At 31.8% G+C, this 113,939-nt stretch overlaps 9 protein-coding genes across 10 annotated transcripts; 2 read left to right on the forward strand and 7 right to left on the reverse strand.

Annotated features, from left to right (window-relative positions):
• Positions 1-8,110: 8,110 nt before the first annotated feature.
• On the reverse strand, positions 8,111-12,873 carry LOC144852309 (uncharacterized). Its single transcript, XM_078710088.1, has 8 exons — positions 12,192-12,873; positions 11,884-11,955; positions 10,974-11,770; positions 10,082-10,877; positions 9,486-9,982; positions 9,115-9,377; positions 8,782-9,030; positions 8,111-8,693 (listed from the first exon to the last, which is right to left on the reverse strand). Exons 1-8 carry the CDS (start codon positions 12,736-12,738, stop codon positions 8,162-8,164), a joined length of 3,753 nt encoding a protein of 1,250 aa, XP_078566214.1. The 5' UTR covers positions 12,739-12,873; the 3' UTR covers positions 8,111-8,161.
• A 2,516-nt stretch (positions 12,874-15,389) lies between these two features.
• LOC144852310 (uncharacterized) lies at positions 15,390-20,158 on the reverse strand. Its single transcript, XM_078710089.1, has 8 exons — positions 19,471-20,158; positions 19,163-19,234; positions 18,253-19,049; positions 17,361-18,156; positions 16,765-17,261; positions 16,394-16,656; positions 16,061-16,309; positions 15,390-15,972 (listed from the first exon to the last, which is right to left on the reverse strand). The coding sequence occupies exons 1-8, from the start codon at positions 20,015-20,017 to the stop codon at positions 15,441-15,443; spliced, it is 3,753 nt and encodes a 1,250-aa protein (XP_078566215.1). The 5' UTR covers positions 20,018-20,158; the 3' UTR covers positions 15,390-15,440.
• Positions 20,159-26,634: 6,476 nt separating this feature from the next.
• Positions 26,635-32,561, reverse strand: LOC144851901 (tyrosine kinase receptor Cad96Ca-like). Its single transcript, XM_078709557.1, has 9 exons — positions 32,463-32,561; positions 32,167-32,236; positions 31,220-31,517; positions 30,556-30,737; positions 30,023-30,207; positions 29,643-29,732; positions 28,851-29,065; positions 28,412-28,549; positions 26,635-28,325 (listed from the first exon to the last, which is right to left on the reverse strand). Exons 1-9 carry the CDS (start codon positions 32,559-32,561, stop codon positions 27,875-27,877), a joined length of 1,728 nt encoding a protein of 575 aa, XP_078565683.1. The 3' UTR covers positions 26,635-27,874.
• A 479-nt stretch (positions 32,562-33,040) lies between these two features.
• LOC144852311 (uncharacterized) lies at positions 33,041-52,050 on the reverse strand. The gene is made up of 11 exons (XM_078710092.1): positions 52,000-52,050; positions 46,979-47,079; positions 39,286-39,342; positions 38,651-38,696; positions 36,067-36,275; positions 35,546-35,663; positions 34,787-34,873; positions 34,317-34,399; positions 34,152-34,235; positions 33,560-33,659; positions 33,041-33,297 (listed from the first exon to the last, which is right to left on the reverse strand). The coding sequence occupies exons 3-11, from the start codon at positions 39,340-39,342 to the stop codon at positions 33,041-33,043; spliced, it is 1,041 nt and encodes a 346-aa protein (XP_078566218.1). The 5' UTR covers positions 46,979-47,079; positions 52,000-52,050.
• A 1,685-nt stretch (positions 52,051-53,735) lies between these two features.
• Positions 53,736-63,086, reverse strand: LOC144852849 (BRO1 domain-containing protein BROX-like). 2 transcript variants are annotated; one of them, XM_078710869.1, is made up of 11 exons: positions 62,934-63,086; positions 62,092-62,391; positions 61,803-61,901; positions 61,451-61,523; positions 61,172-61,277; positions 59,767-59,942; positions 59,341-59,422; positions 58,835-58,985; positions 58,435-58,594; positions 56,534-56,605; positions 53,736-55,818 (listed from the first exon to the last, which is right to left on the reverse strand). In XM_078710869.1, the coding sequence occupies exons 1-11, from the start codon at positions 63,032-63,034 to the stop codon at positions 55,729-55,731; spliced, it is 1,410 nt and encodes a 469-aa protein (XP_078566995.1). In that variant the 5' UTR covers positions 63,035-63,086; the 3' UTR covers positions 53,736-55,728. The 2 variants fall into 2 exon arrangements, with proteins under 2 accessions (XP_078566995.1, XP_078566996.1); XM_078710870.1 differs by lacking the exon at positions 56,534-56,605.
• A 168-nt stretch (positions 63,087-63,254) lies between these two features.
• On the forward strand, positions 63,255-64,369 carry LOC144852019 (prolyl-tRNA synthetase associated domain-containing protein 1-like). The gene is made up of 2 exons (XM_078709694.1): positions 63,255-63,471; positions 63,823-64,369. The coding sequence occupies exons 1-2, from the start codon at positions 63,373-63,375 to the stop codon at positions 64,270-64,272; spliced, it is 549 nt and encodes a 182-aa protein (XP_078565820.1). The 5' UTR covers positions 63,255-63,372; the 3' UTR covers positions 64,273-64,369.
• Positions 64,370-64,968: 599 nt separating this feature from the next.
• On the reverse strand, positions 64,969-80,232 carry LOC144852095 (ribosomal protein S6 kinase alpha-5-like). Its single transcript, XM_078709803.1, has 15 exons — positions 79,929-80,232; positions 77,637-77,708; positions 76,629-76,847; positions 74,737-74,852; positions 74,458-74,565; positions 73,292-73,479; positions 72,731-72,881; positions 72,131-72,295; positions 71,702-71,824; positions 71,363-71,439; positions 71,127-71,271; positions 70,099-70,269; positions 69,481-69,684; positions 69,019-69,175; positions 64,969-68,454 (listed from the first exon to the last, which is right to left on the reverse strand). Exons 1-15 carry the CDS (start codon positions 79,981-79,983, stop codon positions 67,811-67,813), a joined length of 2,595 nt encoding a protein of 864 aa, XP_078565929.1. The 5' UTR covers positions 79,984-80,232; the 3' UTR covers positions 64,969-67,810.
• Positions 80,233-81,826: 1,594 nt separating this feature from the next.
• LOC144852096 (cleavage and polyadenylation specificity factor subunit 2-like) lies at positions 81,827-94,220 on the reverse strand. Its single transcript, XM_078709804.1, has 19 exons — positions 94,121-94,220; positions 92,942-93,126; positions 92,366-92,525; positions 88,308-88,413; positions 87,727-87,972; positions 87,285-87,373; positions 86,882-86,980; positions 86,392-86,514; positions 86,074-86,241; positions 85,772-85,866; positions 85,575-85,674; positions 85,115-85,276; positions 84,719-84,755; positions 84,476-84,615; positions 84,058-84,192; positions 83,577-83,670; positions 83,287-83,339; positions 82,832-82,966; positions 81,827-82,471 (listed from the first exon to the last, which is right to left on the reverse strand). Exons 2-19 carry the CDS (start codon positions 93,088-93,090, stop codon positions 82,379-82,381), a joined length of 2,184 nt encoding a protein of 727 aa, XP_078565930.1. The 5' UTR covers positions 93,091-93,126; positions 94,121-94,220; the 3' UTR covers positions 81,827-82,378.
• A 53-nt stretch (positions 94,221-94,273) lies between these two features.
• On the forward strand, positions 94,274-112,755 carry LOC144852097 (uncharacterized). Its single transcript, XM_078709805.1, has 10 exons — positions 94,274-94,547; positions 94,810-94,928; positions 95,108-95,583; positions 95,749-95,854; positions 96,031-96,212; positions 96,543-96,713; positions 99,278-99,364; positions 108,739-108,833; positions 108,977-109,207; positions 110,919-112,755. Exons 1-10 carry the CDS (start codon positions 94,402-94,404, stop codon positions 110,983-110,985), a joined length of 1,680 nt encoding a protein of 559 aa, XP_078565931.1. The 5' UTR covers positions 94,274-94,401; the 3' UTR covers positions 110,986-112,755.
• Positions 112,756-113,939: the final 1,184 nt, after the last annotated feature.

Consider the following 113,939-nt stretch of genomic DNA (forward strand, 5'->3'; position numbering starts at 1 on the left):
GATATATTGATACCAATAAAATTATTCGATATATTAATACCAATACAATTAATCGATATCTTAATACCAATACAATTAATCGATATATTAATACCAATGCAATTAATCGATATAGTAATACCAATACAATTAATCGATATCTTAATACCAATACAATTAATCGATATATTAATACCAATACAATTAATCGATATATTAATACCAATACAATTAATCGATATATTTAAACCAATACAATTAATCAATATATATATATATATATATATATTTTTTTATTCAGTATATTACACAGAGGCGCCTTACAAGATGGAACCACCTTAGCTTCAAGGCGCCTCAGACTAACAAATATAACATTTTAAAACAACTAACAGAAACATCAATCAAATCTTCCAGAATTAACAAGAAATTGTTGTACATAATAAAATAATAAAGCATTTTCACAATTCGAAAGAAGATTGGAACCAAAAATAAAAATTTCACTTAAAAATTTAAAATTATATGTTAAAGAAAAATCCTTGGCTAAGATATATTATTAATATCAATAAATCAGTATCACAAGTATTGATATCAGTTAATATCTTCTTCATAATTTTATATAATTTTTTATCAATACTGTTAATTAATACCAACACAAATGATTAGTTGATAAAAAAAAAAAAAAAGTGCGTATTTTGGCCATTTTTTAAATACTGTTATTATGCAATAATATTGCTATATATGTGCATATATTGTGTTATAAGCATCTTATAGACGTATAGTAACCATTTATGTCAAAAAATAAAAAAGTCGAAATATGGCCATTTTTTGAAAAAATCCCTGTAGGCCTACTAATAGTAAGGAATTTTTTCGAAAAATGGCCAAAATACGCACTTTTTTAAATACTGTTATTATGCACTAATATTGCTATATATGTGCATATATTGTGTTATAAGCATCTTATAGAGTATAGTAACCATTAATGTCGAAAAATAAAAAGATCGAAATATGGCCATTTTTTGAAAAAATCCCTGTACTATAGTAAGGGATTTTTTTCGAAAAATGGCCAAAATACGCATTTTTTAAAATACTGTTATTATGCAATAATATTGCTATATATGTGCATATATTGTGTTATAAGCATCTTATAGACGTATAGTAACCATTTATGTCAAAAAATAAAAAGGTCGAAATATGGCCGTTTTTTGAAAAAATCCCTGTACTATAGTAAGGGATTTTTTCGAAAAATGGCCAAAATACGCACTTTTTAAAATACTGTTATTATGCACTAATATTGCTATATATGTGCATATATTGTGTTATAAGCATCTAATAGACGTATAGTAACCATTTATGTCAAAAAATAAAAAGGTCAAAATATGGCCATTTTTTGAAAAAAATCCCTGTACTATAGTAAGGGATTTTTTCGAAAAATGGCCAAAATACGCACTTTTTTAAATACTGTTATTATGCAATAATATTGCTATATATGTGCATATATTGTGTTATAAGCATCTTATAGACGTATAGTAACCATTTATGTCAAAAAATAAAAAGGTCGAAATATGGCCATTTTTTGAAAAAATCCCTGTAGCCTACTATAGTAAGGGATTTTTTCGAAAAATGGCCAAAATACGCATTTTTAAAAATACTGTTATTATGCAATAATATTGCTATATATGTGCATATATTGTGTTATAAGCATCTTATAGACGTATAGTAACCATTTACGTCAAAAAATAAAAAGGTCGAAATATGGCCATTTTTTGAAAAAATCCCTGTACTATAGTAAGGGATTTTTTTCGAAAAATGGCCAAAATACGCACTTTTTAAAATACTGTTATTATGCACTAATATTGCTATATATGTGCATATATTGTGTTATAAGCATCTTATAGACGTATAGTAACCATTTATGTCAAAAAATAAAAAGGTCGAAATATGGCCATTTTTTGAAAAAATCCCTGTACTATAGTAAGGGATTTTTTCGAAAAATGGCCAAAATACGCACTTTTTAAAATACTGTTATTATGCACTAATATTGCTATATATGTGCATATATTGTGTTATAAGCATCTAATAGACGTATAGTAACCATTTATGTCAAAAAATAAAATGGTCGAAATATGGCCATTTTTTGAAAAAATCCCTGTACTATAGTAAGGGATTTTTTCGAAAAATGGCCAAAATACGCACTTTTTTAAATACTGTTATTATGCAATAATATTGCTATATATGTGCATATATTGTGTTATAAGCATCTTATAGACATATAGTAATCATTTATGTCAAAAAATAAAAAGGTCGAAATATGGCCATTTTTTGAAAAAATCCCTGTACTATAGTAAGGGATTTTTTCGAAAAATGGCCAAAAAACACACTTTTTAAAATACTGTTATTATGCAATAATATTGCTATATATGTGCATATATTGTGTTATAAGCATCTTATAGACGTATAGTAACCATTTATGTCAAAAAATAAAAAGGTCGAAATATGGCCATTTTTTGAAAAAATCCCTGTACTATAGTAAGGGATTTTTTCGAAAAATGGCCAAAATACGCACTTTTTTAAATACTGTTATTATGCAATAATATTGCTATATATGTGCATATATTGTGTTATACGCATCTTATAGACGTATAGTAACCATTTATGTCAAAAAATAAAATGGTCGAAATATGGCTATTTTTTGAAAAAATCCCTGTACTATAGTAAGGGATTTTTTCGAAAAATGGCCAAAATACGCACTTTTTTAAATACTGTTATTATGCAATAATATTGCTATATATGTGCATATATTGTGTTATAAGCATCTTATAGACGTATAGTAATCATTTATGTCAAAAAATAAAAAGGTCGAAATATGGCCATTTTTTGAAAAAATCCCTGTACTATAGTAAGGGATTTTTTCGAAAAATGGCCAAAATACGCACTTTTTAAAATACTGTTATTATGCACTAATATTGCTATATATGTGCATATATTGTGTTATAAGCATCTAATAGACGTATAGTAACCATTTATGTCAAAAAATAAAAAGGCCGAAATATGGCCATTTTTTGAAAAAATCCCTGTACTATAGTACAGGGATTTTTTCGAAAAATTGCCAAAATACGCACTTTTTAAAATACTGTAAATTTTTTGTAAAAATTTGTAAAAAATGTGTGTATCCTATAAAACAAAACGTTAATTCTGCACACGCTATATATTACACGGATTAGTATAGTATAACAGGGATTTTTTCAAAAAACATTGCCAAATTTCGACCTTTTTATTTTTTGACATAAATGGTTACTATACGTCTATAAGATACTTATAACGCAATATATGCACATATATAGCAATATTATTGCATAATAACAGTATTTTAAAAAGTGCGTATTTTGCCCATTTTTCGAAAAAAATCCATGTAGGCCTATATATAATATAGTACAGGGATTTTTTTTATAAAAATGACCAAAACATCGACTTTTCCAAATACGTTTGACTACATAGCGTGATTCTACTCATGGTCGAAATCCCTGTACTTATAGTGCAGGGATTTTTTTTCGAAAAACTGGATTTAAGCAAAATAGTGAGGATCTACTTTGAAAAGAATATTTTTTTATAAAAAAATTGACAAAATATCGACTTTTTAAAATTCAATTATTATGCGTTAATATTGCCATGTGTATATAGTGTATATCATCATAGTAATTTAACTAGTTATGTCAGGGTCAAAGTTTAACATTTCTCTGAACACATGATGTCATTCTGCGCATGTCACAGAAAAAATAATCAGTTATGTCAAAAATACACAATTTCCTTGTGCTACAATTCAATCTGATAATATTATCTTGCGTTATGTCAAAAAATAAAAAGGGTCGAAATTTGACCATGTTTTTAAAAATAAAATCCCTTACTATAGGCCTACAGTTTTTTTTAAATGATCACAATATCGATTTTTCAAACTGCATTGATCAGGAAATAACATGCACGGCATGTAAAAAAATAAATTGGTCGAACAACTATACTTTTTAGTACACTTCGAAATTAGTTACTATCTACTAATTGTAATAATAGAGGTACACAAGCAGCAGCTGTTAAGGGGTCCTATTATACTTGTACAATTATTACGGAAGATGTATTACAAGTACTTTGGTGCCTTCAATAAACCATAGATAAACTATCATTAGATTATATTGGTTAATACATTGATAAGGATAGCGCGTATGGCACCGGTGTACACACATCCTTGTCTAGCGCGTGGATCATTTGATAATCTGTAACTGAAAGATTTCCCATAGAGCACATTATTGACAATGATCTTATTGCACCAATGCCAATATTGTGTTAATCGTGTAAACATGGAGAATGCTCAATCTTTAGCTCTGTGTCTAAACCATGGCTGTTTTACTTTTGTCGTTTTGTTTTAGCTTTTTCTTTATTTTATTTTTACAATTACGATCCAGCTAAAGGCAAATTAATGAAAAATGACAATGCTAAAAGTTAATATAATAAGTTGTATATAATTTATTAAACTTTGTATAATGAGGGTGATTGAAAAGCTGATATGCATGAGGTCCTAAAAACGGGAACGATACAAACATGAAAAAGAGAAAAAGATTAACAAAAAAAACAATAATTAATATAGAAAATACATATAAATACTTTGTAAAAATATATATTACATAATAGGATACTATTGATTTAGTGAATTAAAACACTATTATTACATACATTAGTACATAGGATACGTTAATTTCAATACAATTAATCGATATATTATTACTAATACAATTAATCGATATATTAATACCAATTAAATTATAGATATATTGATACCAATAAAATTATTCGATATATTAATACCAATACAATTAATCGATATCTTAATACCAATACAATTAATCGATATATTAATACCAATGCAATTAATCGATATAGTAATACCAATACAATTAATCGATATCTTAATACCAATACAATTAATCGATATATTAATACCAATACAATTAATCGATATATTAATACCAATACAATTAATCGATATATTTAAACCAATACAATTAATCAATATATATATATATATATATATATTTTTTTTTATTCAGTATATTACACAGAGGCGCCTTACAAGATGGAACCACCTTAGCTTCAAGGCGCCTCAGACTAACAAATATAACATTTTAAAACAACTAACAGAAACATCAATCAAATCTTCCAGAATTAACAAGAAATTGTTGTACATAATAAAATAATAAAGCATTTTCACAATTCGAAAGAAGATTGGAACCAAAAATAAAAATTTCACTTAAAAATTTAAAATTATATGTTAAAGAAAAATCCTTGGCTAAGATATATTATTAATATCAATAAATCAGTATCACAAGTATTGATATCAGTTAATATCTTCTTCATAATTTTATATAATTTTTTATCAATACTGTTAATTAATACCAACACAAATGATTAGTTGATAAAAAAAAAAAAAAAGTGCGTATTTTGGCCATTTTTTAAATACTGTTATTATGCAATAATATTGCTATATATGTGCATATATTGTGTTATAAGCATCTTATAGACATATAGTAACCATTTATGTCAAAAAATAAAAAAGTCGAAATATGGCCATTTTTTGAAAAAATCCCTGTAGGCCTACTAATAGTAAGGAATTTTTTCGAAAAATGGCCAAAATACGCACTTTTTTAAATACTGTTATTATGCACTAATATTGCTATATATGTGCATATATTGTGTTATAAGCATCTTATAGAGTATAGTAACCATTAATGTCGAAAAATAAAAAGATCGAAATATGGCCATTTTTTGAAAAAATCCCTGTACTATAGTAAGGGATTTTTTTCGAAAAATGGCCAAAATACGCATTTTTTAAAATACTGTTATTATGCAATAATATTGCTATATATGTGCATATATTGTGTTATAAGCATCTTATAGACGTATAGTAACCATTTATGTCAAAAAATAAAAAGGTCGAAATATGGCCGTTTTTTGAAAAAATCCCTGTACTATAGTAAGGGATTTTTTCGAAAAATGGCCAAAATACGCACTTTTTAAAATACTGTTATTATGCACTAATATTGCTATATATGTGCATATATTGTGTTATAAGCATCTAATAGACGTATAGTAACCATTTATGTCAAAAAATAAAAAGGTCAAAATATGGCCATTTTTTGAAAAAAATCCCTGTACTATAGTAAGGGATTTTTTCGAAAAATGGCCAAAATACGCACTTTTTTAAATACTGTTATTATGCAATAATATTGCTATATATGTGCATATATTGTGTTATAAGCATCTTATAGACGTATAGTAACCATTTATGTCAAAAAATAAAAAGGTCGAAATATGGCCATTTTTTGAAAAAATCCCTGTAGCCTACTATAGTAAGGGATTTTTTCGAAAAATGGCCAAAATACGCATTTTTAAAAATACTGTTATTATGCAATAATATTGCTATATATGTGCATATATTGTGTTATAAGCATCTTATAGACGTATAGTAACCATTTACGTCAAAAAATAAAAAGGTCGAAATATGGCCATTTTTTGAAAAAATCCCTGTACTATAGTAAGGGATTTTTTTCGAAAAATGGCCAAAATACGCACTTTTTAAAATACTGTTATTATGCACTAATATTGCTATATATGTGCATATATTGTGTTATAAGCATCTTATAGACGTATAGTAACCATTTATGTCAAAAAATAAAAAGGTCGAAATATGGCCATTTTTTTGAAAAAATCCCTGTACTATAGTACAGGGATTTTTTCGAAAAATGGCCAAAATACGCACTTTCTAAAATACTGTTATTATGCAATAATATTGCTATATATGTGCATATATTGTGTTATAAGCATCTTATAGACGTATAGTAACCATTTATGTCAAAAAATAAAAAGGTCGAAATATGGCCATTTTTTGAAAAAATCCCTGTACTATAGTAAGGGATTTTTTCGAAAAATGGCCAAAATACGCACTTTTTAAAATACTGTTATTATGCACTAATATTGCTATATATGTGCATATATTGTGTTATAAGCATCTAATAGACGTATAGTAACCATTTATGTCAAAAAATAAAATGGTCGAAATATGGCCATTTTTTGAAAAAATCCCTGCGCAAAGGGTACAGCTCAATCTTCTCATTCGGAAAGGTAAAGAACGCAAAAAGAAATGGACAAGAAATGGACAGAGCCATGTGGGGTCATTAAAACTGAATTGGACTGGGTCATTAGATAATGAGGAAACGGGACAATTGGCCAATGGGGCCCAAGAATCTAGGAGGTTGTTTTGAATACCGGCATACTAAAAACTGTCAATAGGGGTTTATCACATGATCGATGTATTAAATGAATAAAAATATTAAATAATAGAATAATAAGACTTTAATTTTATGTTAAAAGTTGAGAAAGTCGACATTGTTTTATCCAATTTTCGAAACAAAATCCTTGTACTATAGTAGATGAATTTTGTTTTTTAAAAAACGGTAAATTCGACTACAATATGTGTGCTGTATTAGTTATTAATTAACTAGTTAAAAAACCCACCCTGACTTCTAATTGGCCAACAATATTCCAAGTAGTTTGATATTAAGTTAGCCTTTTTCAAAAATTGAGACAAAATTACCGTTAACTTTGTCTGGGGCTTTTTTTCTAGGCCACATGGTACCATACGATATGTGTAACTGTCAGAGGAGTAACTAAAGGTTACTGGATGATAACCTCTATAGTATGAGTTATTATCACAATATATTATTAGAATTGGTGGAAGGAATTATTTGATTCACATTCAAATGAATTGTAGTGGAATTGCTCTTGAAATAAATATAAAATATTTGAGAATTTACACTGCTAAGGAAATACTCTTGACAAGAATATAGAATTCACCATTTAATGTACACTCAACTGCAAAAAGTTTCCCCTCTGCTTTTTTTGTAAGGGCTTGGGACCTTCAAATACAAAGTGCAATGAATGATATAATGTAAATTATAATGTAATAATTAAAACTGAATATAATTTATAAAAATTACAAAATAATTTACAACATTAATCATTGCTCTTTGGATTTGGCAGCATTAAAAACTTTTTTTTTTTTTTATTATTATTAAAAAAAAATTGAAGATATATGAAAGAGTATAAAAAGTCTATCCATGGCTACAAAAATCATTTGGAATCATTCTTGTTGCTGCTTTTTTTTCCGCTCTTGACGAAGGCGACGGATGGCAACCATAGTCGATTTCCATTCTTCAAAAGTCACATCAGATGTTGCAGCACAATACCAATTTCCATAGTACTGAGTGTGGTTCTTATTTAACCTTGGTTGCTTACACTTTGAGCACACAATCGCAGACGTTCTTGGTTTGTATATTTTGATCGGTTTCCCTTCCGATATGTCTTTAGCCACTCGTTTTCTGTACAAGAGGGTAGTTCTAGGAATACGAGTACTGCTAGCCTCAGGGACTGATGGTGGTGGTTTTGCTATCTCGCCTGGAACTGGGATCGACTGTCTGTTTCCTAAATAGGCTAGGCCGGAAGTGTTTTTTGGTAGGACAAATGTGAAAGATGGAGCGCTTGTATGAACGTTTAGCACCGCTGGCTTGGTTAAAGGTTCAAGTAGGGTTTTATCAGAGACAAGTTTGGGTACTGTTGCTGAGATGCCAGATTCCAACACTTGCCGCTCTTGCTTCTTTGATGTTCTGTTGTACCTGTTGTAAATAAATCAAACACAGTATTTAAAAACTTGAATGTATTTACTGTAGTGTAAAATAACAGTAATAACAAGTTAAAACTCACCACTGGATGAGTGTCGTACGATTTATCTCCATCAACTGAAGCTTAGCAAACAACATCAGGTGTCCATTCGATAGCACTTTCCGACGAATGTTCTTGTAGCCTTTGGTAATGAGCGGCCAGCGCTGGAAACGTTTACCTTCGATAGATACGGTAGATGGATACGCTTCACACAGTTTGGTAATAATGCACTCCATATATCGATTGCAGTCCGGCCACTGAGCTGGTCCGGTGTTCTGACCTAAGAAGCATCTTTTTAAAAAAAAACAACAAAGAAACGAGTTAGATTTAAGACTCATCATGCAACAAAGTGAAAAACGCTGGAAACTGCCTTACCGTCGAGTGCTTTCAACACCAGGTATTACGGAAGTAGTTTTACTTTTCTTGAACCTGCCTTTCGTCAAGTAATCTTGATGCCGTGCTTTGCGCTTAATGGTTTTGTCATAAGCATCCAGGTTGTTCCACAACTTTGCGACATGTTCAGCATGACTTTGACTTATCACTCCACTGTCTTCCTTAAACTGCATAAGGTAGTCTGCCAGGGCTTCAACTTTGGCGTAGCCTGGAATGTTGTCCGGTCCAGTGGAATCCTCAAGTTCCTAAATTGTAAAATATGAAAACAAAATAAATTATTAGACTCGTGCATTGTATTTCAAAACAGAAACAAAATTTGTGAGGTAGAAGCTAATAATACAAATTTAACTCACTGTGTCAATAAGGGCTGCTTTTCCTTCACCATCATCATCATTACCGTCACATAAAGGCAAGGGCTCCAGCTGGGGTGGTGAGATTTCTTTAGCATTTCGAGGTTTAAAACAACGCTTAGGTGGTTTGTAGTCAGGTTGAGTCTTGTCATCATAACCTTCATCAACATCAAAAGTGTAAATTTCTTCATCAAAGTCTTCATCATTAATGGTATCTGTTTTGACAGGAAATTGAGTTTCGAGTACTTTGTTCGACTGGCTATACAGGTACTCCACTCCGATGAGTTCTCCAGTGTACTTGTTTGGAATGATAAAACTTTTGTACACTTTTTTGCCAATCACTTGCTCTGCCAGTATGTTGAGAGCATGCTGATGCAGTCCACTATATGTACTGGAGATGGGTGCTCCAGACTGGGTAGCAGCTAGTGCACGGTTTGCATTCCATCGAACAAGTCCTTCCATCAGGTAAGCTTGGAAATGTAAGTCGCTAGCACGCTCACCTGAGAAAAAAATAAAACATCCATAATTATGAAATTATACAAAAATCAGTAGATAGGTTTGAAGATTTGGTAGATACCAAATAAAAAGTAATACTGTACCTGGAATAAACCTGTTAAGGTGAAGGTGAAACGATTCCAAAGAAGTGGAGCCTCTTGCGCAACGATAAACTGGCAAGGTAACTCCACCCTTAAGCATCTCGCTGGTTTTTGTGTAGAGCGGGATGCCTTCTGGATCCTGGATGCAGGCGATGTGTCGCTCTTGTGAGCTCCAGATATCCCAGGTCTGTTCGGAGTCTAAGAGTGGGACGCCCATTGTGTCACGGCCTTCTTCACCATCGAGGGAAGTCAGGAGCTCTCGGATTAGGTCGGCAGTCTCGCGAGTCCCTCGTGTTGTCCTGCGACAATGTAAAGCATACTCCTTCTTGCTGATGTTTTTCAATATGATGTCGTCTGTTGGGTTGGAATGCTTCTTGCTTGCAATGAGCTGTTCACGCTTGGCGAGCTTCAGACGTTCAACATCGTCAGCGCTCCACTCAAAAATGCAAGCGGAAAGACGTTTGAGAAAGATCGGATACAACTGATGTGATTCTGTTGAACAAGCTGCAGCAATTCTCCTCATGAAGTGCCAGATGTCCAGGCGAATTTGCATGTCAGGCCAGGCGCTGAACATCTTCCTTATGCTTGAATGACCGCAGCAGTCACGATCGACGTAGAGAATATCGGGAGGAGGTACGCCTGCCGAAGCATATCGGTTAATGATACCGTTTGTCATGTTGTTTAGGCCACATCCTTCTGCAGCAGTCAGGACTGTAATGAGCACCTGGCCGTGCTCATTTCCGACGTTTGTTGCCCATGCTCCTGTTCCACATGCACGACCGGCTAGCTTCCTTACAATCTGAAAAAAAATATAATAATTATTAGGAAGAAAGCTTCCCGACAATCTGCAAAAAAAAATTTAAATAATTAAAAGCAAATTGCAGAAATTACTTACCCTTTTGGTCGAGTCAATCTTCAACACTCTTCCGAACGTCGATGTGATAGAAGCCTTGAGTTCGTCGATTCTTCCCATTACTTCGTTGCAGTAGATGGTGAGGAACCATTGGACAGTGGGAACAGGAATCATTTTAGACACCTCATCAAATTTAGAAGCAGCAATGACATAATCATCATGAGAACCACAGAACTTCTTGCAATTTTCTAAGTAGAGAGCCACTCTCTCATTCCACCGCCTTGTGTGTTGTTCTAAGACTTGTTGGCGAAGCTGTGATGGACTGTTCCCGAGACCACGGTACTTTAGAAGCTGCAGGACCCGGTTGTCGCAGGCCAAGTGATACGAAAGTACAACAGGAAACTGAAGGCGATGCGCTAAATCAAGTTGCTTTAAAATGTTTTCACTCCAGCCAATTTGTCTTTGTTGGCAGTTAGAGCACCTCAGTTGTTCTGTTGCAAGAAAGTAGTGGCAGTCTAAATCCAGGACTGGACGAACGATTCCATGGAGGCCGCCTGATGTTAGTGGATAGCTCTTGCATTCTGGCCGAGGGCAGACCAGCTTGACCTGCCAAGTCTTGCGGGGCAACCAAAGAAGAAGACGATGACCGAAGTAACTGTTGGCCATGGGTATGTTTTTGTTGAGCGGATCCGGTTGAGGTGGATAATACCAAAGTTGTTTGAGTTTAGTTGAATCCAACTCTGCGGTCCCTTTCTTCGATTTCTTGAATAAGGTTTTTGAAATCCACTGTTGATCAATCTCGGGCAAGTTCTTCTTCCATTTATCTGGTATGAGACAATCTGCAAGAAAAACCAAGACAAAATTGTATAATTAATTAAACTACATTATGTAATTTTCATTTTCTAGTTTTAAACATCAAACAAAATAATTAAAATTACATGAAATAAACTACCTTCACTATGTTTGATAGTTTCTGTAGTGGATGGTATAGTACTAACAGGTTCATAAGATGTATTTGGTTGAGCTGCAAGATGGAAAATTAAAGAATATTTAGCAGTAAACTACTTTCATTCGCTATCTACAGTATGCTAGAAAGCAATATATTTAAACAACACGATTTTATGATTGAGTATAAATGAATGCATAAAAAAAAACCTAAACCCAGCAAACCTACAACATACACAGGCACTAAAAATGCAAAACCTCGAATTATTAATTTAAAAAATGCACAAAAAACACAAAATATGAAATAAGTCTTACCTGGTGCATATGAGGTTGATGGCTGCAAAGAAGCATCAAAGACATCAGTACCAGAAAGTGTTTCATCTGTGACATCCTTAACCTTTTGTAGCTCAATACCAACAGGTATGTACGATGTCTGTCTAGTTGGGCATTTCCTGAGGCGTTTTATTTCTTTCATTGCTATGGCTTCTTTGCCTTCTGGGAAAGACTCCAAGTACCTCTTAAAGTTGAATTTGTTGATATTAAGTGAACTTGTACTTGGAATTTCATTAGCCATTTTAATTACAAAACATACTGCATATTCCAGTACATTTTCGACCATCCACTTGAATGTTTGTCCACTGTATTTACCATGCTGAAACCTGTAGCAGCCCAACACATCACATTCATCTTTGGTGTTTCCACCCAGCCTGCACACCTCCTTCAAGGCATCTTGGCGTACATCATCAGGAGTTAGACACTTGCCAGTTGGTCGTTTTCTCAAGCTGTTAAATACTACAGCAGCAGATGTATCTTCAAGAATTAAGGCACCCTCTTCACTGCGCCGAAAAGTTGGTCTTAACATACTGTACTGTCTATTGAACACCTGCAAAACTAAAAAAACTGATCAAAGGCAAAAATATATGTAAGTAAAGTATGTGATAAAAGAAAATGTTACCCGTATAATGCCACTGTGCACCGTGCAGTTGTAGTAAATGGCTGTAAATAAAGGAAAATCAAATCTAAATATAATATCTGTGGGTTAAAATTTCTCAAGTAATAATTAATAGTAGACCAAGACTTTAAATGTAAAATATTAATAAAATGAATCACATAGCATTAAAACATATCTACTAAGAACAAACTATTTTATCTAAATTAAATTAAGAAAATATTACATATGAATAATTATGTTTTTTTTTCAATTAACAAAACTATATAAAGAATTACAACATAAATTAGAGTAAATTGAATAATCTTTGTTTATTAAACAGTGTATGTATTAACTCTTTGATCCCTGAGCACTTCCTTTAATGCAATCAAATTATTTGAGAATCTTATCTAAATCCACAAATACAGTTGATTGCCTAATTAAACGAATGCTTTAGATCAAAGAGTAGAAGCCTACACTTAATTAAACAATCATTATAATAAAAGTTAAATTGTTTATCTATCAATTAGAAGGCTTAGTCTGTTTCCCATGGATGCTATTCTGATACAGCACACATTTAGTTTTTTATAGTTTAAAATTATGTTAGGCCTAAAATCTATTACAGGCTACATAGGCTAGTCTAACTAGTAGTAGTAGTAGGATTGTTAATATTAAATAAATTAAACTTTGAAGAATAGCTTACTTTAAACTAAATCGATAAATACTAATCTAAGCCTAGGCCTAGTCTATCTAACTACCCGTAGTAGATAAGTTTTGAAGAAAAAAAATAACAGGGAGCCTTAAGTAAGTATAGCATCTTACTAGGGCCTATAGCCCTTGCAGGCGCAGCCCATGGTTTGACTTACAATTCATGGCAACCAAAAAAGTCTTTCTATCTAGCCTAGCCTAGGCGGCCTATATAGTAAATACATTAATTAAAGTAAGTGTCGAGTGACACTATATCTAAACCCTAACTAACCTATAAAGGCATGCGTTATTGTTAATACTTTATGAAATATATGTAGGCCTATTGGTAATTAGGGGAGGGAAGTAATAATAGCAAATGCATTTTACCCCACAGAGCAGACCGCCAACAAGAATTAGCGTCGACCGCGGGGCTGGCACCCATACAAACACATTTGCTAGGCCATAGTCACGGCCTAGGCCAAACAAGTTATCAACACTTTAAATGCATGAAATCAATTTCGCTCTTACCTTTAATTTAATGCAAGTACACGTTCGAGTTGAATACAGCTACTACCAGAATTCGCCTTGAAATTAATAATAATAATAATAAGTCTAGAGGATTTGTAAAAAGATGTTGTCGCATGTAAATCTGGACAAAATCTCATCATTGTTTGTGTTGTGAAAAACTTGTGGAAGTCAGATATTAATTACGTCACTTTTCAGTGTTCTGATTGGTCAAAATGACGACATTTGGAACACTTTTCTAAGGCTCTGCTTACGTCACTTTTCAGTGCTCTGATTGTTCAACTTTTGGAACGCTTTCCGCTGCTCTGATTGGTCAATCAGTTGTTCAATTCATTGTCCAATTCTACAGCACACATTGGGTTATTTGTAGCGCAAAGGGTACAGCTCAATCTTCTCATTCGGAAAGGTAAAGAACGCAAAAAGAAATGGACAAGAAATGGACAGAGCCATGTGGGGTCATTAAAACTGAATTGGACTGGGTCATTAGATAATGAGGAAACGGGACAATTGGCCAATGGGGCCCAAGAATCTAGGAGGTTGTTTTGAATACCGGCATACTAAAAACTGTCAATAGGGGTTTATCACATGATCGATGTATTAAATGAATAAAAATATTAAATAATAGAATAATAAGACTTTAATTTTATGTTAAAAGTTGAGAAAGTCGACATTGTTTTATCCAATTTTCGAAACAAAATCCTTGTACTATAGTAGATGAATTTTGTTTTTTAAAAAACGGTAAATTCGACTACAATATGTGTGCTGTATTAGTTATTAATTAACTAGTTAAAAAACCCACCCTGACTTCTAATTGGCCAACAATATTCCAAGTAGTTTGATATTAAGTTAGCCTTTTTCAAAAATTGAGACAAAATTACCGTTAACTTTGTCTGGGGCTTTTTTTCTAGGCCACATGGTACCATACGATATGTGTAACTGTCAGAGGAGTAACTAAAGGTTACTGGATGATAACCTCTATAGTATGAGTTATTATCACAATATATTATTAGAATTGGTGGAAGGAATTATTTGATTCACATTCAAATGAATTGTAGTGGAATTGCTCTTGAAATAAATATAAAATATTTGAGAATTTACACTGCTAAGGAAATACTCTTGACAAGAATATAGAATTCACCATTTAATGTACACTCAACTGCAAAAAGTTTCCCCTCTGCTTTTTTTGTAAGGGCTTGGGACCTTCAAATACAAAGTGCAATGAATGATATAATGTAAATTATAATGTAATAATTAAAACTGAATATAATTTATAAAAATTACAAAATAATTTACAACATTAATCATTGCTCTTTGGATTTGGCAGCATTAAAAACTTTTTTTTTTTTTTATTATTATTAAAAAAAAATTGAAGATATATGAAAGAGTATAAAAAGTCTATCCATGGCTACAAAAATCATTTGGAATCATTCTTGTTGCTGCTTTTTTTTCCGCTCTTGACGAAGGCGACGGATGGCAACCATAGTCGATTTCCATTCTTCAAAAGTCACATCAGATGTTGCAGCACAATACCAATTTCCATAGTACTGAGTGTGGTTCTTATTTAACCTTGGTTGCTTACACTTTGAGCACACAATCGCAGACGTTCTTGGTTTGTATATTTTGATCGGTTTCCCTTCCGATATGTCTTTAGCCACTCGTTTTCTGTACAAGAGGGTAGTTCTAGGAATACGAGTACTGCTAGCCTCAGGGACTGATGGTGGTGGTTTTGCTATCTCGCCTGGAACTGGGATCGACTGTCTGTTTCCTAAATAGGCTAGGCCGGAAGTGTTTTTTGGTAGGACAAATGTGAAAGATGGAGCGCTTGTATGAACGTTTAGCACCGCTGGCTTGGTTAAAGGTTCAAGTAGGGTTTTATCAGAGACAAGTTTGGGTACTGTTGCTGAGATGCCAGATTCCAACACTTGCCGCTCTTGCTTCTTTGATGTTCTGTTGTACCTGTTGTAAATAAATCAAACACAGTATTTAAAAACTTGAATGTATTTACTGTAGTGTAAAATAACAGTAATAACAAGTTAAAACTCACCACTGGATGAGTGTCGTACGATTTATCTCCATCAACTGAAGCTTAGCAAACAACATCAGGTGTCCATTCGATAGCACTTTCCGACGAATGTTCTTGTAGCCTTTGGTAATGAGCGGCCAGCGCTGGAAACGTTTACCTTCGATAGATACGGTAGATGGATACGCTTCACACAGTTTGGTAATAATGCACTCCATATATCGATTGCAGTCCGGCCACTGAGCTGGTCCGGTGTTCTGACCTAAGAAGCATCTTTTTAAAAAAAAACAACAAAGAAACGAGTTAGATTTAAGACTCATCATGCAACAAAGTGAAAAACGCTGGAAACTGCCTTACCGTCGAGTGCTTTCAACACCAGGTATTACGGAAGTAGTTTTACTTTTCTTGAACCTGCCTTTCGTCAAGTAATCTTGATGCCGTGCTTTGCGCTTAATGGTTTTGTCATAAGCATCCAGGTTGTTCCACAACTTTGCGACATGTTCAGCATGACTTTGACTTATCACTCCACTGTCTTCCTTAAACTGCATAAGGTAGTCTGCCAGGGCTTCAACTTTGGCGTAGCCTGGAATGTTGTCCGGTCCAGTGGAATCCTCAAGTTCCTAAATTGTAAAATATGAAAACAAAATAAATTATTAGACTCGTGCATTGTATTTCAAAACAGAAACAAAATTTGTGAGGTAGAAGCTAATAATACAAATTTAACTCACTGTGTCAATAAGGGCTGCTTTTCCTTCACCATCATCATCATTACCGTCACATAAAGGCAAGGGCTCCAGCTGGGGTGGTGAGATTTCTTTAGCATTTCGAGGTTTAAAACAACGCTTAGGTGGTTTGTAGTCAGGTTGAGTCTTGTCATCATAACCTTCATCAACATCAAAAGTGTAAATTTCTTCATCAAAGTCTTCATCATTAATGGTATCTGTTTTGACAGGAAATTGAGTTTCGAGTACTTTGTTCGACTGGCTATACAGGTACTCCACTCCGATGAGTTCTCCAGTGTACTTGTTTGGAATGATAAAACTTTTGTACACTTTTTTGCCAATCACTTGCTCTGCCAGTATGTTGAGAGCATGCTGATGCAGTCCACTATATGTACTGGAGATGGGTGCTCCAGACTGGGTAGCAGCTAGTGCACGGTTTGCATTCCATCGAACAAGTCCTTCCATCAGGTAAGCTTGGAAATGTAAGTCGCTAGCACGCTCACCTGAGAAAAAAATAAAACATCCATAATTATGAAATTATACAAAAATCAGTAGATAGGTTTGAAGATTTGGTAGATACCAAATAAAAAGTAATACTGTACCTGGAATAAACCTGTTAAGGTGAAGGTGAAACGATTCCAAAGAAGTGGAGCCTCTTGCGCAACGATAAACTGGCAAGGTAACTCCACCCTTAAGCATCTCGCTGGTTTTTGTGTAGAGCGGGATGCCTTCTGGATCCTGGATGCAGGCGATGTGTCGCTCTTGTGAGCTCCAGATATCCCAGGTCTGTTCGGAGTCTAAGAGTGGGACGCCCATTGTGTCACGGCCTTCTTCACCATCGAGGGAAGTCAGGAGCTCTCGGATTAGGTCGGCAGTCTCGCGAGTCCCTCGTGTTGTCCTGCGACAATGTAAAGCATACTCCTTCTTGCTGATGTTTTTCAATATGATGTCGTCTGTTGGGTTGGAATGCTTCTTGCTTGCAATGAGCTGTTCACGCTTGGCGAGCTTCAGACGTTCAACATCGTCAGCGCTCCACTCAAAAATGCAAGCGGAAAGACGTTTGAGAAAGATCGGATACAACTGATGTGATTCTGTTGAACAAGCTGCAGCAATTCTCCTCATGAAGTGCCAGATGTCCAGGCGAATTTGCATGTCAGGCCAGGCGCTGAACATCTTCCTTATGCTTGAATGACCGCAGCAGTCACGATCGACGTAGAGAATATCGGGAGGAGGTACGCCTGCCGAAGCATATCGGTTAATGATACCGTTTGTCATGTTGTTTAGGCCACATCCTTCTGCAGCAGTCAGGACTGTAATGAGCACCTGGCCGTGCTCATTTCCGACGTTTGTTGCCCATGCTCCTGTTCCACATGCACGACCGGCTAGCTTCCTTACAATCTGAAAAAAAATATAATAATTATTAGGAAGAAAGCTTCCCGACAATCTGCAAAAAAAAATTTAAATAATTAAAAGCAAATTGCAGAAATTACTTACCCTTTTGGTCGAGTCAATCTTCAACACTCTTCCGAACGTCGATGTGATAGAAGCCTTGAGTTCGTCGATTCTTCCCATTACTTCGTTGCAGTAGATGGTGAGGAACCATTGGACAGTGGGAACAGGAATCATTTTAGACACCTCATCAAATTTAGAAGCAGCAATGACATAATCATCATGAGAACCACAGAACTTCTTGCAATTTTCTAAGTAGAGAGCCACTCTCTCATTCCACCGCCTTGTGTGTTGTTCTAAGACTTGTTGGCGAAGCTGTGATGGACTGTTCCCGAGACCACGGTACTTTAGAAGCTGCAGGACCCGGTTGTCGCAGGCCAAGTGATACGAAAGTACAACAGGAAACTGAAGGCGATGCGCTAAATCAAGTTGCTTTAAAATGTTTTCACTCCAGCCAATTTGTCTTTGTTGGCAGTTAGAGCACCTCAGTTGTTCTGTTGCAAGAAAGTAGTGGCAGTCTAAATCCAGGACTGGACGAACGATTCCATGGAGGCCGCCTGATGTTAGTGGATAGCTCTTGCATTCTGGCCGAGGGCAGACCAGCTTGACCTGCCAAGTCTTGCGGGGCAACCAAAGAAGAAGACGATGACCGAAGTAACTGTTGGCCATGGGTATGTTTTTGTTGAGCGGATCCGGTTGAGGTGGATAATACCAAAGTTGTTTGAGTTTAGTTGAATCCAACTCTGCGGTCCCTTTCTTCGATTTCTTGAATAAGGTTTTTGAAATCCACTGTTGATCAATCTCGGGCAAGTTCTTCTTCCATTTATCTGGTATGAGACAATCTGCAAGAAAAACCAAGACAAAATTGTATAATTAATTAAACTACATTATGTAATTTTCATTTTCTAGTTTTAAACATCAAACAAAATAATTAAAATTACATGAAATAAACTACCTTCACTATGTTTGATAGTTTCTGTAGTGGATGGTATAGTACTAACAGGTTCATAAGATGTATTTGGTTGAGCTGCAAGATGGAAAATTAAAGAATATTTAGCAGTAAACTACTTTCATTCGCTATCTACAGTATGCTAGAAAGCAATATATTTAAACAACACGATTTTATGATTGAGTATAAATGAATGCATAAAAAAAAACCTAAACCCAGCAAACCTACAACATACACAGGCACTAAAAATGCAAAACCTCGAATTATTAATTTAAAAAATGCACAAAAAACACAAAATATGAAATAAGTCTTACCTGGTGCATATGAGGTTGATGGCTGCAAAGAAGCATCAAAGACATCAGTACCAGAAAGTGTTTCATCTGTGACATCCTTAACCTTTTGTAGCTCAATACCAACAGGTATGTACGATGTCTGTCTAGTTGGGCATTTCCTGAGGCGTTTTATTTCTTTCATTGCTATGGCTTCTTTGCCTTCTGGGAAAGACTCCAAGTACCTCTTAAAGTTGAATTTGTTGATATTAAGTGAACTTGTACTTGGAATTTCATTAGCCATTTTAATTACAAAACATACTGCATATTCCAGTACATTTTCGACCATCCACTTGAATGTTTGTCCACTGTATTTACCATGCTGAAACCTGTAGCAGCCCAACACATCACATTCATCTTTGGTGTTTCCACCCAGCCTGCACACCTCCTTCAAGGCATCTTGGCGTACATCATCAGGAGTTAGACACTTGCCAGTTGGTCGTTTTCTCAAGCTGTTAAATACTACAGCAGCAGATGTATCTTCAAGAATTAAGGCACCCTCTTCACTGCGCCGAAAAGTTGGTCTTAACATACTGTACTGTCTATTGAACACCTGCAAAACTAAAAAAACTGATCAAAGGCAAAAATATATGTAAGTAAAGTATGTGATAAAAGAAAATGTTACCCGTATAATGCCACTGTGCACCGTGCAGTTGTAGTAAATGGCTGTAAATAAAGGAAAATCAAATCTAAATATAATATCTGTGGGTTAAAATTTCTCAAGTAATAATTAATAGTAGACCAAGACTTTAAATGTAAAATATTAATAAAATGAATCACATAGCATTAAAACATATCTACTAAGAACAAACTATTTTATCTAAATTAAATTAAGAAAATATTACATATGAATAATTATGTTTTTTTTTCAATTAACAAAACTATATAAAGAATTACAACATAAATTAGAGTAAATTGAATAATCTTTGTTTATTAAACAGTGTATGTATTAACTCTTTGATCCCTGAGCACTTCCTTTAATGCAATCAAATTATTTGAGAATCTTATCTAAATCCACAAATACAGTTGATTGCCTAATTAAACGAATGCTTTAGATCAAAGAGTAGAAGCCTACACTTAATTAAACAATCATTATAATAAAAGTTAAATTGTTTATCTATCAATTAGAAGGCTTAGTCTGTTTCCCATGGATGCTATTCTGATACAGCACACATTTAGTTTTTTATAGTTTAAAATTATGTTAGGCCTAAAATCTATTACAGGCTACATAGGCTAGTCTAACTAGTAGTAGTAGTAGGATTGTTAATATTAAATAAATTAAACTTTGAAGAATAGCTTACTTTAAACTAAATCGATAAATACTAATCTAAGCCTAGGCCTAGTCTATCTAACTACCCGTAGTAGATAAGTTTTGAAGAAAAAAAATAACAGGGAGCCTTAAGTAAGTATAGCATCTTACTAGGGCCTATAGCCCTTGCAGGCGCAGCCCATGGTTTGACTTACAATTCATGGCAACCAAAAAAGTCTTTCTATCTAGCCTAGCCTAGGCGGCCTATATAGTAAATACATTAATTAAAGTAAGTGTCGAGTGACACTATATCTAAACCCTAACTAACCTATAAAGGCATGCGTTATTGTTAATACTTTATGAAATATATGTAGGCCTATTGGTAATTAGGGGAGGGAAGTAATAATAGCAAATGCATTTTACCCCACAGAGCAGACCGCCAACAAGAATTAGCGTCGACCGCGGGGCTGGCACCCATACAAACACATTTGCTAGGCCATAGTCACGGCCTAGGCCAAACAAGTTATCAACACTTTAAATGCATGAAATCAATTTCGCTCTTACCTTTAATTTAATGCAAGTACACGTTCGAGTTGAATACAGCTACTACCAGAATTCGCCTTGAAATTAATAATAATAATAATAAGTCTAGAGGATTTGTAAAAAGATGTTGTCGCATGTAAATCTGGACAAAATCTCATCATTGTTTGTGTTGTGAAAAACTTGTGGAAGTCAGATATTAATTACGTCACTTTTCAGTGTTCTGATTGGTCAAAATGACGACATTTGGAACACTTTTCTAAGGCTCTGCTTACGTCACTTTTCAGTGCTCTGATTGTTCAACTTTTGGAACGCTTTCCGCTGCTCTGATTGGTCAATCAGTTGTTCAATTCATTGTCCAATTCTACAGCACACATTGGGTTATTTGTAGCGCAATAGTAAGGGATTTTTTCGAAAAATGGCCAAAATACGCACTTTTTAAAATACTGTTATTATGCAATAATATTGCTATATATGTGCATATATTGTGTTATAAGCATCTTATAGACGTATAGTAACCATTTATGTCAAAAAATAAAAAGGTCGAAATATGGCCATTTTTTGAAAAAATCCCTGTACTATAGTAAGGGATTTTTTCGAAAAATGGCCAAAATACGCACTTTTTTAAATACTGTTATTATGCAATAATATTGCTATATATGTGCATATATTGTGTTATACGCATCTTATAGACGTATAGTAACCATTTATGTCAAAAAATAAAATGGTCGAAATATGGCCATTTTTTGAAAAAATCCCTGTACTATAGTAAGGGATTTTTTCGAAAAATGGCCAAAATACGCACTTTTTTAAATACTGTTATTATGCAATAATATTGCTATATATGTGCATATATTGTGTTATAAGCATCTTATAGACGTATAGTAATCATTTATGTCAAAAAATAAAAAGGTCGAAATATGGCCATTTTTTGAAAAAATCCCTGTACTATAGTAAGGGATTTTTTCGAAAAATGGCCAAAATACGCACTTTTTAAAATACTGTTATTATGCACTAATATTGCTATATATGTGCATATATTGTGTTATAAGCATCTAATAGACGTATAGTAACCATTTATGTCAAAAAATAAAAAGGCCGAAATATGGCCATTTTTTGAAAAAATCCCTGTACTATAGTACAGGGATTTTTTCGAAAAATTGCCAAAATACGCACTTTTTAAAATACTGTTATTATGCAATAATATTGCTATATATGTGCATATATTGTGTTATAAGCATCTTATAGACGTATAGTAACCATTTATGTCAAAAAATAAAAAGGTCGAAATATGGCCATTTTTTGAAAAAATCCCTGTACTATAGTAAGGGATTTTTTCGAAAAATGGCCAAAATACGCACTTTTTAAAATACTGTTATTATGCACTAATATTGCTATATATGTGCATATATTGTGTTATAAGCATCTTATAGACGTATAGTAACCATTTATGTCAAAAAATAAAAAGGTCGAAATATTGCCATTTTTTGAAAAAATCCCTGTACTATAGTAAGGGATTTTTTCGAAAAATGGCCAAAATACGCACTTTTTAAAATACTGTTATTATGCACTAATATTGCTATATATGTGCATATATTGTGTTATAAGCATCTAATAGACGTATAGTAACCATTTATGTCAAAAAATAAAAAGGTCAAAATATGGCCATTTTTTGAAAAAATCCCTGTACTATAGTAAGGGATTTTTTCGAAAAATGGCCAAAATACGCACTTTTTAAAATACTGTTATTATGCACTAATATTGCTATATATGTGCATATATTGTGTTATAAGCATCTAATAGACGTATAGTAACCATTTATGTCAAAAAATAAAAAGGTCGAAATATGGCCATTTTTTGAAAAAATCCCTGTACTATAGTACAGGGATTTTTTCGAAAAATGGCCAAAAAACACACTTTTTAAAATACTGTTATTATGCAATAATATTGCTATATATGTGCATATATTGTGTTATAAGCATCTTATAGACGTATAGTAACCATTTATGTCAAAAAATAAAAAGGTCGAAATATGGCCATTTTTTGAAAAAATCCCTGTACTATAGTAAGGGATTTTTTCGAAAAATGGCCAAAATACGCACTTTTTAAAATACTGTTATTATGCAATAATATTGCTATATATGTGCATATATTGTGTTATAAGCATCTTATAGACGTATAGTAACCATTTATGTCAAAAAATAAAAAGGTCGAAATATGGCCATTTTTTGAAAAAATCCCTGTACTATAGTAAGGGATTTTTTCGAAAAATGGCCAAAATACGCACTTTTTAAAATACTGTTATTATGCACTAATATTGCTATATATGTGCATATATTGTGTTATAAGCATCTAATAGACGTATAGTAACCATTTATGTCAAAAAATAAAAAGGTCAAAATATGGCCATTTTTTGAAAAAATCCCTGTACTATAGTAAGGGATTTTTTCGAAAAATGGCCAAAATACGCACTTTTTTAAATACTGTTATTATGCAATAATATTGCTATATATGTGCATATATTGTGTTATAAGCATCTTATAGACGTATAGTAATCATTTATGTCAAAAAATAAAAAGGTCGAAATATGGCCATTTTTTGAAAAAATCCCTGTACTATAGTAAGGGATTTTTTCGAAAAATGGCCAAAAAACACACTTTTTAAAATACTGTTATTATGCAATAATATTGCTATATATGTGCATATATTGTGTTATAAGCATCTTATAGACGTATAGTAACCATTTATGTCAAAAAATAAAAAGGTCGAAATATGGCCATTTTTTGAAAAAATCCCTGTACTATAGTAAGGGATTTTTTCGAAAAATGGCCAAAATACGCACTTTTTTAAATACTGTTATTATGCAATAATATTGCTATATATGTGCATATATTGTGTTATACGCATCTTATAGACGTATAGTAACCATTTATGTCAAAAAATAAAATGGTCGAAATATGGCCATTTTTTGAAAAAAATCCCTGTACTATAGTAAGGGATTTTTTCGAAAAATGGCCAAAATACGCACTTTTTTAAATACTGTTATTATGCAATAATATTGCTATATATGTGCATATATTGTGTTATAAGCATCTTATAGACGTATAGTAATCATTTATGTCAAAAAATAAAAAGGTCGAAATATGGCCATTTTTTGAAAAAATCCCTGTACTATAGTAAGGGATTTTTTCGAAAAATGGCCAAAATACGCACTTTTTAAAATACTGTTATTATGCACTAATATTGCTATATATGTGCATATATTGTGTTATAAGCATCTAATAGACGTATAGTAACCATTTATGTCAAAAAATAAAAAGGCCGAAATATGGCCATTTTTTGAAAAATTGCCAAAATACGCACTTTTTAAAATACTGTTATTATGCAATAATATTGCTATATATGTGCATATATTGTGTTATAAGCATCTAATAGACGTATAGTAACCATTTATGTCAAAAAATAAAAAGGTCAAAATATGGCCATTTTTTGAAAAAATCCCTGTACTATAGTAAGGGATTTTTTCGAAAAATGGCCAAAAAACACACTTTTTAAAATACTGTTATTATGCAATAATATTGCTATATATGTGCATATATTGTGTTATAAGCATCTTATAGACGTATAGTAACCATTTATGTCAAAAAATAAAAAGGTCGAAATATGGCCATTTTTTGAAAAAATCCCTGTACTATAGTAAGGGATTTTTTCGAAAAATGGCCAAAATACGCACTTTTTAAAATACTGTTATTATGCAATAATATTGCTATATATGTGCATATATTGTGTTATAAGCATCTTATAGACGTATAGTAACCATTTATGTCAAAAAATAAAAAGGTCGAAATATGGCCATTTTTTGAAAAAATCCCTGTACTATAGTAAGGGATTTTTTCGAAAAATGGCCAAAATACGTACTTTTTAAAATACTGTTATTATGCACTAATATTGCTATATATGTGCATATATTGTGTTATAAGCATCTTATAGACGTATAGTAACCATTTATGTCAAAAAATAAAAAGGTCGAAATATGGCCATTTTTTGAAAAAATCCCTGTACTATAGTAAGGGATTTTTTCGAAAAATGGCCAAAATACGCACTTTTTAAAATACTGTTATTATGCACTAATATTGCTATATATGTGCATATATTGTGTTATAAGCATCTAATAGACGTATAGTAACCATTTATGTCAAAAAATAAAAAGGTCAAAATATGGCCATTTTTTGAAAAAATCCCTGTACTATAGTAAGGGATTTTTTCGAAAAATGGCCAAAATACGCACTTTTTAAAATACTGTTATTATGCACTAATATTGCTATATATGTGCATATATTGTGTTATAAGCATCTAATAGACGTATAGTAACCATTTATGTCAAAAAATAAAAAGGTCGAAATATGGCCATTTTTTGAGAAAATTCCTGTACTATAGTAAGGAATTTTTTCGAAAAATGGCCAAAATACGCACTTTTTAAAATACTGTTATTATGCAATAATATTGCTATATATGTGCATATATTGTGTTATAAGCATCTTATAGACGTATAGTAACCATTTATGTCAAAAAATAAAAAGGTCGAAATATGGCCATTTTTTGAAAAATGGCCAAAATACGCACTTTTTAAAATACTGTTATTATGCAATAATATTGCTATATATGTGCATATATTGTGTTATAAGCATCTTATAGACGTATAGTAACCATTTATGTCAACAAAATAAAAAGGTCGAAATATGGCCATTTTTTGAAAAAATCCATGTAGGCCTACTATAGTAAAAGGATTTTTGCGAAAAATGGCCAAAATACGCACTTTTTAAAATACTGTTATTATGCAATAATATTGCTATATATGTGCATATATTTTTTCTTGAAAAAATCCCTGTACTATAGGCCTAGTAGGCCTAGAAGGGATTTTTGCGAAAATCGGCCAAATTTAGACTATTATTTTTTGGCTTCCGCAGAATCACACAAAGTTTGCGCATGTTACCTCAAACATATTTTGAAAAGTCGATATTTTAGTGATTTTTCTGAAAATCGGCCAAATTCGACCCAATACTTTGTTAGCATGCGCAGAACAAATTGTGTGATTCTGAGCATCGATATTTTGACCATTTTCGAAAAATTGCCAAATTTCGACTCTTTTTTTACTAGTTACTACATTATGATACTAAACGGGATTTCAGGGTGTCATATGATCAATAAATCAAATAAATTTTCCCATAACTCACATAATGAACTTAAAGATGCATTTTCCCCATGAAAAATAATTAAAACAAACGCCATTCATTAACAAACAATTAATAATTAAAACAAATGCCATTCATTAACAAACAATTAATAATTAAATAGGCCATTTCAATTTCAAATTATAGATATTTTTTAGAAAAGTAAATCATTTTATTAAAACTACATAATGGCCTGTACATTGATTTTATACATCTTTATTTGTTCATGTTTTAAAGGACAATCCATCTTAAAGTATGAATTCAATAACTTAAACTACTACACTAATATTCCGTGACTGAATTCAAGATCCATGGGACACCAGCCTAATTGCAGACCACCAATGGTGTGGGACGTGATGGCAATGTACTCACGATCACATCCGGTTACCGGTGTACACAGTTTGACTTACTTACTAACGTATGTTTATTAAAATAATTCTTTTGTACAATATGATTTAAATAATATTTAATATGCTCTAAATTTATTGAATGAGGTTTTGGATCCTCCTACATCCTAAGAGTTGACAAGCACTTTCTGTATCTCATATCTGGAATTATCATCCTTTTTGATAATTCATTTCTTAGTAGTTTAGTTCTCACTATGACGCAACATTAAGATGCGTTCCCACTATGACGCAACATTAAGATGCGTTCCCACTATGACGCAACATTAAGATGCGTTCCCACTAGGATGCAACACAAGGATGTAAGCTTGTGATTTGACCAATCACAAGCGATGGATTATTAAAACTGTTAATTGTCATTGGTCAATTCGCTGTGTTGCATCTCTAGTGGGAACCAAGCTTAACGAAGTACACGCAACAACCAAGTGAGCGTTCTGGTGATCTGTGATTGGTCCAAATGATTTGAGTTGCATCTTTAGTTGGAATAAAGGGAGATTTAGCAATACAAATGAAATAGATGAAAAGAATTTACATTATATAATTATATACATGAGATCTTTACAAATCCGATTCAAATTATACAACACAAAGTACATGGAGGTAGGAGAAAAATACCTGAAGAACAAAAGACACTGTTGTTAATTGGTATACAGTATATCAATGGTATAAATACATCATTTACACATTTATATTTAATATTTGAAAAAGTTGGCATACTGACTAAAATACAGTATATACAGTAGCACACAGTCCATCGGTTTTATCATCCTAGTGTTTTTTTGTGTGTTGTAATTGAGTATTTTTTCCTCGGACATCCTTTTTGCTTTTCCCGTCAATTTTTTCTGCTCAACACAGCTCTTGTAATTGATTTCTTCTCATTATGGCTGAGTAATTGTTGGTTTGTAATACACAATAAAATATACAATTAATAAAGTTTGTTGATATAGTGTAATAATACAGTCAATTCATACAAATGAATGTTTTGTAGTGTTCAAATCAGTATAATGGTCATCAGTCCCAACTCCAGAGTCTGTACTATAGTTTTTGGAAACATTTGAATGTGGATCCAGCCGTTGATGACTCAAACATTCTAACTTTTTCTCCAGGAGTTCTTCTTCAGTTGGAACTTTCAATATCAATGAGTTTTCTAAACCAGAGCATCTGTCTGCCTGCTCCGCTGTCGGTACTTTCTGAATCAATGATCCGGTTTCAGAGTCCTGAAGAGGATCTTCGATACTGGTACTTGATGAGGATGATGAACTGGATGCATGGTAGAAGCATTCACGATATGGGTCGATACTGACATCAACATATGGTGTATCTTGTTCTAACATATCTTCTAAATGATATCTAATTTCTGTGAATGTTGGTCGGTCATCCGGTCTGTCATGCCAACAAGACAACATAATACTGTATCTAAAAGATAATGATTATCACTATGGTTTTTTTTTATAATAATGACAACGGTGACAATATTGGTGATAATAATAAGATATACTTACAGCTCATGTGAGCAGTTTTCAGGTCTGTCCATCCGATAACCCTGCTGAAGTAGCTTCAGTAACTCCCTATTGTGTATAGCGGGGTAAGGTGTACATCCCATAGTAACAATCTCTGATAACAAAACGCCATAAGACCAGCTGAAATAAAAATTGTTAATTTAATTAAGATATTTATATATTGTGTAAAGCTTTAGGTGGTGGCTTAACTGAGTAGGTAAATTCCTGTAAAAATACTACCTTGTTGTTAAATCGATGAGGGTGGATAGTTTGGAGGCTCGAATAAAACCCCTCCTCCTATTCCTGAACTACGCTTTTCAAATAGAGACTAGCCGCAGTCCAACGTATTTTGGATGGGAAAAATAACCCACCTGTAAAAATGACAACTGGCTTGAATGATCCATGCTGCTGTGATTTATAAACGTTTATAGAGTTTACTTACACATCAGATTTATTTGTGAAAACATGATCAAAGATGGCTTCAATTGACATCCATTTAATCGGTAACTTTCCTCCTCTTCTGTTGAGGTATAGTTTGTCGCTGTAAATGTAGCGAGTTAGACCAAAATCACCAATCTTGGCAATCTTGTTGTCTGCTACTAGTATATTCCTCGCAGCCAGATCACGATGAACAAACCCTTTTTGAGATAGATATTCCTAAAATAAAAATAAAGCAACATTATTCAAAAGCATAACATATACAATTGTATAGCAATATCAAGTTGAAGCACTAGTCTTGTTAGACCACTGAAATAATGTTGGGCCCGGTGAACCATCTGGGAATATCTGGTACTGTTTAGTGATATGACAAATGGATTGGATGGGCATGTGAGACAGAATAGAGACATCTCAGTGAGAGACATAGGTGCAAGTCTGTCTATGCCAAATTGCTTGTATTTTTAGGCAAGATTCCTTACTCTTATTGCCTAGTGCTTTCGATGGGTGTAAAAGCATACATACAGTACATGTTAAAAGAACTGTTACCTACTAAGAGTAGGGGATTGTCTCATGGTGTGCTGATCTGTGTAGGTGGTGTACTCCTGCCTGTCCAGTGCCTAAATTTCTCAGTTTCCAGGTAAGTACGAGGACGATTATAATTACAATTGTTCCTGCATTACACCAGAAGTATGTCTGGTCTTTTTTACGCTACACTGCGTTCACATGAGGTGTACGGCAACGCATTTACAGATTAAAATTTGCAGTGTTGCTTGAATAATTACTACAATGTACTTACCATTCCTAGTGCAACTTGTCTTGCAAAAGACAAAAGATCCTTTGGTGTAAGTGCACTCAATTTACTGTTTAAACCATCACCTTGCATCTCCTAAAAGTGTAATAATTAAAACAATTTTAAATTTCAACACTTAGTAAGTAATACCTGTATCAAGTTTGTAATAGTTAATACTAAATGGAAAGAGCTATGCGGGATATAACATACATTTAATCTGTGTGGTGGCATTCGATCGAGAACTTTTAACATAGTACTTACTTACTTAATTCATTTTTACTATTAAAATAAAAAAAGTAATTAATAGATTTTCAAAATATTTCTCAATTAAATATGGCAAGTGAACCAGGCAACCTTTATACATAAATTTAAACTGCATAACTTACCTTGTTTCTGTGATTTCTTAGATAGTTTAACAGATTTCCATGTTCACAATGTTCAACCACAAGGCACATGGGTTCTTCACGAGTGCAGCATGCCAACAGGCTTACAACGTTCGGATGATGTCCTAGATCTTTCATAAGTTCAATTTCACGTCGGAAGTTTTGTCTTTCGTCACATTCAGCAAATCCTTGATATATGTTTTAAAGAAATGTTTAATAAAATGGCATGAAATATGCCTGTATGTTGTAATAACATATTATGTTCTTTCGAAATGAATGATTTGCAGACCCCTTGAATTAATGTTTCATACTTTTTAGAATTTGTTTTTTTAGTTTAGAATATGAAGCATATATTGGCACACATTGGCAAGCATGTAGTGATCTATTGTTTGAAGGTTTGCATGGCGAAATCGAAATTATTAATCGAAATCAAAATCATGTAGTGATCATTCTTTATTGCTTAGGTTTCTATCCCAACCCAGCATGTAGTGATCATCACACTCTCACCAGTAGTCTTTTAAGTTTTCTTATCTTACCATGTAGAGCTTTCACTGCCACAACCAGTGTGTCACTATTGCTGCCTTTAGCCATATGTGAATTCCTCAACCAACACCTTTCAACTATAGCTTTAGTAACTTGTCCAAATGCTCCTTCACCCAGTACCTCTTGAATCTTTAAGCAAGAGCTTGGTAATTCCCATCGATCTGGAGCTAGTGGACTGACAAAAAAATATAATACATTTGTCATTAGATTTATAGAGAACCGATTTTAGGATAAGTTTTTAATACTTAAAACCATACTGTATCTTAATATAATTTATTATTGTTCTGATGTGAAGCTAATAATAATATAAATTTTTCCTTATTCTTATTCCTTTATTATTTTACCACAAGACAGAGGCAGCTCGACCCCAAAATGACAGAGAAATAATAGTACAAATAATTTATTTCCTTGGTTCGAATCTCGTCTAATTCTAAGATTTTTCTCATGATTTAAACAAACCATCTCAAAGACTTTGTTCATGTACAGCATATTGTGTGCATAATGTTATTCTCCCACACACTCTCAAATCGCTGGTAACATATAACATTTTAAATATAATGCGCATTAATGTTTGTCATGTGAACTGTTTGCCTAATATCATTGAGACATTATCGGCAATCTGGCTAAAAATAAACAAACAAATAACAAACAAGAAACCTTTGCTGTTGAAGGGTGCTCTGGGTCTTTGCGTAAGTCTCGTACAGATTCAACACCATTTCTTCACCAGGTAACAACGATTTGTGATCTGTTCGATATTTTATTATACAACGACAGCAAATGCCTGCAGTGACAAGCAACAACACGGCAAGGAAACACAATGGAATGACAAGCTGTAAGGCACTAGATGACGGTGAATCAGTCAATGATGAAGACCTAGAAGATGTTGGCTTATGTTGTTTCAGTGTAACATAAGTAACGACTTCTGGGAAGAGTGTTGTTGGTTCTGGTACAGGAACTGAAACATGAATGAAAAATTGATGTTTGTTATGTAGAATTGTATTCAAGGATTTAGCTGTAATAATGGTAGAACATTATGTCTACACTTACTCCACACTAACAAACAATAATAACACATACACAAAGATGATATATCATGGTAGAAAATGGGGTAAAGGGGTAGGGAATAGGGTGAAAGGGAGAAGAAGAGGGGTACTGTAGAAATCAGGTGAAGGGGAGGAGAATGGGTTAAAGGGGTAGGGAATACTGTAGGGTGAAAGAGAGGAGTAGAAATGGAAGAAGAAGAGGGGTACTGTAGAAATCAGGTGAAGGGGAGGAGAATGGGTTAAAGGGGTAGGGAATACTGTAGGGTGAAAGAGAGGAGTAGAAATGGAAGAAGAAGAGGGGTACTGTAGAAATCAGGTGAAGGGGAGGAGAATGGGTTAAAGGGGTAGGGAATACTGTAGGGTGAAAGAGAGGAGTAGAAATGGAAGAAAAAGAGGGGTACTGTAGAAATCAAGTGAAAGGGAGGAGAATGGGGTAAAGGGGTAGGGAATAGGGTGAAAGGGAGGAGTAGAAATGGGAGAAGAGAGTTAGAAATCAGGTGAAGGGGAGGAGAATGGGGTAAAATGGAGCAGTAAGGAATAATAATAATTATAAAAACTAACTTGTAGTGAATTCTTTTGCATGGAACATTTTATAGTTCAACTGCTCAGTATTCCCTCTCCGCACTATGACCTTTAAAGTAATATTTGATTATCATTACATAATAATAATATATACATTTTTTAAGTCAAACATTGATTTAAATATAATGTCTTTTAATATTAGGTTTTTTATAGAATTAAAATACCAGGTACAAGTCCAACAATCTGTCTAATAACATAATTAGGGATGTTAGTATGGGAAGAAAGGTAAAGTTCTGGGCAATAATTCCATCTAGTAAGAATGAAAGAAGTAATACCTGTATTGCGTAGTCAGTATTTGGTAACAAGCCATGTAAAGTAATGTTAAATTGATTCTGTGGAAAGAATATTGGCATAGTTATATCAACATGCATCATTTTGTAAAGTTTGGGTGTTCATGCAATACAGTCACCTCACTCTCCAAACACCTGGCCTAATATGTCTGGTATTCTGAATATGCTTTTAATTGTCAAAAAGAATTTTTTGAACAAGTATGGAAGTTTATAAAGCTGCTGAGTTATATTAGATAAATTTAATTCCATATTGCCTAATACAATTTTAATTAATGATGGTAATTACATTTGATAAATTAAATTCCATATTTCCAAATGAAATGTAACTTACTGGTAGAAATTATATGTGATTAAATTCCATATTTTCTTACGCTCTGTCTGTACACTATCAAACATTATGTGAGAAAAAAATGTGATGTGCCCATATATGAATACGATGATGTCATATCACTACCATATTTGAGCATATCCCCACCCTATTTGGGCACATCACACTTTTTTTGTCAAACTAGTTTTATAGTGTAGACAGAGCTTTATACAATATAACCTTTTTTATAGTATATTTAAAAGATTAAATTCCATAATGAAATTTTACTTACTGGTGGTAATTCAATTTCTCCTTCAGTTATTATTGTTATCATAATTCCTTCATTTGTTGCATTACCCCAATGTACAATAAATGATGTTATTCTGTCAACAGCAGTAGCGGGCATTTCTTCTTTCCATTTTGTCCATTCAACGTAAACAGATACAGTTGAGTTTCTGATGTCAGGATACTGTTGGATCTCAAGGTCGTTAGACCGTAGCGATGAATCATGCGCTAAAATGAAAATAAATAAAGTTTTGATATTTAAAACCTTACAAAATTTTGTCCAACATTAATTGAGATAACAATCAAAATAAATGAAAAATTTGTAAAACAGATCGGACATTATAAGATAAGATAAGATAAGATAATAAGAATGGTTTTCACAAGCGCCTTGAGCACTTTGTGGATATGTGCGCTTTATAAATCTTATTATCTTATCTTATCTTATCTGTACATACAATTGCTTGACAAAATATACTATGTTGGTAACTACCTATTGATCGTTGAGGTTCTATTAGGCCATGCTGACCATATTCAACTTTCACAACTTCTCTTACTTTTTTTGGAGATAAACAAATACAGACAGGTTCAAACTGAAAGAATGGAAACAAGCAAAAGATGATAACAAAGAACTACTTAGAGAACATTTTTCAGGACCTTTATTTATTATTATTTATTTATACTGGGTGACCTCTTCTAGAGGGCCCAGTTATGATCAATGGCTGTGTGTGTACAACTCATTCTACCACCAGAACCATGGAGCGTGTGAGCCTCGAACCCTTGCTGATGTTATGGCTACGTAATTACGGTTCCATTGTCTTACTCGGTCACTCACCTAGCCCAAAAAGCTTAGTAGCTCATTTGTAGAGATGAAAACAAAAAGACTGAATAATGTTTATGCAGCATTTATTTCATTTGGCTGTTGAATAGCAGAAGGGTTTTACTTAATACTCCACTCTTTTCCAAAACTAACAACTTTGGATTGGCTTAAAATGATTTCTGGACAATCTGGTATTTAGAATGAATTCTACATCATAGGAAAACATTTATTTCGGTAGAAATAATAAAGATTATTTTTAACTCACAGTAAATATGAATGAGTGACCAATGAGATTACTAGTTTCTCCCAACCAATCAGATTGTGTTTCATTTGTTAGATGTGTAAGAGTCTGTAAAAACAGAATTAAATATTAAAATATTTGTTCTACAGGATAAAAAAAAATTATACAAATAATAAAGAATTTATTTACCTTAGGAAATTTTGGAGCAAGTGGGTTTTCACCTCCAGTGTGATCTATCTTTACATTCCAATAACTTAGTGTATTCTTCCATCCTATGAAAGAAATGAAAACAACAATTAACAGAGGACTCTCTCTCTCCTCAATATGTATGTTATTGTGCTAAAGTCAAAATTTTTTTCTCTAAAATTATTTTTTATACACTTAATATTTGATGTCAAAAGTTCAGGTTAGTGCCAAGTAGCTTTCATATTCAACCTTAAATAGGCACGACTTAAATATATTGACTGAGGGGGATTTTATAAGTAGCTCAGGCACTGAATTAATTTTAAAAATGAATAATTATATTATAAATGCTAGTAGCAAGAAATATTTCACATTCATATATAGAATTTCAATTAGTTTTTTAACTCAATAATTCCTTTTATGGAAAACACATAATGAAATTACATTTAAAAAGAAATTTATGTGACATGACTTACCAACATAAGGCCTCAGATCGATCATAGCATATAAATTGTTATTTGAATTTGAAAATATAATAGACGGATTAACAGGCACCGGATAGGCTGGAAAAAGATAATATTATAAGCATGAAGCATAGAGATTGGAAAAAGAATTTAGTAGAAAATGACTGAGAAAGGAATTACAGCGATTTTGTGGTGTTAAAAAAACTTTTAATATAATAAATAAAATGGAAATATTACTGTGTACAAATCAGGCCGGCAATATTATGTATTAATATTTAATTTCTTCTACAAACATTTTCAGTTAGTCAGCCGATTATGAATAAGTAAGGAATTATTGCGATTTTGTGGTATTTAGATGAGATATGGTACAGATGAGAAATATTATGCATTAAAATTTTATTTCAGTTAAAAATCGACTTGTGGCTTGATATTAACAGGAAGGACCATTTATAAATGTGGAGATGTTTATTTCGACCTTTAACAGAAATTTACAGTTTAACATATTTTCACAAAATGAAGACCGTTTCCTCAGGGGCGGAACTTGAGTAGTAGTGCTATGGATTTTAGAAAGACAATAATATTATAGGCTAGTACGCTTCTTAAAAAATCTTGGATCTGCCTCTGTTCCCCCTGGTTGTGGTCCACCCAATATGTATAGAACAAATCAGTAATTTTTGAAAAGACAAATAATTTGTGACTTTGAGACATAATCGTTATTCAATTACAGAAGTTAAGACATCTGCCTTTTTCTTTTTCAAAATAAATGTTTACCTGTGTAGTTAACTACGTTACTTATTGCTTGAATTCCTTCATTATTGACAGCTACTACTCGTATTAAGTAAAAACATTCCACTAATTTCCGCAATACATGATGCATGGAATTAATAATCTACAGTATGTTTAAAAAAAAAAATCAAAATCAATTATAATATCTTCCTAAGCATTCAGTTAAATCAATAAAGCTTTATGTACAATTATTAAAAGGTCACTGATTATGGTGATCAAATGGTATAGGCTAAACGGAATATCACAGTTATAGAGTTAGTTAACTCTTCTTTTCAAGTACTCTCTCACTTATGAGGAAGAGCTAGTGCTACCTGAAAGATCTGCAATTTATGTTTTGATTTAGTTTTTGCTTATTTTATTCAGATTCAGCCACTAATACCCACAGCATTGTCATTTTTCAGTGCTTATTTTATTTGTATCTCCATTAAGATTCAGCCACTAATACCCACACCATTGTAAATTTTTCAGTAATTTTCCTTTTGATGTAATAATAATGTAAAACATACAACTAAATCTGGAACCGTCTTCCAATCTCTGATCACCCGTTGTTTCTTTTCTTTATTTTCTATCTTTTCTATCGTTTCTATTTTTAGTTGAATCACAAACACATTCAATGTATTGCACATATTCTTCACCAATTGCCAATTGAGTTCAACAAAATCTGGTGGATTAGCGTCAGGTCGTAGTTCATCCAAACGAAGACTGCCACATCCATCTTAATACAAAAAAAAAGAGTTACTTTTATTTGGAATATATGCCAATACTCCCTGAACCACTGAGACTACTACAAGTCTATATTAGGTTGTACGCATGGAACATATACAAACGACTGTAGGTAGTTACAAACAGTCTTACTAGATACCATATGCATCAAACATCTCTATATATATAAATAGTACCACACACCCTTAGGTTAGGGTGCTAACACACTTTAGTACTCTCTAAAGGAGAATATTTAGAGGGTAAAGCCTTGTCTACACTATCAAACTTTATGTGACAACAAAATGTGATGTGCCCATGAAAATGATAATGTCATATCACCGCTACCATATTTGGGCACATCACACTTTTTTAGTCAAACAAGTTTGATAGTGTAGACAGCTTTAGGTTCAGTTATATTTAGTGAGGCTAGGGGTTGAGTACATACATTAGCGTCTGGTATTTAGTAGTAATGATCATTTGTATACCTAGCAGTAAAAAAGCTGTATAGTTTGCTACAAAATGAGGAAGAAAAGATGAGGAATGCAGTAAGTGTATATTAAGTATTGTGCTAACACAGCTGGAATATTAAACTTGGGAAGAATTTAAGAGAGAATGAGCTGAAAACTACAACATATTCAGATCAGAAGAACTTCAAATAATCTATCTTGTATCTAAACCATCTGCTCTCTTTCATACTCTCTTCTAAAAAAAGATAACATAAAACAGTCTAATTTAAAATTAAATTTCTCAGAATGACTAAATGGTATAATTATTACCACACTGCAGAACAAGAGCAATTTATATAATTAAAGACAATTTGCTTCATACGTTCTAAGAATTTAACATAACAAATAATTATGACTCAACGCTATTAATTCAATTCAATTCAATTCACATTTATTTACTCATCGTTTATAAATATAGTTACATAATATAAATCCAATGATTTTGTATTCTCCAGAGTAAAATTGTAAAATTTTATTTTGATTGGTACTTGGTACTAAAAAAGACAAAAGAAAGAACATGCACACAAGAAAAAAAAACTTTTAATCAGAGGTTAAGGTATCTTAGTTTATAAATGAGTTTTGGAGCCATTAGTGATTTACACAATTAAAATGTAATTACTTAATTTCCAGTATATCATTGAGTTTCTCTATGCGTGTAAAAGTATAATTTAATAATATGATATATAATAATTTTGTGGCAATTATCTTTATGTCACAAAGCTACAAAGGAATTTATTTGCCTAATAATTTATTGTGATTCCCACATGAGCAAATTAAACAGCAAACTTATTATACAAAGTTCTGTCTTTCTGGATATGAAAAGCAAATAGAAAGATATTTCCCTTTCAAGTTGTTCAAGTTCATCTACCCTTCTAAAAGTTTAGCTACTCTTACGCTTGGGTTCCTACTTTTCTAAATTCTCTGGCATTTTATTTTTACTAATAATACGCTAATAATGCGCTATATAAGTCTGAATTATTATTATTAATTGGAGTAGTATTTAACTGGAGAGGTCCTTAATTGGTGAAGTCAATAATTATTGTAGTCTTGAGTTGTATGGATTTCTTTATTGATGAGGTTCTTAATTAGAGACTTGGAGACGGCAATGTAAAACAGGTCATTAACCAGTAAAGTACTCCATAATCATTGTATGCAGAATTGCTTTTTGTAAAATGGTGTTGGCAATTGACGCAACATGTAGTTAATATAAATTTGACAGTAACTATAATAGACATATTTATAAACATTTCAAAAGGACTTGATATCTACCTAGTGTGCTTATATCTAATTGGTGGAATCAATTCTTGGATGATAAATTAATAATTACTGTTTGACATTTCAAAGTTAAAAACAACTTGTTTCAGATACCACTACATGCACTACATAAGATGAACCTAACTCTTAAAGATGTATTGTCCCCCAAAAACATGAAAAATGAAGATTAATTAAATCAGACTTTGAATATGTTATTTTGTAGTTTTAATAAAGTTAATCACTTTCATAGAAAAAAAAAATGTTTTCACTTATAAAATGACAAAATAAATGGTTAAATTCAACCAAAAATCCATTGGCTGGCATCCAATTTGACCATTTTTTGCTTTAAATTACATTTTTTTCAGGTAAATATATTTTTTTTCGATCCAATTTTTGGTCAAAGTGGATAACTATTATGTTGCATTAAAATGAAATATTCAACAAAAATTCTTTTAAGAATTATTTTTTCAGGGGGAATACATCTTTAAGAGAAAACATTGCTGCAACAATCGTCAAAACTGCGTAGATAAATTTAAACACTAAAGTAAAATAGAGGGCATCACAGCTGACAACCATCATTAAGATGTAGTGACCAACTGATGCAACATCTACTTTAAAAATTACTTACTGTTTAAACTTGAGGATCTATTTTCACGTATTTCTTTTTCAGAGCTCTGAATCAAAATACAAAAACAATAGATTAATTAAATAGACTACTTTACAGGCAGCAAAATAAACACATGTTTTATGAAGTATGAAGAAATTGGCCTAGAGAACATCCTGGTATTTTAATAGAGTTTTGATTTTAACAGAGAATTGTAAGTAGTAGTGTGTTAACTCGCAAACCATTTACACAACTCATTTTATTAAAAATTCAATAAATTAGCAAAGATTTGAATGAAAAATTTGCGCAGTCATAAACAATCTCCATCACAATCACTATATTTGCTATTATTAGTACTTTAGCACTCAATTTGCAAATTTCTCTGTGAATATAATGAGTGGTTTTAAAAGGTTTATATGCACACTGAACCAAAGGATAGAATGAAATAAAATATCAGCATATAGAGTACCTAGTTTAGTAGTACATTTGATACTCCAGTATCATTTAAACAACTGATAATGTAAATGAAAGCAAGTAAGAAGTAAGAATCAAGAACTGATGATGACGCCGGCAAATGAAACTGTACACAAACATCTACGTGGGCATTGTAATTGATTTACTCTAAGGTGCTATCCATCAATTGATAATACAGAACTTACGAAATGTAGTGAAACATTAGCTTCTGAACATACAACTTGGGATTCTTCAATGGTCATCTGAAAGAAATAAAATATTTTGTTTATATTAAGGATAATGAATATTTAATACATCTTTGAGAGTTATGTTTAGAAACAAAAGAAGTTTTACATTTATGGAGAAATTTGATGAATTATATATTATATTTCAGAAAAGTCAGGTTTGATATACCGTAAATATATAAGTCAAATATTCACACTTATTACATCTGTAAGAATGTTTCAATTGGGATTCTGAAAGAGGGAATAAATACCGTTTAAATTATGTACTCAACAGAAGAAATTATAATCCACCCGACTGAGATTTGAACACATAACATTCTGCTTGATATGCAGATGTTGTAACCATTATGTATAATATGTTAAACATCAATTCAAAAGGCAAATTACAGCTGTAGAGATAGAAATAAATAAATAATCAAAGACGCTAGTTAACACTTAAATATTTTAATGCAGTATATATATATTAAGTGTTTATCAAGATGGTTTCTTTTTCTTTTAAACATTTTGCTTTATTGTTCAGTGAGTTACCTTTTGCTAGATCGCAGACTTATAGACAATGGCTTACCAACTTAATGACTTCCAAGCTTTATGTATTATGATTAATGCTTAAATAAATAAAGCAGTGAGAAAAGAAATTTTAAAATTATAAAACGACCTGACATCACCCCCATCCCACCTTGTATTCGGAAGTTTAACACCGACTAATTTGACCAGTGTAAGATTCAAGATTGTAAATGGATTTGATAACATTTCAGTCAATTTGTTTTAATTAGATACAGGTGGAATGACATTCAGTCATTCTAATAAATTGAAGCATTCTTGGTTGAAACTAAATTTAAATTAGAAAATACAACTTTTACCAAAGCAGTCAAAATTACTTGCTATATTTCATCTGTCATACAATCCAATTTATACGTGATTTCATCATATAAAAGACATAGACAAAGAGTTCCATATTTGTTTTCATGAATTTCTGTAAGGACTAATACATCTGAATCTGAATTGATAATTCTTCATTTCATGCAATTTTCTAATTTTACCATACAACTTATTAAGAACTTCTATCTATGCCTGTGAAATAATACCAAATTACTCTATAAATACTATTAAGTAGAGGTTTTATGCCATCAGTAATGGCATATAGCTGAATTGGCTTTAGGACTGACATCATCAAATTCTATATCCATCTACCAAGTTGGTATACTAAAATTGACCATTTATCTAATAATAGGCCTTATTACCGTTCAAACAATCGTATTCAGAGTGTCTAATCCTTAATCAGAAGTAAACAGAACGTTAAAATAGGCCACAACAGATTGGCAAATAGAATATGAAGGTCTTCCTTGAGTGTGTAAACATCTTTTTTCTACATCTATTAGATGACTCTGCTATTTTAATTCAAATGGTATCATATGTCTGTGGTATATTTCAGTAGCAATTAGGGAGAACAACAATAGAGTTACTTATGCTTTCTTTAAGGCTTTTACTGAATCTTGAAATCAATTAAATCTAGGACGATTGTAGTCGTTTGTTTTCTCTGATCAAGTTCATAATTACACAATAATGCATCTTAAGGTGCTGGGTTTAAATCTTTGAATGGAATTTTTCCTATTCTTTAAAAATATGTTTAAAATATTAAGAATTGAATTTAATAAATCATTACAATTATAATACAATTAATATCAATTAATACATGACCTAGGTCAATGCAAATTGAACCTTTACCAATTGCTTCAGAATGTTTCTGTTAAAAATATGAAAAACAAATTTAATTAATAAGTGAGGCAAAGGTCATCATCATGGTTCTCTGTAAACAATTGTTGACAACTTGTGTCAGTATAAACAATTAAGACACTCTAATGGTGTCTCCCAACAAAGGCATTGTCATGACAACAAAATCAGCGCAATTTTTCATTACACTTACATCCGCAGCTGAGCATATTGTATGATTGATAAACTATGCCATGAAATCAATAGACGATAGAAATGCCATCAGCATTGTCGAGTGATTAAGAAAAACAATCGATTGCCGAGGTGTGAGCAGTCGGCCAATTAGCAGGTGGTGTGCAGACATGAAATGAAGACTTGCGATTGTTTTGAATTTTAGATCATGAGGTTTCAAGACTGCATGTAAAATGGATGTTATTTTAATCATTTTCTTCACAATTCATCATAACAGATGTTTTTACTTTTGTAGATATATAAAGTTTAAAAAATAAAGGGTTTTGAAAAATGTCAAAATGGCTTCTAGCGTATTCTGACGCATATCCGACATGGTAACCATGTTCACAGTGTACGCAAGCACTCATGTGCGATCCTAAACGGAAACATAGTCCAATAATTTGTAGGTAGAATGCGTGCATGTATTGTTCCCCGGCGAAGGAAGGTCACTTACTTGACGTCATACTACAGTAAAAGTTGATTTGCCTATCTATATGCATCTATTTTTATCAGAGAGCAGACCTGGAAGAGAGACTGCCAACAGGACCACAATAGAAATAAGCTCCTAAGGTTTTTTGGCAATCCATGGAAAATCTAGAAATGTATTTTTCAGTAATGTCAATAATTGTTTAGTATGTTATGTACTATATTTATTAAATGATTTTCTAAGTAAAAACAAACAAGGTTTAAATAATTAAATTGCAAAACCTGTTATATTTAAATGGCTGAAACTGTTACAAATATATTTCTTCAAGACAGTTAAAGATGTATTTTCCCCAAAAACATGAAAAATGAAGATTAATAAAAAAGACTTTGAATATTTGAATTGAACCACGTTTGAAATCAATGCTTTAGTCTATTTAGTTTAGTAAATAAATAAATAAATAAATAAACAATAAATAAATAAATAAATAATAGGCCATTTCGCAGTTTTAATAAAGTTAATAACTTCCGTAGAAAAACAAACTAAAAATAATAATATTTTCAACTATAAAAAGACAAAATAAACAGTTAAATGCAATCAAAAATTCATTGATTTCCAGTCAATTTTTGCTTTAAATTACAGTTTTTCATGAAAATATATATTTTTGATCACATAATAAATATAATTTGACATTAAAATAGCATATTTAAGCAAAATATATTTCAATCAATATAGCTTTAATTGATTTAAATCAACATTTACTATGGCAGGTAAAAATCAAGGCGACATTTAACCTGGAGAATTATTTGAAGTTATTGAAAGATCTTGTGACCATCTTGAAGTGGAAAGAATTAGAGATAAATACTACACTAGGATTTAACCAACATTTAATTAAACTAACTGATTACAATTTGACCTGAGCACATACTTAGTTGCAATGCAATTCTTGTCATAAATCTGCTTTTTATGATTATTGCAAAGACAACAAAACTAAATGAAAGAAAGTAGTTCATGTCATGCTCATATTTACTAAACTAATTTTCAGAAATGTTCTACGTCTGTCACCTCACACTTTTATGTGCTGCTGTGGCGTTCTATTTGACGTTGCGTGGATGATGTTGTCATATAAAATAATATATATTGTGTTAATCATTTTTACTAAACTTACATCTACATTGCTTTATATCCATATGATTAAAATAAGCATAACACATTAGAGCATTTTCTTTTAAAATCGAAGCTCCTCAAAAATGGAAAGATGTTTTCTATTGGATTTGTCAAACAAAATGATTTATTTATTATCTACAATCCTACAAAATGCACTTATTCATGGAAAGATGTTTTGTTTGTCGTTTATATCTAGTTAAACTCGTGTGTAAACAGTTTGTGGTTTATTATTATGATTATTGTTATGGAAATATGAAGTCCAAAATAAATAGATATGAATGAATGTGGTACATTATTTCATATCAGTAATTTCCTCAAACAGGCCTCAATACATTTCATGGTCTTATCTATATTTCACTATCGTAACATTTATAAATTGACAACCTATATCGTAGGATCACCCAACATATCGATCAAGTACCGTCTACCTCACGTAAAATATAACACGCCGATTACTTGAATCGAAAAGAAAATCATTCATCGCAGTTCTAAATATTCAATTTAGATTTAAAAAAAACAGCTGCGAAAATTTCCAATAAAAATGTTTCGTTTAATGTTACCAACGTCTAATGTAATCAGTATATCATTTTATAAAACGTATCGGTAAAATTAAGTGGTAGGATATAAATAATAAGCACATACTTAAAATGATTTACAAGTACCAATATAATACACATTGAGCAGCAGGCTTCTTACATTGATTTTCAACTTAATTTATCGAGGGTATTTGAGATCGTTTTTATTCCATTTTAAATTCTATGATTGTGGTTGAAATTGTGTTGTTTTCTTATCTGAAATTGGATTCCAATTTGTGTCTGATTTTTGTGAGTTAAGGGTCACTAAAATTTCATACAGTATATAAAAAATACAAAGTCCAATGGTTGACCATTTAAAAGAATTAGTAATTCTATCAAAGTGACCATCTCCTCCACTCTATTGTGGGTGCAGCTGTTATTGCCAGAAGTGGTCATGAGGAAAGTACTAACTGGGATGAGGGACTATAATTTAAAATATCTGAAATAAATTTCTTTTTTCTGTGTCAAATCAATGAGTAATATAATTTCCATTTTTTGATAAATAAAGGAATTGTACTGTAATGAACAGAGATTCAGTATTTGTTACTCTGGTGATGGAACAAGTATTTCCAAGCCCATTCGGATGTAGCAAATGAATTAATCTAAAAACAATTTTTTTTATATTAAAAATACACCAAAAGGATGAGTTGACAGCCATGGTGAAATTGAGCATGTTTTGGCCCTATGCTTTAAATGGAGATAGAGTACAACAAATATCCGGGGTTCTCAGCAAAATAGTGCTATAATATATTATATGTTAAGCTCAATTACTTTTGGTGTGCTTAGAACACTGTTGAAAGATAAATTTGTAGTTAGGAGAGGACATTTGCCAGGGGAAGAAGAAAGTTCATAGAATGTACAATAACTTGTCGTGCTGCCTGCAGTATTTTCAACAATAATACAAATGTTAAGAAAGAGTAAAGCAGGTGAATTGATGATACAATACTAAGAAAATGCTACAGATATAAGATACAAAAGACACAAGAAGACTTAAAGGATATCAAACAACAGGAAAGATGATACGCTGGAGAACTAAATATGCCGTTCACATCGATGATAACAAACTAGAGTACACCAAGTTTTACACCTGGATTAAATAACTCAGCGTCAACAATTCTTAAATTAATCATAAAGCATAGCAAAATTACAATTTGTTTGGTCGAATAAGTTCTGTCTAGTCTCAACTGAAATGTACACTGTACAATAATTTTATAAGTAGTTTAAATTAGATATTTTTTAATAATACAGAATTCTTTGTATATGGTACTGGTACTGGTACTGGTTCAAATAACCGTCTCACAGAGACATCTGGTAGCCATTGACTTAAAGTTGGCATTTGGATGTGTTACTTTTAAATGTAGGCCTACAGTATGAGAGTGACTACTACCAAATTATCTGAGCCAAATGGTGGAGCCAAAAATGTTAATAATGAAACAAGAATCAAATATTTGTTGTTTTTATATGATTATTATGTCATTACAAAAAACATATTAACATTATTGATTGATGTTTATAATTTTTTTTAAAGTCACAATTTATGATTTCAAACAAACTAAATAAAAAAATGTCTTTTTCTTATCAACATTTGTTTTTGAAAAATAGCTATAACCATGTCAACACATTATGCTGCAATGCTTAAACTGCAGAGGTGTTATTAATCTACTTGGTCTAAACAGATAAAGTGTTTAGACGGCCTACTTACGACATTAAATCATTCAAAAAAGTTGAAACTCAGCTCTTCATTAGCATGTTAAATCAAGTATGAAAATACTGTCGAGAATTTAATGACAATTTACCGTTTTATACATTATTAATACAAATAAATTTAATGGAAAATATATAAAAACTAAAATTGTATTTTAACAATCAATGTATCTATTCAATAGAGTCAATGTAAGGAAAAATTCTCCCAATTAAGGTTGATATAATAAAGATGAAAAAAAAGAAAGTAAAGAATTTCATGTTTGTAGTAAACATTAAATTGTAGTTAGGTGACCCATTTGGGACCCGACAATTGTCCCCTTAATAGAGATGTCTCCTGAAGTCGGTGGTAGCTTCAACAAGTATTATATTTCCTCATTTGTTTTATAAGGAAGCGTCCTTTTATAGTAGTGTGTCCTAATGGACTGTACACTATTTTTGGTTTTGTTTTATTTATTATTATTATTGATGAAAAATATAAAACAAATAGTAATTGGACGTAGAAAATAGTATGAAAGAAAACAATGTCTAGTGTCTCAAAGAAAATACAGCTATTTATTAGAAAATATATCAGAAAAATAATCAGTTTTTGTTAAAATGTTGTTTGATTACTATAAGTAGTACTAAATTAAGAAATTGATTATCCTTTTGTTTTTACCACCACGACACAAACATCAATTTTGTTTGAAAGGTTTCAATGGAGAAAAAATCTCATAAATAAATAAATGATAACAAGCCATTTTCATAATCATTAATCAGTAGAATTATTAAAATGAATGTGTTTGAACTTTCAAAACCATCTTGTATTCGATCAATAAAAATGAACTTCCAAGTGGATGCTTATACAACGCTAACACATACATTATAATAGTAAGCAAAAAACAATGTATGAACTTAAGTCTGCGATCTGAGTGAATGCTTATACAACGCTGAGACATACATTATGGTAGTAAGCATAAAACAATGTATGAACTTAAGTCTGCGATCTGAGTGGATGCTTATACAACGCTGAGACATACATTATGGTAGTAAGTATAAAACAATGTATGAACTTAAGTCTGCGATCCAAGTAGATGCTTATACAACGCTGAGACATACATTATGGTAGTATAAGCATAAAACAATTAACAAGTTAGTAAATCATTAGTTATAAGAAGCAGTTAAAAGGATTTACAGGTTTTTGTAAGGGCCTGCCTCGACCGACAAATACAAAATAAACGATTATTTGAAGTACAATCAATTGCTACTAAAACTAAACACGGTTTCTCTGCAAGGGAATCATTGATTTCTTGTCAACTAATAATTACTTCAATTTTAATCATTTAATTTATACTTATATATTTTACAAATTGACGCAAATGTATGATTTAAAAGTATGTTTGAATTAAGAGGCAAATTTTAAATTATATTTTTGCATCAATCTATCTCAATTTTTTAAAATGGAAAAGGAGTAAATGTTGTATTATCATTAAGTTTTTGCACTGATGAAGGGCTAGTGTTGCCTGAAAGCTCTGCTACTATTTCTGGCTGTTTTGATATAAGTTTTTGCTTATTTTATTTTGTATCTCCATTGAGATCCAGCCACTGATACCCACAGCATTTTCATTTTTTTCAGTAATTTGCCTTTGGATTTATCATTAAGGTATTGTTATATTTTGTTATCTATTTTAAAATTCAAGATTCATTAAAATGAACTGTAAAAAAGCTATTTTATTCTTTTATGTTCTTTTCCCTTAAACATATGCAGGGGGTAGGGGGGGGGGGGGGGGTGGTGGTGCTTAGTGTTTACTCTAGGTAACCAGTCTATATCATTATTCAACAACTACATTATACCAAAAATACTTACATTGTTCGATGAAAGACAGTAGGAAATACATCTAAGCCTATGCAGCTCATCATCTCCGAGAACATTCGATTCCTCCTCAACTAAGTCTCCAAGACAACTTCCTCCATTGAAAAAAAAAATAAATAGAACACCATATAATATACAATTATGAAACATATTTCACAACAGTCAATACTTGTTAGCGTATACTGGATAAATGATATGGATGGTTGATGCGACTATCTCATCTTGGAACAACACGTGGAGAGGTTGGAAGCAGGTGACTTGAAAGTGGGTGGAGCTTATTTCATCTCTATTAAAATACCTGTAATGTACAAGTACTTGGTATTCTGAAGTTTTGATAGATTAGATGAAATAAACCTCACACTATTTAAAAATGTTTGGCATCTATTTATTTTATTTAAAATATGGTTTCAAATATGTGCAACTAATTATTAAAAAAAAGTATGTTTATTATAGCAAGAGCATAAAGTAAAACTTGATATATCATAAAAAATGTTTAAAAAAATATTCCATACTACAAACAACTAAAATTACAGTAATTCATAATAATATTAATTAAAAATAATCATATAAAAACATTTTAATAAAGACGTGTGTAATAGTATGATATACCCTATTCAGAGAAAACTTATTTGTTTATCGGCGCTATATAAAAACAAGCTAGTTAGTATTGTTTATCGGCGCTATATGAAAACGAGCTAGTTAGTATTGTTTATCGGCGCTATATAAAAATGAGTTATTTAGTATTATTATTTCATTGGGACTACATTACTACAATAATATCAATATCTGATGTATATTTGGGCAATTTTCACAAACGATCAGACATTCATCACTTGTACTTTAATAATAGCCAGGTGTGTGTGTTGAATTACATGGATTAAGTACAGTATTCCTGTTTAACATTATGTAAATGCGTAAAAAACATACATTTTTCTGGATGATAAACCAAACAACAAAACACCAAAAAAATAGATATTTAATAGATTTTATTAATTGTCACAAGACATTGTTTACTCCCAAGGCTGTTATTCAATTTCACTAGCTTCTTTGATAAGTAATATACGATAGATCTTGATTGCTGATTGACGTAATTCAATGCACTGAAAGACCAATCACAACATTGGCCATTATTCAACAGGCTATACGCAATTACAGCCAGACGCCAGGAAATTGGTTTTCTTTTTTCTGTATTGTGTATCGGCGACCAAGTCGGTCATTTCGCAACTACATCCAATAATGTCTTCATTATTCTTAACATTTATACTAAACATTAACAATCATCACCACCATCATCATAAATGTCAGTACTTCTCTCGTCACCATCATTCAACATCATCTCTGTCATCACCATCATCAGAACCATTATATTATCAGCACCGTCGCCACCATTATCCTCTTTACCATTGTCATTATCACCGTTGCCACCATTATTAACACCATTGCCACCATCATCTGCTCCACCACCAGCACCACCACCACAACTATCTGCTCCACTATCACCATTAAATCCAATATAATCATTATCACAATCAATATTATTTAGCACATTATTAATAGTTAAAATTATATTCTTACAAAACTAATCCCAATAATTGATGAAAAAATAATTATCATCATTACCACAAAATAATCTGTTGTTGGACTTTCCTAGTTAGGGGTCAATCACCCAAGTATAAGTCTAAATTCTTAATCTACACACGTTTACAAGAGGCGTCAAGTCTTCTTTTTTAATAAAGCCACTTCGTACTATCCAATGACCATTTGACTGTAAAACGTGCAGCGACACATCAACAAAACAGGTCAGTTTAAGAGGGAAAATTAACAAGCCGAGTCATTAAAAGCATCTTTGAGCGGATGAAGCGTTGGGAATTACTTGTTTCATTAAGCTTGTTCTCAGTATTCAGCCACTATATCCGGTCTAAACTAAATCACAGTATAAGAACCAATATTAAAGGATCTCGGTTTCATCTACAAGGTGTAGTGTTGATACTCAATCACTAGATATATTACAAACAATCAAAGTTATTTACTATCAAAGTATCTTATGTCAATGTTAAAATATTTGATCTTACAAACAAGAAAAATCTACAAACAAGTATTTTCTGTACTGAATCATACCTGTTTGTCTATTTTATCCATAGTTTTTTTTTATTAATTCATAAATATTAATAAAAATTCAATCTGCAGACCTTTATCATCAGCTCAGACTTGTTTACATTGTAATTTTTTATTTGATTGGATTGCTGTGTACTGTCATGTGACAGGATCATCGCATTTTTTGATGGAATATAAGATTTCCGTATCAATAATATTTACAGAATAACTTCTCTTACTCCATTATATACAAAAATACATACAAAGTCGTGCAACATTATTTAATTTAAGATGTTGATCATGAGCTGGGATTCAAAGTCTGAAATTCTATAACATTTATTTAATTTTTTAAAAAGAAAATGTATTAAATTCAAGTCATTAAAATCCCTTACAATTGTCTTTCTCTAGATTTAGGTCATGAAGATAAGTCTTTTATCATGACAAATTGATCAATCTATAACAAGTTGTTGTTAATTAACAAATTGTTATCCCCAAATATGGTTTGTAGAATCCTATAACTCAACTGCTAGACTAAAGGCCTCTTCACACAGACAATTTATTTCCTGTCTATATATTCATATATGACCAGCCATTAACTTAGTGTATAAATGCAGTGTATAAATTTGATTAATTTCCGATGTTTTGTTCTGAATCACTGAATATTATGACCACCAGATCAGAAATGAACATGTGTACACGTAAAGGTTACAATGAATGTAACAATTAATTACCAACTGTATCGCTGTGTCCACACTTGACTGTCATAAGGGGTATTGAACACATCAAAGGTAATTAAAGTATCTCCACTGAATTGTTCAACTCAAATATCAAGTGTACTGAATGAAAGATACTCATTTAAAATAAATGATTTACATTATAACACAACAAAGTGTATCCTTGCATTTGGTTGTTTACTTTTGTAACATGTGTTCCATTTTCTCCCATTTCAATGGCCGCAAACTCACCTATTCAACTCAGTTTCACCTCATTGAATATAACAGTATTTCAGCTGATTTGATTTGAATTTATTTGGAAAATCATTATAATAAATACATACAAAGTGACTACTGACATTACAGAGAAATACATTTATAAAAGAATCTCCAATCAACTCATTTGTATGATATTGTACATTGGTATATGTACACAGGCAACATTGCACATTCAGGTTTTGGTAAATATTTTTAAAAAGTTGAGCCTGGTAGTCTAAGTACTGTTACAAATAACACAGTTCATAAACCTTCATTATTCGTATCTAAATTCATAATTGCTAATTTCACAAGTAATTCTCAACAACACAATTGCTAGAATTCATATAGACTTAAATGATGGTAGGCCATTTTTAGTTGTGTGCAAACGCGACTCTAAAGCTCACTAATTCGGTCGGTTGGTTGGTAAACACTAACTCAAATTTGAGCATGCGACTGCAGCCATGTATATGGCCTTGTTTTACCCATGATGAATGTCACATATTTAAATAAATAAATAAATCCTAAATCCATCTAAAATTTAAAACCTATTAATAATATTTAAAAAAAATTAAGGTAATCAAAAGACATTTTCATGGTAATTGATGCCTACATGCGCCCACATACAATATGGTTTTCAAAGACACATTTCCGGAAAAACTAAGCATGAACCTTCAGTATTAACTACCAGAAAAATGCAGTTAGTCTCAAAATATTCTTAATATTCTAAACTCATTTTACTTGTCAATTTAAATTAAACTTTATATTAATTTTATGCTTAACAACACACTTTGGGCTTTTTGGTTTACGATTATAAATTCAAATATTCAAAACAGAGAATGACTCAATTGTCTTTAGGTTAGGTAACCCCTTTTAAAAGATGTTTTTGTAGGCAATTACAATTATTATTTTCCATTGCTGATGTAATGTCCCCCCAAATCATGAATATTAATCAAATCAAAATTTGAATAGGCTATTTTGTAGTTTTGATCACGTTTATTCCCTTCCACAGAAAAAAAGGCAGTCTGTCCCCTGAAAGTAGATATCTTTGACCAAGATCATAACAAACAATATTATAAACATCTCAAGCATACATGTGATGCTGTTTTGATGTTGTTTTTCACAAATTGTTATCATAGTTAGGATGTCAAAATTGGTCACCCCGGGCAAATGATTGTAAATGCTTTGAACTTTAACATGTTATTTTGATGGTTTTATGTCCAATGACATAGTGCTTAACATGGATCATGATATGTAACAGTTCTTTCTTTATCTTACGCTGCATCTCTAATGGCTAATAAAGAAAACAGTGAACCGGACTTGGACACTAACATGCACATTTCAATATTGTTCGTAATATAGAATGATTAAATAAATTACTTTGGGTGATTATATAAACATAAATTATGCATCATAAGCTCTGTCTACACTATCAAATTAGTTTAAGAAAACAAAGTGTGATGTGCCCAAATATGGTAGTGATGCACAAAGATATGACATCATCATTTCCATGTATGGGCACATTTTTGTGTCACATAAAGTTTGATAGTGTAGACAGAGCTTTTTGGGAAGTATAACAAAATAACCTGTCACACATTTTTTTTGTCACATCAAGATTTAAAGTGTAGAGCTTTATGCTTTCACAAACATTTTGGGAAGTATAACAAAATAACCTGTAGGGTAAAGAATTGTAGTAGTACACTAGACCCCTCATTTGTGACACCCCTATTAAGGGGACATTTTCTTGTGAAGCAAACAAGGGCCAATATATGTTTTACCATTATGGCCAACCTCTATTCAACCTCTTAATATGGGTTCTACTGTATTGCAAACAAAAACAAAAATGTATTAGTAATGAAACTTTGACAAATGATTCCACTATTTAATTGATTTTGTGACAAAAAATAAAATAAGCATACAAATCAAATTTAAAACAAGCATTTGTTTACATACCTGTGTTTGTTGCAAACGTCTCAGTCGTCTCCCCTCCATCCAAGCGCTTTTGTAAGATGTGTAAATAATTAAAATGAAATTCCGCAAGAGGATTTTTACTTCAGAACATAAATCTAAAATGTTGTTAGACAAAAGTTAATAAATTATTAATTGAACGAATTATTTAGTGACGTGCAACAAACTAGTTGTTTTTGTTCAGCATTTATGCATTCAAAATTCTTTGTTAAACATAACCAAGAAATCTGCATAGTTGTGGTGAAGCATCATTCTTTTAACAAATTCTTGTACAGTTTAATGTCTAGTAATGTCAACATCTAATCCTGCAATATCAATTCTGCAGATAGCAAACAGGCATATACCATATCGCCTAAATCTTAAATCAACTTACAGTAATCCTAAGAATAATATTTCTAAGACCATGCTTTATATGTTCAAACTATTGTCTATGAATTGGAAAGTTAAATCATGTATCAACCAAACTGGCTGACAGAGGAGCAGAAACACACCACTTTGAAAAAGAGGCTACTGTATATATACGATCAAGAGACGCTGTACAATCCCATATGGGATAAGTTCGCTGTTAGAAGACATGATACTGCACGCTGTTGATTTTCGCTAGACATAATACAGCTGTTGTATCAAGTTGATTCTATTAGTTGGTTCTTCTTTATTTGCTTATAGTAACTCATTTATTCTCAATCATTTGTTTATTTTCATGTGCCATGATCAATCACCATTAAAACTTAATGCTAATTGACATGTGATTATTAATTCAAATGGATTTCAATTGTTAGTTTTAGAGCTTTCAGATTCAAACACATTTTTTTCTCAATAATTATTGATAATTCAATCTCCGCCAGAATGGCTAGAGGTCATGAGGTCGATCACTTGTGTTTGTGTGTGTATTTCTTTCCATATTTTTTAGTTAGCAGGATTACTCTAAAACTTATTGCCTAAATTTTATGAGATTTTAAAGGATGGTTTCATAGCTGTATGGGAACACGTCATTACATTACATTTTATCTTCACATGCTTCTACTACTGAGTAAAAAGGGGAACACAGCCTTTATTAGCCATGGAGATTTAGTTTCTTTTTGCGTTTTCTACCAACTTACTTAGTGGTCTGTTTTGTACACCGTACTGAACACCGTTTTCGCAAAAAAAAAATCATAAGAAATGCTACCGGATAGATTGTGACAATCTACTTTTGAAAACATTTATAACTTGTAACATTTTGACATTTATTTTCTTAAGCTTGCAGATACCTCACTCATTCATTGTATAATCATGTTGAGGCGCCGACAGCAATATTCAGAGGCGTGGGTTAAACTCAGTACATCAGTTTTATTCAACTCTTAACACGTCATTGTCTTGCAATGAATGCCTCAGTTTTATACGACCTAGATTTATCAATTACGGTCAGGTTGTTGAATATCGATGTGAATGTTCAACGACATCACGTTTGTTTAGCCCGGATACAAAGTCAATGAATTTCATTTTTAATCGTTTTAAAGGGTTGACCAATTATTGCCTTTTGGTTACCTATTCTCTTCGTTCCTGGTTAAAATTTAAACAAATAATACTCGCATGACAATGTGATTGTTTATTTCTGGTTTTTAACAGCTTTAAAACATTTTATTTGTGTGAAATTCTTATTTGAAGATATGAACATTTAATGTAATAAATTTCAATTTTATAAAAAAAATTATTTTGCAAAAAGTTATAATTATTACTAAATTAAATGAAACTACAAACAAGAATGATATCACATGGGAAATTATGTGGATTTAAGATGTGCTATTAATAATGTTTTGATTCATAACAATTATTAAATGTCATAGGAATGATACATTAACACATGCTCTAGCATGATTGAACAATGTAGATATAAACAGTTTAACAAAATATGACGCAGGATTTTATTGACGCATGTAGGCCAACACTAGGGCATTCAACATTGTTTATTTTTTTTCCAAATTAAATGATCAATGCGGATGCGAGTAACCACAATTATTGGTTAATAACATTTTTTTATATAAAACATGTTATAATGTACAGTACATGAAACAAAAGTTGGTGGCAATAGAGAGGTGTTGATTGTGTAATGTTGATAAAATGTGATCATGTTGACAATAACGAAAGTTATGATATGGTCATTATTATATTTCAATCATAATAAAATAGCAATATTCAAATAAATGTGACACATGCTATTTATTGAATTGTTACTTTTTTGTTAAAATTTATTTAAGAAAGTTATAAACAATGTTCTATTTTAGCCCTTGTATAACTAAACAATAATAATAATAATATGATTCCAAATAATATTGCAATCAATATTTTAATGTCATTTGGCGTAAGTCCTATTGTATATTATTTAAACCTAATCAGTGCATCTATTGTTATTGTAATTTCATTAAAAAAATTTCAAATTTGTAGCTTTTTATTTATTCATTGAAGAACAATCAAGTTATTGTTGCTTCTTAAATTAATTTAAATTAGCCTGTCTTTAATTATATAAATATGTTAAGAATTACTAGTTTTCTTAGAACTGGAGTAACATCTAATTCCAAGTTAAAATCATTCTAATAGTTGACACATGCTAACTTTATGAAGCACGTCCTCCGGTATAGATGTAAAGCTCCTGGTTTAGAAAAAAGATGGGAATAGAGTAAGGGAAAATCCAGTGGGGTGGCTCTAAGGTACGTGATCCGCCTTTGAGAGCTAAAATATTAATAAGTAACTATTTTGATGTCTATTTTTAACTGTCTATTATTATTACACAAGGTCTATATCTTAGCACTCCTCCATTAAAAAAAAACCCTGGTCCTGCCTCTGTAGAGTTCTAACATTTCAATTATATATTTATAGTGACAGCTTATAGGCTCTAACCAAAACCAAAAACAACAGTTTTAAACACAGGATATACTAGATAATTAGTAGTCATCTAGTAATTAGTATTAGTGGCCTGTTTATCATTATATATTACAATAATTCTATATTTGATGAATACATATCATAAACTATAAATAGAATCTATAATAGGTAAATCTATTATAGTTATTTATTTATTTTTACAAGTTATAAGAAAAACACCATTCTGTTAAATATTTACACAGTTTCTGATAAAAAGTTGTTTAAATAACTTACCCCTATTGTGGTGCCTAAATGTACTATCCTGTTCCTAATTCTTCTATTTAGAAACAAATATTCTGCTTTTGCCATTTAAGGTCTGAACAAAACAGTTTAGTTTTATCATATGTTAAGCTTCTTATTATCTAAATATGAGTCTACCCCTGCTACTTAAAATAAACTATATACAGGTCATGATTATAATTTTTTTTTTAAATAAATAAATCTTTAATATAATAAATTCTTAGTGTACCACTCATTTTATATAATTACCTTATTAAACTAATTTATATCATCAATATATTTACATAACTTTATTATTATATTGAATTTTGGTACTCTGTTCAGTTTAAATTGCTGAAAATGGTAAAAGATACGTCTTGAACCAACATCGGACAAACTTGAAATTCACCCTACAATGATGGTGGTGATAAGAATGAGATGAGGCTGGTGATAAGAGGCATTGATAAGGGTGATGAGGCATTGATAAGGGTGATGAGGCATTGATAAGGGTTGGGATGACAGTGATAATGGTAGTGATGATAGGGCTGTTATCTAGTGTGGTGAAACTTTGGTGGTGATGAAGATGTTGATGATTTAAGAGACGATACAGCCACTGTTGTTTTTAGGATCCTTATCCGTTGGTTTGATGTCCTTTTCTTTTATAGGAGTAACACTCTCATCCTTCTAAAAGAAAAACAAATAAGTAAATTGTTAATATAATAAAAAGTGATAATTAAAAGAAAAAAATGAGCTCTTGAGCACTTGACACATACACTAAAGACATTCTAAGTTTTGAAACTTGAAAATAATAGTATTGGATGAAAAAAGACTCATACAGGATTAGAACCCAAGAACCTGTAATTCAAAGGTGAGCACATAAACACTGACATTAGTTCTTTACTTGTGTTAACAGTATCATTTTGTTACTACAGCAGAACCACTCTTTTAAACTTTGTTTGGGTCCCAAAGATGTCCCTTTAATAGGGGTTGTACTCTCTACTTTATACTGAAATATTACTACACCCCAAATTATTTTTACAGAGTATAATAAGTAAAAAAGTTAAACATCAATAAATCCATCAAATTAGTCTTCTTTTGTTGTTGTAAAGTGTTCTGTAACCTGATTAGTGTACGTAGATCACATGACCAAAGTAGAATAGATAGTAGAGAACAAACATTTTATAAGTGTATTGTTCAGAGAAGAACAACCATAATAGTACAACTTACAGAACAGAAAAAAACATGTTGGTTAATGATAATAAACTTTTTGATTAATTAGAATTAAGATTAAACACTAGCCTAATCTCTACAGTATAATTAGCAGCTTGGGGTTAATAATACAAATTGTACTAATCTCTCATATACATATCCCAATACCAACATGTTTCTCTTTACTTACCGAAAAACCAAAAAATTCTAGAAAATTATTAAATAAATTTACATAAGGGAATTCATCCTCAGCGTTTTGAGTCTGTAAATGGAATACCAAAAACATTAATCCACAAGAAATTGACAGCATTATGAATTTATACAATGCTATCATATTTCTCTCCTCCTAAAGGCTTTAGAACATCAATTTGGTTTGAAACAAAATTGGATCTGGTGTGAACAGCCAAGAGTGAGAATTCCAGCAATTTAGTAGCCCTAGCTAACAAATTGTTGACCTTTATAGTACACTAAGAAATGTATTAATGCCTTGCACACCTTATACATTAGTGAATATGATTAGACCAGTACCATTTTTAATAAATATTAGTAAGCCAACAATATGTGTTATGCCTCTCTCACATGTCATGTTGTTTTCTCTTCAGACTGCTGGCTTGAATGTCTCTCCTGTGGAAGTAGTAGTAGTATAATAGTATATCATCAGCTAGGCTCACATGAATACAGTATATTATTATTTGAAATGGTCAGTACTGCTAAATTCCTGTGACTAGCAATAAGGCTTGTTTTCAAAGTCTAATTAACTAAGTCTTACTTGCAAAGATATTTTTGAACTAGATCTAATCTGGAACAAGCTTAGGAAGGATTTAAAATAAAACCTCTTAAAGATTGTAACCTTTAGTACGCTAGCGGAAGACTCAAATGACTGAGAGACAAACAGGTTGAAGCAACTTGTTGTTATTTGGTGCTTGTTTGAAGTAACCTAGCATATAGCAAATACCGGTAAATCAAAGAATTCCCAAAATGAGCAAATTAACTTTTTAATGCCAATACCCATTTAGTAAATTAACCTATTACAAAAATGCCTCTATTAAGCGAGACATTATAAACAATTATACCATTATACTTCGTATCAATAGGTTAATTAACCCAATTTTCCAGCATTTTATTCAATGCTCAGTTCAATGACAAAAACATTCATTTGACCCAAAGTGCTGCTATTAGGAATTAATATATTAATTACTTCTACATACAAACAATTCTGATGCCAAAACTCACCTTAAGTGGAATAAAAATTTAAAAGCAGTTTTGTTTTCATAAATGAAGTTGTAAGGTCAATTGGGCTGATGTTATGTGAGATGTATTGTTTAATAGTAAAGTACAATACTCTATAAGCTAAAGTAAAGTTGTGATTGAGGAACAAGTGCTTTTATTGTTTATCATGACAAGATTTAAAAATAAAACTGACTTTCAAAAAAAGACGCTTATTACTTGCATTAGTAGAAAGCTTTGTCTATTAATATCATTTCACATTTATCTACCGTTCCGAAGTCTTCAAAATCTCTTTCAGGCCATCAAACAAAAGGCCAATTTTCAACATGCGCTTTTTCCATTAAAACAAGTCCCATTTAATTTTCTGGGAAAAATCAGTTTGAAATACTTAATTACTGAAACAAATTTAACTGCTGGTTAGTCAAATGGGTTGTACCTATACTGAAGTAGTTTTGCTCGTCCAATTTCTCGACCAATCTTACTGAAGATCGGTATCATTATTTAGCGTCCTTGAAAAACGTTTGATGCTCTGGCGTAGCGCGCTCGCATTTAATTTCTGGGGAAAATAATTTGAACTACCTAATTACTGAAACAAATTTGACTGCTTTTTATAGCAGAATTTATACAAATTTTGAATTTGACCATTTTAAGAGAATTCATGTTATCTTCGTTTAATATATATATATATATACTTTTTACCAAATATTAAATCTGACATTCATATCTGTATTTTTCCTTTAAAACAATGTGAGTACCACCAAATGGTTAGCAATTAATTTACCATTGCATGCATTTCCAGTAAAAAGAGAGAGAGAGACAATTCTGTAGTGAATTTACGATTTCAGCAAAATGTGTAGAAATTACCTGAGCAGGAGCAGAATTGGCAGACATGTGGAATCCATCGTAGATTTGAGGAGTCCAATTTTGGTTTAGGCCTGTAGGGGCATACTCCTGTGGACTAGCTAGCCCATAAGTAGCTTTTAATTCAAGCTCTGGTACTTCTTCTGGGATCTTCTGATAAAATCTAGAGAGAAAGAAGTTTTCAGAATTATCAAAGATGTTCCCACAATGCAGCATCATTACCCACAATCCATAAAATACATGTTAGTTAATATTTTGCATCAACAATTTTTACATTAGGCATTTAATCTTAAAACTATTCCATTATTATAGTCAACAGATAACCGATAAAATTTAAAACCAATTTATTACATTTTTTTTAAAATTCTTATTTCTTTGAGATGTCTAAAACAAGGTTACTTACATGAATGAATTTTCTCTTTCAACTTTTTCCAATGTTCTTTTCACCTCTGGACCAAACCTTCTAAAGAACAAGTGTTGTTCAGGTTTTGCTATTGTTCCCGGGCCTTTTGCTTTAGCATATTCTTCGCACACTATTTTACACTTTTCATAAACTGTAAGAAAAGAAATAAACTATTTGAACAATCCAAGATTGTCTGATAGGGGTGATTGATTTCAGTTGTAGTGCTATTTTCAGAGATAAATAAGCCAATGTTGGTTTATCCAGGTAAGCTAGACACAAAATAGGCTTACATCACATTATACACTAAAAGTACACATTACAGTAACCAAGAAATTCTTCAGGTTTCACAAATGTTAGTAACAGTAAGAAAGGTGTTCACTAAATGACATTGCTCATTTTCACTGTAGGTCTAATTTATATAACTTTTACTGGTTAGGTTATATTGTAATTTTAGTGTCAATTAGTGTGTGCTTTAATTTTCATTATTATTTAAATATTTTACTTACACGTATCGCTTTCTTTGACTGAACGAATGGCTTCACCACACTTTTCCTTATTCAGCAACACTTTACAATTGTAACAATGTGCCTACAATAATTTATTATAATATTACACTTACACAATATTACAACTTTGTGTAATTGTCTGAGAAAACTGAAAAAAAGTAAGCCAGCCAAAGACAAAATGTATTGCCTTGCTATATAATATTGCATGTTTATGGAGTGACTGGGGAGAATATTTTCTTTAGTTGATTTTGAAATGCATTTAATGAGGTGGAACAAGGTGAGGTTATCCCGGTACTTTACTGTTTGCAATACTAATACTGAACAACACATGATACAAAATTAGCCAATCAAATGGCAAGGATATAAGGAGAATAATTAATAATTTAAAAGAAAGATTGCCAAATAGATATCAAGTATAATACTTACGTATGAGAGATAAAAAGCGAACTTAAGATTAAAATAAAGGCTCCACTTCGTGACGGCCGGATCTTCTATACTTTTAAGTGAGTCTCGCGCTTTTTGAAACAATCTTGCAGTTTCATTTGCAAGGGCCGAGATTAAACTTGCACTGTGTTCCAATTCAATCGCTCTCGCTAAGGTTACTGTAACAAAAATTGAATTAATTAAAATCTTGGTAAATGATATTAGTATTAGGTCTGGTTACGTATAATACTACTAGGCTGTCTTGTAAATACATATCTATTTGTTGTATTGTACATTTCGTTTAAATATTTGATTATAAAAATTAACATTTGTTTTATACAATAAGGGTTTCAGATATTATATTGAGATATAGTTTGCGGCACACAACGTATGTAGTTCTGAAAGAACTCAACGTTTCGATCAATATTATTCGATCATCCTCAGGAGTGAGAGTTATAGATATTAAATTAAGGCTGTTGTTTCTAAGCTGTTATAAGTCCATTATTATAATGATTTCATTTTTAGTTTGGGATGAAAATGATACATTTAGCATAAAGCTACTGCGATAAAATACTCTTGTTGAATGTAATCAATATTTGTTATCTATTTGAAAAAGCATACAATTTCAGTACAGTTGTATTCAAATGCACAACTGAGACACATTCTACTGTGTTGCTCTATCTCTATCATTAATTTTCCCTAACCAATCTTGAAACTTAAAACCCCAACTACTCTGCACAATAAATTATTGTAAATTCATTGATTAATGAAGTCTAGTCATTTGATTACTTAGGCTCCTACTGAATCCTTGCAAGAAAACAATTTTAATTTTCTTTTAGAGATAACTAATTTGAATATTGTATCTAGTCTATAGCATTTAAGAATAACCCATTATTATTGTTATATTCAATATTGTTAAGGCAGGATTAGGACCTTTTCAAAATTAAAAGGATCAAGGACATAAGATTATCTGTATTTTCATGTGTCTCTTTCATTGCATATATTGTAATAATGTTGTATGCATGCACTGTACATGCATGGTCCTAGAGAAAAATAATCATTTACTGATCTGGGCTTAAATTGACAAAATAAAGAAAGAAATGGCAGGTATCAACTTCCTTCTAGGCTTCCTTACCATTGGGCCATAACCTCTATACATCAAATAATATTAAATTAATAATTTCGGAAGGGTTCTCAACAGGTGGCCTGCAATTGCATTTCTTATGAGAAAGAGTTTTTGCTTAAAATTGTAACAATTTGATTAATATTCTCTAAACTCATACAACAAGCTTCAGGGAGTTTCATCCTCTGTACCCCAGCCACACTGTATCTGCCCACGAGGCAATTTCCAATTACAATAGACAACTGTTGAGAACCCTTGTGTTAAATGATGATGATCACAGTATACCTTCCTGGGCTTCAGCTGTACATTGTAAAGTATATGCACTCAATATTCTGGTATCCAGATCAGAAATGGCAACACCCTCTTCTTTTAATTGTGGTACAAGGCTTTCCTAAACAAAACATGGTAAAAGATGAGTTAATTGTGAATATAGGGAATGAGCTGTTAAAAACTTTGGCATTGTGTGGTAGGGTGACCAGTTTTTTCCACGCTGCCTTTTGCTCTCTAGTATTTTTCACCCAGGTTCTCAATGTTTTTGATTACAAAATAATGTTGTCAATATACCTCTATATGCTTAAATATTCCAGCAGCAGTTCGCAGTGCTCTGTGAACTTCTTTAGCCTCATCTTCTTCAACCCTTAAAAAAGAAAATGCCATTTAAGTTCAAGCTTACATTAAAGCTAGTTGTCCTGATTTAAAATCCTGTATAAAGTAATTCATTAAAAATAGTTGCTTTGTATGTACAGGTATTTTAATTGGCCTTTCACTAAGGAAGGGCTAGTGTTACCCAAAAGGTCTGCAATTTCTTTCTGGCTGTTTTAAACTGTTTTATTTATCTTCATTGAGATCCAGCCACTGATACAGCATTGTAATGTGTAATGTGTAAAATAGATGCAAACATTAAATGCTGACTTACTCCTGCTTGCTTCCAGCAAGTTTAGCTGCATGCTTAGTATACCATAGAGCAACATTATACAAAATACTAATCTTCTCAAACACTAAATCGTTTTGTTCTCTGAAAAGAAAATAATAATACTAACTGTATGAGAATTTAGAAGGAATGGAAAAGATGGATGGGTGGAAGGGAGGGATAGATGAAGGGGATGGATGGAAAGGGATGGATGGAAAGGGATGGATGGATTCGAAGGAGATGATGATGATGAATCATAATATTTTGTTTTAAATATATGCAACAAAAAACTTACACAAGTTTTGATATCAATGTGTTGGACCACTTAATCCTAAATGCATGCCTTAGTTTACTTTCTCCGTCAAACCCCCCGCCAGGCTCACTCATGGCACCTTCTTCCTCCATGCTCATTTCACCCTCAGGGGCAGCTTCTAGTTGTGGTGGGGGAGCTGATGCTTGTGAACTGCCTTGAGGGGCAACAAGAAACCCTTCAAGTAAGGATAGGTACTTTTCTGTAGCATTTTGGATGGTTGTTACCTCGTTGCCTGGGTCTGGTAGAAGCTGCATAAGGGCAGCTCTAGCATCTCGTGTTTCACTAAAAGAAGAATCAAAAAGCAAAGAATTATAAATCAATATTAAAGAAAACAGTTACATAAAAATAAAAAAATGGGGAATGCAGGCTCTCCTCTTCAGCTACCTCCTGTTTATTGAAAGAAAGTGCAGTAGTAGTACCGATTATATTAGGCCAAAGGTCCCTAGACTGTATAACAAATATTTATGATATGAATGAAAAATGAAAGGAATCCATAATTAATATACTGTAAACAAACATATTACAAAAGTATAGATAGGCCTATAAATATAATTTAAATTAAAAATAAAACAAGCTCCATAAATCTAGGCTTTCTAGTAGGCTAATTACTAAAACAAACAAGGTAAAAGCATTATGCAGTGTGTTGTTGAAAAATAACACATCATGAGTCATCATCATATGGCATGTCATCTCTTCTAGCTAGGCCTAGCTAGATAGGGTATGGTAGGGGTTGTAGGGCCTATCCTAGCCTAGCCTTACTTTTATTTTTAGGCCTAGCCTAGGCCCTAGTAGTAGGTTATATAAAAACCACGACATGAGCCTACTTGCATATCTTTCTTGCTAGTGGAGTAGTCGCTTGAATTCCAAGATCAAAACTTAAAACAATCGAAGCTTTGAGAGGATTCCGATGAAACCAATGAGCCATTTTATAAGAAATTTACATCAATTGTTGACTCAGAGGACATTAGGTATATAAAATATACGGTATTGGTAAGTTTAGTTTGTCAACAACCACAATACGTCTGTATGAAAGTCTATGTACAAAGTTGTTGTACATTACGGTTCGCGTAGACTTTCATACAGACGTATGTAGTACTACGCTTAACCTACCAATATGGTATATTTTATTTGCCTCTGCAGTGAAACTCGAGCGAAAAAGATCCCGAGCGGGATTTCCACGTAACAAAAACAAGGGAGACATTTAAATAGTGTAGTAAATTATTTGTAATTTATCAAATATATTAATTTTAAAAAACCCCTGCAATGGCCGCTGAAGGTAATCCAGATCACAGTGGACAAGCTGAACTGATGTCATTCTTAGAGAAGGAGGGAATTGTAACAAAAACATATGACCATCCAGAAGTATGGAATTATTTATTTGTTTATTTACACTAGGCCTAGGCTAGGCCTATGTTTTTTATTCAGATCCAGGATGTAGAAACACCAGCTTGTACCTCATTCATATTCATAATTTCATAATAAATATAGTTGATAGAGTTGATGTACAGTACAATGTATAGTTTCCTACAAAGGCAAACCATCCTCACTAGGGCCTAGGTGACTACTGTATGAACAAAAGAGAATTTATTTTATTTTGTAGAGATCTCCCATACCATTTCTGAACATTAAAAGTCTGCGCACCATAGTGAAGGATTTTTTTTTACGATTAATTTGTGGTTTTTATTATTAACAATAAAATCCTTTAATTTCCAGGTTTTTACTGTAGATGAAATGATGCCATATTTGGAGAAAATGAACCTAGAGGGCGCAGTAAGCAAGAACTTCTTTGTAAGGGACAAAAAGAAACGTAATCATTGGTTGATAACAGCGCATCACTACCAATCGGTGAATTTTAACACACTTAGCAAGAAACTCGGTGTATCCGGAGGAATACGCTTTGCAGATGAAAGTGTACTGAAAGAAAAAGTTGGAGTTGGCCAGGGGTGTGTGACACCACTCGCCGTTTTAAACGACAAAAAGGGCGAGGTTAAGTTGGTAGTTGAGGCAGATTTCTTGAAAGAAGGAAAACATAAGCATCTACATTTCCATCCAATGGTTAACAGCGCTACATTGGCAATAACGCCGTCAGATTTTGTTAAATTTGCAAAAGCTACAGGACACGAACCAATAGTGGTTGATATGACAGAGCCCACAGATTGCTAAAATCTTTAGAAAAGAACTCATGAAATAATATCAACAATGTTCTTACAACGAATATAAAATATTCTCCTTTTTTAAAATAAATTCTACTGTATTCAGATTATTGTAAATTGTTCTCAGTTTTTTTACAGTATTTTGTATTTATTATAAATGCATCATAAGCATTTGTGAGGGTCCCCAATCAGCTTTGGCTGGATGCAAGGTTGTAGTGAGACGTTAAAAGAGATGCTTTAAATATAATTATTAATATAAAATATGAGGATATCTGCTGGGAAATTGGGGTGGGTAGTGAAAATTGAAAATTTCACACGAGGTGAGCACCTCATCTGCCTACAGCCCTGGGATGGACCATCCTCGAAAAATAAACTGTCAAAATAATTAGTTTTCTCCGGGAAAGGTGTAAACTCTTAAGACTAAATGGACAGGTTACATTGTACAATTTTCTTTAAAAGACATTAGTTCCGTACTTCATTTTACCATTTTTAGGCCTTCCCCCTCTCCTATTAAAAATTCTGTATTTGCTACTGGATTGGTATTCATGGTATATTGCATTTTGAATAGACTGAATGGAGAGTATAAAATCGTAGTTTTACTGTACCATTCTGCATTGTAAATAATATATTGAATAAAAAATAAATAAATACAGTAAATAATACAAGTTCATTAGCAAAATTAAAATTCATGACAAGAAAATAAATATAATAATATTTATTTAGAGAAGTAGGCTTAGAATCAATCTTAGTCACACACTCAGTTCATTATCAAATCAAAAATTCCGCCCTATTCAAGTTTCCTTTTTTTCCATTCAGGATATTTACATAAAAAATAATTCATGGTATACAAAAGTAATGTACAGAATTTATATATATATACTGTATAGAGTGCAATATACAAATCTAAATTTATATAGGCCTATAGATATATGTACCACAAATGTTTTACCGTATTTATTCAAATAAACGCCCTGCTTTGAAAAAATGCTTACATCCAATAAACGCTCCCACCACACACACAACATAATTTTGAATAAACGCCCCCTCAGATAAATGCTCTGGGGTCTTTATTTCTTTCCTCAAATAAACGCCTGCCACATGCATATACATAATTATGTATTGGTGCATTATAACACATTTCTAATTTGTAGTAGAATTCCCATCATCTACAATTGACAAAGTACAATTTTGAAGAATTTTTACTGTATTTTATCACCTCTTGATATTAATTGTGTTTTATTTTTTCATTTTTAGGGAGAATTTGTTGATTATACATATGTTACCATATTACACCCAAAAAAATAAACACTTCCCTCGAATAAACGCCTCCCTCAAATAAACGCCCTTCTAAAAACACTAACAAAAAATAAACGCCCCGGGGCGTTTATTCGGATTACTACGGTATACCATTAATAGACCTCAATACTATTGGTGTGCATTAAAAAGATACAGTTTTTATACTGTAACATTGGTATTGTACTAATTAAACCCAATACCTCATACATTTAATGGTAATCATATTAATCATGATTTCATCTTTCTAACTCTTTCAATTTACAATAAAAAATAAAACTTTACATAAGATTTAATTTTGACAATTAAAATATTCATTATGCTTAACACACAGTGTTCAAACTTTCTCTATTATAATTTTGAAACAAAATAATGTATACTGGTTTCGTGTAATTTATATATAATATATAAATTAAAAAATATGTGAAGCCGTATTCGACAATCACAAACACCTCGCAGTGTTCACGCATAAACAGAGTAAGTTGTTTATGCTGCTGATTATCTGATCAAATTTGCCTTCAGACTAATGTGTATAGTTTAAAATGATTTTAAAAAGAAACCAATTATGTCATGGTTCATGTAAAAACACCCCTTCAAATTACGATCTACCTTACCCCAATCAAAATAAATGCTCCTCTTAAAAAACTACCTCTCCTTATTAGCCAATTTATTTTCAAATTATAGATCCCTTGGTTCTTATGCGGTAGTTATTTGAATTCATATTTCTGTAAACTTTATTATTGTGGATGTGTGTTTATTTAAAAATAAATATTCACCATTAAATTTATTAATAAATTGGCAAGATAATAATTTTAATTAAAAAAAAAAATAAATAAACCAAATAAGTACAAACATAGCAAAGATGATTGATGCTGGAATACATTTCCAGTCTGATTTTGTTTAAATAGAGTTAAGAGGCTTTCACACTCTGGCCGCAGTTCAGGTTCATGCCAGATTGTGTGTACAGCGTTGTGAAAACAATACATGGAATTGCGCTGTTATTTTACTGGGGCAGGTGTGAAGGACGCTTTATACAGTATCAACTTACTGACTTCAAAAAGTTAGCTGGTTGCTTTTGATTTGCTATGACCTAGTTTTGGTGGATTCTATGTGTTGACCAATGAAAAAATACAGGTCTCAGGTCACCACAAAGCGACCAATGAAAAAATACAGGTCTCAGGTCACCACAAAGCGAAATCTCCCTATTGTGTATTAGTTCAAGTTACATTTTCCTTCCCAGGGCTCTCTCATCAATCAATCTCACCAATGTGAGCAATAGTACACCCTTAAAATAAAGGCGTACCAAGTTTTTAAAATGCACACAATTGAATTGTGCACACTGGACCTACAGTTTATAGTCCTTATCCAACAAGACTTGTTCTACAACCACCAGAACAACGCAGTCTGATGGCTGTTAACTTATGCTGATGTTAAGACACACACTGGCCTACAGTATAATATATAAATGTAAATGTTAGAATTTTAAAATTTCTATACAAAATTATTATAAAAAGTATTTGCTGTACATTTATATATGTGATTTAAAGTAATAATAATAACCATTAATTGAATAAAAATCTCCTTTCAACAACTTAATCACTTGTTGAATAATTAAAATACATAATTCTCTACAAATTTATGGCAGTTTTTAGTCAACAATTCAACTAGATGCAAAACGTCTCTAGTCAATTGTTGTCTTTAGGAATTTTAAAACTCTGTGAAGCAATTCTTCATGTAAAAAGTCGCTTTGTAACAGCTGAGCTAAACAAAAATGCTCACATGTGTACAAGCTTGTATTAAAACACAATAGGCTTATTCCGCTGGTAGCGTATGAGCTCCTTACACTGCTCGCAAAAGATCTACTCGCACCGCTCAGAGAGAAAAAACGTGGAGTCCAGACAGACCAGGGTGGTCTTGGTCTTCCCTGGACAGATCAAGCCTAATAACAGATCCAATAACCACGCTTTTGTTTCCTACTGATTCATTGAGAAATTGAACTGAAATTACTCATGCAAATCAGCTGGTACATTACCACATCTGAGGACCTTTCTTCCAAAAGCGCTATGTCATAGCATCATCCAATTGAGTATCTGTCAGATTGACTGTGCTTAGCACAAAACCCATATCATGGTTCCATTTGATATAAGTTGTTTGAGTGACAAAACATATTAATTCAAATAACTGGTAATAATTAAATTCCAAGTATTGCATAATTTATTTGCACTCTTCTTGATGTCAGCCAATTTTCAATCTTATCATGAACTTTGTATTGAATTTTCCATCACCTGGTAAGATCTTTTGCGATTTTCTTTTACTTTCCCTGAAGATTCTGATTGATTACTTAAGTCCGTCGTTTGGTTTTTACTTTCACCAGAGTACTCAGCTGTCCTAGAAGGACTTGAACTACTACTTTCTGTAGGAGATTCAAGGATGGGTGAAAATCCAGCAGAACCCGTACTAAAACTTTGCTTTAATTGGTTGAGATGTGGGTATGGCGAGGGAAGGTTGACATGCGTTGACGTTGTCGTCACTGAACTCTCACTATAATCACCACTCTTATGATTTGGACTTTTATATGGGGTCGTATTTCCTTGCGAAGATCCCTGGGAATGTGAACTTTCGCTGGAGCTGCTTCTTGTTTCCGTTGACGAATCTTTTTTCATTTTACGACGTTTAGCTAACGGTGCGTGCGACACATCCATTAGAAAGAATCCTTCTCGATGAGCTTTGTGGAAAGCTTTGAGAGTTTCTTTAACTTTTGGCCTAACACTGGTGCTAAATATGTTGAGCACACCGGGGGTCATCAGAGGTGTTGTACTGTACTGTGCACCCTGGATCCATTCATTTCTGCTAAGCTCTTCCATGGTTAAGCGACTTGTAGAATCTACATTTAGTAAACCTAAAAATATGAATGATTTCACAATTATTAGCAAACTGACCACAATAAGCAACATCATTGCAGATTGGTGCTAAAGCATATGCAATGGTAGCTGCAGACCCTAGAAATGGTGCCTGAGGAATCTAAAATGGTAACTGCAGACCCTAGAAATGATGCCTGGGGAATCTAAAATGGTAACTGTAGACCCTAGAAATGATGCCTGGGGAATCTAAAATGGTAACTGCAGACCTTAGAAATGATGCCTGGGGAATCTAAAATGGTAACTGCAGACCCTAGAAATGGTGCCTGGGGAATCTAAAATGGTAATTGCAGACCCTAGAAATGGTGCCTGGGGAATCTAAAATGGTAACATAAAAATTATCCCTAGGAGGCTGAAATGGCAACTACAGCCTATATAAATGGTGCCTGGGATGGGAAATCTGTAATAATAGTAATCCATAAAAATGGTACTTGGGACAGCCATTTAAAAATGGTACTTGGGACAGCCATTTAAAAATGGTACCTGGGCATCTGGAATGTTACTCTGGGTACTCCCTACAGCCCCTAGAATGGTGGTATGGTTACCTTTTATCAAATCCTTTGCAGCTTCAGACACAGACTGCCATTCTTTACCATCTAAGCTAAAGTCTCCTTGTTTTATCCTCATCATGATAGAAGCAGCACTATTATCACCACTATTCCTCTTGGCCTGGAATGGCACATGACCTGACAGCATTGTATACTAGGAAAAATGATGAAAATCAACCAATGTTAACAAGTAGTGACCACTAGGATGCAACACAAGGGACTTAGATGTAATGTATCAACAGAAAGTGATGCAAGTAAACAACCAACAATGCATCAGTGCCGCAAATTGACCTTTTCATCATTTGAGAGAGTCTATGAAAAATCAAATCAGTTGATTTTATGCAATACTGTATCACCAATTAGTTGACAACCCATTTAAAAAAAATTGGAACTACGTTTTAGTCAAGAAAAGTTATTTTTGGGCACTTTTAGCATTAAAAGAACATCAAAACAGCTTACAAGAATAACCCCTAGACTCCAGATATCACATGAGGCATCATATCCCTCATCTTTATGTGATATTTGATGCAAGACTTCTGGTGCAGCATAAGATAATGTAAAACATGGCGTCATCAATGGCTGGTTGAAATTGGTTACACGGGCAAAACCGAAGTCTATGATTTTTAACTCCGCATCGTCACTATCATCTTTGAATAATATATTCTGTTGAGAAATGTGAAAATTATTTTATTTAAAGTTAAATTTATGATTGTTTTATTTCATGGTAATTCCAAGTTTTTCAAGAGATTAAATAGCGCTGTTATGAATACAATGCAGAGGACATAGAGATAATTGATAAATAACAGAATGTTGTTTATACTGATATCTTTAGGTACAGCTGTTTTATCTTGGCTCAGCATATCAATTATAGGGGGCTCACTATACATAAACTTGCAAATCACAATTGTGTATAGATACACTGTAGTCAGTTGTCTGGTGGAAATTCCCCTGTTATATCATTTGGTAAACACCCAAGCTTCACTGTTAATTTAAATACTATTTTAAAGGTCAAAGTTCACTGCTTGAATTTTCAATATATGTACAAATCACTCATATTCATAATTGTATTTGACATACCTCTGGTTTTAAATCCCTGTGTACAACTCCTTTGTCGTGCATAAAACTCACAGCTGACACTAATTTTCTCATGATAGAGCTTGCTTCGACTTCTGCAAATTGTTCTTTTCTTCTTATCCTATCTAACAGCTCACCACCTTGGCATATTTCCAGTATTATATAGGTATGCAGCTAAAACAAGATACAAATATGAAATTAACTAAACTTAAATCCATGAACTAGAAGGAAATAACAAGTAGTGTTTACACAGTATGTATGCTTATCATTTTCTGAGAACTGAGCATTAAAAACTGGAAAAACCCAACACACATTCTTAGAGAATAACAACAAATACATTTATCTACATGATAACAGCGATATTTTTATTCTCTACCCAAGCCTGTAGCCAAGATTGTTAAAGGCCTCTTTTCCACAATGGATACAAATTTAGCGCAATTATAATACATGTAATATAGTAACAAATATATAAATCCAATTACTGAAAAAATTACAATGCTGTGGGTATCAGTGGCTGGATCTCAATGGAGATACAAATAAAATAAGCACTGAAAAAATTATAATGCTGTGGGTATCAGTGGCTGGATCTCAATGGAGATACAAATAAAATAAGCACTGAAAAAATGACAATGCTGTGGGTATCAGTGGCTGAATCTCAATGGAGATACACATAAAATAAGCACTGAAAAAATTACAATGCTGTGGGTATCAGTGGCTGGATCTCAATGGAGATACAAATAAAATAAGCACTGAAAAAAAAGCAAAAAGCCAAATCAAAACGATAAAGTAAAACAGCCAGTAAAGTTAGCAGAGCTTTCGGGCAACATTAGCCCTTCATCAGTGCAAGTGAAGGAATTTGGATAAAGTCATAGCATAAGAACTGGCAAGTGCTGCCTGGGTGGACAGGAATAAAAGAAATACAACAAAGGAGACAGGGTGGTAAATGGTGGGTGGAGACTGAGTAAATATATACTGTAATTCATTTTTTTTAATGTCTCACAAAAAACGTGGACAAATTTTAATGCCTTTACCTCATCTTTAAATTCTGCATGTAATTTAATAATATTTGAATGGCCTTGACATAACTGTAATGTTTTCAGTTCCTGTGAACAGTCTATTCTCCTACTCACGATCTTCACTGCATATTCCTGACCAGTTTTTCTATGTTTGCATTTTCTATAAAATCATATAAACAAAAGAATTAAATAATTTGTTCTATTTAAACATGAATAATAATAAAATATATTTTATTATTTATCAAATTTACCTGCAAACTGAAAAGCTTCCATCGCCAAGTGCGTCTGATTTCAAATCCAATTCGTATAATTTATTAAATGGAGAATTCTATTTGAAAAAAAAGAATTGTAAACTATTTTTATATTCATAATTATCAGGGGTAAAGCTTTGTCTACACTATCAAACTTTATGTGACAACAAAATGTGATGTGCTCATATATAATTATGTACATGATAATGTCATTCATATCACTACCATATTTGGGCACACGACACTATTTTTGTCAAACTAGTTTGATAGTGTAGACAGAGCTTAACACCTGTGATAATACAATTACTTTAGGTCCACAAATGAAATTATATACTATACCTTCAAAGCCAATATATTGCTAATTTGAGAATCCGTCGGTTTATTTGTATTGGGAGGAGACAGAAGGTTGTCGGTGACAGCGTTGTCGGTAAACAAGATAGAGGGCGCTATGAATGAGTATCCCTAAAAAAAAAGAAAGACAGCAACATAGTTATCTTTTGGTAATGAATTTCAAGAACATAGCCCAAAAATATAGGCAGACCACAGACCTATGATTGAAATAAGTTTGGACAAATTTCACCATGTACAATATTAAAACATGGCCTTATCACTTTTCACAATGCCATCCCATTGTTTTGCCCTTATGTGTGATATTGAGGGTTTTCCTGTTTCTCCCTTTGTCCATATTACAGCAAAATATCAATGGAGCACTTTTTATTTTCAAGTTGTATTTTGATATCACTAGATAAACACTATGATAATACTTACTCTAAACACTCTGCAATCAGCTGTGTTAGGTATAGCAGCTGGCGATTCAGCTACCACCATGTCAGTAAACTCTGACGCAAAATTACTGACATCCGTTTTATTCCTGATGACAGGTTTGAACGGAGCTGGAATCTTCCTTGCCATTAATTTTGACCAATTCAATCCCTAAAAAATATAATTTAAAGATTCAAAAAGAGTTATAGATAGTGCAAATTCATTTATAGTATTCACCAGCCCAATTTCTCAAGTTTACAAAAAGCTGAACATACAATAGTACCTCAATTGTTAAAATGGCAGATAATAATGCATGACATGTGATACGAAATGACAATGATGCTTAACATGATTTAACTGTAGTGGAGCTGTAGCTTGGTGTTTAACATGCTTGCTTCCAATCCCAAGGTACAGGGTTCAATCCTGACCTAATGTCAGGGTTCAATTCTGACCTAGTGTCAGGGTTGTAACTCATGACTCAACTTCACTCACTAAGCTTCAAATGAGAATTAGTTTTAAAAATAGTTTATCTATCCTGCAATTGGTGAGTTGCTTACTGCTTGATGAGTATGAAATAAAAAAGCTACAAATTAGCGTTTGTTATACCTTGAAAAATGGATGCGTTTTGATTTCATCAGCACCTGTGGGACCTGAACCAAGACGTTGACTTGGATTCTTGACTAGCAGCTTGGTTATAAGATCCTTTGCATCATTACTAAATGTAGTTGGCATCGGTGCATTAATTGTTAAAATTCTCCTGTATAAGCAAGAAATAAAATAAATAAATATAAAGTTAAATGTTTTTTCTTAAACATGAAAAATAAAAGTAAAATCAAACTTTGAAGAAGCTATTTTATTAAAAAGATATTCACTTTCTCCACTTCCCCTCCCCCCAAAAAAACAAACACAATAATTATGATATTTAACCAGAAATACATTGTCTTCCAGAATACTATCTGCTCTACATAGCTGATACACTTATGTTCTCTATTATCTCTGTTTAGCTTAGCTAGCATAACCGGTGATAGCCTACATCAGGCTTAGTGCAAGTCAACATTTTCCAAGCAAACCAGGAATAAGGCGTCTGAGTCATAGCTCTACTTTTCACAGAAGTCACATGACCAGAACATAATTCCAATTATTCTGAAACAAATTAAATCAACCTACTTGGATATTTCAGATTGTGAATTCCTTTCACCGTCGACAGTAAAGGGTGACGCCCCTGTTAGTAATTCATACATAAGGACAGCCAATGACCACCAGTCAACTGCTTTGTCATGGCCACCACTTCCACCCTTTACAACCTCTGGAGCCATGTACTCTATCGTGCCACAAAACGAATATGCTCGGTGAGTCTGTTGAAACAAATATAATTTCAGTCAACTCTCCAAATACTGCACACCCTTGGGTTGGCCCATAGTATGTCAGGATTTCCAGAAAATCTCATATTATGAATGTGGTATTAATGATGAAAAAGAATGAGAACTTTTGGGCATTTAACAGAAGTCTGCTTTTAAGGAAGATTCCGAGAGAGTTTGGTATTGGAAGAGTTGACTTAAATAAAACGATATATTCTGAATGTGAGCTTCAAAGAGGTCTTGTACCACAAACTACATACTGTAACATTAGTACAGTAAAGGATTTTATAATGAAATATAATTTAAATAGATCTGCGTTTGGGAGATTTTCTGAATCTGAAATATTTCAACTATAAATTTAAAATGCAAACATGAGTATCTACTAATATAAGCTAAGTACAGCTATTATTTTATAATGTAAGACATTTACTACAACATGACCTTAAAAAATCAATGATTTTATTAATAATTAAAATTCAAATTCAGTGCTTACAGACTGAAGGTCATGCACTGTCAAATCATTAATTTAGTTTATACTTGTGAAAACTAGAATTGATCTAAATTCATCATTTATTTAGTACAATATCAATACTTCATTAAAAAGATACTAGTTGCTTTTGGATATGTACAAATGAAATGAATGTTTTTAAATTGCATTTGCAGATGAGAAGACAGGGAAAGAATGGTTGTAACACTATGTTTTCTAGAATACATATTGCCCTTCAAAATATTTAATATGTACTATTTTCAACACAAAGTATGTAGATTAATTTGATTACAAATTTGATAACAATTACACAGGACACTTTATACGTTTTTAATTATTTACTAACTTCAAACTAACAAATTAACACATCGATCAATAAATCAATAATGATCTATACCATCCTAGGTACATTAAAGAATAACTTAAATCAATAATCCTTGTAAGTCTTAACTTAAACTTTAAAAGAATCAACATTCAATTTAGCTTACAGAATCAGGCAGAAATTCTTTACTCAGTCCAAAGTCTGTCAAGATAATATGGCCGTCTTGATCCAATAAGATATTTTCCAACTTAATATCCCGATATATTATGCCAAGCTAAAATAAATAAAATGTGTTAGTTAAGGCTAATGCCCTTTATTAGGAGTGAGTGGATGAGAAGGTGTGGGTAATTATTGTATAGTTGAGATATATGTCAACAAATACATTGCCTAACATGATAAGAGGTGTAATGCTTAAGGAGGTGGGGCGGTTTAAGTACATTCTTACCTTGTGCAAATGTTCTAAAGCCAGAATAACTTCCCCTATGTATATCTTAACCTCTGCCTCTGTGAAGTGTTCCCTTTGATAAAGATGAGTGAACAACTCGCCGCCATTTACATAATCTGTAATTGTTAAAAAATAGTCAACATCAATAAATAAAACTAAGTTAAAGTTGCATAACATTGGATATGACACTACAGTATGTTATCTATTAATCTTTTTTAGATAACGTAGATAACTCAATTGAGGCTAAACTCTTAATATATTACATACAGTAGAACTTTAACTAAGGGGACACTCTCCTCCTGATGAATGAGGAATGTACACCTGTATGTATAACATTATAGCCAACCCCAATCCGGGCCCCAAAGATACAGTACTGTATGTCAATAATAATATTATTAAAAGTTAATTATTATTACTGTAAGTTTAAATCTAAATCTGGCATTTATTGTGGGTCAATACGATAGGGTCAAGATATTTTTTCCATAAAAATCTATTTCATTTTTCTTCTTTTTCAAATCATTTTACAATGGCCATCATAAACTGACACATTGTGAAAGACACCTGCTGTACTTGTATAATAATTGACAACCAAACCCATCCAATATTTTGAACTCCAACTTCTGAAAACTATGGCAACAACTTGTTTCAGCAGTTATTATTATTTACAACCCTATATAAAGTGCAAAGTTCTGTTTTTAACAAAACATTCTTAGTTGTACAGTATATTGAAATATAAGAAGAACATACTAGGCAGAGAGAGTGTGAATGCCCTTAGAGAGATTGAGTCATAGTTTAGTATTGGCAATAGCTAGCATAACATGTATAGTTGTTAAGTATTCACTATGAGTAATGCACTGTATGTTTATTAATAGTAGGTTGGTACAGTCACAAGTAGTGTCATGTACTCCACAAAGAATCAACTTAAATTTGTTTTAAAAAATCACAATAAAAAACCGATAAAAATCACCAATAATATATTTAAATATGAATTATGAAACATTTTCTATCAAGACTGAATGAAATATAATACATATGGGACTAAGTATGCTTGTAAAAAATGATTATATTTTAAGCATACTATAAATTGTACTAAAAAAATGTAGTGAAGTATTGAACATATATATCTAAAATAACCAAATATGGACATTTATATTGTAATTTGTAGTAACATTTGAATATTAAAAAATCTCATTAATAATCAAATTCTAACTATGGACATTTTATATAAAATATGCTGTAATTTGTAGCAACACATTGCATTACAAAATCCAAAGTAATCATATTTTAAACATTGAAATTTGTTATTAAAGTTAATGTATTAAGATAGTTGCAGGACATTCAATATGTTGTAGATCTGTGATTTGTTTGGCTATTTGTAATTAATGAAATCATGAACTTAACATATAAGGTGACAAGGTATATGTCATGTAATTAATATCAAATTTTAAGACATCCTGGCAACTAATTACAATAATGCCATGACCTGAAACAAAGTGCATGATATGTTTTAACTTGTAGAAATTGACCTTCCTTATAAAAACCACAAAATCTAGAGTAGACATGTATAAGAATTACACATTCAGACAACAATAGTATTTTCAGATTTTGAACATTGACAAAACAATTATAGTATGTATGCAAATTGAATATTACTATACAGAATACCATGTTTTATTTAAATTCAAGCAAAAATAAAAAAAGAAAAATGGGAACCAGAAAAAAGTAGCCCTAGTTGGAGAGAAGAGAAGGACAGTGAAAAGAAAAGAGAAACAATTACAAATCGTTAAGTATTAAAATATATGAGGTATTGGAATAAATAAATATATTTGTATTCAGAAGAAAATATTGATACAAGCTCGAACAGTAGATAATTCTAGTATGCATTATCTTACCCAGTATAAGATGAAGTTTAGAGTCTGTCTGAAAAGCATAATGTAGAGTGACCAGGAAGGGGCATCTTCTGACCGCCTCCAACACTTGACGTTCAGTCATCGTATGTTCTGCCGTCTTTGCTTTCTGGACAATGCTCGCCTTTTTTAGAACTTTCATTGCAAACAGCTGACCACGATCATTACCGGTCACTTTACGTACAAGGAATACTTTTCCATATGCTGCAAAAATAGATTGGTTTAATGGTCTCTTTTACACTATTCAGATAATAAGTAGATATATTACAACAATATTTCAAACACTAAATTTGTTCCAAATTTGTTCAAGCTGTTTTTTACAGTATTGTAATAATTACATAAATTATTTTACCTAAAATGGCTAAAACAAACTAATTACTATTATTGATTTTGTACAGTTTCATCAAACTAATGTTCGTATTACACTAATGTTCACAAAACGATTTGAATTGAAAAATTAATAAAGAGTTTAGTTTAATGATTATATTGTCAGTGAGTGAGCAGGTGGTAAATTGGGTAAAAGCTATAAACTAAAAATGAATTTGATTAATTATCAACTTTTATTACAAATTAAATATTAATTTGTTTGTTATCAAAAATGTTCCATAAAGTCATCGTTGATAGTGTAAACTGCACACCATTTATGCAGTGTCTTAATCCAGTGGAACAGCCTTAATGATTCACATTCATCATGTCTAAATGTACCTTCTTATTGCATCCAGGGTATGTAGAGATTATCAGTCTTGACAGCTACTAGCTCATTATGTATGTGGATATATCCAGGAGTGTAAAATATTCCCAGGGTTCATTATATTCTCTGCATTGTACCCCATCATCATTCCTCCATGGTGGTTTCATATATTTCCATCATCCAGGAATTGTATTGACAATTGTAATAGTATATTGTTTATATCCTATGGTTATATCCTATGGTTCCAAATATTTAATGTCATTTATATTTTTTTAAATATACTGATGATGATGATGACTTACCTCCGGTTCCTAGAACTTTAAGCAGTTCAAAGTCTGTGCTATCAACACCCCCGGGGTGATCTGTGTAATTAGCTAAAATAAAAAATAGAAAAATGTTATAGTTATGCAACAAAAAGGGGATAATACAGTACGTTATTAATTTCTCTCATGATCATACACCCACCCACCCAAGTCATTGTCTTAGACTTTTGTATTAGACTTGCCCCAAGTCTGTATTTAATTTGCTTTTTTCATGTTAGTTTACCAGTCAGTGTATCTAATGTTGTCTGGAAAATACGTATTAAATAAACACCATACTGTATGTGCCAATATTTATCTTTTACCAATATTATTATATTAAGTTGAAACACAGTCTAGAAGCTACACTTTATATGCTGTCCATATTATGAACAATTAAATGTTGGTCAGTTGGATTCTCAAAGAAACATCCCTCACTCAATATGTATTTTAATGACGGCTATAATCATATTCCAAGGTCTATAAATAACAGATTGCTTGGTCATGCTTCAATGGTTATGATAATATACCTTAGTTTTAACGAAAAATATGAAATAGGAGGAACGAATGGAGGAAAATAGACTGTTCTAGTTAATATAAATCATTATATAATAAACAGTAAAGGTATAAATGGTTTAAGTTCATTGACCTTCAAAGGATGAATGAAGACTAATAGTTTAATAACTATAGTACTGTATTATATAATTTATTTCAATCTTTATTTAGAGAGTACGGCAACCCTTCAAGATTCTAATATAAATTTACGTAAGGGCAAAACTTCGGTAAATCGCATGTTACTTCTAGAATTTTTACTCGATGGTATATACAGTTGGTTCGTACTTTCGTATAAAGAATATATTTAAAAATTGTTCCTAATTTGTACCCTCTTCCCCATCCCTCAACCCTAATGTTATATACAAAACACATATTGGGTTTGTTTAAATGAGTCCAAATCAAAAATTTGTGTCTCTTTCGGAAGTAATTCCTAGGGTGCTAATTTTAGTTGACTACATAAATCATCGTGTCTATTTATTCGTTTCTGTAAACGACAATGTATTATAGTCCTGCAGTACGTACATTTAAAAAAAACCAGTTTTTTTACATTGAAATTACTGTGTATTCGAGAACCATCTGTGGGCACGACCTAGATGGTACGCGAGCAAAGCAAGCGAACCATCTAGTTATTTAAAATTACTATTAAACCACTATACATAAATTAAGAATTATAATTACATTTGACAAATTAATATTAAATAAGGTTTTAAAAATTAATATTGGAACATTCTTTTAACAATTTTTTGTTTTGTACTTCAATTTAATAAGAACATGTTTTACTTGGAAACCTTTTTGTGAATTTAGATCCTGGAGGATTTATAGAACAAAGTTGTAAACAAAAGGTAAAAAGGTGTTGAATTGATGGTACAGTTAAATGTACAATGCAGTTTATTGATGAGTATGGTGGGCCACAATACTTGTTTACAGAGGTTATCATTCTACAGTACTGTATGTAGCTGTCCTGTTGTTTAATTACTAAACACCTTTCTTTTAAAGGGCTTTGAAGAACATAATTTATTTTAAAAATTAATAAATTTAATTAACAATAATAAAAATAAATCCTTTTACAAAATTAGTCTTAATACTAAATTAAGCAGTATTATTTATATATTACATTTATTTTATCAGTAGTTAACTAAACGGCACATTGTACAATATTTATAAAATAGTTTGTAGGAAGAACCACTTAGCTATTTGTAAAAACAAATACAATAAAAATAGTTTATTATTGTTCAATAATAACTAAATTGAAAATAAATAATAATAATAATATACTATTAATTTATAAAGTGTTACGAATATGATGAAAACAGATATTGGCCATTGTAATTAATATAAATAATAAAACAATCAATAAAAACACTAGGCCTACTTACTAATAATAATACACAAGTTAGTAAATTATTAAAATTACACTCAACTCTGTTCTAAAAAAAAAATTAATTTACAGCATGACAGCAACAATATTAGTTATTCTTAGAAGTACAACGTTTTTAGAATTAGTATACTAATATATTCTGGAAAAAAGCTGCAAGGAATAGTGAGGAATTTAACGAGTTTCATCGTATACATTACGACTATCCTAGGCCAGCCTTCAGCGACCTACTGCTGGTTAACATACTCGGGGTCAATGATGCCTCGCTATACTGCTGCTCTCGGTTGTGGTTAGTTAGCCCAGACACCACCTGCAGATGAAATCTTTGATCTTGCTAATTCTAGCTAAATTAACACATATCTTACCATTTTTTAGCTCATGTTTTATAGTCTTAGTCCTATTTACCATTTCCTGAGCCATCGTGGGTTGGTATAGTGACTATAACCCGGGTATTTTTCCCGATATTTGTACACGGAACTGCTCTAGAGTATCATACTTTGCGGTCAAGTCAGATACGCTTGATGAACTTCCTAGCCAGGTAACTAACTTCCCACTGAATATTCATTAGCTGCATGCTGAGGGCATTTTTTTTTTCCATCCCAAATTTATGTAATAAAAATAAATTTTAATCTAGAGGTCACCTTTCATGGGCAGATCCAGGATTTTAATATTAACTAATATTAACTAGCACTAACATTTAATAGTAATAGTCTGTCAAAAATAGATATCAAGTGGTTCATAATTCATTTATTTTAGCTGTCAAAGGGGAGCGCACGATGCCCCAAGCAAATTTTACTCGCATTCTCCACTATTTAAAAACATTAATTTATAAAAATACAAATAACAAATAACATTGGTTTTTTTTTATTTACAGTAAAAACTATGGTCAAGACCATTTGATTGATACAATACAAGTATTTTTAAAGTCTGCAATAACTTCACTTAAATGGTTAGAATCCTTGACATTACAAAATTAACATTATTGTAGGCATAACAAGTGTACAAGTTACTTTTTGTTTATTATTACAGTAGTAAATTTCGTAGTCGAAATGAAATATCACATTTAAAAGTAATATTTCAATAAATATTTTATTCAGAGAAAGAATAGCTTTTCTTACAGTTGATTAGCGCTGATAATCAATGAAAAAGAACCCTGGATTAATAAACTTATGTACAGAAAGAATAAACTTTCTGTGTACAGGTGTTATCATGGAGCAACATGGTGTTATCATGGAGCAACATGGTGTTATCATGGAGCAACATGGTGTTATCATGGAGCAACATGGTGTTATCATGGAGCAACATGGTGTTATCATGGAGCAACATGGTGTTATCATGGAGCAACATGGTGTTATCATGGAGCAACATGGTGTTATCATGGAGCAACATGGTGTTATCATGGAGCAACATGGTGTTATCATGGAGCAACATGGTGTTATCATGGAGCAACATGGTGTTATCATGGAGCAACATGGTGTTATCATGGAGCAACATGGTGTTATCATGGAGCAACATGGTGTTATCATGGAGCAACATGGTGTTATCATGGAGCAACATGGTGTTATCATGGAGCAACATGGTGTTATCATGGAGCAACATGGTGTTATCATGGAGCAACATGGTGTTATCATGGAGCAACATGGTGTTATCATGGAGCAACATAGTGTTATCATGGAGCAACATGGTGTTATCATGGAGCAACATGGTGTTATCATGGAGCAACATGGTGTTATCATGGAGCAACATGGTGTTATCATGGAGCAACATGGTGTTATCATGGAGCAACATGGTGTTATCATGGAGCAACATGGTGTTATCATGGAGCAACATGGTGTTATCATGGAGCAACATGGTGTTATCATGGAGCAACATAGTGTTATCATGGAGCAACATGGTGTTATCATGGAGCAACATGGTGTTATCATGGAGCAACATGGTGTTATCATGGAGCAACATGGTGTTATCATGGAGCAACATGGTGTTATCATGGAGCAACATGGTGTTATCATGGAGCAACATGGTGTTATCATGGAGCAACATGGTGTTATCATGGAGCAACATGGTGTTATCATGGAGCAACATGGTGTTATCATGGAGCAACATGGTGTTATCATGGAGCAACATGGTGTTATCATGGAGCAACATGGTGTTATCATGGAGCAACATGGTGTTATCATGGAGCAACATGGTGTTATCATGGAGCAACATGGTGTTATCATGGAGCAACATGGTGTTATCATGGAGCAACATGGTGTTATCATGGAGCAACATGGTGTTATCATGGAGCAACATAGTGTTATTACACTTTTATATTTACCTCTCAGGTTATTACGGCTTCACATTAAATTATTCATTAAACTAGGTATTGTAGTTATAGGTCAATGGTTAGAATGTACAAAAATAACACAATGAGGACCTAATTTAAGAAAACATTTGAGGAACAATAGGGCTGCCACATGTGTTTTACACCTATTGTGTACATTAGACAATGAATGACCCTTATGTACAATGAAGGACAACGCTCCAGTTTGAAATCTCACAAGACAAGCATTCTCAGACACAGTGTATTAAATACATTATTGGTGAATGATGCATATCAATCTGTATCTTATAGAAGGTCTCTGTAGCACTCTACAAATATTGTAGTGATATGCTTAAATATGGTAGTGATATGCCTAAATATGGTATTGATATGACCTCATCATGTCCATATATGGGCACATCACATTTTTTTGTCACATAAAGTTTGATAGATGTGTAGACAGAGCTTTACAGTAGCATTAGCAGTGACTATAACATGATTGAATTGCCCTCTTCAGATAATGGCATACTGTTCATAGAGTAGCTCTTTTACTTTGAAGTATTCCTCAGATACACATCCTTCTACGGTAATTCCACCTACATCATTCTACAATAAAATATAACATACATTGACTGTATCAAGCAATGCTTTTGGAACTGGTAATATAAATGTAAAATATAATAAGTAAATACTTTATATAGTATCAGAGTAAAGTCCATTATACCCAAAAAGGCATGGGACCATTATTTTTATTTCAAAGTGGTCTGACTCTGGTCAAAGCTTGTTTAAATGTTATATAATATGTATATGGAATAAAACATAAAATAATAAATGAAAATAGTATGTACAGATTTTTTTTAAACCCGATGAAATGGGGTCTCAAGAAACAAAGAAGGATTGTATACATGAGATCCAAGGTTAAATTAAACTTTCTAATCTAACAACAAGATAATACAAATTCCTTACCCTTTTGATTGCGACTAAGTTGTTACAGACCAGCACACCTCCAGACATCTCAACATTGATACCATTTCTTGCCAATACCTGCTTCAACGCTTGGAACCTCGGAGCATTCAGGAACACCTGCTCATGGTCTACAATCTATTGCAATGAACAACACATATTTTAAATGTTATATGTTACTACAGTGCCATGAGAAGTAGCACTGGGCAGCTGTCCATCTAATCCAAATTTCCTCAATTGAGGATGAATATATAAACACTTTTTTTATTCACTGTAAATTTGTTTGAGACTGTGCCTCTGATATAAAAGAGATACAATAAAGTTCAGTACAGTGTTATACTGTAATAAAGATAATTGGAAAATAAAGTTTTTTAAAATCAATCTAAAAAAAAAGTACGAAGGGACATCATCATCCTGTGTGTTATGTATTAATAATTGAACGGACATAAAATACTTACATCAAGTGCAGATAAAGATTCTAAAGTAGGTACAACATCTGTGTTCATAATGGCTGTAAACAAACAATATTAAAAGTACCAAATTAGAATACAAATAATGAATGTTTTAATATAATAATGATATTTCATTTTTCATTTGACTGTGTAGATGTTTATTCTACAGTCATACACATGCTTATATGTTTTGAAGAGTTTCAACTCGTCAGGTGCCTGCGTAGTCATGAGGCATGTCGTCAAAATGAAAGGTTGGTACAGTAATAACAAACAGTAAGAATAAATCAGCAATTTACCCTTAGCATCTAGCTGCCCATCAATCCAGGCCAATTCTGCATCTGGTGTCTTGGCAAACTCCAATGAACTAACCATAGCATCAGTCAGCCGAACCTAAAAAAAACCACAATTATTAGTACTTAATATATATAAACTAAGTATTATATAGTAGTATATATAATATATAATTTATTTCACATTTTTTTTAAATATGTCATTTTAATGTCACATAATAGTTATTCACTTTGACCAAAAACTAGATCGAAAAAAAAATTATTTACCTGAAAAAAAAATTATTTACCTGAAAAAATGTAATTTAAAGCAAAAAATACTTTTGTATGCAATCATGTACTGATGATTTTATGAGTAGTAGCTCATAAATAATAGTGTATATTATAAATAATTAAATTTTTTTCTTGGTTGACAGATTAAGAAAAGAGTTCTGTACATTGAACAGGTAAAGGTTATCTTTTAAAGCCAACATTACATAAGTAAACTGACCTGGTATATATGGCTTTCCATGGTAGCATCTACTACTTCATCAACTTCTGGTGTAAACACTTTGCTACCAGGAAGCTGTGCTTTACAATAATCTGCCAGGTGTGTAGTCGCTTCTCGAGAACCGTGCACCAAGATCTAGTAATCACATAATCAATTTTATTTTACGAGGGTTTTTTTTTTATTAGTAAGTGGGAAGGTGGGAAGGGGTGGGGCTTGACATGCTGGTGAAAATTCCAACAGGGCATATTGTGAATTTCAAACATGATCTCTCTCTTAAAACATTTTCCGTCATTCAGACATTACGCTTTCCACGATTTATTTCCATATTTTTCTGCTTTTGAAACATAATAGTAGTTTTTAATAGTTTCTAAGCAGGTTGATGATTGTATAAATAGTTGCAAAGAAAAGGTTTACTAACCAATTGTCTGGGTTTAACTTGAGTTATTAATTTCTTCATTGATTCTCCATCAGAGCGTCCTTCAAAGTCAATGAATGTAATAGAACACCTGATATCAACTAGTTTTTCAGTAGCCACACACTTGGTTGGCATTTCCACTTCTGTAAATACGATAAAATCAATGTTGAGAAGTATGATTCACTGTAAATGTTTTAAAATATAAATAAAATACATTTTTAGGATTTGAAATGTAATTCTCCTCACCTTCAATATTCTCATCAACCTCCATTTTTCCTTCATCCTAAAAAAAAAGAAAACAAATTAAAATGAAGTAAAGAAATACATGTGTAGATAAATAATATCTAATATATTTGGTAGATAAAGATAATGGTTGGGCAAATGAGATATAAAGTGGGAATTCTATATTTAACTTCTAATCACGATTTGCGTGTAAAGTCTTATTGGTAAAAACAATATTTGTATTAATTATGGAATTTGACAGTGTTTCAATCTTTATTTTCTTTATGATTTAGAGTAGATTATTATTACTTTTTTAAACTTTCGACTTTAAACTTTTTAAATTAATGTACATTGTCTTTCTTTTCAGGAGATATTGTTGAAATGGTTAAATAAGAGGAAAACAGAATTTTGAAACCTTACATCTTTATCTTCATTTTCAACACCAGTGGCGTCAATGAGGGCGTAATCCTCAGGTTTGATAATTTCTCCATATTCGTCCCACTTAATTCGTTCCTCATGGAATGGAAACATGGGAAACGATTTACGGGCATGCTTGAAAAAACTTGTGCTTTTCTTTCCTCCCTAAACACAACATAATATAATAATAATAATATAACAACAAAAAAACAATTTTTGATGATGTTAGAGAAAGAATTGCAAGTTGTAGTATGTGTAAAATATAGTCCACTATGCTTTGATACGTCTACTGTACTGTATAAAGCGCAATATAAATATGTAAATTATTATTATTAATTATTATGTAAAGAAATATATAAATATATGTGTGTGACTTTGTCATTCACTTAATGTCCATTGACAAAGAACATCAGATTGTTGGAGTGATATGCATATTTGTGTTGATTTTATTTTGTTTACTTACGTCAGATTTAATCATGAGATCATGACTTGACTTATTTAGTCCTTTCATGTCAGCTTGTGACTCATCATCACTCTCATCGCTGCTAGATTCAACTTCTAGTCTAAAAAAAACAAATAATTAACATAATAATTTGATAAATAAAAGTTTCATAAACACATTTTAACAATAAGCAAGGTAAATGAAGTCAATTAAATTACTTGTTTTTTGTTGCTTTTTCGATATCTTCTCGTTCCTTTTCCTTTTTGCGATAAACCTCTAATTCATCTCTTTCTAACGGAACTCTTTTCTTAATCTGTCAACCAAGAAAAAAATAAAATTATTTTATAATATACCCTATTATTTATGTGCATACAGACTACAGCTACTACTCATCATCAGTACATATGATTTGTGTAACTACAGCACATTATGTTTCTACAACATTTTAAAATAAAATCTGATTTAAATTTTTTGATTCCATGCATGATTGGTTACTGTTGACCTAGCAACCCAAACTGACCTTAAGCCATAGCTTCTGTTTATTAGTGTTCTGTATAAATTCTCTTGATATCGTCGTTGGTGACGTCCTAGACGTCAATATAATACTGTTATTAGGTTTAGTGCTCCACTGTAGAAATAGATCTCTAGAATACCCGCACTCCATGTCTGGTACACTTGCCAAAACCACCTATGGTAAAATATAAAGAAGTATTTAACAAAAAAATAATTTGAATTTAAACACATGCAGTATATTTTACGTATCAAAAGTGAGCAGAAAAAATTGACTTATGAAAATTGGACTTCAACAAGGATTTATGAAAGGTGGAATAGCAAGTACCTTTGGTTCTGGAACTTTTGCCAATTCTTGTAATGAATGGCAAAGTAGAAGATGTTTGAATTGAAATGGGTTATTTCTTTGATCCTCGAAAGAACGCATCACTTTATCACTCATCCATTCCATCTTGTTGATAAAGAAAAAAAAATTTAATTAGAAATCATCATTAAACCATTTTAATGTATGTGAATCATTTTTTACTCTTAGGAAATGTATTTCAATAATTTTATCACCCAGATTGACTAAATTTATTGTTTCTTTACAGAATATTATATTAAATTTTATATCAAATATAATCCCACCCCGTAATTTATGATAGCTTTCCGACATAATGTTTTATTTGAGTAAAAGCAAAGCAGTATCCAAGTATAATGCCACTTGTTAATTTCTGCCCAAATTCAAACGCAGGCTGTCTGAGACTATACAAATACTATCTTTAAAATTGCTAAATGTTTCTTGCTTACAACACACAGTACACAGAATGATAGCTTACCATAGATTTGGCAAATTCTACAACATTGTAACTAACATTGTTCAGCATTGCTAAGGAATAGGTACCCAAACCAGACTCTTGTTTGTGCCAAAGTTGATCCTAAAAATATAAAGTTTATCGGTATATAAAGAAACCTTATCTACTACTTTATATATATACTACAAGCTGTGGCAAAATTATTAAGTACATTTAAGTACTTCACATTATATAAGATTACAGCTAGTCAGGGAAACACACACCCCCGACCCCCCTCCCCCCTCCCCACTCTTGACCATTTTGACAACTAAAATGAAAATATGAACTATTTTTTGATATACATGTTATCATTCTACCATTTAAAAAAATCCTTTGTACAATATAAACATAATTGACATTCGAACATGAAATTAAAATCCAAGTTTACCAGAAGAAGTGAAAGTTCGACGACCCTTCCAGCCGTGTCAACAGCAATAAGTACATTTCCATCACTTCTCATTGTATTCAAGATTATATCTGAAAAAAAAACAAATTAAAATTAGAAATTTGTAAGTTTTATTAAATGTGAAAACATTTTTATCTGGTTTCGATTTAGTAATGAGATAACTGATAACTGATGAATTCGAGCTGACAACTTAATGAAACTGTTTTGACACCTAAGTTACTTTACTGTTTTACAATACATGAACTCTACCTCATTAGAGTTTTATTGTTGTCCCAATTATAAAACAACTACTTGTACAACCCATTACTCTTAATTTATTGACGGGCTGCCACCATCAATTGTCAGGTGATGGCTTTGATTATTTGCTTACTATTCACTTTTAATCAGAAAATTACATGCAAATGGGTTGTTTAATAATACATACTCATTAACTGTTCATCTCTCTGTCTTCTTTTCGTCTGTTGATACATTGCATTGTACGCATCTGTAATAAGCAGTGACGGACGACTGATAGTCTCTAACACACAGCCGTTTAAATGTCTCTCCTTCTTGTGGTTGTAGTCAACGGCATACACAATCTCTTCTTCACCGTCTTTTACAATCTTCCAAATTGTACCGCCTACCATGTGACCTGCCGGTAGCGCTGTGATTACTAAACCATGACCTTTGCCTGTTTTAAAATTGAATTTAAAATCATTTAATTACTGTTCATTTATTTATTTCTTGTTTATACTGGATGATCTCTACAGTATAGGACTGTTCTCCAAGATCCCATACTCTTTCTTTAATATGCACATGTGCAATGTATATACATGTGACATCTCCTCCAATGAGAGTAAAGTATCTTACCTACGCATACAAGCAATATGGCAGAAACAAGTCTTCAGCCCATTGAGAGTAGAATGTTATTTTATAATAGAGTTATGTATCAATTACGTGTTGGGTAACAGAAAGCAGAAGGCATTTCAGCATATACAATGGTTAATGTATGCAATAGATTGTTACCTTTTAGAGTCATGCTCTGTGAATATTTAACTTGTGTGACTTTATCAAATGCTGCATCTACATCGTCCAATGTAAACAAATCAAAGTCTTCTGTGTTGTGCCTTGACTAAAAATAAATAAACAGGATTTCTTTAGTCACTTTATTCAAGAAATGCTGAATATGATTGTGTAGAATGTGGGCTATACAAGTTTTAATATATATATTATTGTATATAAAAATTACCATGATATTTTTGCAATTTATAAAAAAGAAGCAATTATTAATTTGACAAACTAGTTTGAAAACAAGGCCATATACATGGCTGCAGTCGCGTGCTAAAATTTGAGTTAGTGTTTCCCGACCGAACGATTGACATAATGAGCTGTAGAGTCGTGTTTGCACGCGACTAATAATAACGACTAATTATATTTCAACAGTTGTTAATTCAGTTTCAATCGCAAATAACATAATACGGTATGTGTACGTACTCTTGTTTAATTTTGAAACCAAATGACGTCCGTTTGATCATTGGTTGATTCGAAATCCATATTTACATACCGCCTGCCCCCATATAGCCAAATACAGTATGATAATCTACATCATTCTTATTGGATGTTTGCGGTCTGCAAATAGATTTCTATACATGTGTCACAAGTCTGTATTTTCAGACAAAAATCGAAATAAAAAAAATAAATAAAAATGACAATGATACAGACTTGGGACAAGTCTAAATTTGACATAACTATTACAAACAAAGATACAAGAATAGGCCTAGATTATGGGATTACTTGAACAGGAAATGCAAAACATTAAAATGTACATTGTTTTTCTATGTTTTGTATACAGTATATGAATAATTGTAAAGCATATTGTGTTGAGTGTTTTATTACTTATTATACTGCATGATTTGGAATATAAAGTATGGAAATTTGATGAACTGTAACATTCGATGAACCCTGAAATCAAAGATTTAATAAATAAATAAATAAATAAATAAATGACTAAACAAGGAAACATTTACTCTATAATATTATTCAAACAATCAGGAAAAAGTTAACAAGCTGGTAATATAGAATAGAGCTAAGGAAACATGTCTTCATCTGGGAATGAAAATGTAACAGAAAATGGATATATAAATGAATATCTCCCTGGTATTGAAAGAGAACTAGAATCGAATTTGGTTTCTGTGAATGAACAAAGAACAGACAATGACAGGTCTGGTGTTGAACTAGAGCTACAAGATATGTCTTCATTGGACAGAACAGCTACATCCGAAGCAATGAGAATGAGCGATAGGTCAGATTTGGAAAGAACTGAAATCTTAGTAACAAGGCAAAGTTATGTCGAAGACGGGCGTGTTTCGTCTATGATTGTATTTTTCCTTATAACTTCACTTAACATTGGTTTTCTGTTTGGGTTTTATGGTAGCGGACGCCACCGTGTGCACGGGGACACGTTAGATTGGAATTGTATCTTTTTCTACTTAATTTCCATAACGATAATCATATTAATTCTTCGAAGAAAGAAATCATGGCAAAGGTTAGACCTTATTAGATGTCCTAAAAAACAGTTTCTTCCTAATGATGAATGTCAACCACTCCTTTTGGAGGGCTCTTCTCCAGGAAATATTCTCTTACAAAACTACTCTGAACACCTTGTCGGTCTTTATATCTTCGGTATTTGCTATGTCATTGTAGCAATTATAAATATTATAGTTGTTGTAAAGTGTGTTCCTTTATTACATAGACAAGAGACAATTTATCGAGAAATTGTCTATGTGATATACAACTTTTTAAAGGTGTTTTGTACAATTGCTCAAGTGGCATTCTTCAGAAGTTTCAGAGGCGCATCCTTCAAGAACTGCTCTTTTTTCCAATATGCATTCATCTTAACCATGTCTGCGAATATTCTCAGTTGGATGGCAAGCGTTGCAAAGGAAAGTATTGTTGTACTTGGAATGCACGTGGAATATCAGGAACTGACTTGGTCCTTGATACATTTACAGCCAGCAAACATTACGTCAAATAACTATGATGAGGTCGTCTGGTGCTATAATATGTATTCGCTGCGAGTACATCTTCCCATACAGAAGTTCCTGAGTATTTTAAAACCATTTTCACAAGAGTACAATATTTTAGCTGTTAGTATTCTGATCAATTACTGGATGAGTTTGCATTCGAATAACAGATATACCACAGGCAGGCTTGGCATTACAGACGACATCAGTACTGGGAATACTGATAATAGAGATCGCGAAAGAATACAGTTCCAAACAAATAGCAGAATTCAACAGATAAGTACAGAGGATAGCATAGACGCTAGAGTACAATCTATGGAATGCTATCGTTGTTCATGGAGAGTATTGATAATATTTGTGGTACTTGTACTACTGTCTATATTTATGATAAGCATGACAGAGTTTTATACTCTACACCAACACGATAGCATTAGTATCATCCTAATATTCAGTCTAATCGTTTACAAATCTACAATGATCATTGCTATAATACTTGCTAAAAAGTACCTAGATAAAAACCGACTGAAATGGTACAAGTCGCTCAACAGAAGCGAAATACTTCTTCTGATTTGCTTAATAGGTGTATTTGTGTTGAGCTGCTGTGACGGTATATCGGCAACCAGCAATTTCATCGCAGATTTCCATAACCTTACAGAGACAGTTGACGTCGATACATCATCGGAATTTAAATATAGCATAGTGATGCAGACCGGTCTAATTGTATTGACCGTTACAAACTTGGTACAATCAACTCAGCAAACAATGCTCATCCTAAAATCTCGGAGATCTAGGGGTGTAGATGAGGGAGGTAACACGATCATTCGTCGTTGTTTGATTTATTTGATGATTGCCAACGCCACTCAGTGGTTGATACTTTTACTCGTTTCTCCGGATAATGAAAAGTATTCTACTGCTACAAATGACTTAACGTTCGGAAACACTATTGTAATCATCAATATTATATTCCTTCCCCTTGCTGCATATTATCGATTCACTTCCATTGATTTGATGTACCAAGCTAGCAAACCGCTTTGAGCATGTGTATGACTGTCGAGAAGTTATTTATGTCTTGTGCCGTTCCATGTATTCAAAATATAAATTTGGGCAGTCTCTCTAAATATTTCCCATGTTTATAAAGCTGCTTTTTGTTTAACCTAGTATTTAAAAATATTGTTTCTGCACATATATAATGCCTGTTAATGTATATAGGCCTATATTTAGTAAATTAGTAATCGACGTAAAATTAGCATAACGTTTTGTTTTGTAAATAATTATTCTGATCTTTTGGTTTATGGAGAATGCTTATTATTACGCTAAATGTTATGCGTAATTAAAAACAAAACTACTTTTATGAAATAAACGCTTGTAATCATTTGTTTTAAATAAACACACAAAAATCTTATGCTTATGTAAGTGTAATTACTTGGATTTGACAAACATTTAAAGAGCCACTTGTAGATTTACTGTTACAAACAAAGTAACAATGATAGTAATGTAAAATACACAACTTTAACATTTTTGTTGTACATTGTTTTTCTGTTTTGTATACAGTATGTAGTAAATATATGAATAATTGTAAAGCATTATGTGTTGAGTGTTTTATTTACTTATCATACTACATGATTTGGAATATAAAGTATGGAAATTTGATGAACTGTAACATTCGATGAACCCTGAAATCAAAGATTTAATAAATAAATAATGAAACATTTTATAAATAGTTTATTACTCAAATAATTATTCAAATCGCGTATGTACTCGTTTCAAACAAACAGGAAAAATTAACAAGCTGGTAATATAGACAAGGCCATATACATGGCTGCAGTCGTGTGCTCAAATTTGAGTTAGTGTTTAACGACCGACCAACCATCCGACCGACATAGTGAGCTGTAGAGTCGCACGCGACTAAAAAAGTGTGATGTGCCCAAATATGGTAGTGATATGACATCATCATGTCCATTATGGGCACATCACATTTTTTTTCTCACAGAAAGTTTGATATTTCATTTACTGTAGACATTGTAGATATTGTAGACAGAACTTTAAACTTCAAATAAATACCTGATAGAGATCATACATAAACATTTGTCCCATCTTGTAGACTGGAATGGTTGCATAGATTGGACAGGAAAGGCCAGACTTACCAACCAAATAAGGTAATAGGCCTAAATGGGTGTTATCTGGATAACTTAGTAATACTGCATCAATTTGTCCTATGTGTCTATGTAATGAAGAGAAAGAAAAAAACAATTAAAAGCATTGCATATGTCAAAAAAAAAATAAAATATCAGCTAATATTAATCAAAAGCATTTAAATTTTTTTTTATTGTTTTAAAACGTGAAAAATGAATATTAATTTAAAAAAGACTTTAAATAGGCTATTCCGCAGATTTAATAAAGTTAATAACTTTCGTAGAAAAAAAAAAAAATAATGTTTTAATTAACAAAATAAATCAATTTTTTTCAATCCAATTTTTGGTCAAAGTGAATAACTATTATGTGACATTAAAATGGCATATTCAACAAAAACATTCCAGGGGGACAATATATATCTAATTCTTATTCTTCTTAGTGCAAGTAGGCTTAATTGTTTGCCCTTATTCTTTATATAATTCAATAGTGATGTATACAACATACTTGTTGACATTCTCCATATGCTGTAAACTGAAATGTTCATCCCAACCACAATCCAACAGAAACCTGAATTCATCAACCTGCAACATGTAGCAGAGAGGCGTCTCGTCCAACACGCCCGAGAAGGGCGTTAACCTGATAATTGAGGTCATCCTTCTTATAGCTGATTGGATCGTAACAAATTAAATCTAATAAATAAACAATTTATTAATGTTAAAACTAGGATTTTTACAAAAATGTGCAAATCGTTTATAACCTAGTTATTAGAGACCTACCAGTAGTACTAATGCACTTGTCAATTGTATGACCCACTATACGACCCCCGGGAGAGGTGCGTCATTTGTCCGATGTGAGTCATACTTTTGAATACCATGACGCACCCGTGCGTCAAAAAGGTGACTTACCTTTAGGTGACCATGACTCACCCATTTTGACGCACTGTGACCATGTTGTTTATGATATGGTGGGTGGTAAAGTGACGGACATTGACACACCTTGTTCATTGATGTGACGTACCATCTAGGTTTTTTGACGCACCCCTGCGTCAGTAATTATTTGTAAATGACACACCCATGACGCACCTCTCCCGGGGGTCGTATAGTGGGTCATACAATTGACAAGTGCATAGTAGGTAATATAATAATAATATATTATAATATAATAATTACTGCTGAGGGGTTTCTGTGTCAAAAAACCTAGATGGTACGTCACATCAATGAACAAGGTGTGTCAATGTCCGTCACTTTACCACCCACCATATCATAAACATGGTCACAGACACAGTGCGTCAAAATGGATGGATTATAATAATTTGTTATATTTATTGTTTTGATTTGTAACAAACAAAGAAACAAAAGCTGAAAACAAAAATAATCATTACATCATTTGCCTTGTCTGATTTGAATATGAAAATAACTAACTGGGGTTTTTGTTTTAATTTCTAGGCGCAGCTGGGAAAAAACCTAGGCCTTGGCTACTAGGTCTACTTAGTTGAGTACATCACCCTCATTACCGGCCGCTACAATACTATAATAATAATAACGAGACAGTATCATGAGAATATGCCTCCCTCCTTGGGCCTGGCCTAGCTTTTAACCAGACTGGCTAGATAAATTAAGCTCAACGTTCTTAGCTGATATTGAGTCCAATATGTTAATAAAAATCAATATAACAATGTTATACCGTTATTCAGCTAAAAAGCATGATAATTTGATAGAACGGAGAGAAAATGAAAACTAGAAGACTTCCCCCGGCGGCGGTATTGTTGAAGGAAGCATGGAAAATCAGCTTGAGCTGCATAATAGCCCGCCCTCAAGAGAAGAGCGTCGTATGGATGATTCACAAACTGTAAACAACAAGTGTCAGAAAAAATGAAAAGATTCGCTACGTCGGCCTAGACTCTAGGGCCTAAACTATTTCAGCTTTGTAATGCAATTAGGAGTCGTAAACAAGTCGTAATTGTTATGGCCGAAGCTCAAGTTGGACCTAAACAATTACATTTTACACCGGGGTATTCTGAAATTGACGAATTGGTTGAAACACGTAAATTTGTAGTTGAAAAAGCACGTAGAAAAATGGCGAATTTGAAAAGGCAGCTAGAGGAAAGCAGGTTTGTTTTGAGCGGCTGCGGGAATGAATGGGTTGACCCCCTAGGCCTATCCATATACAGTAGCTAGGCCTAGGCCCAGAGACCACAATTCTATTCATATTCATACTGTCCTAATATACTGTTTTGATTTATGACCTTGACCTGCCAAGAATGGACAGTAGGCCTGCTGGAATCATCAACTTGATTAAACTGATAAATTGATTATAGCCTAGCCTAAATTAATTTAAATGTGATATGTTATAATGTTTTCTCTCTTTTACAGAATGAAGGATGGTAACTCTCAGAATGGCTCATTTACTGATATGTATGGAGGAACTGAACCGTCTGTTAATGAAGAACTAAAACAAAGGCTGTCTCCCCTCAAATCACGATATAAGCAAGGTTGTAATATGAAGCAAGGTTGTAATATGAGTATAATATAAGTAATACAGTACCCTAATGATATCTCCTCCACACTAAAAAAGAAAAACAACTCAATACATCCCATGATGAACCTAACACTCTCAATATCTCCTCCAAAAAGTTCTAAAAACAGTAATAAAACAATTTTTTTACGACAGAACCAAGAGAAAGTCCAGCTGTAATAAACCATCAGCAATCAAGTTCTCCGAACAGTTCGTGGGTTGGTAACCAAGACAACGGGCAACATCAACAAGGCTCCAGTAATGTACATTCTCAAATTTTCCATTCAGGGTATAGTCCTATTCATCCAAATTATGGCCCCAGTCAGCCAAATTTTGGCCCTGTACATCCTGGGATCAGTACCCCTCAGTCAGGTTACGGCGCCCTCTTAGTACCTCTATTCTCAGAGCCAACACAGCTAAGATCACCACTGCACAATAATGTCTCGGAACCGGCTCAAAACAAAAACACTGCAATGAATTCGTCTAAAGATGAAGGATGTCAGACATCAGGACCAAAAGAAATGACAACAAGAATCGTCCAAGTTGAGAAAAGCTTCAATATACCAGACTTGGAAGAGAGTATGCCAAAGTTACTATTTGAACTCTCATCATCCAAAGATTTAAATAAAGAGGTTTGTTTTGATTTGAAGAATTACATTATCTTGTCTACTTGTACGGTTTGATATTGAGTGTAATAAAACTAGGTTAAAACATGTTACTTCATAAACTATTTAACATGTTTTTTCTGAAGTTATTAAAAAAATAAAGTTCTTTATGTTATTTTGTTTTACTTACAGTTAGCTGAGAAGTTAGAAGAGGCTGAATCTGAAATAGAATCGATGAAACTGATGCAAGACCTGGCTGAAGCACAAATTGCAGCTCAGATAGCTGCTAAAGGAGCGGGTACTGTCTTTCTCATCCTTTTCCACACATCATACCAATCATAATCGGTATTAAAAAAATCATGTTGATATAACAATTCAATGTAACTCAAGTCATTTTCTCTTCAACATCACCAGTAACAGCATTATCATTATATATTCAAAATAATGGTTATTATTCATATTTTTTAACTACAGCAATTGTAGATGAAATATACACAGCTCAGAAGGAGAGAGATGAAGCAGTGATGGGTCGATTGAGGCTAGCCAATGAGGAACGAGACGAAGCATTGGCGAGGTCAAGGCTTGGTGAAGGTGACGGGTCAGATTCAGGGACTGATGTCAACTCCAATGATGAAGAGTTCTTTCCTGGAAACAATGTCAGTTTACTAGCTAATTATCTTTTTAATTCAATACACAATTTAATGCCACCTGAAATGTTATACAGTTGGGCCTCTTAATACTGGACTCACTGAAAACTCTGAAACTCTCCTAAAACTGGACTTTTCTGTCCAAAAGGTCCCAAATTATTTGTTTTCATTAAAAACAAATTCCAGAAATTAGACAAATGTACTTTAACAATCGTTTCTTGTTTGCATCACAAGTTAAAACTAATTGACACAGAACAGATGGTGATTCAAGATTGCCACAGACACAATAGAAAATGAAAACACTTTATTTTATCATTAATATATATTTATACTTTTCAGTCTGTTTCTGACCTACTTGGTAAAATCAAACATGCAGAATCTGGCCAAGAAGTTGACCGGTACGGCTCGTCCATTATAGACAAAATATCAAACACCAAAGACCGCAGGAAGCACATTACCTCAGAAGAAATGCGAGCCATTATACATGAAAGAGATGTAGCCATTGCTAAGGTAAAATATTACACAATAGTTCCAGGTTTGGGTAGGTCGGGGGTCAAAGGATGCAAATTTGTTGGTCATTCAGTTATTCCCCTTTCATATACTCCCATGGCAGAATGTGATTGTCTAAACATTAGGTTATTGGTAGTGGTCCATTACCAATCCATAATCGCAATAAGTTTCTGACTTTAGAGTGAAGGAACTGATATTAAGGGGTCCTCTTTGAATTTAAATAAAATGCATATGCAACAATTTATCTGTGTTTAAAATAATAAATATAAAACAAATCAATTAAAATTCAGATGATAAAATCATTAATTAAAAAATCTCTAAATTTCCATTGTGGATGGAGCTTGTCTATAAAATCAATCAACATTGATGTACTGTATTTAGTAGAAAGTGTCCACGCCAGTTCTTAAATTTAATGATTGAAGTTTCATTAAAATTTCATTAATAATTTATTTGAGTGCTAATCAATCAGGCCATTGTTTATTATTAAATAGCTGTCAACGGTGATTACACGGACATGTCTCATCTAAAAATTAGTTAAAACTTGTGTTTTCATCCAGAATTTATCTTTAGAGGTATACTTGGTGAGTTTGGTTGAATTGTATAAAGATGTAACCACATTTTTCACTAAAATGCTGCACGTTATCTATATGCCTGTTATGACCTCCTTTATTATGAAGTAGTATTTCTATTGAATTGAATAATGTTTACAACATCAATGTCATCATCACCTTATGATTTTCTGTAATATGGTTGAATGACAGGTTCTCCAATTATAAGGTGTTGAAACTAATAAACTAAATTCATTGATTATATTTATTTTCTTACCACAAATACAGTGTATGCTAAACATACAAACTTCTGAAAGATGAAGTGAAACTAAAGAAAAGAAAGTAAATCATCAAATTTATTTAGCATTTTAATATCACATGCAAACAGGTGTCAGCCAGAGTTCTCACCATCGTGCCAAGAGTGCCGGTTGGCAACCAGGGATTTGAACCATACACCTTGTTATTACTGACTGCTGCTAAAATTCTACAGTTTCACAGGTGTCCATGTTCACAGGTTTTTTGGTGTTTGATCTTTTACTGCCCTCTATAGTTTTAACACACATGTTTTAATATCCTGAACCATGGAGGAATTGCCGGAACATTATATAATAACTATTATATAATGAACAATGGAGAAATCTATAGGCCTTCTTCTCCATGCGTCAGTGCTAATAAAAACAAATTTTACTCAAGGTACTTTGGCAACAAATGTAAAGTTCAAGACTTTGAAGTAGATTTGAACCAAGCTGAGACCACACAGGCAACCCCACATGTACCATATTCAAATTGTCTAACACCACCCTCCCTCTCTCTAAAATTTATCCTTAAACTAATTTCAAAGATAATGTTTGCTACTTTGTATTAAAGCGGATTTGAACTAGAGACTCTGTGATTGAAAGCCATGCACTCTACAACTCTACCACTTTATGTAACACCACCCTCTATAGTTGAGCAAACACTCTTATCTAGGCTCTAGGTGAATGACTGGCAATTTGAGCTGTTTCGCCTGAAGCAAGCTTTGAAATTGACAAAAGGCAAATATTTGCACTTTGAAACCTTTTGTTCATATCATGAACCTTGCCTCACTACTCTTTCGAGTGAATTGCGTTTTCTAGGTTTTTCATATTCAAATTTACCATTCTAAAAAGCGACGGGAAAATACCGTACTGATTAATATATATTGGCAAATATAATATTGAAAAAATTTCATAAATCAATAAAACATGTTGCGTTAGAGTGGGAACACAATTAAACATTATGTTAAATCATATTCACGATTTTAAACTAAAATGCTAATGTGAAGGAACTGAAAGAAAATTATGTAAGTAGGTGATCTATTATAAACACAGATGTATGAATTATAATTTAATACACTTGTTGTTACCAAAGTCCTATGTAGTAGAGTCAACAACTAACATGTGCACATAATAATCAAGTTTTTAGAAGTGTAGGATGTTAGGGTATTGGTTCATATATTGATGTTAATGGGGAACTTGCGATTGCGTTTTGCTTAGCAACAACTTAGGTCAAGTTATTTCATTGTATGCACGCCGGTTTGGACAAGGTTCCTCGCTCTATTCCAATGACATGTAAATTTGCAAATCCTAGATTGTCGGTCGTCTCAAATCGAAAGCTCCACAAAAGTTACTGGCCATTAATAGCAGAGAAACAAGCAATTGAAAAGTGTAACAACTAGACCACCTCATTTGGAATTTTTCCATAAAAAACACTGGAAAATCTCTCTAAACTTGAATTTTCTGAAGGTCCAACATTCATAGGAAACTTAGATATATATATATATATAAATAGAAATGAAATTCACAAAGTGTGCTACTAAAAACTTGATTATCAATATTGTAAAATAAAATCAATATAGGAGTAGGAAGTTCATTGCAAAAATATTAACAAGTTAGCTGCAGTTTAAGTTGACTAAAATAAATATACATTTTTCTACAGTAGTTTTACTAGTTTTTGTTCAAAATATTAATTTTCCTACTTAATGATATTTATCTTTAGTGCAAGAAGCTGGAGAGGCAAGTAATTGAAAATTACCGTGCCAGTGAGGGCACCTCAAGTAAGAACAAAGAACTTCAGGATTTACAGGTAAGGTTCATATCTATTATACCGATTTTGGTGTTGGTTTACTCCAGTGACACTCCTTATTGCTCACATTTCTCACAGATTTTTTCATTTTTCGTTTTAAATTAATCAAATAATATAATATATCTGAAATAAAGAATAATTAAAATAAAGAATAATTTTAAAAACAATTATAATTATAAGGTGTTTCTACTTTGAAGAAAAAATCATTTTCTATTCTGATTATAATAAAAGTTCTAAAAAAAGAAACTACCAGTTTCAAATGATTCCTGTTGCTGCTCTCAACACAAAGACGTATAACTTTATATGTTGGGTGCCAAACTTCAGAAGATATGCATTTACAAATACGAGTGAACATGTACTTTACTTGTAGAATACATTTGTAATTTTAGAATTTTGTTTGTTTCTGTACATATCAAACAACATAATGACCAGAAACTTAATTGTAGATTAGAACGCATTTTAGAATGTAATTATTGTGCATCAGCAGCGAGTTCAAATTGTTGATTCGGTCTGTATTGATAGTTAAACAGATAGTGTACATTGCTGGACTAACTGCCAACGGGTCTCATAAAACAAATACCGCATAAATGTCAATTTGGAAAAGAAATTTGTCAACAACTGTAGAACCAGGAGCAAAGATCATTCAATTTGTTTATAAATATTGTCTCTGGACAATTATCTTTGTAAAGACAATATTTTATGTCTAACTTTACTTATTGAAGTGTATGATAAATGTTGTAGTGATTTTTCAAGTAAATATACATAGTATTGTATATATTGCTACTCTGTGTCAACTTGTTCTGTCTGTATGTCATCATAATACATGTAAATATTAAATTATTATTGACTAATATTTGAATACAAATTAGTGATAAGTTTGTAGGCATAGTTTGAAAAACAATCAAGTCTTCGTTTAGTTAGAACTACTCAAGATAGACAGACATACTTTTACATTTTTGCAGTTCTCACTTTCCTAAAGTCTCCTTGTTTTATAAAAAAAGACAATATTATAACAGATACAAATCACTAAATGTTCATTTAGAATTCAGAAGAAAAAGAATATTTGAAATAGAATAGAAACTTTAGCAAAGCAAAAGAACAATTATTGATTTTTGGACTTGAGAGACGACGACATCACATTTAGTAATCTCCACTTTTAACCTACTGAACTCGCATGATGCAATATTTGCCTGATAAATACGGAAGTGTTATCTGAATATGACCTAGCAAAAGCGAATAAATCTACAATCCAACGAAGCTGCTGAGCGCGGCAATCCAACTAACGTAAACATGGCTGTTGGAACGGAAATTGGACTAAAGTACGGTTGTTGATTTCACTTGATAATTACACATATCAGTTCGTATCTGTATTTGATGTTGTACTAGACTAACTGCCAATGGGGTGTCTAGAACAAATACAGCATAATGTATGTCAATTTGAGAAAGAAATAATTGTCAACAATTTAAAAAGCAAGAGTAAAGATCATTCAATTTGTTTATAAATATTGTCTCACGACAATTATCTTCATTATGACAATATTTTATGTCTAACTTTTGTGTTTGTATGTGTGTGATAAATGTTGTACTGATTTTTCAAGTAAATATACATGGTAAACACTATTGCTTTTAGGTATTCTATGTCAACTTAATTAATATGTTTGTATGTCATCCTAATACTATATTACATGCAAATATGAATATTGGTATATGTTGTAAATATTTACTTCTGATAAATTGTATATAAATCTGTTCTATCTACAATGTTTGTGTACATTACTGAAAAATTCATACATTAAAATTGGTTTTGGAATAAAATATCTATAAATATAATTATTAATATGATATAAATTAACTCTGCTGGGTGGTGAGGCATCTACAGTACCTCATGTGCCTCATGCTGGCTACGGCCCTGTAAACATTCCATCTTTGTAGGATTTTTAAGTGAGTAATCAAAATCTAATCTAAAGTGTAGTAAATCCATTCTGCTGTAAGTAACTGGTGGTTTAAAGTATATAAGTAAGTGTCTAATGTTTTATTTTGAACTACATCTGCAGCTAGCTTATCAACTATTTTGCCCATATAGAGCAGCACCAGCTTGAAAAGACCAGTACATCATACTTGTAAAGAGCATTTAATTATATAAGAGGAGACTTAATACTTGTACAAAAGCACGGACAATTAACCAATTAGCGATAGTACTAATCACCAATAATCTTCTATTACAATTCATTGTATAGTCTTGACACTTTTATACAATTAACTTTCATTCATTTGATCAATTTCTTTTGGGCTGTTTAGATTTAAATAACAGTTTAAACCTTGTTGTATTTACTGTAAAAATAAATGCATTTGTTTGTTGGCCTATAGAGTAAACATATAGCCTGGTAAACCTGGTTAGCCCAGGGCCTAAGGAAAGTTTGTAAAAGTTACAAACTAAAATAAATGTTGTTTTATAGTTTAGTTTATCAGCACCATCAGGGAGTGATTTTGAAAAGCTTGAATATTATACAGACAAATAGAAAAGTCAAGAAAGATTTCTAATCAAATATCTTGTTTAAACTATTAGTCTTGGTCAATTTACACTGCAAATCTGGCTGAAAATGAACACAATAGGTTTTCTGACTTATGGACTAACTTTAAAGGGATCATGGAATAAAAGTAAATTTGAATTTCTGCCCGAATGAACTCTCTTGTTTGCCAATTTGTTGGTTCAAGTTTCTGCTTCATATGCCTGATTGTATTGGCTCAACAGCTTCTTGTCGTCATGTTTAAAAAAAAAATGTTTTCCATTTCACTAAGCAAAGTACACATTCTTATTAGAATCATACTTAAAAGACTAAGACAAATTGACATATAATTGGAATGTTTACCAATGCTTAAGTTTCTGAACACACCTTAGCAGATCCCATTCAGGGCTTCCCAATCAAGAGGTACACATTTAAAATTACGGCCGTAGAGATTGGTCGTAAACAGATCTATTGTGTTCAAAGGTTATGTGAGATTTTTTTTGCGCGCTGTTTTTCAACCATCACATTGTGTAATCAGTGGACCAGTGTTTGCTGTATCCGTGACGACAGCAGATTTAGCCAACACCTGTGTTTACCTACGTGATTTGATATGAAACCGTCATTAGCATAATAACAAGGGGCAGAATCCTTGCACGGCTTTTAGCTAGATACTAGCAAAAGGACTAATGCTAACAGCGATCATGATGATGCTATTATATTTTCATGTTAATGCGGGTTGAAGTTTACAGAGCGTTGTTTTGTCACATTGAAAGCATGGGTAAATTCGTGTTCCATTTTGACGATGAGGTCAAGCATGTAAACCGAACAGAGGTCAAGGAATGTCCATGTATGTAGGTCAATGACCTGTGAATACATTTAAGAATAATTCACTCTATTTTATTTATTTTATTTCCAAACCCAAACACCAGCAAAAGAAATTCTCCAATAACAGGAGGGTGAATTATACTGTAAAATACAAATTTGAAACACTTATGTTTAAAAAAAATATATATTGTTTGAATTTAATTTATCCCATAATGTTATTCTTTTGACTGCTGGTAAAATAGAAATATTTCATATTTGTTTAAAAATGAAATGTATGCAAATTAAAGGAAAGCTGTTCTTTAATATCCAGGTCCGTATACAACAAAATTAAATTGAAACATTACTTATTGTGTAGCACCATGTACATACTATGTAAATATTTGTACTGTATATAGTTAAATTTGAATTTTAATTATATTAAACTCATAAAAATGTGTAACTGAAAAGTTCAGACCAAAAATATGTATAAAAAGTCAATTTGTATAAAAGATATAAACTTTAGTCATAAATATGAACTGTATATAAAAGTACCGATAAAAATAAAAATATATGAAATGTAAATTTGTTTCAAGAAAATAAATTCAACTTCACTTGAAAATATAAATATATTTGCTTGTTGAAAAAAAAATAGAAAGCATAAATTTGTTTTGCAGTGAGAATATGAAAATGATTTTCTAGAGTAAATTTGCTTATTTTAAGTATCTGTCTTACAATGATAAGTACACATGCTTTGTGTGTATATTAACTCAATTCGGACAACTCTATGTTAATAAAAATATGTTAATTTCATATTGATTATATCTAACAATTGTATTTGATATTAATTTTAGGCCTATACTAGGACAAAATATAAAAGTTATGTAGATACGGAAATGTAAAAACATTAATAAATGGATATCAGTGTTTTTCCGAATCTGGAATAAATTAGCTCCCAACCGGAATTACATATTTTTCTACTAGTAGGTATTGGTTAGGCCAAAAAAATAGCAATTTAATCTTATATTTTGTCTATTGTATTGATAAAGTACTATATTTGTAAACTAAAGTATTTAGATACATTTTAAATCACCTGGCATAATTGAAGTTTGTACAGTACCTGTAAAATAATTTCAATTAATTATTTAATTACTAATTTGTTGATTAATAATAGACTTAATTATGAACCAACAATTTTTGGAATGACTGTGGTTTTGAAAAGGTAAGCTACCTCTAATTCAACAACAGCGATTGTAAATCCTACCCGCAGCAAATGATCAAATTACACGTGAAAACGCTAATACCCTTCTTTTTACTTGCTCAAACATTTGACAAGAATTGCTGAATTTATCTTATAATAGCAACTAAGGTCGTAATTGCTTGAAGGAGAATAATACGTATGCAGCTACCAAATTGTTTTTTAAAAGCAAATCGTTTAGACAATTACAACCATTGCTTAACTTTGCCTATAGCTCTATTTCTATTCAATTCTGTAATTATGGTGTTATTTGGTGTAAAATAATTACAAGAAACTTGCTAGATTAAACAACTATTGTAAGTTTTACATTTTATGATATTGTAATAGAAATAATAGTTAAAGTCCCATTCTCTAGGTTTTTTTAGATCTAATTTAAGGTCACAAACTACATTTAAGGTAAAAATAAATACTATATGGTCCTATTTAAATGGTTAAAAATGTGAAAAATAAGTCGATTCTAATAATGTAAGCGGCCTGCTATAAATCCCACAATGCATTGTGCATATTTTAGTTTTTCTTCTGTAATTCACCAACTTTCGATCGATCATGAAGGCCAAAAACAAGAACCGTAACTTTTCAGCAAAAATACCAAGTTTCCCCCAATTTGTATTCACGTATTCTGGCAAAAACAGAAAGACAATTAATGCAGCAACTAGACGTCATGCTAGGCCTATAGCTAGCGTACGATGTTTGTACGTCACTGCTGTTTACCAGCTAGGCCTACAAAACTAAGCCTAGTTAGGCTAGGCCTAAAGACCGTCTATGAGAGGACATTCACTGTGAGCTACTTAGGTAGTGCATTGTTTCTCTCTTTTTATCATAATTTACCATAAAACATACAAGGAAAAGACAAGGAATGACCTGGTTTAAGGTTTTTAAAGTAATATATATGCATTATTTTTACAAAAAAATTGTAGGGAATGGTCTAATATTTTGTTATAGTAAATTGAACTACTATGTGTAAATTTCACAATCAGATTGCTAGTTTAGTATAGTTAATTTTAATATATTAATCCAAAGGAAAATTATTGAAAAAATGACAATTCTGTGGCTGAATCTCAATGGAGATACAAATAAAATAAGCAAAAACCTAAATCAAACTGATAAAGTAAAACAGTCAGAAAAATTAGCAGAGACCACTAGTCCTTCATCAGCACTGCAACCAAGTGAGTGTACTTGGATAGACAATATAAAGCTATACTTTATTGAAATGCATCATCTCCTTTTGCTTTCTTAGTACTTGTGATTTGTTGTTCAGATTTTTAAAAATGTGGAAAAGTAATACAGGAAGTCGTTGGGAAATATAATAGACTATCAGTATTATATTATATACTTAGTACTGACTAAAGTAATAAACAAATGAGATATACAGATCTAATTGGGACTGTTGTGTTGTTTGCTTCTATTCGGCAGGTACACATTGCTTATGGCCTTGCGTACATTTTATAACTTCCAGTTATTTACGCCAAAACTTCATTACACTTACTAGATTAGTTCATTTGTAGTTACTTTAATAATGAACGAAAAATATAGTTCAGTAGTGAAGAATTACTGCAGTAGCTGCAGTAAAATATGACCCACCTAGTTCTAGTTGAATAACCGTTAAATTATGATGAACTTATTGAGGTACATACTTTGTGGTAAAAGACATAGCTGTCCGATTGTTGGTTTAGCTTCACTTGTATTGTTTAAGGTGTTGATTGGCACGGCATTACGATCGAAAGACTTACTTTCAATATCGCAATAAGAAGCTTTAGAAACCTTTACAGGTGGTTAGATTATTGCAGCTCGCTCCAACCCTGTGGCTCTCGACCCGCTGTACTACCATTGTCATCTCCCAACAACAGAACCAATCAAATTTTAATGGTTAGCAAATTGTTAACTTGATTGTTGTATTGAAAACTTTTCAATAGTCGAAGTAATTGTATGCAGCACAATTATTTTCAATGCCTTGTATATTGCGTTTTATTCTTTTACGTAGTTTGGTTTCTTTTCTTTTTTTTCCAAAATTAGAGTTGGTTTGCGTAGTCTATTGTGCAACTTTATGATTGGTTATATTGAATTTTGTACCTCAATTGATGTTTCACAAAGCAAGAGTTTCTGTATGGTATTATTAAACCACAACACCTTTGGAATAAAATTCATAAACTAAACTATAAAACACTGTTAAGTACTATTTTTATTTTCAAGAATTTTGCAAACAAATTACAATATAACTTATATAACTTTAGAGTGATAGTACAAAACAAACAAATTCAGACACCAACACAAACCTGGTAATGATGAGGAGACAACCAACACCAATGGGGACCTTAACCATACCCCTACCCGCACCCTTTCTGATGCCACTGTGTTACATTTCTTTTCAAAGATATTTTTAAATATTTTATTATAAAGATAGGAAACTACAACACTACTACAATGTAGTATTATTCTAAAATTATTACTAATGTAAATTTTATAAACTATAAAAGGACCAAGTTGTGGCTGCACAGTAGAGGAGGCACAGGCCTGTACACCTTTCAATGAATAGTAGTAAAGAACTAGAAGACACAGGCCTAGAAAATGTAAAGCTTTAATCATAACATAACCACTATATTATTTAACAGAATACTTCATATAGATGTTTAACAAAATAAACTCACCCTAAGTTGAGTATAAAGCTGAATAATAATGTGAAGAATACTGACAAAGCAGCAGACAACTGTTCTACCCTTCATAGTGGCCATGTTAGAATGAACATATGATAAATCAGTGCCTGGATATTTAAATTAGCTAATTTGAATACTTATTTACTAATTTAGCAAATCTGTACTAGATTAAACAAATTAAACAAAATTACATTAAAACAAATCTTTTCTATAATATATTATATTTAATTATTTTTAATTTAAATACTTTTGTTTATAACTTAATTTAAATCATATAAATCATAAATAGAATTTCCACAACAACATAATGTTACATATTGATATTCATACACATGCTTACATTATAGAATGTTTTTTTTATCATTCCTATTTATGTGGTATGCTCAATATTTATTACCAATAATTTCGTCTACCACCACATGTTATTTCTCACATTAAATATAATCTTGAAACTAAAACATGAAATCACAATTGAAGTGAAAGAGTTCAGTATATTTTTATTGCCAAAATCAATATTTTAGTGTGTTTTTGTTGAATATGAATTTATTAATTTTTTCATCTTTTTTTTTACATCTTTTTTAGTAAAAGAAATTTTATTTTTTATCCAATTCTGATTCACTTGATTTTAACAATAATCGAACACTTTCATTACATATAGTATTTTAAATTTTTTTTTAAAACACAAATTGGATTAGTTTTATTCCAACAAAATGAATTTATACAATAATCATGTACATAAAACTAACAATGTCACACTTTTTTATAAATTCAATCTTTTTAAATTTAATTTTGTTATGTCTTTAGGTCCCTAATGATCAGCTTCGGCTGGATGGACCACTCTCATAAAATATTGTTGAAATTAATAATAAACAAATAAATAAAGTAAATTCTCAGCATTTTGTATGTACTTCCCCACTGTGAGTGTCACAATCTTCAGGAAATTTTACTAATTACCTAATAATTACTTTTTTTAGATAAATTAATTTCTAATTAGTTTTTAGATATCGTTGGTCTCTAGAACGTTATTATTTTCTCATCTTGTCTCCAACATTTGCGATGCCAATTATCTAAAAAATAAAGAAAAAAACAATTATTAGTTTAAATATCTACCTAAGAGGAAAGCAATTATTAAATTTAAAAAATACTTTTTTTCCTATTTTAATTTATACATTATTGTTATTATACATATTTCTTTTAAAATATGCAGTACACAAAAAGATGATTGTACATCTTACTTTTAAAAAATGAAAATTTAAGAAGAAAAAGAAATTTAATCTATACTATTAAATTCGAAATAATTTTAGACAGATGATCAGAATAAATTATTGACCATTTTGCGCCAGGAAACTAAAATCAATGAGAGAGAGCAGTTGAGACATACATTGACTTTTATATTGAAACGCAACAAGGTAAATAAGGCTTGGGCGACGGCGGCGGCGGCATGCCCAGGGTGCCACTTTACAGCTATCTATTGACCAATAATCCAAACTTAATGAACGTTTTCTGGCGTTATAATCCTTGTAATGAAACACGCTGAATTTCTCGCGTCGTGAGAATGTTTACACTAAAAGGCATATGTTGCCAATGATTAATATATTATTGAAGTTTTGAGAATTTAATAGTAATATAATCTGTCTGCCTGAAACTGTTGAATTTCTGTCTTATTAAGACATTTCAATTCATTCAGTTAACATTTACTTAGAGTTGTATTCTTAGTTAACAATGTCAAATAATACATAGTAACAAATTATCTACTTTTTAAATAAATTCAGTCAACAAGTCTTACAAATATTTTACTTTGCATGAATAGGTTACATTCAAAATGGCATTTTGTTTAGCAAATATTTAACAGGTAGAATTCATAGAACAAATTTGTGTTCTTTTTGGAAAATTAGTTGATCTATTTATAGAACTTTGCACTGAAATAGTAAGTATTTTCTTAAAATTGCACAGTGAAGTACATAAATGTATTCATGTTTTCTCAGAATATACAAAATAAATAAACAATTTTACTGCCATTCTTTGAACACACTTTTACATTATTTCTATTATGTAATTTTAACATTATTTTATTGACTAATAGTTATTAATTTATAAATTATAAGCTTCAAAGTTCTTCATGCCATTAATCAAATTTTCATTTTCTATTCTGTTCAGATTCAACTTCAATCCACGAGACAGGAACGTGACATGGCTATAACCAAATCCCGCAAACTCGAGGAAGAATTGCAAAACCTCAGGATGTATTATAGGTATTTTGCAAAATGTTATAAAATAAGAGTTATTATAAAATTTATTAATTGTTAATTAATTTTATAATTGTTTATTTATTCAAATGTTTTTTTGGGGGGACAATACATCTTTAACACATTTTATATCATTTTCTATTTACTAGTTTACACAAGTCACTATCGCAAGAAGCAAATCTCAGAGACCAATTCAACAATACTCTTGGAAGCATAGAGGAACAAGTCAAAGCCAGAGATGAAGTACTTATCAAAGCACAAACAGACAAGAATCACCTGACGACACAGTTGAAGATGTCGTTGGACGAGAGGAACCATGTTGCCAGTGAGTTACAGCAAAGCGCTGTAGTGCAGAGGGAGTTGAAGCAGAAATGTGACAAGTATGTTTTTAGTTTAAACATTGTATTGTTTGAATTTTCACATTACATCATGATGCTAAAAATAGAATTTGCCAAGCATGTTTCTTGCTTTCTATGCTCCTTTTTTATTTTTTAATAGTCATCCAAAAGTCGTCATCCTAATTTTTTTTTTGCCAATGTAATATTATTAGACCAAGCTTATTGAAATGGAAAGTATGCATATTTCTGACATCACGCTTACTAATATTATTTATGTATTAAATAAGGGCTGTAATAATAAATCGTATGCCCTCTGTCAATTTCTTCACTTTGCCAAGTATTCCACTTAGTGTTTAATTTATCTGTTTATTTTTAATATTTAGCAATGCTGGTAATACCTACTCTTTAAGACATTATTAATATTATAACATGAAAGATATCATTCCATATTAATTTGAATAATAGTTTTTAATTACTAATCTGTGTGAACTGTCATACCGTCATTATACCGTCATTATACCAATATCAACTGGTTATAATTAATATGTTATATGATACTAACAGCTGCTCCCGATCATACTCTTTTAATTTTTCCCAAATTATAATTGGGAACAAAATCATAATCTTTTTGGGAATAACCATACTGACGACGAAACTTTGTAACTGTGAGAAGCGGTCATGTGCGTAAATAAGACCGTACCTATAAGCCCCCTTTGTGCAGGTCATCACGCTTGAATGAACATGTGTGAACGAAACATGCTATTTAGATTTTCGTGGTATTATTAAATTAAGAATATATACGGTAAGTGATACTTAATAGTACGTATGGTTTGTTAGACAAACTGAATTTAAATCAGTTTACTTAAGAAAGTCAAATCGTGTGTAGTGTGAGCTGATATTTATTAATAATACTAAATTATTTGAAATCATTAGTTTTCCCTCGGGTGTGTTCATTAAATAACTTGTATATATTTAATCTTGTTCGACCAATTTCAGATGTAACAATATTATGCATGAAGTGGAAAATAATATACAAAGTAATATCAGTCCACTTGTATATTTGTAGGTGGATGGATATAATTATTGAAAAGAAATGCATTGCAGTTATTGATAAATTTTACCAATAATTTAAAAAAAAAAGATTTTATTTGGTTTTCTGCCATCAATTTGTAAATTTAATCAATCTCAAACATTTCAGGCAAAAAGTTTCCAAAAAGATTATCCATTAATATGAATATAGATCTCGTGGCTTGGCTTATATGAACAATACAAAGCATGTTTAAAGGCATGTACAATTTTTAAAGTACAGTAGCTTCATTTCGCTGGTTAAGGCTTCTTCTGTGAATAAAATGTCTGTGTATACAACATTTACAAAAGATCATGGAAGAATAAGTCTTCTCTGTGAGTTTATTGACTAAAGCTGTATGGAAATCATTATGATATATTCTTCACATTATTACTTTGTCCTATTCATATTTAAGTTTTTTGTGTTTTTTTGTATTACTAATATTATTTTATTTGATAATTTCAAATAAAGATTTAATTTGACTGTTCGGTCTGACCCTGCCCCATATTTAGAATCCATCTAGTGAACTGCATTCAATGATGCCAGTATATATTTCTATTATTCTTCGGTTTATGGCATGTAGGTGGAAAAATGTTTTGTTGTTTTCAAACAAGACTTCAATAGCTAAAGATCATATTCTGGTAGCTTTTGTATGTACTATTGTTTCTTTGTTTTTCTTTCTTACAGACTTGAGCGACTTGTTGTAGTTTTGAGGAAGAAGCTAGCTGAAGGCAATATAACCACTATCAATTGAAAGAAGAAAGTTCAAAAACTTAATGCCTTATTATGATGTTTTCATTTTTCTAAGCAACAGTGTAATTTTAGATATTTCATTCCATAACATTTATTTACATACTTTTAAGACATGAAAAATGAGAAATGATTGGTATTTATTGCCGATCAGAAAATAAAGTTAAGTGCTTAGAAGATTATTTTCTTGTGTTTGGTATGCCTAAAGCGCTGTCTACACTATCAAAAAAATGTGATGTGCCCAAATATGATATATCATCACATTTGTTTGTTATATAACATTTTTATAGTGTAGACAGAGCTTAAGGAAAAATACAAAATGTTGTTTGAAAATAAATTAAGAAAAGCATTTGAAAATATATACCAAATAAAAAAAATGATATTAAAAAAGAAAATAAATTGTTTGTATTTGCCAAAAGGATGTATAATGTGTATAATTTGTTATTTATTATTGATTAATATTGATTGGTATTGATTGAAATGGATTGATGCATATTAACATTTTCACTATTGATAATGAAATACATTAGATTTACGTTACCAGAATTAGAATTAGTATATCAATTTTATCTAAAATCTTTGATTGAATAAGGATTTATTGATAATACGATATTGAATTTAATTGATTATTGATTTGTAATCAGCAACTCTACTGCTAATATTTCTAAATTTGAGGTCATGTGACAATTCTCAACAATTATTGCGCAATTGCATATATATATCAGTTATTTAATATATGCGAAAATAAAATTGATTTTGGCATTTTTACTAAAAATTTGGTGTAAAAGATAACATAGGTATAGTGTATATTATTTTCTTTGTTATTCGTAAACAATTTTACATTTTTTGAGGGTTTAAATTTTATATTTGTTAAATTTTAGTACTTAGTTTAGATAAAGAAGTCATTAATTTTGGTCTACAAATGAGATATAAAATAATATTAAAATACCGTCCAAGATGCCTTGAAAAATCATTCCAGTTATATTGTATATAGTGAATGCCATTCCAAAGAAATTGCTTTATTATTATGATATTACATTCCGTTCATATTTATTCACTATTCTGATTTGTATTAATAACTTTGCCGTCCGTTTTTACTTTAAAATTACATAAATATTAAAATAAATTATTATTTTTCGTTTAAACATTACTGTTGTTATTGTTAAACATGATAAGCACAGTAATAGTGGATTAACTGTAATGTTAGATGGCTACTTAAGTATTCATTGTAAAATACATTTTCTACATTTTATAAGAGAATCATTGATAATATAAAATCTTTCCACGTTAGTTTTCAAAAAAGACAAAAAACAAAACAGTATTCTTCACCTTGATTGATTCGTTCAACTTGTCATGATCATGTGCATTTATGTAAAGAAAGATAATATTTTGGTTTTGTTAAGTTAACAAAGAAGGTGACGCGTTAAAGTTTTAGTTGACGCGTTTATGTTTCAGTTGACGCGATGTGACAACATACCGCAAACTTAGAATGTCCTGTATATTTATTCGTAATACCATTACTTATACATTTTGTTTGCATTAGGAAATTTGTTCGAATTGAATATTACTTTAATATATTTACTTTAACTTGCTTACTTTGAATTTTATTATTTGAATATGTAAATTTAGTTCGAAATATGTAAATTTAGTGAAACAACAAAAAACCTGTTATTTACATTTTGTTTTTGAGAGTACTAAAGAAGGATATTAAAATTATATTTTGTTTCATTTTCTTTATTAACCATGAAACTTAGTAGCAGTGTTTACATAATGAGCTGCAGGTAGTAATAAATTATAGAAATGTACAATTGTGTGTTTGTGCGTGTTTATGTCTCCAATCATGGCGCTATATCAATTTTTTTTTTCATTTCATTTATTTCTATATCATCATCGCAGCCTTAGCTGAATTACAAAGATAGTTACATTTACTCAATATTAAAATTTGTATAAAAGTATAAAACCAATGTTTCATACCGTACTTCACTTCATTATATTCACTATAGGTCTAATTCTTATATAAGTTATAATTCTATATTCTAAAGTTTCATCAACAATTTTCGGATTATCTTTGAGTGTTTATTAATGTTTTCACCTAAAATTGCCCAAGCTTGGATTAAAAATACGGTGCAATATTTCTCATTTTAAATTTACCATTTTCATTCCGAAATTTCGTTTGAATAATTCGTTTGTTTTCTAAATATAAACACAGTTAACGTTAAAGTCAAGTATCATTTATTGTCATTTGTTTTTAAAAAAAACATAGAAATTCTGTTTGCTCTATTGCCGGAGCACAGTATATAAATTATAATAAATATACAATAAATATATCCAACGAACACAACACGAACTCAAAACAAAAAACATTACAAAAAGTGTCTACGTGATGTTTAAGGCTCTAATAGCTCCTGGAAAGAAAAAGCGCCGTGAGCCTATATTATAGCCTATTGCGCCAATTCCAAAACAATTAACAATGACGTAAGTCACTTTTATTAATGTTACGGTACATCCTGGTATTCGTAATTATAAATATATATCTAACAATGTCACGTTCAACAGGAACCGGTAGTACAAATATCAGTGACATGGTAATTTGGTCACGTTTACCAGGATACTCAGAACCGGTGGTAAAGTTCTAATATCATTGTCTTCGCAATATTTTGTTGCGTCGACTATTATAGAACAAGAATCCGGTAGTAGTTATTTTTAATATTGCTGGGGTGTTTTCAGGATGTTCATTTCAAAATAAATATTTATACTTTGTCTAGTCTGTGACTTGTTAATAATTGTGTTTAGTAACTCCACATATGAGCGCAAAATTCAAATAACCAACCAACACATCAGAACAGAAAACTAGTTTTTTCTCTCTTTTGTAGCGTAAACACCACTTTTATTCCACATTAATATCATGTCATCACCATAAAATCTAAATATTATTTTCATTTTTATCACGTGTTTGTT

Source organism: Antedon bifida, chromosome 9 (genome assembly GCF_963402885.1).
Source record: "Antedon bifida chromosome 9, ecAntBifi1.1, whole genome shotgun sequence".
Taxonomy (NCBI): Eukaryota; Metazoa; Echinodermata; class Crinoidea; order Comatulida; family Antedonidae; genus Antedon; species Antedon bifida.

What these genes read in the sequence shown, in the direction of transcription:
- LOC144852311 (XM_078710092.1), bottom strand. Translation starts at nt 39,342, where the DNA reads ATGACCATTGAAGAATCCCAAGTTGTATGTTCAGAAGCTAATGTTTCA. An exon ending in CTAATGTTTCACTACATTTC is followed by an intron (nt 38,697 to 39,285) that starts GTAAGTTCTGTA and finishes ATTTTGATTCAG; the next exon opens with AGCTCTGAAAAAGAAATACG. An exon ending in TTGCTCCAAAATTTCCTAAG is followed by an intron (nt 34,236 to 34,316) that starts GTAAATAAATTC and finishes CTGTTTTTACAG; the next exon opens with ACTCTTACACATCTAACAAA.
- LOC144852310 (XM_078710089.1), bottom strand. Translation starts at nt 20,017, where the DNA reads ATGTTAAGACCAACTTTTCGGCGCAGTGAAGAGGGTGCCTTAATTCTT. An exon ending in AACTATCAAACATAGTGAAG is followed by an intron (nt 19,050 to 19,162) that starts GTAGTTTATTTC and finishes TTTTTCTTGCAG; the next exon opens with ATTGTCTCATACCAGATAAA. An exon ending in GGTGTTGAAAGCACTCGACG is followed by an intron (nt 16,310 to 16,393) that starts GTAAGGCAGTTT and finishes TTTTTTAAAAAG; the next exon opens with ATGCTTCTTAGGTCAGAACA.
- LOC144852849 (XM_078710869.1), bottom strand. Translation starts at nt 63,034, where the DNA reads ATGGCTCATTGGTTTCATCGGAATCCTCTCAAAGCTTCGATTGTTTTA. An exon ending in GAATATTTAAGCATATAGAG is followed by an intron (nt 61,278 to 61,450) that starts GTATATTGACAA and finishes TGTTTTGTTTAG; the next exon opens with GAAAGCCTTGTACCACAATT. An exon ending in TACAGCTGAAGCCCAGGAAG is followed by an intron (nt 59,943 to 61,171) that starts GTATACTGTGAT and finishes TTTTTGTTACAG; the next exon opens with TAACCTTAGCGAGAGCGATT.
- LOC144852097 (XM_078709805.1), top strand. Translation starts at nt 94,402, where the DNA reads ATGGCCGAAGCTCAAGTTGGACCTAAACAATTACATTTTACACCGGGG. An exon ending in AGGCAGCTAGAGGAAAGCAG is followed by an intron (nt 94,548 to 94,809) that starts GTTTGTTTTGAG and finishes TCTCTTTTACAG; the next exon opens with AATGAAGGATGGTAACTCTC. An exon ending in AAGAACTTCAGGATTTACAG is followed by an intron (nt 99,365 to 108,738) that starts GTAAGGTTCATA and finishes TATTCTGTTCAG; the next exon opens with ATTCAACTTCAATCCACGAG.
- LOC144852019 (XM_078709694.1), top strand. Translation starts at nt 63,373, where the DNA reads ATGGCCGCTGAAGGTAATCCAGATCACAGTGGACAAGCTGAACTGATG. An exon ending in AAACATATGACCATCCAGAA is followed by an intron (nt 63,472 to 63,822) that starts GTATGGAATTAT and finishes TTTAATTTCCAG; the next exon opens with GTTTTTACTGTAGATGAAAT.
- LOC144851901 (XM_078709557.1), bottom strand. Translation starts at nt 32,561, where the DNA reads ATGATGCATGTTGATATAACTATGCCAATATTCTTTCCACAGAATCAA. An exon ending in GGCAGTGAAAGCTCTACATG is followed by an intron (nt 30,208 to 30,555) that starts GTAAGATAAGAA and finishes ACATATATCAAG; the next exon opens with GATTTGCTGAATGTGACGAA. An exon ending in TAAGAAATCACAGAAACAAG is followed by an intron (nt 29,733 to 30,022) that starts GTAAGTTATGCA and finishes TTACACTTTTAG; the next exon opens with GAGATGCAAGGTGATGGTTT.
- LOC144852309 (XM_078710088.1), bottom strand. Translation starts at nt 12,738, where the DNA reads ATGTTAAGACCAACTTTTCGGCGCAGTGAAGAGGGTGCCTTAATTCTT. An exon ending in AGATTGACTCGACCAAAAGG is followed by an intron (nt 10,878 to 10,973) that starts GTAAGTAATTTC and finishes ATTTTTTTTCAG; the next exon opens with ATTGTAAGGAAGCTAGCCGG. An exon ending in GGTGTTGAAAGCACTCGACG is followed by an intron (nt 9,031 to 9,114) that starts GTAAGGCAGTTT and finishes TTTTTTAAAAAG; the next exon opens with ATGCTTCTTAGGTCAGAACA.
- LOC144852096 (XM_078709804.1), bottom strand. Translation starts at nt 93,090, where the DNA reads ATGACCTCAATTATCAGGTTAACGCCCTTCTCGGGCGTGTTGGACGAG. An exon ending in ATCTCATGATTAAATCTGAC is followed by an intron (nt 85,277 to 85,574) that starts GTAAGTAAACAA and finishes TGTTGTGTTTAG; the next exon opens with GGAGGAAAGAAAAGCACAAG. An exon ending in GGTTGATGAGAATATTGAAG is followed by an intron (nt 84,616 to 84,718) that starts GTGAGGAGAATT and finishes TCGTATTTACAG; the next exon opens with AAGTGGAAATGCCAACCAAG.
- LOC144852095 (XM_078709803.1), bottom strand. Translation starts at nt 79,983, where the DNA reads ATGGCTCAGGAAATGGTAAATAGGACTAAGACTATAAAACATGAGCTA. An exon ending in CTGATTGCAGAGTGTTTAGA is followed by an intron (nt 71,825 to 72,130) that starts GTAAGTATTATC and finishes CTTTTTTTTTAG; the next exon opens with GGATACTCATTCATAGCGCC. An exon ending in TGCAAAGGATTTGATAAAAG is followed by an intron (nt 68,455 to 69,018) that starts GTAACCATACCA and finishes TCATATTTTTAG; the next exon opens with GTTTACTAAATGTAGATTCT.